Genomic DNA, 139,008 nt, shown 5'->3' on the forward strand with positions numbered 1-139,008 from the left:
GGCGCACTCGAACCGGAAGCAACCTGCGCGATGCGGTGAGGTGCGGCAGAGCGTCGAGAGGGGAACGGGAAGGGGCCCGTGGAATCGGTTTTCCATGACGATAAAGGGAGTTTGACAAGAAACTCGCCCGTTCGTTCGTTCGTTCGTTCGTTCGTTCGTTCGTTCGTTTTAACTCTGGCGAAGTTTCCCATCTGATTATGAAACTTCGCGAAACATTCACGCGGAAGAAAACTTCCGGGCGGCGCGACGGACGAAGGCGACCGAAAGAATCGCGCGCACGGATATTTGACGATGCTTATCCGACTCTCTTAATAATTAAAGCTGCGAACTTTCTTATTTGCTGCTTCCTCGGCCGTTTCCACAATCGTGCATCATGCCTCCGAACTTTCACGGGATTCATTTCTTTTACTGTGCGAAAGTCGACTGGGAATATTGGTCCACCGATACTCAACGGGCAACCTAGGCTTCGTTACTTCTGATTTCGAACGTTTTAACACATTACAGTAAATTCTCCACAATTGTCGCTCGGTTTGTGAACAAAAATGGACAATTTGGGAAAAATAGATATTTTTGTTGTCGCCGATTGACAATAACAATAGCGTAACGAATAATATAGGAAATATCGTTGCTTTTATTTCTATATTCCACGTGTACACGTAGCTCTGTCCTCCATTGTATTGTACAAGTAAAACTGTATAAGCAAAATCCGGTTTTTATTTGATCGACCCTCGTATTTCGCGATTATTCGCGGTACCCGTAATTTCTGGCTTTCGGATCCTATCGCTCGTTGGAGAACAATCTGCATAATCGAGCAGGCAAGCGGAGAAAGTTTCGGACAGAAAGCGGAACGGAAAGTTTGGAAAAGTGAGAGTACAAATCACGGGGAAACATTATTATTTGCCTTCGCGGAACGTAGCCGTTGTTCCGTTTATTAAAGGACGCCATTCGTTTCGGCGAGGTTCGCGCAAGTAGCGGCCGCAGCCCGCGGATTCCGGTGATTTATTACACCGAAGAGCGGATTCGGTTTTGCGCCGGACAGAAGGCACGTTCGCTTAACACACAACCCATTAAGTAAGTAACATGGTGGCCAGTGCCCGGTGCAAAACGTGCCGCAACTACTGCGCCGCGTCCGAACGTATTCCCTTCCGTAACATTAACGACTGATATTTTTCATATGGTCCTATAAATAAAAAGCCGGCCGACTCTGTTTTTATCATGCGCCACCGTTTACACTGCCATTTGAAAACACCACCCCCATACGTCACCATAAGTACGGATAAAGCGGATGAGCTTTTGGTTGCACCATAACACGACTCGATCCGCTATAATTTCATTTACGTTTATTCCAAGAGAAATTTCGTAGCGGCCGCAATTCCTTGTTTGCACGGTACAGCTGTTACAAAAGACTAATATAGGATACACCGGCAATTATCGTGCAACCATAGGCCAGGTCATTCTTTCCAGGAAACTAGCTCGGATCGCGCACAAAAAAGGAGATACGATTATTCGAGCCTCGCGTCTCGTTTTTACAGTTGTTGAAAATCGGCAACTATAAAAACGAGCCGCGTGTCTCGAATAATTGTATCTCTTCTTCCGAAATTATCCATTTTTTTTTTTTTTGTGCGCAATCTGAGCGCGAATTAGGGAGAAATTATTGTACTTTCTTTTATTACTTTACAGACGATCATTTTCAATTGTGACCATTCGCCGATCCACAACGCAAGCACAACATTATCAAGATCGAATTCAGGTCGCCATCCTTAAACCTTTGACTACGGCAAACTCTTTGAGACGCACCGATTTTTTGTTAAGAGTACAGTTTTTGGAAACAATATTATTGATTTATTTGTATTCTGCACCGAACTGTGAATATTCATATTAAAAAATTAACATTAACGTTAAACTTTTTTTCACAGTATGTCTACTAATCTAGCAAAGTGTGGTATAACCGGAGACATGGATAAATACATATTTCTACACCATATTTCTTACGTTACCGACGAAATGTAAGACTACGCGATTCGCATTCGCTTCCGCCTGGCTGAATAATCGGTATGATTATTGATACAATTTTTTTCCGGGCACCTATAGGGCGCCACCCGTGTCAGAGGACCAAACTCTGTCGAGTGTCTTTAGGCGCCCACAGTGTGAAGCGACCGAAATAGGATAAGCGCCTTTAGACGCTCACAGTGTGACAAGTGCGAAATTTCTGAGCGCCTTTAGGCGCCCACAGTAGTCAAAGTGTTAAGAAGATTTAACAGATTACATAAACAGTCTAATTCACTTTATCGTGGAAATCTCATCGTAAATTTTGCAGTCTCAAACACAAAGGACAAGTGACGTGAATATTAAACGGAGATATGGAACATCGGAACTAAAGACATCAAAATGACCGTATAATGACGGAAGATCGAACGCGAGAGTAATCAAAGATTCCAACGACGTCAGGTGTAGCCGGATTAGCGTTTAATCCTTATCGGACATATGTCGCGTGAGACGCGACAATATAAAGGGTGTTCCAAAATTTACGCAAGAGTTGAATTTTACACCATTTCTGCGGTGTAAAGTATCGTCAATGAAAAAAAAAACCAGCGTGCCAGCTGACAGTTCAGGGTTATTAATGAATATCTGACGTACGAGTTCATAGCATATCGCAGGAGTTCCTTTTTCTCCCAGCTGTTCTTCTGTCTTTCGTTTATGCTGTGTTTTTTTTATTCCAGTGGCGGCTGGAACCTCGAGCATTCCTTCGTTTTCCTACCGCGGTCTTCGTTGCTATTCCTTCTAGAAGCGACACGAACACGCGGTCTTTCGCTTTTAATAGTGCTCGATGCCCCGCCTCCGCCTCCTCCTGCACCATACACATGCACATCATTCTCGTGGTTGCCTATAAACGTGAACTGTATCCGTGTGCAGCGAGGGTTGTACAGCAACGGCGTGGAGGCTATTAATTCGATTGCCAATCGATTCAGCGGTGCTTCGTTTCACGAGGCATGCTCGTCGACGTCCGGCTCGAGTAGATTTTTCATTTACCGATACTATACTTGCCGCTGGCCGACGCTGCACGTACATAATTAATCGTCCCGTCCGGGAAGACACGCGATAGGTCTTCTGCTTGCGGAAGAAACCCGTCGAAACGTTTCGCTGTGGTTTTGACACGTCTTGACACGTCGACAGCGCTGTTAATGGAGAAAAAAAAAACATCTTGTTAACAGCCGCTCGACTATCGTCTATTTGTCATGATTTTACAAGTTAAAGCACCTAATTTGAAACATCGCTCAATCGTGAATCCTTATTGAAACAGTAGCACACAGGATAATACGATAAAAACAGATGGAGCATATGAAAGTGGGTGTAAAAATTCTACCCATATTCTTGAACATCGTTCTTTATAAATTAAGTCTCGCAAATACTGTTATGTAATAATCACCTGTAAGAAAATGTTAGAACATTCTGTTGCATATTGTGCACCTCAATATTTTCGTTGGCTTGATTTATGAAAAAGATGGTATACACGTTTCATAATCAATGTCCCTATTTTAAAATGTGCATTTCAAACGATCGTGCCAAAATACGAATATTGAATATGTAACACGGGGACGTGTTATATATAGGCGATCACGCGCTTTTCGCGCATTTTCCTGTCGCGCGGATAATCTCGACAATTTTGAATCAAATATGTGACATGTCTTGGATCTTAACTCGCATATTAGAGAATAATTCAGATTTTCTGTTTCAAACTGTGGTCGCAAGAAATTAAAAGGCAAAAAAGAAATCGCCTCTAAATATCCGTAAGTATTTATGTTATCGACGCAATACTACCATAATACGAGAGTGTCCTCGTAGACTAAACTAATACGTTCAAGATTTTCTACACGAGCACGAAATAAACATTATATGCATCGCAAAGAACATATGCCATGACATATTGCATATGTTTTTAAAAATAAAACCTACAAACATATGCATTACGCGAACAATGCGAAGTAAAAAATATCTTTTTATAAATTCTGTGTGTATACATAAAACACATTTCTGTCCAGATCCTATTGCTCTACTTGTTTTCTATAAAAATATGAATTTGCATAAACATCCGGGAGTTCAGTTATTATTCTATATTATGTAACGCGAGCCTTACCGGAACCGATAATCAGGCTTCCCTCGGCAGAAGGTCACGTCGATTAATTGCCATTCGTTTCGGCCCGACAGGCCACCCCATTGTTATGCCTCATTGTCCGTCCGGGGGACGACGCGACGGCTCGGCGGATAACGCAATATCAGCGTGTAACACGAGGCGAAGGAATTCCGCCGCCGCAAGAACTGAAATCAATTTCCCGGCTCGTGTATCAGGTGGCCATTAGGTGGAGGAGAATGCGGGTCAGTGGCCTGATCTAGGACGAGCCGATAAATACCGATTATCAATGGCCCGGCAGCGGCAGCGTTCCGCGACTCTTCGGTTCTCCCGGTTTCAAGCCCGCCGGAAATTCCACGACAGAAAAATATACTCGGCCGACGGTAATTGCTCAGCGAATTCACGGCGGAACGCCACAGTGGCCGGGCGAAAGTTCAGGAGTGGCTGATCCGTCGGAGTTAACGGAGTTTCGTTCCTCTTCCGATGAATGCCGCTCTGCTCGCCGTCGAAATTGTTCGCTTCGAGTGGGCTGAACGAAAGCCTGGCCCCGGCTAAACGCCGCGAAGGCTTCAGCGATTTTACGAGCCGGTCGAGTGCCATAGCCAACTTTCCGTCGTAAGAACGGTTTGCTTGAATCGCGTCGACGGGCTATGGAAGGAACCGCACGCGGCCCCACGGCCCTCGTTTCCCGTAGCCCGAGATTTTTCACAGCGAGCCATCGGCCACGAGCACCGAATCCAACGGAGAAAAATATCCGGCTGCCCGCGGAACAATCATACGGTAATTAAAAGGTCCGGTTAACGAATTATTCCGGAGAGTTTGAGTCATTAGGACTATCCCGCGGCGTGCACCTTTATTTTTCGTTTCTCCCAAAAGTTCCGGACGTATTAATTGCGCCGGAGAATGAACGAGCCCCTCGTACAATTATCCGAGAGTACTTCCACTTACCAAAGTATAGGTCGCCCGCGTCCGAGGACTATGACCGAGAGATCTTGAAACATAAGGATACAATACGAAGGATTTGTAAACCTTGGAATTACGGCAGTGGTACCGAACTTCGATTCAATGGCCTTTGTTCCTTCGAATTGGCAATATGTACCGTTGTACAGGGATCTCCGAAAGTCTTGGAACCGTGAATCTTCATTGTATAATTGGAATGTACGACATTTTAAAGTGAAATCACAGTTGTCGCGTTCTCTTTACTTGTTCGTTTTTTCTACGATGTGTAAATTATAATTTGAAAGATAACGCTGTGGAACTTTACTTTAGAATTTCTACAGAATATATTTAGGAATTTTTAGGGCACGAAATAATCAATAGTTTAAGCGGGTATTCCAGTCTAGAGTCGTCAAAAAAATTAATTTTTTATTTCATTTTCTGAAAGTATATGCTTTTAAAAATATTTCTAGCAATGGATATCGTCGGATTCGAATCTTATCTTAGACTCGACAACTTATGTGTTAATGTCTGTACGATCCGAAAGGACATAGTGTATATGGCATAAAAAGGAATCAACATGCATTCCGATCCATGTAGATGGAAGATAAAGGAGAAAATTCAGGGCTCCTTTTTTCAACAAAATGGAGGTCCCCTCTATGTTCCTGGGCTGGCAGATTAGCTGTATTATTTCATATATCGGACAAAAATATTTTAAACGCGTTTTTCTCGAAACTATGTGTTTTCCTTTCTTTTTAAGTGTACCTTCGGTATATGTGTCACAATTATCCGAACCACAAGCATTATTTTTTTCTACTAGTTTCAGAGATCATAACTGTTCTATTATAGCCAAAACGAAAAAAAAATTCAAGTACAACCATGAAATTTTCGCTTGAAACGACTTTGGTTACCAACTAATGATTGTGAATGACCAGAACTTCGTTGGTTATGAGTAACCATTATAGATAACGAAAACTGTTGTTTGTTACAAATAGCAATTATCGATGATGGAATATTCATCGCAGATAACTATTATAATTGGCTGAAATATCTTATTGTTATGAATATCCGTTATAAACGACAACAGCTTTTTGTTACAAATGAAAATTACTAATGAATATGTAGATTCGTTACAGATAACCATATTATCATCGACGAATACAGTTTTGCATAAGAAACAAGTTTCCTTATCTATTATATAATACTTATCTGTAGCCTAAAACAATTTCTGCCATTTATAATTGTTATCGGTAACGAAAACTATTTTTGCTACTTACAACGACTAATTAGGCAACCGCAACACATACAAATTAAATTAAATTAAATATTCAATTAAAGTAAAATTATAAAATATTTTTATTTTGTGGTTTGCCGCGACAACCACAATATATTCCTCTAACATTCTTTTCTATCATAAAAAAACAAGCGAGATACTCGAATTAGGTGAGACACCCTGTATAATAACGTTAGTTTTCGTACGAGCGGTGTGTTTTTTAAACTAATCACCGCGCAAATCTTTCAAAAATTACTCAAGTGCTATTACACTCGTACTGCGAGCCTTTAAAACTCTGAAGACATAAACAGTTAATTAACAACAAAAATACTTAATGGTCCATGGAATTTTATCTAGTGTAATATTTTTAACACAATCTGCCATTGGTGGGGCGTTGTTTACTTCGACTGTTGTTATTTTCGAAGAATTGTTAATGGTTTTAAGTAAAAGAAAACGTGTACGTTTGAGACTGTTTACGATGAATTTTGTTTTTTATTTCTGAATACATTGCAGTTTATACTATTGGAATTTGTCTTTTCATTTGTAGATTCTGCTTCCTATTATTTTGTAACGATTACGAAAAGACGATTATATTTCTATTGTAACTTACATGTATAATATAACGTGTTATATGTTAGCTTTTTTCACTCCATTTGATGCAGAAAGTACGGGTTGCAGCATTCTACAAATACTGGAAACATTTTCGGAATATTTCCCATTACTGCGAAACTTATGTGTTTATGATAACAAAGAGTGCATGAAATATCAAATAATAATATCTCGCGAACGACATTTCAATATGCCACTTAGGAATCAGTATCCGACCGCTGTTCCTTGCAATTGCATTAGAATATTTCGAACACGCACGAACGCCAACAGTCTATTTAGCATTATTCCTCGTGTTCGTTACCATTTAAATGTATAAATTGAAATAAACCCAGGATTCGTCGGGCGAACGTTGAAGTTTTCGTTTGGCGCTCTCGAGTATTTACGACAAACACGCCAAGAACTGTCACTTTGTAACATGCACCGACAATAAGACCCACTCGTATCGTCGCAGCTCTAATTGGTCGATCGGAAATCGATACAACTAGTTTACAATAATACCCCGCTAACAATGGAACACGCAGTCGACGGCGTGCAGGATTATTACGTTGCCAAGCTCTTTAAGAGCTTTGAAATTAATGAACGCGCGAAGGCATGAACGCTCGCGTTACTCCGTCTCCGGCTCGCAAAAACATCTGCACACGAAGCTTCCGGTCTGTCGAACAATCCCCGTCCGCCTCGACGACTACTGCGGGAACATCTTCGGATGCATAAACCGATACGCTTCTGCGAAGACTGAAACCACTGTCGCGCCGGCCGAACTGGGTCAGTACCGACACCTTGAAAGCATTTAAACTTGCTCCTAACAAGGTCCCTTAGGATCTCCAGAACAGTGTTTGCCCCGTAAGGAATATCTATACCTATTCTGGCGGAGTCGGTCGAAACTATGGTTAGGATGGATACCGGATACCTGACAACGGAACGATGTTTCGAACTGATTGTAAACTAATATCCCGTTCGATTCCGGAAGGGCGTGCTCTATATTGATACGAGCCACCGCAATCTAATTTTAACCCCGCCTAGACTGGACAGGAGAGATATCCTGCTGCTGGAACATCTTCATCTTCGTCGCGCACAAAGTTACACATAAGTTAATAGAGATATAATTATATTGAATTTATACACGATATTCGTCAAATATTTCTGTGAAATATTCGATCGGGCAACTGAAATTTCGAAAAATTATAAGTCTAATGCATTGTTACACTTATATAAATGACACATTCAAACATATTGTAGGTCCAGAAGATGACATAACAGAACACATTCGGTTGAAAGCGACCGTTGACGCATCTAATATAGATGATTGAAAGTATTTATTATTAAATATACCATTGAGGAGTCATAGCTACATCGCGAGACCGGAGGAAACGCGCGTAATTTCAATCTAACACGAATTAATTTCTCCATTACGGTGTTTGTTTGCATTTTAGTTTCATAGACGGAAATCGAGAGATTCAGAAATTCTCCCAATACCGCGGTCGAATAGTTCGTCCCGAATCGTTACACAAAGTTCGAAATCGACGTAGTCGTTTACCAACAGTTCCGCCGAACAAATGTTTAATTATCAGAAAGTCCGGAAACACTGGGATCGCGATTTACCATTGATATCCCCGGGATCGTGAACCCAGCCGTTCGCTAATTACACTAGGCCGCCATTTTGCTTCAGTTGATCGCGCACTTGTCTGCACACTGAACAGTTTTGGCACAAAACACTTGTACCTCTCGACCCGCGGAAGTTCGGCGGCAGGATCGAAATGGATTTTGTGTTTTCGACGTTAGGCGCGAGTGCCAGGCACGAAACACCTTTTCGACGTCCACTTCCAGGTCTGCGATGCCAAATAAGGCCGATACGTCTAGCGAGCCACGCTGTCTGCGGTTTTGCACCAAAGCGAATGTCGGCTGAACTCTGGCACCTTACTGAAATTTCGGGGCAAAACGAGCGAATCGTTCTGCCTGGCTGAGCGATCTATTTCCCGCGAAATTTAAATTTTAAATATAGTTGTTGCGCCGTTGAAGAATTTAGTTACATTTTGTCAAAAATATGTCCTCACGAAGGCGACATATATTCGATTTCTATCGGTCTTTGACACCCAATCGCGGTCGAAAGTGGGTCTGACCTGGATCTAGTGACAAATAGCGATATTTGACTACAGTTTTTGTCGATTAGTAGTTTCAGCAAGGCAAAAAATACATGTTGAAAAAAAGATTCATAAATAAAATTATTGTTGATCCTAAGCATACTCACAATTATCGGTTATATATTTTTGCTAAAAGGGTCCACCGTTCCAGTGTTAATTATTATATATAATATATTCTTTTACAGTAAGAAATTATATATTTCATCATAATTGTAAATACCGCTAAAATCGCAATTTTGTCCCGTTTTAAAAGATGTTCGAATACGTTCACGAGCTACTCTATGTTACAAAAGATCGATAAAAATAGCATTGGTAAAGTTTCATTAAAAGTTTCATAGTTTTTCAAAACTATGTCCATTCGATTTATGCTTTGTTTTTAAGGAATCTCTAGGCCTTGAAAATAAGGAAGCTAATTTAAAAAATGAATATATTATCTAATTATGTACTGTGGACATTTGCAGTTAGATATTTTGGAGGAAACATGTTTCACCTAATAAAATTGTTTACTCTTTACAAAATGGTAATAACATATTTGCTAACGAAAATTTCATTTCAATGTTCTTTATAAACTGTGAAAGTTATATATCAAAATATTACAAGGCTCTTCGATTCGGGAAACAAAATATTTTACATTTAATATCTAGAAACTTTAAATTATCAGACATCTGACAAGACTGTTATTATAAAAGATTTGCCCTTGGTATTTATAATTAACTATAACGTTGCAAAAGCATGCATACGAATTTTCTCTTGTTAATGCAACTTCAAGAAAAATGTCTGCTACTTTCCATGCCTTTCTTTCCATGCCAAGTTAAAATCCTAGGTAAGAATGTATTGTAAGCTCTGTAGTCGCGCGACCGCAGTCTGAGCAAACCAAGATTCCTGTCAGGTTCGTTTTCCTGATTTGATTTGAAATGCAAATGACAGTAAAACGTTGGCTCTCTCATTAGTCTAGGGATCCTTTTTTATTCCTTGTTACGCTTTGTGCGATGCTCGCTGGTCTCACTTTCGACCTTAGTGAAATAGGATAAGACGAGCTTCAAATTTCACAGAGCTGGCGGGTCTCATTAATTAAGATCGATCATCGAAAGCGCGATATACACGGTACCTACGCATACAACAGAGAATAATAACTAAATACTCCTTGAATATGAAATTAATAAAACAGTATATATAAAGTAGAATTTTAAATCCTAGGAATTCGTTTTATTATTGTTACGTTCGCGACGGATTCGACGCGCGCGTCTGTAGCAGTTGAATATAAGATATTCAGATTCGAATAGATAATGAGTACCATAGCGTGGTTACAGATCGAGTGTGTTAATATTCTACTGGGATGCGCGACGAACGAACAGCATAGAGAAACAGGGAGGAAGAATAATTTATATTTGTAGATTCGGAAGTACAGTAGAGACTCCCGTATCTATCCCTCGTACCAGCATTATCCGAATACCCTAATATACGGACGTTCTATCATCTGGACGTTCCGTATTCCTACAACGTTTCGTAGCGATGTTTACATCGCATTACTGTACTTCTTTGTGCGAATGCTACCGGATGCCATCAACTTCCAGTTCTGATTAATGGAAAAAGTAAACATCCACATTGTTTCAAGCATGTCAATACGAGTGCAATGCCAGTTGTTTATAAAAATCAGACAAATGCTTGGACGAAGAGTAACAATTTTGTTGAACGGTTTGAAAATACTTTTATACCGATGGTTAAAGAACGCCAATTAAAAAATGGTCATAGAGGGAAAACTCTTTTGCTGGTAGATAATGCTAGACCGCATTCTACATGTATACAGAAAAGATTTACTTAACAAAATTCTGTTTACATTTGAATCGAGTGAAGAGGGTGTGATAGAGCAATATAAAAGAATTAATTTAAAATTAAATCAATTTAATTGCACCAAATACTATTGACAATTTCCGAGATTAAACTTGAACAGCATATTATTTTTCAAAGTGTCTGGACAATTTTTGGATTTCTTCCCATTTGATTAGCAAGAGATAAAGTATGCTATTTTTGGATCATCATTAGATATGACTATAAAAACCAGCTACAAGGCTCGAACAATCGTACGTCCTTTTTGCAAATTGTCCATTTTTGCGTACAAGCTAAGCGTCAATTAGGGAGAATTTACTGTATTTATAACGTAAAATCGAACTAGAAACGCGAAATGCATAATCGAAACTCACAACTGAAAAACAATAGTTAAAGAAGCGATATAATGTCAGTTCCGATGAACCGAAACCGACACCGATATTCCGTAGAACGTTTCGGTTTTCCATAAATGTTTGAGGAACCGAAACCGATATCAGAATTGATTTCAATCCCTGCTAACAACACTAAGCTCCCGTGGCACAGTTCCGGATAGCCGGTTCTTAAACATTTCTGGACGACATTGCGGTGGTTTAATTTTAATGGCCGGCTTAATTAAGGTCCCCGGGGGTAGGGCCGGCCAATATTCATCTTCCTCCGTCAGCCGCTCGCGTAATTCGATTTTACAATGAGTTGCAGACGAGGATTTTTGAACACGTTCCCTCATTAGACGATCTCCAGAGCGTGCCCTTTGTGGAATTCTTCTTTCCCAGTCGCTTGAGAATTCACGACGGCGAGCCCGCCGCGGAATTAATTCCTTTTTCTATGCATCCACCGGTGCAAGGCGTCGCGACGCGACCTCTCATTTTCTCGCAAGCTCCTCGGGAATATGACAAATGGTTCCCCGATCGTGTTTCCGCGAGGAATCTCGATGATGATCCGACACGAAGGACACTCGAACCCGGGGGCGTCGCGGAAACGGGATTCGTTTTCGTTCCAGCCCCCAGCCCCCCGAAATCCTATTTGGATACGATCCCTTTAATCTGCGCCGGGAACGGATTACAGGAATAATTTTGCCGAATCGATCTTAATCAGCTTTTCATCCGGTACAAACCCGTCGGGGAGATTCGAAGATCCGTCTAGACCCGGCGCCACGTCAAGTGCTAGACACGCTCCTAATAAAACGTTCCATTTCGTCGGCGGTTTCACGCGCGAGGAGCTCTCCACCCCTTTAACGCCCATCCGCTACTCGTCCCGACGCCGATATAAATGAGCAGAGTTTCAGATCGGGGTTACACGATAAAAACCGGCCCGGTCGATTCCCGATCTTCAAACTTTCTCGATCCCCGGCGATCCGGAGCCACTGTTTGCAATGGAAAACCGTAGCGATAAGTCGGAACAGCGGGGGCTTGACTGCTAGCCAGTGGCGTAGTCTCGACGGAGAGCGCCGTTCGCTTTTTCAATTTTAGGAAAGTAGTGTTTGCCGAGATTCTCTTTAGTTGCTTCAAACTGCGACCGCTACGGAAAGTCTTCGTGCACTAAATTTCCGATTTTCGACGAATTTCGATTCCGAGCTCTAGACATTTATATTTAGCGGCTTTGGAAATAAAGACACTTCGATTTAATATTGTATATATTTTCTATTAACTCATCAACCATATTAGTCATACACAACTAAGCAATCAATTTTACCTAATTTTTCATTCGTTCGTTGAAAGAATGATCGATAGGTTTTGAGACTTATTTCAGACGTTTTAAAAACGTCCCGAACTGGACGTCGTTTCGATTGTAATAAAACGTCTAAATGATATTAATCGATATTTCTTGCAATCTGTATCAGGCGATTTAACATTAACTTATGAAATTCTTAAAGGTTTCTATTTTAAATACCTCCATATCTCGATTCGAAATTTTCATTTACTTCCACTTGAAATACTGCACGTTTAATATTAAATGTTTTAATCAAAATTGTCTTGCGTTGTATTATTCAATTTATATCTGCTTGATAAAAGTTTGCATTACGCTTTAGCTATAAATCATGGAAACTATTCCAGCTATTGTTGCTGAACTTCACGATTCTGAGAAATAATAACTACAACGTGGTGTATGAGAATATCTTTTCAAGTAAATAATATCATTTGGTACGCAAAAACTATGTGGCAAATATAAAATAAAATGTTTATATTTGAAATTTCGTTCTTGAATAATGTCGCGCTTTACTGACGCACGTATATCGCATAACACTGATCTTTTTCTTTTTTTTTTTCTTTTTCTTTTTCTTTTGTTTCGTTTATCAACCTTGAATGAGCGCTATCGCGCCACTTGGTTTTCTTCGCAAATCGATTAAGACAAGCGTTATCGCACTGTTCGGAGCATAATTTTCCGATTACGATTGCAAATACTAGGGTACGTGAATCTGACTTCAACTTCATGGTTTTTCCAACATACATTTGGTTCAATGTACAGTGTCGTATAGTGTCATCCCGGAGTAAAATTCTTCTTACAAATCCTCCTGTTTACGCCTCTATAATTAACACGTTGTAAGTATATCTTTTTAATTGACCCTTTGCAGTCGCACTGGGTCAAAATGGCATATATTTTCTTTCGAAAAAGTGAAATTAACAATTAGTTCGATATAATTGGTAGTGAGATATCAAGTTCTAATAAAGAAAACCAGGTATTAGAATATTCAAATTAAGAGTGACATTCATTCATGATTCATTCATTCGTGTTTAATAATGTGATCAATTTACATGACTGGTGCGTTCTCACTCGACAAAAAAAAAAACCAGTTAGGTTTTAAGCTCGTATTCGTTAGAAAAATCACATATTAACCGTAAAACTTGACTGTCCGTACCGTTTTGCTATTAGATTGGAAGCTAAATGTAAAAAATATACGAATAATCTTTTCAGCAAGATTTTCTAACAATTAGCACTGCACGAAGCAGTGTTAGCTATATAGCAATGTACTATACGAAGTTAAATTGAAACGAACGCAATTCGATGCTTCTATGTACGCTCACAAAAGAAAGTTAATAGTATTTCTATCGATGCATATGACATTCTTCTTCGTTGAAGAGAAACATGTTGACACCGTCTAGCAGTAAAACCCCAAGATCGTGTATCACTGGCTCGAGTCCACGTTCCAATATCCGTATTTATCTAAGAGATGACAGTATCTCGCGACGACAACATTTTACTTGAAGCCGACATGCTGCTTCTCCTGCACGTGACCGTATCATCCGCTCGCACAATCTGTTGGGAGACAGTGGTGACCGAAGGTGGTCTACCGAAGGTTATTGCGCTAACTGTTATTAACCTCCTAAATTGAAGTAACGTCCCCCAAGTGGTTCAGCACGCCCGAAACTTGCCGGGGACAAGCATCGCGCTCTTTATGCTATTACGATTATGAAACCGGGACAATTCCGTTTAACTTGCGTGCCATTGAAGTACAAACAATCTCATTGAACTGGCAACACGGGGAAACAATGTCCCGTCCTCGGTATCCAATTAGTAGAACACTAGTTCCCTTCGATAAGATGCAGCTCGTTTCAACTTTCTCGACGGGTGGGATCGTGTCTACGCCATTTCGAAGCAATCCACGGTGGAGACTGTTTCCCCGAAACCGACTAAATTTCTACTCCCACCCCCACCTCGGAATCGTCGCATCGCGTCTGTTCCGCTCGTTCACGGCGGACGAACTGATCGAGATTAATCGCATTCTATCGGCCGAGCCTGCCCCTCTGATCGACGACAACGATTAATGCAGGTCGTCAGATTGTGCTTAGGGCAAACCGGCGTGTCCTCGATGCGGACGCGTCCACCATAGAAGCGTGCGCCTTCGGTACGTGATGTTTGCGTGCGAGGCGGCCGTCCGCGCTCGCGTTCTCATTAAGAGCCAGATGCTTGTTGACGTATCGTTCGCGCGTCAACGGCTCTGCTTCAACCCCGAACGCTTCACCCCGACTCGAGCTCGCTTTGTCGTCAAACCACTAATAACCACCACTTTTCGCTTTCCTCAACGGTTTTGTTTCAACAATAGAGAAATATCTCTGGTCCGCACAGTGCCGCTTTTCAAAATAGACTCTGCTGTCCTGGCGTTTCGCTTTTCCTTATACAGTGGCCCACAAAAGTGTTCCTACACCTTTTAAAACGCAATAACTTTTTTACAACTGGATGAAGGGATTTGAATTTTGCTCAGATGATAGCGGGACTGGTCTACCAGACGATACCCAAAATGCTTTTTTTAAATTTTGCTATTACTTGGAATGACAAAAAAAAAAATAAGAAAACTCTCGTTCTTAGGTCACACTTTTGGTGGGTCACTGTGTAGTTTGTCTTTCACCCTGTCGAATCTTCTACATTTTTGTATTTCCGAGTCGGAGAATCTAATGAAATCATGAATTTTGTGGTCACTCGATTATCCTTCTTACTCAGGAGGCTAGCGGTTGATGTTGGGGGATAATGTGCACATCTTCCAGCCCGCCGATTTTCCTCGGAGAGACTGCATAGACCGGAGACGTTCTATCTCCCTCTCCCTCTCTCTCTCTCTCTCTCTCTCTCTCTCTCTCTCTCTCTCTCTCTCTCTCTCTTACCCTCACTCTTGTCGTTTCGAGACCGTTTCCCCACGGACGGTATGCTCGCTCCCCCAAGAGGATCGGTCGGACAAATAGCGGACGGTGAATAATTCATCGAGCTGCGCCCGCACCTTTCGCAGAAAAACTGAATTAACCGAGTCACCGTCGCTGTGTTCCCCTCCTTCTTTTACTTTTTTTTTTTGTTTTCGGCCCCGCGAATTCATAGTTCGTTAGCGGCTGGCCAAACGAAACGCAGAGACGCGGCCCGCATAACACGGGTTACGTCTGTTTGTAGCACCAGCAACCCTTCGAAACAGGTGTGTTCCGAGATTCCTTGCTGGGGTTCAATATTTCGTCGGTCTCTGTCTGTACAGCAATCACATGCAGTCTTCTGTTGTAAATTTACCATTAACCCAACGTTACACGCTACTGAAACGTATACTAGGTCCGTAGTTTTTAATGCTTCTGGGTTAAATGCCGAGAGGTCAATCGTGGTACCCTCCCCAGAAGGATTCCCAGTCTTCCCCTTTGGCCAGATGCTTCTGGGAAACTGTCCTTCTTCTTTATCTTTCAGCCTTTTCTGGTGTCAATTTAACGCTATCTTCCAATTTCAGAATATGTTATTCTGCGATTTTTCGAAAAATTAATCTCAGACATTACAACTTCGACTTGTTTAACACGAACTGTATGTATCTATTATTATCGTGTCGAAATCTAACCAAAATGACATGATCGTGACTATGCCCTTTTAACTCTTGCTCTTTATCGTCTACGAATCTAACCAAAATACCGTGTCCGTGATTATGCCCTCTTAACTCTTGCTCTAATAACGTGTTAGATGCATTACGAGTACAGTAATTACACCCGGAAATGTCAAATTTCGGGTTGCTGTGAATTTCTCTGTGCTAGTCATACGCCTATGTAATTTATTGCTATGTCGATGCTAAGGGTATTTATTTCTTTTGACTTTCGAATTTACTAAATCTACTATGTTGGAATTCGAATTTACCTCGAGAGTGTTCCACGAGATTGAAATAACATAAATATAATTTTCAGTATTTTCTGCAAAGGTTATTCCCGCAGAAAGTGAATGAAAATAACCTGGAGGAAGTGTGGTTGGTTTGGAAAATATGTATTCTCCAATGATATTGAGGAAGTTTTTTCAAAAATTAAATTCCATATGAGAAATATTTTCTTGTTCAATTACCACCGCGCGCGCGTCAGCGACAGAAGAAACATTAGAAATAAAGTCATGTTTACTATTTATTAAATATTTTACGTTCGCAATTATATACATGAAAAATAAAATTTTTGATTTCGGCAGAATAAATATATATCGGTCTTAATTTTGATTAGAATAATTTAAGAAAACTTTATAGAATAATTATACTTGCAAAAAGGTAAATTTGGGCTACAAAATTATCGTATCTGATCAGTAACGACCTATAGATAAATCGAAAGAAGCATCAGCATTACATGAAAATGTAATAATTACTCTGTTGCTTTATTGTTATTACGTAAAGGTAAGGATAAATGTTACAAAGCAATTTTAACACTCGTCCATCGTACACTTCTGTATTAAAATATACATCGATGTAATTCTTTTCTAAGAAGACAAGATTGGCTAACTGAAAATTTAGAAACGTTTTAATTTTCTACAAACGTAGTCCATCTGTCAACAATAATAACAAATTGATTTTCAAAATTCGTTATATAGTCACGTAAACAAATAAAACGTCGATATCGTATCGTTTCGAGTCATGCGTTCGTATAATCTGCAAAAACCTATTGTGCTATAGCAAACATGTCTCTGTCAGTATTTGCTAACGATATGACTGACAAAGGCAATCGATAACAGAAGATCGCAAAGAGAGAGAGAGAGAGAGGCTCACACATCCTATTTTGTTTGCTGCGGTATAAACAAATATTTCCTTTTCGGTTGTACCTTCGTGTTTTTCCCCTTTCAAATTATTGAAAAAATATTGCTACTGTTCCGAAGTGATTTTGACACCAGAAGGAATGAAAGATCAAACTACCTGGGAAAATAGACTACGTCAGAGACAATTTAGTTCATCAAATTCTGAACGGTTGCAAATATTGGGTCATTCAATTCGTTCACTCCGTTTACGCATTCATGGCTGTTGTAGCGTAACTCTTGCTTAGACTGCCAATTTTTATGCAAAATAAAAACTTTCTTCATAAACTACAACTACTAGAAACAACATACAAATTTCGTTTATTATTTACATATAGACACATAGTCTTAAATTCTTTTAATCTCTGTACAGATTAAAATTTCACGAACCTATTTCTATCATAAATGCATAAAATCTGCAGTCTACTAATGTTTGCGATGTCCTAGTTAGTAAATTCATAAGGTGGAGGTTTGAGATGTGATTTGACACTGGCATATGTGACTGTGATGTTGAACGTTTGAAAATGTATAAAAAATGTTTGTCTCCATTAGTTAATGGTGATGAGACTCTTTGACAAGTATAAATCCACACACTTTTACAATGCACGCTATTTTACAATACAAAATTTGCAGCTATTTGCTCGGTATCATCCCCGACTCAAAAAACATTGCCATTGGCAACATTTTCTGGGTCGATGATGATGATACCGATTGCCCGGGTCTCACCGCGAGGAGGTTGCTGCTTTAGAGACCCGAAAGGGAGCCAGAACGAAGCCGGAATTCGCTATGGCTCCCTTTCTAACAACGACGACTTATAAACTAATACGCTCGCTAGCTAGCTATCACACATTCCCACACACTCGCTCGTTCGCATATGTTAAGTACTATCGCGGACCAAGTGGATCAAAGAAGAAGTCTCTGATCCACGGGGACCAAAATGAATCAGTGCAGAAGGCTCTGATTCTTCGAAACTAAGAAACAAAGGCGTGTCAGTACAGAAGGCACTGACTCGAGGGTGACGCGACGCGTACAATGCTCGCACAAATCAGGAGCCTCGCAGATCTCGATGCTCGCCGTTTTCACATGAGGAATAATGATCCAAAGTTGGATCATCCCACAATGAGTCGGATCGCCCTGCGCCCCGCCCCCAAAAGAGAGCTAAGGACGTCTTACATTGCGAATACGCGAAGCGAGAGCCTCCCCAGCAGGAGGGTCCGCGTTCGAATCACCATGCCGCATGGTCACTCGTCGAACAACGAGACGTGTCCGGACTTACCCAAGAGTTTGCGCAAGCAAGGCCACCACAGCTTTCTGCTGTGGCGGAGTCAAAAACGAGACGCGAAAAAGTAATGCTAAGGCAATAATACTCGACATATGCGAAATTAGCGACTCGGGTACCTCGGGGACGCTACCCCCCGTGCCCCCCACGTGCGCTCCCGTGGGTCGGGGGCCCCTGAGGGAACTTAACCCCTTGCCATACCATTCTCTTTAAATTTATGATGACTAGAAATTTCTCGATTGTAATTATTTCTCAGAAGGAGAAAAAAATTTGAGTTTACTGTGAGACTACACTTCTTGAGCAATTAAATATTGTGGTGAAAAGAAGAGAAATTTAGATAAAGTTGTAAGAGCAAAATAATATTCATTCTAAAGAGAAATCTTTATTAAAAGCTGGACCCGTTACAGTACGGCAAGAGGTTAAGAATCTCAAACTAACTCACATACACTTATTAACTAACTCGCACGCACTTAATAACTAAGTCGCACGCACTTAATAACTAAGTCGCACGCACTTATTAGTTAAGACGTATCCCACGACGGATGATAATCCCACGGCGGATGAAAATCCCACGGCGGATGAAAATCCCACGGCGGATGATAATCCCACGGCGGATGATAATATCTGTAATAAACCTGAAAAGATTGAATTAAAGTTAGTCTGAATTCAAGTCAAAATAGAAAACCTAAGACCAGCACAGGGGTGCCAAGCTAACCCGCACACGAGTGCAATTTTTGCGAAAATTATGGAAACTAAGACGCATCCCACGACGAATGATAATATCTGTAATGAACCTGAAATAAATGAATTCTAGTTAGGGTGAACACAAAATAGGTGACCAGTCGAATTAGGAAACCTAAGACCAGCACACGAGTGCCAAGCTAACCAGCACGCGAGTGCCAAACTAACCAGCACACGGGTGCATTTTTTGAGAAAATGGACGCAACGAAATCTAAGAAACTTAAATTAAGAACCCTAACAACCTACAAGCGCCTCGGGTACCTCGGGGACGCTACGCCCCGTACTCACTTGCGGGCCCCACCCGCAAGCGAGCCCCTGAGGGACCTCCAATCGGAGGAATACCAATTTCAACAATTTTCGAACGAAACATTATTCAGAGCCCCGACTTATAGTATAATTTCACATACTTTTACAATAAATACTTTGTTACAATACAAAGTTTGCAGCTATTTGCTCGGTATCATCCTCGATCCAGAAATTCATTGTAATTCTCAATATTTCCTGAACCGAGGATGATACCGATTGCCCGGGTCTCACCGCGAGGAGGTTGCTGCTTTAGAGACCCGAAAGGGAGTCAGAACGAAGCCGGAATTCGCTATGGCTCCCTTTCTAACAACGACGACTTATAAACTAATACGCTCGCTAGCTAGCTATCACACATTCCCACACACTCGCTCGTTCGCATATGTCAAGTACTATTGCGGACCAAGTGGATCAAAGAAGAAGTCTCTGATCCACGGGGATCAAAATGAATCAGTGCAGAAGGCAGTGATTCTTTCAAAGTGAGAAACAAATGCGAGTCGGGGCAGAAGGCACCGACTCGAGGGTGACGCGACGCGTACAATGCTTGCACAAGACCGGAGCCTTACAAATCTCAAAGTCCGGCGCGATCACATGAGGAGTGACGATCCAAAGTCGGATTCTCCCACACAGTGGGATGCCATTTCTCGCCCTGCGACCTAAAACTAAGTTAGGCCGCCTTACCCGTCTGAATCGGCACTAGGCGAGAGCCTACACAGGTAAACCTGTGTGACCATTTCTCGCCCAACACCCCGCCCCTCATAGGAGCTAAGGGCGGATTACTGGCCGAACAGCGACCAGGGAAGAGCATTCACGCCGCATGATCACTCGTCGAACATCGAGAAGTGTTCGTACCTACCCAAGAGATTGCGCAAGCAAGGCCGCCACAGCTTTCTGCTGTGGCGGAGTCAAAGACGAGACGCGAAAAAATAAGGCTAAGGCAATAATACTCGACATATGCGAAATTAGCGAATCGGGTACCTCGGGGACGCTACCCCCCGTGCCCCCCACGGGCGCTCCCGTGGGTCGGGGGCCCCTGAGGGAACTTAACCCCTTGCCGCACCATTTTCTTTAAATTAATAATGACTAGAAATATACCGATTATAATTATTTCTCAGAAGGAGAAAAAAATTTCTAATTATTGTGAGACTACATTTCATTGAACAAGTAAATATTGTAGTGAAAAGAAGAGAAATTTAGACGAAATTGAAAGAATAAAATAATGTTCATTCTTAAGAAAAATCTTTAGTAAAAGCTAGACCCGTTAAAGTAAGGCAAGAGGTTAAGAATCTTAAACTAAGTCACACACACTTATTAACTAACTCGCACGCATTTATTAACTAAGACGCATCCCTCGGCGGATGATAATCCCACGGTGGATGATAATCTCTCTGTAATGAACCTGAAACCATTGAGTTCAAGTTAGTCTGAATATATAGCGAAATAGGAAACCTAAGACCAGCACAGGAGTGCCATGTTAACCCACAGACGAATGCAATTTGTGTGAAAATCATTGGAAACGAAATCTAACAAACTTACATTAAAAACACTGCTTGATTAAGACGCAGACAATTATGAACTAAGACGCGCGCAATTATTAATTAAGTCTCATCTTTCGGCCGATGATCCTCCCTCGCGGATGATAAATCGTTGGCGGATGATAATCTCGGCAGAAGGAGTTCGAAGACGTGGACATAAGTAACGTGTATCGCGATTTTACGCCAACTGCTTTGTAAATTCTCGGATCGAAAAAATGAATTCCTACTGCACGCAGTGGTTTCGCGGGCATTTGCACCACGTGCTCGGTCCTGGTCTAAAAAAGTCCGAAGGTACGAATAAAATATTCTCGCTCCCTGTGATGACGATCGTCCAGTGCTTCGCAAGGATATTGTCTGCGAATATAAGAATTACAATTTAATTTTGGATGTCAGAGAGGAAATCAAAATGAAAGTGGCAAAGAAACGCGGACTCCTTTCTCGCGACGCTAATCCACGAGAATTAGAAGTGGATATTAATTCGTGCTAATTCGTCTAAATATTAAATCCGATGTTAATTCGTCAGATCCGGAAGCGAAAACACCCGCGAGCTTTGATTTGTTTTCACGCAACTCTAAAGGAAATCGTCGACGATTGCGAGACGATGCTGCGATCCTTGGAACGGCAACTCGCAGTGCGGCATTTATTTCGCGACTCTAACACAACGCGTTGGCAGTTTTCGCAATTCTGATACAACGCATTGGCAATTTTTCGCGACGCTAATACAACGCGTTGTTAATTTCGTCTCGCGACTCTAAGGAAAATCGCGAATGCCTGCACTGCGGAGCGTTGCAACTGCGGCATGGGCTCTGAAAGACGAACGAAGCTACTGCAACGCGATTATTCTCGCAACGCTAACTTCGAAACTAATTCGAAGACAAAACGCGATAATTCATTTCGCAACGCTAGGATGGAAAAATCGCGATGTGCCCAACCCAGCTGATCGTTGGGACCTCGGTCCATTGTTGCAACTGCGGAATGGGCGCCTGAAAAGACGAACGAAGCTACTGGCAACGCGATTATTTCGACGCTACGCTAATGCATCGAACAGAAATCCGAAAGATTTAACTTTACTTTCTGGAAAGAACGAGTCTGTAGACTTCGAGAAATCTGATAGAATTGCAAAGTTGAAACGCGATTAGTTCGCAACGCTATATTCAAAGCTATTGTGCTTGATAATACAAAGAAAACTCGCGTCTATTTTATTCGCAACGCTATGATTTCTGTTCGAAATTAATTATAGCAACGCGTGAATAATTCGCAACGCTATGGCAAGTCGCGGATGTGCCCATCCGAGTTGTTGTTGGGGCGGCGAGGCCCTTCGTTGCAGCTGCAGCATGGGCGCCTGAAAAGTCGGAAGGTAAACTATTGCAACGCGATTGTATTGTCGCGACGCTAATTCAATGAACAGAGATGCAAAAGCGAGTGGACTTTGATGATCTTCGAAAATTTCAAACTTGAAACGCGAGCGTACTTAGTCGCAACGCTATCTTTGACGCTTCTTGCATGTCGAACCAAATGAAATCGCGAATCTTTCATTCGCGACGCTATACTTTGAATAAATAATTTCGATGCTAATGATAATCGCGATGGTTTTATTCGCGACGCTTATTTTCATCTCTGTTAAAAATGAAGCGAAACAACGCGAGATTATTTCCCAACACCATTGCAAGTCGCGGATGTGCCCATCTGCGCTGATCGTTGGGTTGGCAAAGCCTGCCCGAATACTACTATTGCTATGACAAGAACAACTATTGCTATGACAAGAACTACTATTGCTACGACAAGAACTACTATTGCTATTGCAGCGAGTACAGTGACCAATTAACAATACATATACATAATAATATACATGATAATATACACCATAAGTTTTGTCTTACGATAGTATTAACCTGAAAATAAAGAATCTGAAAATAAAGAACCTGAAAATCCTAGCTAAAATGGGGTTATTAGTTTCGAATTATTCGTCAAAATTAATCTGTTTCGATGACTACGCGTGAATTTAATTGCTCGAGAAGTAACGGCAATAGCAATGGCAAAAAAGTAATGGAAGTAACGATGATAGAGGTATTGGCGAGGGTAACGGCAATAGTAATGTCAAAAATTTAATGGAAGTAACAATGACAGAAGTATTGGCAAGGGTAACGGCAATTGAATTCGAACGGAAAACGCAAGTCATTGAAAAGAATACATCCTAACTAAATATACAATAGAATTCGCAACAAGTATGTGGTCACTGTACTCGAAAAAATTGAGAGAACTACTGGTCAAATAAGATCGACTTACATTTCGATGCGATGTTGGTCCTGGAATTTGTGTAGTAGGAAGAAGTAGAAGAGAGTAGCAGCGTAGAGAGAATAGCAGCGTAGAGAGAGTAGCAGCGTAGAGAGAGAGTAGCAGCGTAGAGAGAGAGAGTAGCAGCGTAGAGAGAGTAGCAGCGTAGAGAGAGTAGCATCATCAAGAACTGTCTTGAAACACGTCTGATTCCACCATTAGTCAAGTCCCGACTGATTGAGCTTTGACATTCAGCCGAGCGAGCACGAAGGGTACACCCCCCTCCCCCCAATGACTTTGACGACCGACATTATTGGAAGAGCTGTCTTGAAACACGTCTGATTCCACCATTAGTCAAGTCCCGACTGATTGAGCTTTGACATTCAGCCGAGCGAGCACGAAGGGTACACCCCCCCCCCCCCAATGACTTTGACGACCGACATTATTCGAAGAGCTGTCTTGAAACACGTCTGATTCCACCATTAGTCAAGTCCCGACTGATTGAGCTTTGACATTCAGCCGAGCGAGCACGAAGGGTACCCCCCCGCCACCAATGACTTTGACGATCGACATTATTGGAAGAGCTGTCTTGAAACACGTCTGATTCCACCATTAGTCAAGTCCCGACTGATTGAGCTTTGACATTCAGCCGAGCGAGCACGAAGGGTACCCCCCCCCCCCCAATGACTTTGACGACCGACATTATTCGAAGAGCTGTCTTGAAACACGTCTGATTCCACCATTAGTCAAGTCCCGACTGATTGAACTTTGACATTCAGCCGAGCGAGCACGAAGGGTACACCCCCCCCCCCCCCCAATGACTTTGACGACCGACATTATTCGAAGAGCTGTCTTGAAACACGTCTGATTCCACCATTAGTCAAGTCCCGACTGATTGAGCTTTGACATTCAGCCGAGCGAGCACGAAGGGTACACCCCCCCTCCCCTCCCCCCAATGACTTTGACGACCGACATTATTGGAAGAGCTGTCTTGAAACACGTCTGATTCCACCATTAGTCAAGTCCCGACTGATTGAGCTTTGACATTCAGCCGAGCGAGCACGAAGGGTACACCCCCCCCCTCAATGACTTTGACGATCGACATTATTGGAAGAGCTGTCTTAAAACACGTCTGATTCCACCATTAGTCAAGTCCCGACTAATTGAGCTTTGACATTGAGCCGAGCGAGCACGAAGGGTACACCCCCCCCCCCCCCCCAATGACATTGACGATCGACGATCGCGCGATCGACGGCGATCGATAACATCGATCATTTCAATTATTTCCAATTATTTAATATTCGCGATAAGTTATTTTGCAATAATGCTATCCGGTGCCCGAGAAATTATTTCATCACTTAAATTGTTCATGAAAACTACAAACGAGGATTAATTAACAAGAGACTTGCATAAATCGATACGAATTGTTTAAGTTATTATATCGAATTGCTTTTGTTAATTAATTTACTATTTCTCGCTTCTTAATATTGACAACAATTCCGTTTGTTAGAAGTATGGTTAAGCACCTCACTGGCTATTTTGACATTTAAGTTGTTAGTGAAAATAATTGATAGGATCAGACATATGGAGTTTCACATACTTCATTAATGAATTGATTGCTTTTCGATGTGTTTAATATTTAAATACTTCCGTGGCTATTTCGTCGTATCATTTCGTAACGGAAGTAATTAGTAACGTCAAACATACAAAGTGATTTTTCAAGCACGAATTTATCGAAGAATCGTTAGATCGAAAATATTCCATCTACTGTTTAAATGCATCGTTTACCAATGTTTTTTATTCGGTTAATTAACAAGAAAACAAAATTAGTGTCACTTGTATTTTTGAAAGAATATAAAGCTATTTTCGTCGGGAAAAATTCATGTCAAATCTTTATCCGCCTGTCGCCGTAGATCTAGTTCGGTTGAAACTCTTAATGAGAACAAATGAGAGTTTTTCTCATCGAATATATCAGCATTTGTCTAAAATGAATTGTTGCTACACTTATAAGTAACTAAACGATGCTACCGATTAAGAATAAATTAACACAGAGTGATACCATTCTTGAAAAGTTCAGAGCTTTCAACTAATAAAAGTCTAATGCGCATTGATATTAAAATAATTGAAAAATAACCAAAGGACCGGCGTTAACAAAGGAGAAGGTTGTTTAGAATTAAATACGCAGATATTAATAAAATTATACTTAATTGTTATTTTTCATTTACGTACATATATTTCAGTATCAATAACTCTTCCCATGAAATTCATGGCGATAGATAGACTTATGTAGTTGCACAATGGTGAAGTTTGTATGAAAACCATTAATGGTCTGTCGTTATCTTCTTAATTTGTTCATCGATAACGATCATCGAGACATAGGTCTACATATAGAGAATTATGTCTTTATTGCATCCCTGTATGCAATGGTTCTCTGTATGCGGATAGCTGAATTCACTTCATTCCAGATATATTTCCTTGCGGTGCTCGTAACGGTGACAGAAATTAAGTTGAAGCCGTTCAGCCATGCTGTTTACTGTCACGTAACGCGAGTGTCTGCGTCTTTAAAAATTTATTCTTCGAGCTGTGTTACGCGTTCGCCCGGCGCACGAGTGGAAACGGTAAAAGTGTGGGGTTGGAATTATATTGCTCGTTAAAAAGATATTTCGAACTTTCTCGGTTGTGCGCGTCTACGAGTTAAAAAACTAAACAAGTCGCGAGCGTCATTTCCCTGGAGAAACGGAAGAAAAATTTATGGAATAACGAATGGAAGAGCTGAAGGAAATTAAAGGGAAGGCGACTCGCGCGACGTTTTGCTCGGTCAGAATATAAACTTCCCTAGCCAATAATTGGACTTGCTCAGGATACGTATTTAAGATCCGGATGAGCAACTACGCGAAATACTGTTGCGGAAGGAGAAACGTCAAAGGGACTATTTAACTGACATTATTAGTTCTGCGTGGTGAAGCAGTTCCTTAATTAACATTGCGTTACTTTTAACATTTAGAGATTAGAATATTCTAGTACCATTAATATACAGTGACTCGCATTAATATTCGGACACGATATTGTTAGAAGAATTATTGCTCCTTTTTATTGCTCTCATATGATAAGGAACTTCTTAAAGTAAGTAGATACATAAATTTTTTGTTTATTTATCGCACATGTTCTTTTATATAATAAGCGATAAACAAGATTGTGACATAATTAAACGTCGCAAAAATATTCGGACAGTGAATGAATTACATTAATTTTATATAAAATGAAGATCTTTTTGATCATGTTATCATAATATTAATATTTTGTCGGTTGACCCTTTTGTTTTATTACTTCGTGTAATCGCTTGGGCATGTTACAGATGATTTTGATTAAATACTCCGGCGAAATCTGTTTCCATTCGTCTAACAAACGTTGGACGAATTTGTCTTTTTTGACGAGCTTCCTTGAGCGTACCTAGAGAATCGTTGATTGTCTTATCAACCGATCGAGTTCGAAATAAAGCGATTCGCATCACGGTCCGTTACATTACGCGAAATCAATAGACTGGATCTCGTGTGTACGCAGTAGGATGATTCGTTTGTAGGAGGAAAAATAGAGGACTCGAGTACACAGACACATATAGAGGGAGAGAGAGAGAGAGAGAGAGAGAGAGAAAGGGAGGGGGGGAGAGAGAAAAAGCTAGAAATAAAAAAAAGAGAGTGTAGGTTCCAGTCGGCCGTTATCGGGCTCTCGCGCGGCGACTGTGCTCTGGATGGCCGCTTTTAATCCGTTAAATGCCATTTCCTTGTACACGTCAGCTGCGGACCAATGAACTTTGGAGATTCCGAATGTCCGGCACTTCTCCTGCTATTCACTGCCAGGGACTGGGCATCCTCAAGTACTCTCTTAGCCTATTCCGGCGGAATGCCGTCGGGATTCCCCGTGTGCGTGTACACAGGCCGCGCGTGTACCATACGGTTCTCTAGAGCGGCCGCGTGGCTACGACACCGGAAGCGGAGTTCCTATCCGGGAAATTGCAGCCGAACCAGCGTAGCGCAGCGCAGCGGCGCGAAATTCGTGAGCGGCTCGGCGCCGCCGATCCTCCAAAACGTTTATCCGGCAAAATAAAACTAAAAGTGGGCGGGGTACGAGCGACGAACAGAGAACAAAAAAACAGACAACGACACGTCGATATGGCACATTCCCGGTCCAAGTCGTTGACCCCCGTGAAACAACCGAAGAGGAGGCGGAAGAGGGTCCTTGCGCGCGAGACAAATACACGGATTTCGGTGAAGTTGGGCGTGAAATTTCAACGGCGACAATCGCATCTCGCTGGACGGAGTCGGGATCGATAATACACACTTCCGTGCGTATCTCATTAAAGTGCGAGGCGTAAAACGTGCGGGAGAAACGCGCGGAATAAACGGGCGACCGGTGGAAGAAAGGAATCGACGCGGGCGACCGTGAAACACGCTGCTGCTACGCAGACGACGACGCCGCGTAATCGAATTTTTTTCAGTCCTTTCTCCACCCGAACACCGCCCCTTCCACCGCCCCCTCTACCCCCCACGGCCCTGTTTCCTTTTTGTTTCGGGAAGTAGACGAGGCACCGGCTTAAAGAGAATTCGCGATCAAACGGAGACACTCTTTCGAGAAGAAGCGAACACCGATTGCCGGGCGTGCACAGATGGCCTCCCGGGAACTCTTTGCGCACACAGATTTTTCCTTTGAACGAACGGCGGCACAGAACGTCGGGAAATGCTGTTCGATGGCTCGAGATTAAATTGTGAGTTTCTGAGCGAATTCTTCGGTACTGTTATGCGCGCACGTATTCGCTCGGCTAAGAAGCTGTCGAGCAGCCGTTTCTTGCCGGTAAAGCCTACCTGCTGCTCGTTAATGCCCTTGGCCTTGTCTGGCTGGGACTCGGTAGCCGTGAAATCGTGTGCTCGCCGTGGCCTTTACTATGCGTCTTCTTGTACGTTCGAACACATTTGTCGCGTGTCCGAGTACGTATCGTGTCATCGGTGTCATCACTCCGTTATCTATCGATCGACGAACCTGCGTTGCATCGGTGCGTATCGAAATGAGATAAGAAAGTACATGATACGCATTAAATAAGTATGCCTATATAGAGTTACGTATCTATTTGTTGCGTAACCGCGTGTCGTATCGACATTGCGTATAATTGCGAATAAACAAATGTTGCATGCTTGCATGTACGTGCGATAACAGCGATACGATGCGACGATGCTAAATCAAATTCTTCAAAACGGAAATAAAATACGCAAAAGTTAGCAGAATATGCGGTTTAGTTTGTAGTTTGGTAAACGTCGATATGACAGGTGTTCCTTCGGACTCGCACTGAATTTGTTGCGAAGGTAGGTGATAGTGGATCATCGCGAACAGGAATCGAACTCGAGATATCTTTCGATTTAGAAGGGACACGATTCAGTTCCCGCTGCCGCAGTCTTTTACCGTGTAGTGGAAGTTCAAATACGGTATTTATAGAATATTTTGCAACTCATCTAAAACCATTTACACATCCGCGTCTCGCGGTCTCACCTACATGCTCAGAAGTCCGCCGAGCAAAGTGTAGAACCGATCCCTTCCTATCAGCCCTAAGTGCACGCAATACGGCGTTCTCCCGTGGTCGCCCAAATACTACACGCAATAGTTGTTTGGGTAGTGTCACAGAAAAGCGGGGACTACAGGCGTGCATGCCAGGCACAGCGTGTGGAATACCTCCCTTGCCCCTTTGCTGCAACGGCGGACTCCTTCTGAACAAGGGGCACAGCACTTGTTCACTCGTTATATAGAAACAGTAGATGAGCGACAATCCCAGCCAAAGGCTACACGTAACATATCTTTCATCGGAAAAGCGATTTAAAAAAAGAAAAGAAAAAAAATTGAACGCATTTAGGACAAAGTCGCTAAACCATACATTTACCAATTAAAGTATTTCATTTAATTAAATTAAAATGGAAATGTTATACGTTGCACCTTGATTACACTTTCAACATTCTTACGTTTTACAGATCACCGTCGACTTAGGAAGCTATAATATAGATTAACATACGAATTAATTTTCAAATCTGAGCGAATAATTCCGTCACGACCATACGCTTGAAATAGTGATACCGTTAGATCGTTTATTCGTAATGCTACATAGCCAGATTTGTCAATTAGGAAATTTGTACTGTATTCTTTTTACCCCATGTTACATCCTGCTCCGGTTTCCTCTACACTCCAACGTATACGTACAGCCATCTATGTAGAAAGAAATCGGCAATTGGGCGCGTTGTCCTGGAAGTTTATGAGTTACGCGACAAAGGCTGTAAGGCATTTTTGATTCATTCTGTACGGTATAACACTGGATAATATTTTCTGGTTTATCCGTGACTTGTCTCGCGTCCTGGACAAGCCCCGATGCCCGTTTGTTACGTTCGCGTCGTCCGCTCATTGCTGACCGCGAGATATCGCGGCATCACGGCTGACCTGGCAGCTAGTGAAAAAAAGAAAGAAGTGGCGATGGCTTGGCAGTGCGAGGTGTGAAAGGAGACGGGTCGCATAAACGGAAGGCAAAGGGATGAACGCGGTGGAAAAATGTTTGAGCGATGTGACCGAAACCCACGGACGAGACTGCGAAGCTCGTAAATTCTGCGAACGTGCCGGCACCAGGACCCGCTTCGCTCTGACGTGAGAAACGGGCGCGCGAACAGACGATGAGGATTGTAATTAGCGCGAGATCGCGCGGCTTGTTCGTTGTTTTTATCGATCGCGGTGATATACATATGCGATATATATGTATATGTTCCTTGAATACATTACCAGATTTCCAGGATATCATACAATAGAAATATTAGGCATAAAAAGGATATGTACGTTGAAATTGTGCATCGAAGGAAATTGCGATCTATGACGTGGATACAGTATTGCATAAACTTGACAGGGGATTACGTCTGAATGAAACAGCGAAACTGTGCTGTTCATTGATTACGCGTTTCCATTACACAATCTTTTGGTTATCATTTTTATAACTCTAATCGAGATAGACATTTCTCGGGGCAATTGATAATTATAAACACATTTAGATGTCATTAGTAATTTACAATTTATGTAATGTGAAACATCAATATGGTGTACGATACAAAACTACACGCATCGCAACACGGTTGTGTGTAATTAGATTAACGTTGTCTACTAAAAATTAATGAATTGGTCCAAATGGCTTTGCCTTGCACCCGAAGGTTATAATACTAGGAATGATTTGTATTTGAGTGCAGAGATTCATGTTGATTCTAGGGCTTAAATTAATTTCGATATTCTCAGAGGCAAACACAATACCTAATTCGTAAACGATATATGGATATTATAACGGTAACAGAGAGAAAGAGAGAATGAAGCTTATTGTTAATAATACACTGTGGGAAATATCTCGAATATATATAATAGATCGATCTATAACGAAAAGGTATCAAAGTTATTGTTACATGAAATCCAACGTTTGAGACACTAAAAGGAGCGAACGATAACAATATACAGTGACTTTAATTAATATTCGGACACTTTTTAAAACGCAATAACCTTTTTAAAACTAGAATAAACGATTTGAATGGGACTAGTGTACTAGACAATGACTAAACCACTCCGTTACAATTTTGCTGTTACATACTTGGAATGAGAAAACGAAATAAAAGATTCTCGTTTTTTAACTTTTTTATCGAAGCCTATAACGAAAATTTAAAAAATGCGTTTTTTTCTGGCTAAGTTATATGCATGTTGAAAATTTCATTGAAATCGGTTAACGCAAAGTTAAGTTACAAGCGTTAAAAGATTCTAAAAACTGCAATTTTCTCACACTAATTGGTCAAAAGTGTCAAAAATCGGGACAAAACTACGATGTTTGCGATCTTTAATTGCTTCAACCGATTTCGGTGAAATTTTGGAAGTAACTTACCGAGACCTACAAAACACATTTTTTATATTTTCGTTATAAGCTCCGATAAAAGAAAGTTAAGAAAACGAGAGTTTTTTATTTTCTTTTGTCATTCTAAACAATAGCAAAATTAAAAAGAAAAAGCATTCTAGTTATGGTTATGGTAGACTGGTCGCTCTATCATCAAAAAGATTTCAAGTCGTTTAGTCCAGTTCTAAAAAAGTTATTGCGTTTTGAAAAGTGTCCGAATATTAACGGGAGTCACTGTGACTATCCTCACGGATTGTTATAATTACGCTAACATATATATATAAAATTACGATACCGCGAAAATCGTGATAGATAAGTATATTTTTTATTTTGACTACAATCAAGAACTAGATTGGCAAAACGATGAGTTTGATCTCGGGGAAACTGAATTTGATTTGCAGAAGGGTAAATGTGATCCTCGAAAAGATGAATTTGGAATGCAGAAGATTGAATTTGATTTGAAAAGAGATGAATATAATTTGGGTAAGAAGGGTGTATTTCGTTCGAATAGGATGAATAAAAATTATAAAAGATGAATATAATTTGCAAAAGTTGGGTACATAGTAGAACTCCATTTATATGAACTCGGCGGAAGAAAATCAGTTCATGTAACCATGTAGGATCACATTGAGGAGTTCCATAATTAATTACCCCGCAACTTGTAACTTTCTGTTGAACTATCCGACGTTTGCGTTCAAATAAACGAATTTAATCAAACACTTCGATCATTTATCGCTGAAAACAAAAATGAAACATAAAGAAAGGAAAACGTGGCGAGTTTGTTTACATTTATTTACGTTCACAAAAGCTAGTTCACATAATTGGAGTTACGCTCGACAGCAGTTCGGATAATAGAGGTTTAGCAGAAATTTACTAAATTAGGCAATGTCCAAAATTTTGCTCGAATAAACGGAGATCGGATAAATGTGTGGAGTTCTAACGCACTCGTAATTTGCAAAAAGAAATACAGAACCTGTGTTTCACGTAAAAATCACAAGAATTCGCAGAACTTCCAAACCCTACGAAGTATCGCCATCGAGAGACGACTGCCGAGTGCACAAAGTGTTGCGGTAGCTCGTTAATAGTTGCTTGTATTTTTCACGATCACGCGATGACCGTGCAGCTTTCCTACTTCTTTCGTGTAGCATTCCGTGATCCTCGTGTAATCGAACGCCGCCGCGTTTAGCAACGTCAGTCCCGAGCGATTAGCAGTAAGAGTACAAGGCTGGCCGATGACATTGTGCGAGCGACGAAACGTTCTCCTTGCGAGACACAACCCGAGTTCGCATGTCTGGCAACGGCAACGTGAGTGCCAGGTAGTGCCGAGGTCGCGACCAAGCGCGAGCCGACCAAGACGGGGGAGGGCTCTTCTTAATTATGCTACCGGGGCTCCCGCACGAGACACAAAATGCGAGCCCCTCAGCCCGACCCGGCGATCCACGGTTCCGCCAGGACGCACGATGAACTAGTGGAAGAATTCTGTTCGTGACGGGACCTTCCGCGGATCGTTCGTTCGCCTGGCTGGCTACGATTAATATTCCCCCCGACGACGGAAACTAGTTTTTCCATCTGCAAGCTGCTTGGAAATTAGGGTGTATACAAATATTTTCTATCGACTATCATGGGAGAATTCTACACCTTTGGATCGGTGAAGATCTGTAAATTGTCCTTGAGGCACTTAACGTGTAACATTAATGTGTCTTTACTATTCTTTTTTTCTGCGAGAGCTGGTGAATTTCGGCCGGTTATGTAATTAATTAAGTTAATTATTTATTATTATTAAGTTAACCTCAGTTTGTTTTATTCAATCTTATTAAGCTAACATCTAAGTGTCAAGATATCCATTACGACATGCAAGAAAACTTTTTTGAACAGTGTAAATCGTGTAACTAGCAGTTTCACAACATTGTAACAGAATACCAGATATAAGAAACTCATTGTTAGGATTAAAATTGATGAATCAACATATTTTCTCGTTCTCGATTACGTCTGAAACTGCTAATTACGTGATTCGAGAATCCGTAAAAGCAAAAAAACTGTTTATCTTATCAAGCTAACATATTAACGTCAAGATACCTTTTAGTACGTGCAAGAAAAATGTTTCGAGTAGCGTAAATCATTTTTATCTAACTAGCAGTTTCGTAACACACTGTAATAAAATTACAGATATTAGAAACTCAGTCCCAGCATTAGAATTGGTGAATAAACAAATTTTCCTCTTGTAAATTCTCTCTAAAACGGCTAATTACATGGCTCGAGATTTCGCAAAAGCTTTATAAATAGAATTTGTCGCCCGACAGTCATATTATGCAGATCAACTTCTACCGATTCCCATCAATTTCATCGTTCACAATTAGACTCCGAATTTCAATGGATATACATATTTTTCTGTTTCATTTTATAAACACAATAAATCAGGGCAAAATTTTGTCCATCGAATAACAGATTCTTTAGAGAAAAGGTAAAGTGAGAACATTCGTATTTTATACATTTTTTTCTTCTGGTCAGTAGCGAGGACTATTTTAATACTATAGATTTTATAAATTTCAGAACGTTTTCTCTGTTCGATTTTGATTTGTAGGTTTCGTTGAGTTTATAGACAATTTGAACGCATAGAGGTCGGTAGCATACTGGTGACAATTAATCACGAGAAATTAATAGTGAAAAAGAAAAGTGCGGATTTGATGCGTTTATGATGAAAATGAACAAGTGAAATATAAAACAGTTTTGTTGTGTTCTCTAAGAAGGAACATCCGAGCGCGCAAAGGGTGCATAATCAGTGAACATAACTTGTGAAAGATTTTTCGGTTCTCGAAGCGCGCATTCGTCGTGGTTTATGGGCATCGCTAATGCGATGGCTGGTAAAGAAATATTGGCGCTCAGTAATTTGATGGCCATGAAAGGAATACTGCCGGAAGGACTGAAACGACAGAGTCACGAAAATCAGTCACCGAACGCCGTAGGGCTGTGAAAATGCTGTTCATGCATAGTTAAGGGACAATTTAGCATCGTTCTGCGAACAATACCGGGGACAAGGTCTGCGAGTCCACCCGCTCACGTTAACCAAACGTTCCCGTCGATTCGTGAGAGTCACGCAGCTGGCGGTGCCGTCGTACTTCCGTCATTTTTATTGCAACAACTGATAACTTCCCCGGTATACTCGAAAGAAACACGGTACCATTTCGCGCTCGAAGTAATCCCCGAAAGCACTACGTTTGGCAAACAGACCGAGGAACGTGCATAATGACGGACAATTCTCTAGCAATTTCTGAATGCGATTCTGTCAGGAAACAAGACTAAAAATTTGCTTAACGTTCGTCATCCACGAAATGCGCCATCAAATCGTTATCACACCAAATGGCTTATCTTTAAATTCGTACGCTTCTGTTTCGCGATTACATGCTAACCTAATAATAAAAAATAAACGAATAATTTTCCGAAGCTTTTCATCGTAGTGCACATTATAAGTGTCAGAAATCGAACAATTTGCTTTATCGTATCGTATTCTACTCGTTATGAAAATTATCTTAACACAATCTATATTTACGTAAATTTCTGTAAATAAATAACTGAACTTATATAAATAAGAAAAATTCGACTTTTGTTCTGGAACATTGAAGGTTAAGTGCACAGAGATTCGCAGTTTTTACGTATTAGATAGAGTCATGAATAATTTCTATTTCTGGAAAACAATTGCAGTTCCCCGTTTCCCATTGCAATCCCACACTTCTATTGATTTATGTAAATATATTTCATCTCTAGAATTCGATGCTACCGAAGGAAATCAATATATTTATTGTTTTTTAATATTATTGTATAAATGCTAATGATTCTAATACAATTTATTTTTTCAGCAGAGATTAGGCAGTACTTTACATTTAAGAGTTCAGAATCTGAATATTTGACCGAATATACGTCGCACACTTACAACAATAGTGGCATAACATGAAAAAATGTATTTTCCAGTGTTGCGCAATTATTTATCAATTATGCGATCAAGTGTCTAATTCTCTCTTCCTAGAAACAGCTTTGCACACATCATGTGAAATCACGTTGACACGATGAATTAACATCGCGTCTCACGTTTTAACCTTTAATAGTGATTGATATATCGTTTCCTGTTAACAATGTTGCATAATTCCACAAATTATATTGAATCGTCCCAAAAATTGTTTCGCGTTCTTTCACGAGAAAATGAAAAAGAATTTTTTCATGTTTAGAGTAAAAGAAGAACTTTTGCACATTTTTCTGATAGCTTCGAAATCTTATGCTCGTAGAAGTCTTGTTTTGTATCGACACAATACGGAATCGTGTGGCTTTTTTTTAATATTTTTGAAAAACGAAACTACACACATTTCGACCGACCCAATGGTTCCATTGTTATACGTCATTTTTATCATCGTTTTTTATGTCAAGTGTTGACTCGAGACCCATGATTCCTTTCATTCATTTGTTCCTCTGGACGAGTACTATACGTTGTAATATATACAACAAATTCGACCCTTTGACCTTGATTTTTAAGATCAAGAACAATTTTGCGGTTCATTTTTTCAGCCGATCTCCACCGATCCAGAGGTGTAGAATCACGCTAATTCGTATACATCTTGGACAATGATAAATAAACGCAAAGGAAGATCACTTTGCCGCAACTCCTACATTCCCTATTCCTTTAGCTCTCAATTGTACAATTCCCTTCATGCGTACACACACACAGGAGAGAATTGTGACACGTGGACATTTTAATATGTACAGGTTAGGAAAGAATTATCTCGTGCTCGACACAGCGTGACTCTGCACATTTGCTCAATCATTAATTACGGTTTAAACAAATTTATATACATTTGTCCTCAATCTGGCATTTAGCAACAAAATTTGTTTAATTGTAACGTACCCTATTCACCGGAAAAAGAAAATGATAGTTTGAATGAAATCATAGTTTACACTACAATCGTTCTCTTGCAGAATGATGTAACAATCTCATCGCCAATTAAACGACGATAACAGATCGTGAATCTGAAATTATAGTGATTCGAAACGGAGACGCTTAAAGACATGAGCCATTATTTCCAAGAAAATCAAGTTTGACAATTCACATATGGCGTGTGTGCTATCGAATAATAATCGGGTATATTTAATTGCTTATCAAGGAGGCGTAAAAAAGTTCATTTTTACGATACTTTTTTTACAGCCAATATTATTACCAGAGTTGGGCAAAATTGAAAGTTGTAGAATGTTTCGTTTTTCCATGATTCATTGATTAATTTCTTCCATGTTAATTTTTACAATTAACTTTGTTTACAACTGCTGGATCACGTAGCGATGGTCAAACGTATAATATCCTGGCGCCCCATACAATTAAGTTGAGGAACATAGCTAGGTTAAGTGTACCGGCCGCACAATGCGTCAATCAACCGGTGGTAACGACCCGGTGGAAACAATCTGGCATCTAATCGAAGGTAATTTGTCGTAAACAATCTCCCGGTAATGGTTACCACGAAATGACAGATCGGTCGTGGGAGTCAAGCGTTCCTGGAAGACGACGTTCGCGGGAACAGTGTTGCCGGAAGCTATCAACGGCCATCAATTCGATCTAGTAGTTTCCTGGCGCAGGCCCGCGAACGCGAACGCGTTACGGCATCAATCTCCCGCGTCGCGTCGCGTTGCGTCGCGTCGCGTCGTACAACCCGGCCCGGTACAGCGTGGAGCGTGCAACGTGCAACATGCACGAAAGCTCTTCACTGTACACGTGCTCGCGCAATTTCTTCGATGAGATGGAAAAGATCGATGGCGCTTTGGCAAGGGACCAGTTCCGCGCGCGATCATCCAAGACGATCCCGGGCCATCCGTCGCATATCTGTCGCGCGCAGATGCGCGTACAAGTTTCTCGTGGAATCCGGCCGGCGAAAAGAGGCGATGATCGCGTCAGTTCGAGTTCACCGGTAAATGTTTGTCTCTCTCTCGTTGGAGGATTCGTTCCGCTCGTATGCTCCAGCCTGCTTTACACGCTTGCTTTCTTTGTCTTTCCTGGAACTGCCGGTCGCGCGGGACTTACGGTAGCGATCATCAAATGCTCACTTCTCTGTGAGCAAGAAATGTATGCTGATTATGAGACGTCGGATTTGATGCATTTATGGCTGAATCGTGTAGTTGTAATTTAATACTTTGCGGACGGGAGACTGGAATCACAGTCCAATTTCAGTTCTTTTCATTAAATGAACACCGAATGTTATTCCGTAAAATGAACTTCTTTTTATTTTTCCAATGACAAATCTATATATACGTATACTTAGCCAATCTTTCTCTGTTAATTTGTCCGCTATATGTCCAAATAATGTCGAAAATCAGGCGGGCTAGCCGAATATTAAAAGACGAAGATTCTAAAAGTTTAGAACTATCAATATATTATCATAAAACTATGAAAACGGTGAATAAAGAAAGGACGAATTTACTATTTAATTTCTATTTCTAGTAATCGATGCGGATAATTCTTATTTTGCATCGAAATCGACGGATTATAGTAGATCATTTTAATTTTATTTGTCATTTTATTTTTGTAAATATAGAAATTCTATACCTTCAAGCACCTAGATCACTTTTTCACTTTAAAACGTAAGACGAAGAAACGTTTCGAGTAGAAGTTGATGTAAAAACTGCATTCAATGAATTTATTGCCTTTCGTTCTTCCGATTTCGAGATTATTCTGATTAAAGAAATATTTATTAAGTTTGTTACACGAAAGTTTCACTGAAAAATTCAAAAACTGTCACTTCATTTGCAACAACCCCCATAGACCTTTGTTTCTACGATCTATTCCGACCTTAATATTTATACGTCGTTTTTTAAATTATTAAATCTGCTGTTATGTCTTAGCGGACGTTCACATTCATCGATAACTTTCGATTTATGTACTTATCAATTAAATTGCTCCATCAATATGCACCGTTTAGATTGAACCTTTTGCATAGCAAGCTGTTGCCAATTTGATAGATCATATATACTTGTGACAATTAGGGCAATTGAGACAAACTGCAGCACAGATTGGCACTGTCTATAACGATTCGAGTCAAATTCAATGTCAAGTGAGAGACGCTATAGGATTGGCTAATCAAAAGAGGGCACACTAGCTGCAATCAGTTTTGATGCACCAGTATGTACGGATTGTGTCCAACTGATCTCCAAGTACAAGAATCATTGTAATGACGCCTCTTTATCGAATAATATTCAACGAATATTCCTCAAGACACTACAAAACTGCACTTATAATACCACCGTTATCCTACATATTTTACCGCTTACCAATTAAGATTTCATTCGATATATCGGTACGGAAAACTCAAATAGCAAAATATAGTCCATAGTACAGAAATATAAAATCACTAATGAAAGTGGTGATCACCACCAGACATTGTGTTAAAAATGCATTATTAACCTTGTGTAAGATAACAAGATAATCTATTATTATACGTTTACAGACGCGTCGATGTTTAAGTTAACGCTTACACGTTTCGGGAAATTTAAGGTTACAAATTTGTAATAAATCTAAATGCTATTTGAATTAGGAAGAAAAACATTTATTTCGTCGTCACAACGATAGTACGATATCATTCTAGATATTCGTTTCAGAAATTAGTTACGTAAAAATTGAATATTCGGATATTTTATTGGACACTTATAAATCATATAAAGAAAGTATAGATATTTATAACATATCAACTACTGTATGTATATTTATATACTCGAATGTACCATCATCCGCGTACTTCGATGGAGCTGTAACTATGTACGAGGAAGTACACGGTGAAATGGAGCGTTTTCCTCTTGTTAGCCCTGTTACTCGAGTTCTAAACACTGATCTAACGACTCGTCGAATCCAGTTCTTATCAATCTCTTGTCCTTTCCCGTAATCTATTGGGCCATACCGAACCATCGGGATTCGTCGTCGAAGCGTTCTTGTTCCTAAGTCGGAAGGAGATAGCGCGACCGATCGATGGCAACCGTCGCGGCAGGATCGCTCGGAGGAATCCAATTTTGGTGTTCTCGCGTGAAAAGCTGTCCGGAACGGTCTTTTTACCGGCTTCGATGAAATTGAATTCCTCGCGCCACGGTATCGTGGCTGGGCAATTATCGGTGACTTAGCGGGGGACAGTGGGGGTTTCGGTACCCCGGCAGGACAGGTTAAGAAACTTGACAAAGTCGGACGCAGAAAATCGTTCTGCTTCGCGTTACATTGCGACAGACCGCTACACCGTGGGATTTCACTTTCCTGGTCAGCGCGTCGCTGGCCGATGATTCGCTTGCAAACCGGCGGAAAAGTGCAAGGAAAATATCATGCCTCGGAGAAAACGAGCTGACGGATGCCGCTACTGGCTATTTCTTTTTTCACGGGCTGCACGGTTCGACGCTCGTGGCATGACGAGCTCCTATACTTTCGTGCGGATTTCACTATTCAACCGAAAACCGTTTTACTTGAACGGTCTCTTGGTTTCCCATATTGCGTTGCAAATTCACCGCTACCGGTTCGGTGTCGATTCCTCTCCTCCAATCAGAATCTATTTGCATGGCTAGCCGCGTCCGATAGAGTCGTCGGCGCTGTTCAAGTGTTCTTTGATGCCGATTCATGGATATTTTGAGATTGTGAAACGAAAGTTACCATGTTCACGATCTGGGGAATTTGGATGTATACCTGGAGGCAGCATCTACTACTACTACTACTACTACTACTACTACTACTACTACTACTGCTACTACTACTACTACTACTGCTACTACTACTACTACTACTGCTGCTGAACATGAAACCATTTCGTAGAAAGAGAGTTTCAAATTCGGTATAACCTGTTCTACTCTAATCCAGGATCGAACAAAGAAGTTTCAGGATCCTCTATCTATACACACATTTTGTATTAATTTTATTCTCTAATATATAATTTCATTTATTTATCACTGTTTATTTTGATTTTAATTTAACGTGGAAAAGATTTTTAATAAGGTATACGAAAGTGAAAGAACATTAATGTAGTAAAATGAAAATAATAATCTAATATTCTAATAATTTAAGAACAACATTACTTAACCGTAACTGTATGTTACGCCATATCGAAAAGAATGTATATCGAAACTCTAACGAATTCTTTGATAATTGCCGCGCTCTCCAAACACAATAGATAGAGACGCTCGTGCATGTACATCAGTACGAAAGAATATGATATCAAGCATTTTAATTTTCTGTTTCGGTCTTACTATACAGAATGGCCCACTTGAAACTACTATCTCGATTTTTGTAAATGGTTTTGATAAGTACAATTTCTGATGTTAGCTATTTGTGGCTGATTGCGTTAAGGATACTGCGAAGTATGCCTCTGTAAACTCTATCTGTTGATTTATTTCCTTTTTACAGTTTTGTATCTCTGTGGCTAGAAATAATGTCCGATAAGATCAGTCTGATTGGCCTTTTTAATTGTATCAGTCTGACAAATTGGAGAGTTAAAAATATGGACGATGAATCGATGCTATCAACGATTTGTAGATATGAAGAAAGAATTCGAGATTTACCGATTTATTTTCAGGTTTATTAACATCTTATCTTCTAGTGATATATCAGTGGCATCATGGATTTCGGGTGTCAAACATAAAACTCCTTTTGCAAATCTTCTCTTAATTCTTCTTCAGTGTTCATAAAATCATATTAATGGCGTTCGATTTATATAAACCCGACTATAAAAATACGCGCATATCCTTCAAAAAGTTTGAATAGATTCGAGATGGTTTTTCAATTCGATGTTATCTCAAGATCATAATAGAGCTGGTTAAATACAGATTAATTTTTTTTTTTGTCAGACCAATCGGAAATGGCAGAAAAATCATGGGAACTAATTTGTGACGCGCTTTGCATAAAAAAATTATACAAGTTAAAACACCGTAGCACGGTTAAATTTTTATAACCATCCGTTATTATTATTATTATTATTATTATTATTATTATTATTATTATTATTTATATGCAATACAAAATATTTCACTTTCCGCCATTGCGTGAAAGTATTTGGGAGCATCAAACGGAATTGAATAGTATGTTTTATTTCGAAACTTTTAGTTTGAATGTAAGGCAAGAAGTGTGTTTTAAAATGCGTTGCTCGAGAGTCTAATCTATCTCAAAGAAGATTGCTTTCAAAAAGATCGTACAGTCGAGCTATACGCAAATTCAGCACTGTTGACAGAAGTGTAATCCCGAAAGAGGCTGATCTGGCAGAAGTTTCAAATCATTCCGTGTTAATATGTACACAGTTGATAGAATTTAGTAAACAAAACGATTTATGGCATCGTTCACACCGCGAACATGCACGATAAACACCGTGCGCGAGACACACGACCAAATAGTATGTACAGTCTGTGATAATGTTTAGAGACATCAATTTTTTATGCAGGAACCATATAATTTCTCCCCAAAGAATGCTGTTGTTTGCTTCGAATGACGTATCTTTACGCGCTGTCTAGAAATCCATGACGGTGTGATTTGTAATCCTTATTGCTAGCTATTGCATTACTACCTTTAGGCTTTACCAACCTCAATATTTTGCTTGACAGAATGTTATACAAATTCTTAACAGTCTCTCTATTTAATTGTTTTTTTGTAGCATTTTCATAGTTTTTCTGGTAAACACTTTTTGTTTGTAGGAAATGAAACGCGTACTTGTCATGAAATTAACAATCTTTTGTACTGTATTTATTCTTATTATTATCCTAAAAAGAGGATTTCCCAGATTTTTCCGGCCAAAAGCGGTATCAGCATATTCTATGACCGAACATAAGAAAAATATGTCACATAAACAAAGGCTCAAAAATGCTTCATTACAAAATTCGAAGAAAATACGAAATAACAACGGATTGATTTTCGTTCGATATACAGGGTGTCTCAAATTATGCTACTTCCGGGAAATGGGGGGTTCCTGAGGTCATTTGAAGTAATTTTTTCCTTAGTGCAAATGCAATCCGCAGCTTTGTCCGGTTTTGTTCATTGGCTTGGCCGCCTCGCGCCGATCCCGCCTCTCATTGGTCGCTGTTTTTCGTCAATAACTCGTAAATAAAGCCGCGGATTGCGTTTTCGCTAAGGAAAAAGCTACTTCGAATGAACTCAGGAAACTCTCGTTTCCTGGAATCTGTGTTTGCTTATGTTTACTAATTCAAGTTGTCGTAATGTGAATGATAATAATAATACCAATAATGTTTCATCTCATTTGACAATAGTTTGCTATGTTACTTATTCACAGTCGATCTTATATATACAAAACGTAAAACGAAGGAAGGAAGAATTCAAAAAAGTATTGGTTTTTAGGACGGAGATTTTACTATTTCTACCCGTATTTGCTGAGGACGGAAGGCTTAGAAGCATAGTTGCGTATTTCATATTTTTCGTGCATAAATGTCACGTGTAGAGAACAGATAGCATGTATTCGTAACAACAGTATAATCGAAACCCATCGCCTTTACACGATCGGGACCGGAAACGCATACCACTTTCACAGAAACCGTACACACTCACCCCTAAACGCGACTGGCTATCGGAAAATACATGCCATCCCCTCTCAAGTAGGTATCACACACCTCGTATGCACACCATTCCAACCATGATACATGATGTGTTATCGGTCAGCAGTCAAAAAGGAGCGTAGGCCAGAAGCTAACTTGATCCCTCACAAACCAGCCGGGTGTAAGTAGATATGTAATATGGAAAACAATAAATACATGCACACAATTAAAAAGCTCTTACCTCATTTACAACATATTAAAACTATTCAGCCGCAAGTGAAGCAGAAAATGCGTAAAATTTATGAAGATCTGTTATCTAGTTAATTATTATTTTCGATTTGTACATGTTATATAATAGAATCAAGTACAGTAAATCCCCCCTAATTCATGCTCAGATTGTACAGAGAAATAGACAATTTGGGAAGAGGAGATACGATTATTCGAGCCTTGCGGCACGTTTTTCTGGTTGTTGACAATCGGCCATTGCAAAAACGAGTCGCAAGGTTCGAATAATTGTATCACCTCTTCCCAAATTGTCCATATATCTGTACAATCTGTGCGTCAATTAGGGAGAATTTACTGTATCCCAAAGTATAATAAATACTAAAAATTCTCATACTTTGAATTCTCTCAAATTGTCCCTCAGCTTGTAAACGATATGAAATATGTGGCATGTTTTTATAATTGTTTACAATTGGCAACTATAAAAACGAACCGTGTGGTTCCAATAATCTTGTCTGCTCTTTCTAAATTATCCACTTTTCTTTACAAGCTGAGAGAGACAATAGGAGAGAATTTACTATATTTCCGAATGTAATTACGAAACTGTTGATATTGAAGAAACAAATAAAGCTTACTTGACCCGTGGCCAGCTCCACCGATGATACGCGGCAATCCGGACGTATTATTCACATTTTCCCAAGATCCTCAGAACATGCTACCATGAATAACGATTATGTGAATTTCCCACACCGGCTCTATGACTCAGCAGTACCATCTACAAATTGAAATACTGAACCTGCAGCTTTATAAAGATCAACGTACGTAAATCCACGCGAACGTGCAATCCAACGAATAGTAGATCCGCGACCAGCAGCGGCACTCGATCGTTGAATCTCAGCTCTATGAAGTTCAATCTGTCGCCGGTTGTGCTATCGGTCTTCGGCTTGCTCTGCGTTGGCCAACAAATACAGGCCGCCAGGATCTTAGCGCTTGTCCCGACGCCATCTTACAGCCATCAGATCCCATATCGAAGACTATGGCTCGAGTTGCACAAACACGGCCACGAAGTAGTGCTCGTCACATCGAACCCGATCCCAAACATGGACCCGAAGACGTTCCAACAGATTGACATCAGTGAAGCGTACAAGGATATCAGGGAAGTCGACTTTATGCACCTTCGATTCGACAAGGTCGAATGGCTTGCGTTCGTGGAAGAGTATCTGTTCAGCATGGCCCATGTCTTCGTGGAACACGTGCTAAATCACACGGATATGAGGCCGATCTATGCGCTCAACAGCAACCGGAAGTTCGACGTTGTGATGGCCGAAATGCTTGCGATGCCAGCCATCTACGCGTTCGCTCATAGATTCGACGCACCCTTAATAGGTACGTATTTCTCCAGATTTGTTTTGTATGTGTAAGAGAGGAATCTGGTGATACACGTCGATCTTAATGAATTTTGGAATAAGAGTTTAACATACCTACTCAAAAATTTAGCCGTATTTTGTTCTCACGCGTTTTTTACTTTAAGGGAGAAATCAACCGTTTTGTCTGAACCGACTCTCTTCTGCACAAACTACAAAAGCTATCAAAAAGAAGTTAGCTATCGTTTGAAAATTACGTAAAAAAGACCAAAATAATTATTAAATTATTCTATTGAGAATACTATGTTGCACGCAAAATTCTATTAATCTTCATACATAATATTATTATCTCTCCGTATGCTATTAGGAATGAGCTCGCTGGGAATGTTATCTATCAATGAACACGCTCTTGGTGGTCTGGTATTGCCATCGCACGAATATACCTGGGAAATGGAGGCGAACGTGGGGACGAATCAACCATTTTGGAGGAGACTGCAAAATTATATTAAACTCTCTCGACTCTTGTACGTTATGTATCGTGATCTGTTCCCACGTCAGCAGAATTTAGCAGAACACTATTTCGGACCTTTGCCTCCATTGCTCGACATACTGAAGAACACTAGTGTTGTATTTGTCAACCAAGCCGATGCCATAACGCCAGCCAGACCGAAGCTTGCGAATATGATTACCTTCACGTCTTTCCACGTCGAGAAAACTCCGACTCCTTTGCCGGCAGTACGTATGCATAAAATGTGTGCCGATGCATTTATTCGTTGTACGTGCAACTCATGATGCATACCGATAATTTGCACCTATTTGATGCACATGCTACTAACACTGACCATTTTAAATTAAATATTACAAAACATTAAAAATAATAATCTTTCAGTTCCTGTTACATTAACTTTGAGGACGAATGTCGATATATTGACGATATTAGAACTGCACATGTACACATTATCAAGAAAATATTAAAAGGTTGTATCAAGAAAACTATTGAAACTTGTACGTGTTCAATATGTTCAGTTTGTAACGTCTAAAATAGCTGATCAAAGGCAAATTTCGCTCAGCCATTTTCCAAGTTTTATTCAACACAAAGTTTTCAATGTTCCTCTCCTTTATTTATTTAATTATTGCAATACATAAAATCAGTTCTTAACATTTACTGTACACTGTGGAGCAAAGTCCTGTGCGCAAGCGCTTCGGATAAACTTGCTTAGTAATGAGTCGCACCGTCTTTGCGTTAACTTCGTCGATCGTTGATAGAGGAGGATGATTATCCCTGTTTTCTTTGTTGGTAGGATCTACAACGCTTTCTGGATAACGCGACCGAAGGATTCATCTACTTGAGTCTGGGTAGCAACGCTATGAGCTCGAGTATGCCAAAAAAGATCTTAGGGGTTTTCCTTGAGGTGTTTGCCAGACTGCCCTATAAAGTTGTGTGGAAATTCGAAAAAGACATGCCCAACAAGCCCGACAACATCTATACTGGAAAGTGGCTTCCGCAGCAGAGCATTCTTGGTAAAGTCTTATTTTTTATCTGATGAGTTCTCGATATAAAAGGCGATTCATGTGGAATTGATTATAGAGCAACAAAATAAAACGATACTATGTTTCGGTATTTAGAAAAAATGTAATGAAGCCGTCAGAATTTAATTTGTAATTGCTTCTATAAAATGCATACCGAATATTGGACTTTTGGTATAGCACGATCGTTTATGGTTAAAATGAAGCACTAGCATTTCCAGAAGATGCAATTATTCTTTTCCAGTCAAGTTAAATGTACGAAATGGCGATGTTTTGCTATGATTCTGTCGCTTAATTGTATGAGATTATTTCTTGATTCTCTGTTGTGGGTGATTTTGTATGGCGCCATTTTTCGAGACGTTGACGACAAGAAGAATTGACAGGAGTCTATTTGCGTAGTCACATTCCCTCTTGAACCGTTCAACTTCAATTCCTATAAAGATGATCAGTTACTCGATACCTCGTGAAACTTGTACAGAAATCGACTGTTGGTTATTAACCTTGGAACATTGTTATACAGCGCACCCCAATATTAAATTGTTCATCTACCAAGGAGGTCTGCAAAGTAGTGAGGAAGCGATACACTTTTCGGTACCACTGTTAGGATTTCCGGTATTAGCGGATCAAGACTATCAAGTGCTTCGAATGGAGGCCCTCGGTGTCGCAAAATACATGGACATCGTGACTATCACCAGAGAAGAATTGGAGACTACCATTAAGGAGATGATAACTAATAAAGAGTGAGTATTCAAATTCACCACCTCGTACACGAAAATATATTATTATTAATACAACTTATTTATTGAAATACATATAGAATACCAATCTTTATCTTTGAAAATTGCTTGGTTTAAAAATAGAAATTTTTAAAACAACACATGAATTACAGAATGCTAAAGCAAATTCTTGGTGAACAAAGTACTTTCTAATTAATAATAAATTCGCAATCAAGATACGTACACAAATTCACGAAAGTATTCGAACGCCTTTAAAGTGGAGTAACTTCTGTATAATCGCGCCAAACAGTCTAAATCTTCCTGATACGTTAGAGGAGTTTACTAGACAATTGCTACAAAATTGTTTTCAAGAATTGCATTTGGTTGTGATGACACAAAAATTAAGCAATGGTGTTCTTTAAACTTTTTTATCCACAACGGTAATTTAAAGAATGCATTTTGTAGATTTAGGTAATATATATAGATGCTGAATATTTCATCGAAATCAGCTACAGGCAAGACATACTAGAGACATTGAAATTGATGTGAAAATCTCAAAATTTATTGCAATTATCGGTTGAAAGTTGTAAAAAATTGCGATTATCGCTACTTTTAACAATTTCTATATCACAAAAACGTTAATCGAATATTTCTCAAAGGCATAATATTAATGTTTAATAATATTGTAATCATTGAATACACTATATTATCAATTGATTTTAAAACAAACTTCGCTAAGTGTACGAATTACTATTAAAGAAATAATTGAAAGCAATAGAACATAGGTTGACAATATTCTTTAATTTGTCTGATGTAATCTGACAAGGAGGTACAATTTTACTTCATTTTTACCAGGTACAAAGACAAGATAATCGCACTGAAAGAACTGGTGAATGATACCCCGTACGATATGGTGGAGTACCTAGCATGGTGGGTCGAGTACGTAATTCGCAATAAAGGCGCCTCCCACCTTCGTTCAAAATTGGCTCATCAGCCATGGTACCAACGTTGCGACATGGACATCGTAGTATTCCTGACAATAGTGTCCGTTTTAATCATTTCAAGCATAACGAGCATCATAGCGAAAATAACTGTGCAATGGTACAAATATTACCAAATGATATCTCCACCCGGAAAACAAAAAATTAGATAGCTAGAAATTGATAAAACAAAAAGTTGGAACTTTCAATGATTTACGGAATGCATCGTACTAGTAAAATAGACTGATCGATTCTTGATGTGTAGTAAATAATTTGTGGCCACAGCAAACCGGTATTCTTGAAATTGTGCTTAAACTTAAAGTTGCGAATTTAGATAATTATAGATCAAATAATTCTGAATAGTATATGTAACGGTGCTAAGTATGTAAATGTATGATTAATTAGAATTGGAGAATGCAACGTACCACTTGACGCGGTTTATGTTTCTGTACTAGTAAAAGGAGCATAGTTGGGAGCATAATCGATTTGTTTTCTTGTATCTACGGCATTAATCAATGGTAATGCCCGAATGATGTAACGGTGTTCAAAATAATGATATGTACAGGATGTAAATAGAGAAGGTTAAAAATGTCTCTTTTCTAAGAAATGTTTATCATTATATGTATAGAGATAACTTGATAATATTATTAGCGTTATTATTGTTGATACATTTGAACATCGCATGTACGTCTTAAGTCGAACATCCAAATTACCATTACCATTTGCTTTGCCTATATAAATTTTGTGTCAATACCTCCTTTACAATGAATCGTTATTATAAATCGTTTGAATTTTTGCGTTTTTGTTGTTTACGAATCCCTAGATATCTTACTTTAATGTATGTACAATTTATGAATTCGAATTATATTGTCTCGATTGCAAAGATGAAATGTGCAAATTCATGCTCGGGGTAAATTGTAATAAACTATTTTCTCGAAACGTGAGTGATTCTGCTTGGTTTTCATTGAACCATATAGCAGCACCAACCTCATTTTCATGTTTTTAAACCTATTAAACTGCAATTGAAGCAGAAAATGCTTAATATGTATAAAATTGATAAAAATCTGTTATACAGTTAACAATCCACACACAATTCGTGCACGCTCGAAAATTAAATATACCAGAGATTCTAAAAAGTAATTTCTAAAAACCGTCATATTTTGAAATGCAATTCTGAAACCGTTGTTTAAAAAGAAAGTAAAGCCCTCTTGAATCCCCGTCGCTTCTATCGATGATACTTTACTTCGATTGTATCGATCACATGTTTATCAAGATCCTAAGAATTGCAGCAGAACGTGCTATAATTGTTGACAAATTGCGTCAATTTCCCACACTGGCTCCATGACTCGACAGGATTGCCGACAGATTGCACTACTGATACAGCTCTATCGTATAGATCAGCGAACGTAAATCAACGGACAAGTGTGATCCAACGATTAGTAGTTCCGCAACTAACGCCTCGAACGGATTGTTGAAACTCGGCACAATGAAATTCCCTTTGCCACCGGTTGTGCTTTCGACCGCCGTTCTTCTCTGCATCAGCCACGAAGTGCAGCCCGCCAGGATCTTAGCGCTTGTCCCGACGCCATCTTACAGCCATCAGATCCCATATCGAAGACTATGGCTCGAGTTGCACAAACGCGGCCACGAATTAGTGCTCGTCACGTCGAACCCGATCCCAAACATGGACCCGAAGACGTTTCAACAGATTGACATCAGTGAAGCGTACAAGGATATCAGGGAAGTCGACTTTATGCACCTTCGATTCGACAAGGTCGAATGGCTTGCGTTCGTGGAAGAGAATCTGTTCAGCATGGCCCATGTCTTCGTGGAACACGTGCTAAATCACACGGATATGAAGCCGATCTATGCGCCCAACAGCAACCGGAAGTTCGACGTTGTGATGGCCGAAATGCTTGCGATGCCAGCCATCTACGCGTTCGCTCATAGATTCGACGCACCCTTAATAGGTACGTATTTCTTCAGATTTGTTTTGTATGTGTAAGAGAGGAATCTGGTGATACACGTCGATCTTAATGAATTTTTGAATAAGAGTTTAACATACCTACTCAAAAATTTAGCCGTATTTTGTTCTCACGCGTTTTTTACTTTAAGGGAGAAATCAACCGTTTTGTCTGAACCGACTCTCTTCTGCACAAACTATAAAAGCTATCAAAAAGAAGTTAGCTATCGTTTGAAAATTACGTAAAAAAGACCAAAATAATTATTAAATTATTCTATTGAGAATACTATGTTGCACGCAAAATTCTATTAATCTGCATACATAATATTATCATCTCTCCGTATGCTATTAGGAATGAGCTCGCTGGGAATGTTATCTATCAATGAACACGCTCTTGGTGGTCTGGTATTGCCATCGCACGAATATACCTGGGAAATGGAGGCGAACGTGGGGACGAATCAACCATTTTGGAGGAGACTGCAAAATTATATTAAACTCTCTCGACTCTTGTACGTTATGTATCGTGATCTGTTCCCACGTCAGCAGAATTTAGCAGAACACTATTTCGGACCTTTGCCTCCATTGCTCGACATACTGAAGAACACTAGTGTTGTATTTGTCAACCAAGCCGATGCCATAACGCCAGCCAGACCGAAGCTTGCGAACATGGTTACCTTCACGTCTTTCCACGTCGAGAAAACTCCGACTCCTTTGCCGGCAGTACGTATGCATAAAATGTGTGCCGATGCATTTATTCGTTGTACGTGCAACTCATGATGTATACCGATAATTTGCGCCTATTTGATGCACATGCTACTTACACTGACCATTTTAAATTAAATATTATAAAACATTAAAAATAATAATCTTTCAGTTCCTGTTACATTAACTTTGAGGACGAATGTCGATATATTGACGATATTAGAACTGCACATGTACACATTATCAAGAAAATATTAAAAGGTTGTATCAAGAAAACTATTGAAACTTGAACGTGTTCAATATATTCAGTTTGTAACGTCTAAAATAGCTGATCAAAGGCAAATTTCGCTCAGCCATTTTCCAAGTTTTATTCAACACAAAGTTTTCAATGTTCCTCTCGTTTATTTATTTAATTATTGCAATACATAAAATCAGTTCTTAACATTTCCTGTACACTGTAGAGCATAGCCCTGTGCGTCAAGCGCGTCGGATAAACTTGCTTTGTAATGAGTCGCACTTTCTTTGCGTTACCTTCGTCGGTCGCTGATAGAGGAGGATGATTATCCCTGTTTTCTTTGTTGGTAGGATCTACAACTCTTTCTGGATAACGCGACCGAAGGATTCATCTACTTCAGTCTGGGTAGCAACGTTATGAGCTCGAGCATGCCTAAAGAGACACTACAGATTTTCCTTGACGTATTTTCTAAACTGCCCTATAAAGTTGTATGGAAGTTCGAGAAGGACATGCCCAACAAGCCCGACAACATCTTTACTGGAAAATGGCTTCCTCAGCAAAGCATTCTTGGTACGGTCACATTTTCAATCTGTTGTATTCTCGTTATACATGGTGATTCGCGTGGAATTCATTAGCGAGGAAACGAATTCGAAGAAAAAAGCAGTCGTGAGTCTTTCCTCTTCACGATCTTGTAATGATAAAAGATGATTTTGTAAACAGCAGATTTGTAGTCAAGTAAATAAAATAAAATGCCTCACTAATATAGTATAGAAGTAGACTTTTGATTATTAATCGTGGAATATTGTTACACAGCGCATCCCAATATTAAGCTGTTCATCTACCAAGGAGGACTACAAAGCTCTGAGGAAGCGGTACACTTTTCGGTACCGCTAATAGGATTACCGATATTAGCGGATCAAGACTACCAAGTGCTCAGGATGGATGCTCTCGGTGTCGCAAAATACATGGACGTCGTGACTATCACGAGAGAGGAATTGGAGGCTACCATACGAGAAATCATAACCAATAAAGAGTGAGTATTCAAACTTATGCAAACGATCTCTGTATACAAAGATGTATCTCTTGGTAAAACTTTTTTTATTGAAATACATATAGAAATTCGTTCTATATTTGTTTAATTTTTAAAGGAACAGTTTAGCTTCATAAAGGAGAGAGCCTACTCGATAACTTTACATCAAGTTACATAATTATAAAAAAAATATGTATTTCTCGAAGAAATAGTACTAATGTTTTATAATATTTTTATCGTTAAACCCATTACATTGTCAACTCATATTAAAGCAAACATCGTGAACTGTACGAATTATTATTAAAGAAATAATTAGTAGTAATAGAATCTAGGTTAACAATATTGTTAAGCTAGTCTGATGAAATCATACAATATGGTATAATTTTATTTTGTCTTTTTCAGATACAAAGGAAAGATAATCGCACTAAAAGAGCTCGTGAATGTTACTCCGTACAATATGGTGGAGTACCTAGCATGGTGGGTTGAATATGTGATTCGCAATAAAGGCGCCCCCCATCTTCGTTCAAGCTTGGCTCATCAACCATGGTACCAACGTTGCGACATGGACATCGTGGTATTCCTGACGATAGTGTCCGTTTTAATAATTTTAAGTATAACTAGTATCATCGTGAAAATGGCTGTGCGGTGGTACAATTATTACCACAGGATATCTCCACACAGCAAACAAAAAATTAAATAGCTGTATATCGATAAAACAGAAAGGTATGATACTAGCATAATGGCAAATTCATCAGTTTTTATTTGTTATGCATTTTATAGCAAATTATGCTGATTGTTTTTGTGGTTACTGCTTCAATCGGAACCATGAAGATACTTGATGTGGAGTAATCAATTTACGAACAGATCGTGCCATAATTGCTTAAACTATGCGCAAGCGTTAACTTATTAATTTATTCGATTATAGTTCAAATGATTCAGAATATCTTATGTAAATGATATACTATGTATATACGTAAATATATGATGTATGAGAATCGAGGAATGCAATGTACAACTTTACGATTCATGTTCTTTGTACTAGCGGCATGGACGTGGTTCAATCGATTGGATTTGTTGTATCTGCGGCAGTAATGAATGTTAATCCCTGAGTGATGTAACGATGTTCAATATAATTGTATCTACTGAAGGTAAATAAAAAAAGAGTAAAAATGTTTCTTTTGTAAGAAATGTTTTTTAATTGTAACGAAAAGAAAACATTTTCAGGAAATCTACTTATTATCTTCTTTTCACACTCTCCTTCAGCATTCTAGCGTTCTTCGCATCTCTAATATGAAATACTTTTCGCATGGGAAATCATTTGATGTTATCAGTTGATAATTTTATTTGCTATAATTTAAAATTTCTAAATTCGATTTCTTTCCGGTTTCTTTCAATTTTTTGTTTTAGCAAGTGTACCAATATAATATTCGATTCGTTGACCGATAAATATTACTAGTGATCACCGTTTTATCTCTCGACCATTGTGTCTATTACACCTCTTATCTACGGCGTGCATTGAGTTTAATGCTTCCAACCATTGTGTAAATGGTTGCAAACATCCCTTTCTATTCAACTAAACAAGCATTGATTTCAATGTTTCCGTTTACTATTGAACCGGAATGTTCAGCACCGTTTAAGAAAATACAAATCGAATTAATGATAGCTTAATGATGAGAGACGTTTCAAATCTTCAGACGATATATTAGGCTATTTTGAAAATATTGAGTATAAGGAGAAATGTTCATAAACAGGTGATAATGAATTAGAGATTAACGAACATAGATCTCGTCGTACTATATTATTTATAAGTGCTCAATATATATGTGTCGGTCGATCCCTCATATTTTTACATAGCTACGTACATCGTTAACAAAAATAGCTTGTCCGCAGGGAGTCACTAATTATGTTCGCTTATCTCATGTGTATATTTTCATATTTTTACTGCCTAAATGTCACATGTAGGCAGCACGTTGCATGTATTCATGAAAAAGGTAAACACATTTATTTTAATTTACCATATAATTAAAAAACTTACTCTTCAATTGGAACAGAAAATGCTTAACCCTCGTCGTATCACGTTCGAGTTCGTTCGAACTCAGAGCTCGAAGCCTGCCTTTACCGTTTGATACCTCTGCCGTTTGTTTATGTCCGGGCGACGACAATAGGTACAGAAATAAAAAAATGTATCACAAATGTAATTATTATGTAAAAGAGAAGTTTAGTAAGATAACACTAATAATAATTCTAATAGCTTAAAATTGATGAAAATCCGTTATTTAGTTAATTATATAATAATATTGAACTCGAGCGGTGTTTCAGAATCAAATATCCCAGAGTAAATACTAAAAATCATCATATTTCGGAATGCAGTTACCAAACTGTTGATATCAAGAAAAATTAAATCTCACTTGAAGCATTGTTGCCCCCATTGATGATACGAGGCACTCCGAATGTAACATTTCGCCAAAATGCAATGTATTGCAACAGGACGTGCTAATTTGGATAACGAATTGCGTTAATTTCCCTCATTGACACCATGAGTCAGCAGTATCTTCTACAAGATAAAGACTAAAGACTAACTTACGTAAATCAAGGGAAACGCGTGCGACCCAATGATTAGTAGTTCCTCAGTCAGCGCCAGGGATTGATCGTTGATTCTCGGCACTATGAAGTTCTCTGTTTTGCCGTTTGTGCTTTTGGTGTTGACCATGCTCTGCATCAGCCAGCAAGTACAGACCGCCAGGATCTTAGCGCTTGTCCCGACGCCATCTTACAGCCATCAGATTCCATACCGAAGACTATGGCTCGAGTTGCACGAGCGTGGCCACGAAATTGTGCTTCTTACATCGAATCCGATCCCGAACATGGACCCGAAAACGTTCCAACAGATCGACGTCGGCAAAGGGTACAATACCATCAGGGAAATCGATTTCATGCAGCTTCGATTCGACGGAATCGATTTTTGGAATTTTTTTGAGCGGTATATGTTTAAAATGAGCGACGCTTGGACGGAACACGTGCTGAATCACAGAGATATGAAACCGATCTACGCACCCGACAGCAACCAGAAGTTCGACGTAGTGATGGTCGAAATGCTCATGATTCCAGCCACCTACGCCTTCGCTCATAGATTCGACGCACCCTTAATAGGTATTTCTTCGCGTTTGTTTCGATTGCCTAAGTAAGGAACCCTAGTGACACAAGCCTATCTTGACGAGACCCTGAATAAATGTTTAATATCCTTAATATCCTTACTCAAGAGTCATCCGTTTTATCTCAACTGGTGGCCCATAAATTTATGCTGTATTTTTCTTAATAAAGCCATGATTTTCACATTTTGGAAAATGATGGCTTTTTTCCATTATCCAAGTATCGCGATATTTCTCTCTCTTGCATATACATGATCATACAAGGTCTGAAGGTCTGAAACTATATGTCAAATAACAATATTTATACTCGTGATCCAATTGGACCACGCCGTACAAGCGTTAATCAATATATCGATTATTGTAGTCCGTCAAGGATGAATTCCAACGATAGAGACATCACGAATATTGCAAAATTGTTAAGTTTCGTGGCTCCAAATTGGACCGTACATGTTCGGCAGGTTGTAAGAAATACAACAGGAATAGAAAACAAGAGTTAGACTAAAACTTTGTTCTATAATGTCGCATAACTATAAAATAGTTCTAGTCAGTTTAAAGTATCGATCACGTAGTCGGTCAATTAGCTATCGCCGTGTTAATCGATTCGATATACGAACCAGTTTTGGATGCTTACATGCCCAAAATGTTAGAATTCATTGCCAATTCGATGAATATTTGAACATCTGTTTCTATCAGAAGATATTTTTATATTTTAATAAAATATGTATTATATATTATTTTGTGGTATACCATTTGGAAACTATAATATGTCAAAAAACAAACGATTTTTAAAATTTTCTATATTGCACAGGAAATTAAATTCTTTTGGCACGTAAAATACTGTTATCTCACCGTATACTTTTAGGGTTGAGCACACTGGGATTGTGTTCATTGAACGAACACGCTCTCGGTGGTCTGATATTGCCATCGCACGAGTCCACCTGGGAAATGGAGGCGAACGTGGGGACGAATCAGCCATTTTGGAAGAGACTACGAAATTATCTTAAACTCTGGCGATTCTTGTACAGTCTCTATCGTGATCTTTTCCCACGTCAGCAGAAATTAGCAGAACACTATTTCGGACCGTTGCCTCCATTGCTGGACATACTGAAGAACACTAGTGTTGTATTTGTCAACCAAGCCGATGCCATAACGCCAGCCAGACCGAAGCTTGCCAATATGATTACCTTCACGTCTTTCCAAGTTGAGGAGAACCCGTCTCCGTTGCCCGCGGTATGTTTACATATAGTATGTACCGATAATTTGTATCTATTCGATTTACGTGCAACTCGCACAGGCTATTTTAAATGAAATATTTACGCGCGGTTGCATATGCAGATTCTACTGCAGAAACTACGAAAAATAATGATTATTCAGTTCCTGTTACATTAACGTCGACATATTGAATGTAATATGATGAAGTGCATAACAAAAAAGAAAGATATATAGTTCACATTTGCCACTACTTAATTCATCGATACACACTCTGGCTTTCTGAGAGAAGCAGGCTTTGTACTTTGAAACATCCTAGCCAACAATTTTGTGTGACATTCAAAGATTCTTGTCCAACTGTTAACTTTTTAAGAAAAGTGTGTCACTATCTTCATCTTCAACATTCTGATAATGTGCTTTATAGGTTATAACAATTGAAATTCTTTCGGAATAATTGAAAGCAATAGAAAAACCAGAGTTATGCCAAATCAAGCAGCGATGTTGAAGGGTATGTCATAACGATAAAAATCAGAACGATAAATGTCAGGAAAAATATTCAAAGTTGAACACGTTCAGTGTGTACAATTAGTATCGTGTAAAATGGCTGATCATATGTAAATTTCGCTCAGCAAATTTTCGGAGTTTCTTTAAACTAGTACATAAAATCATTTCTTGCTCTAGGATAAAGCTCCGTTCGACAAGACGTTCGAATCAAGAATGAGTCGAGCCCATTTTGCGTTAACTTTGTTGTTCGTCGACAGAGAAAGATAATTATCCCTGTCTTCCGTGTTGGTAGGATCTAAAACGCTTTGTGGATAACGCGACCGAAGGATTTATCTACTTCAGTTTGGGTAGCAACGTTATGAGCTCGAGCATGCCTAAAGAGACGCGACAGATTTTCATTGACGTATTTTCCAAACTGCCCTATAAAGTTGTGTGGAAGTTCGAAAAGGACATGCCCGATAAGCCCGAAAACGTCTTTACAGGAAAATGGCTTCCTCAGCAAAGCATTCTTGGTAAAGTAACATTTTTTTATCTACTGTACTTCATTGTACAAGAGATTCGCGTGGATTTGATTAGAGAGAGGAGACTAATTCGAAGAAAAAAGCGGTCGTGAGTCTTGCCTTCAGGATCTTTCGAAGGCAACAGATGATTTCGTAAATGGCACCATGTAATTCTAACTCGTAGTCAAGTAACTGATCAAAACGAGGCCAAGGAAATAAAATGTTAAAATTTTGAATTTAGAAAAAGTATAACGAAACAGTGACTATTTAATTTGTAATCACTTCTTCAAATGTAAAATGCATATGAAATATTGAGTTCGTATTATAGCACAGTCATTTACGATTATAAATGACTGTGAAATGATGTATGAATATTCTTTCTTACAGTTTGCTATGATTCAAGCGATTAATGAGAGATTATTTTTTGTTGCATGTGTTTTGTTCTGTGTGGTTGGTGGCTAATAACGATAAGTATAATCTTTCACTGTTCCCTAGAAGAAGTCGTTTATGATAAACTATCTAGTATGTGACCGAACATACACAGAAAATAGGTGATATGTGCGAAAGGAACAGTATAATCTCAACATTTTTTGTGGCAAGGTTACGTTAAAGTCACAGTATCTTCTATTGGTGAACTGATTTTGACATCAGCCACTAGTATGCGAGGCAGGAAAACATGGGGTCATTTAATAGATTTGAAATCAGACTCTAGACAAGACTACTTTTAACATATGAATGTGGTCGATTTTTCTAATAGAAATATAACTAACCATGAATACGCGGAGAATCATTTATAATTTTATTTATCAATTATTTTCTTTGTATTTTATAAGGTATTATTTCTAGCATTAGTTTTCCTGTAGACCTTAAGGAAACAATTGCTTGCCAGAAATTAGATAGTTGTACCGAAGTCTAAATGGACCAGGGTCCTTCCATCCGTTATATATTAATTATTCTATACATGAAACCACTGTTTGAATATTTAGTACTACAATTTCGGAATTAACAATAAGTAACAAATTTTGTCTCAATGGATGGTACATACGATTCGATATCGTTTGAAATCTGTTAGAAAACTACCATTTTAAAAACATGTTGAATAGAAGAAGAGTGAAAAGGAGTCTTTTTGCATGATCACATTTGTTCCTCTTGTACTCAGTTCCCATAAAGATATTCAGTTTTCAGGCAATATGGTATAGTATATACTTTTATACTATATGTGTATTATATATATTATAGTATAATATATACTTTTGGTTATTAATCGTGGAACATTGTTATACAGCGCACCCCAATATTAAGCTGTTCATGTACCAAGGTGGTATGCAAAGCAGTGAGGAGGCGGTACACTTTTCGATACCACTATTAGGATTTCCGATATTAGCGGATCAAGACTCCCAGGTGCTCAAGATGCAGAATCTTGGTGTCGCAAAGTACATGGATATCGTATCTATCACGAGAGAAGAATTAGAGGCTGCCATTAGAGAAATCATAACTAATAAGGAGTGAGTATTCAAACTCATAACCTTGTATACGATAATATGTTTCTTCGTGTAAATTGTTTATGGAAATATGTATAGAAATTTAATCTTTCTCTTTTAAAATTACTTGTTTTGAAAAATAATCATATCATATAATTATTTTTTATTATATCATTACATCAGAGTTATATAAAACAGTAATTTAATGTAGAAGCTTATCATAGCGATCCCGGGGACACCCCGGTTATAGAACAACGTCGGCAATTTTAATTATTGACATAAGGTATGGATAAACCTACAATTTTTGTACAACCATTTTTTATTTGTTTTAATTCGTAAAACTTCATAACAAATATCTTTACTATCCTTGAATTATTGTATAATTCTCTCTGTTGCATATCTTTCAACGTTGTTGGAAGTTCTTTATAAAGTCTCTCTCTCTCTCTCTCTCTCTCTCTCTCTCTCTCTCTCTCTCTCTCTCTCTCTAATGCACCCCACGAAAAGTAATCTAACGGAATAAGATCGTGTTGTCCAATTGACTACGCCACGACGATCAATACAACGTCTAGGAAATTTCCTATCGAGCACTTGTGCTGTCATTGGATAATTTTGTTCGGAACAAATAGAAATTGTAATTAATTTTCAAGGATTGCAGCGTATTTTTCAGTTATTTTATACTCAGAAAGAAATATTTATTATGAAGTTTGGTGTATTAGTCTCAGCACCCCCTAAAAGATGGATGTACAAAAATTATAGATTTACCTAGAAAAAACTGAAGGTGACCCTGGGCATTCTGGGAAAAAAAGGTCGATAAAAAGTTTGGTAAAATTGTCTTATAGATATCCTCGCATTAGGATATTTTTGTTCAAAAAAACTGTCGATTGATCCGCACACTCTATGTGTGTTTAATATCTTATATTTTATCTACACATTTTATTGCCAATTTCATTTATAGTAAAAGTCAACAATAAATTAAATGAATAGATAGAAGCGTCACGATCTAGATTGACAATATTGTTAAGTATGACCGATGTAGTTCTACAAGAAGGTATAATTTCATTTTGATTTTTCCAGGTACAAAGAAAAGATAATTGCACTGAAAGAGCTCGTGAACGATAACCCGTACGATTTAGTGAAAAACCTAGTATGGTGGGTCGAGTACGTGGTTCGCTATAAAGGCACCCCTCATCTACGTTCAAAATTGGCCCATCAACCATGGTACCAGCGTTGCGACATGGACATCGTGGTATTCCTGACAATAGTGTCCGTTTTATTCGTTTTAACCATGACTAGCATCATTGCGAAATTGGCCGTGCGGTTGTACAATTATCACCATAGGATATCTACACCCAGCAAACAAAAAGTTAGATAACTAGAAATCGGTAAAGCAGAAAGCTGGAAGTTTTAATGATCTACTGACAGCATCACATTACTAAATTTTTTCATTATCTTTGAGTGATTAGACTGAGTTAGAGTGTAATTAGACTGATCGATTCGGTAGTTACCGATTCAGTCAGAGCTAGGGAAATACGTTGTTGACGTTTAGCAACATTTCATAAACAGAACGAGGAAATATCGTCCAAAGTATGTTGAAGCTACAATATTCTCTTAGCTTCGTATTTAGAAAGCTGTCTTCATAACGGTAATACTAAAGCATTGATATCGCAATGACATCATTTTTAATAACTTAAAAATGTATCATATTTTGTAATTAAAATTGAAAACGCAATAATTAATCAACTGTTGGTCAATATTCCTCACACATCATAACATTTCCGCCAGTTATTCCTAAATTCTTTTTATATTCCTACTTTTTTATGAAATGATTTTTAAATTTACATACATCTTTTTCTTTCATTCCAACTAATTTCAATTTTCTAGGATAATTGTATAGACATTCGTTAATAAATCAGTGTCTCTAACATCTCAACAACAAAAATACAAGTCATTTCATCTAGTGGCTGTATGAGTTAAGTTACATTATTTACAATTCGTCCTTCTGGTTAAGGTTATGCCACATGTAGAATGCGGTCTAGCATTGTTTACCAGCAAAAGAGTTTTCTCTCTATGACCATTTTTTAATTGGCGTTCTTTAACCATTGGTATAGAAATATATTCAAACTATTCAACAGAAATGTCACATGGAAATATAAATATGCAAGAACGTTGTTGATTCACGTTTAAATACAGTCCAATTACGTCGTTCTCATATAAATAAATTTGAATAGACAGAGGTTATCAGTTAATAACATCTCCTAGAAATATTCTTATAATTTATTGCAGCACTAATTACAATATGCAAGAATGATTCTGACGAATATTGATAAGTATATGTGCAAGTAATCAAAATCTTCTACGTCATAATTTATATAGACCGAACATACTTCGGCAATGTGTTTTACAAGTGAAAATAAGACTAAAATGTTATATAACAAACAGTCCATAAATGCTGGATTAATAATTTACGACGAAAGTACAAAACATTACGTAAACGCTGCCAAATATACATACATCTCCTTTTCAAAACGACGTTCATCTTTGTTGACACAAGAACAGCGACGTAAATTGAATCGAATTTATTGCTAACTTCATTTTGATCATAACTTCTAAACAAAGCATTTACGGATTTTTTTATTATAAAACATTTTAGTCTTATTTTTACTTGTAGAAAACACACTCGAAGCATGTACGGAAAATATGGGACACCCTATACATATGTTCTCTATCTAATAAGCATATTTGCTAATTTCATGCGCATATGCATTTTCCGTGCATGAATATCGCATATAGACGGTAGATTGCATGTGTTCATAACAAATAGATAGATAAAATGGAAAACGGTAAATACATGTACACGACGAAATAACGGTTCATTCATTTTAATTATTAATAAATTATTATTAATTTAATTATTAAGGCGCAATTGTGAAGTAGAAAATGCTTAGTTGGCATAAAATTCATGAAAATCCGTTATCTAGTCAATAATAATGTCCAATTCGTGCACGATCTAGAATCAAATATTCCAGAAGAAGAATACTAAAAATCATATTTCGGAATGCAATTACGAAGCTCTTGATATTTAAAAAAAAATGTAAAGAAAATACGAACTATTATTATAGCAGAGCCATGTACGATGATTTTCGTTAATTTCCCAAATTGATTCCATGACTTTGCATGATCTATAGATCGGACTACCGATACTGCTCCTTCAAAAAGCTCAACATAATTAGAACGACGAGAACGCGCGATCCAGTGATGAGTAGTTCTGCGGCCGGTGTCAGCAATTGATCGTTGATTCTCGGCACTATGAAGTTTGCTCCGTCGCTGGTTCTATTTTCGGTCGTCGCCTTGTTCTGCATCAGCCAGCGAGTACAGGCCGCCAGGATTTTAGCCATTGTCCCGACGCCATCTTACAGCCATCAGATTCCATATCGAAGACTATGGCTCGAGTTGCACAAACGCGGCCACGAAATAGTGCTCGTGACATCGAATCCGATCCCAAACATGAACTCGAAGACGTTCCAGCAGATCGACATCAGCGAAGGGTACAACCTCGTCAATGACATCAATTTTATACAGCTTCGATTCGACAATGTCGATTGGATTGAGTTTCTCGACGAGAATATGTTTTACTTATCTGATTATATGACGACAACCGTGCTGAATCACACGGATATGAAACCGATCTACGCACCCAACAGCGACCGGAAGTTCGACGTTGTGATGGTCGAAATGCAAATATCTCCAACCTTCTACGCCTTTGCTCATAAGTTCGACGCACCCTTGATAGGTATTTCTTAACGTGTGTTTCGATAGTGTAACAAGGGCAGCATCCGATATGACCAGCACCGATTTCAACAAAATTTGGCAGGCAAACGCTAAATCTGCGAATCTATATCTACAATAAGTGCAGTTAAAATATTAGCCGTATATATAATAGCAGTCACTTGTGGGAAAATTAGGTGTAAAGCTTGTGCAAAGGGCTGCGAGCGCATAATTCCGATAGTACGATCGGGCGACCAACAGCAACCGGTACGGTGTAGCGACCTGCATAGCAACCTACAGAATTTGTACACATTTAACATCTAATTTCCTCACAATTGACTATCTATAAACGGTTAAGATAGAAATTGGTGGGAGCCATTGTTGATACTTCCCTCGAAAGATGGCAAACCAAGAGATACGCACAATTTTGATGGAACCCTCAACAAATGTTTAATAGATTCTTCGCGATGCCTGTGTTTTACTTCAAGGGAGAAATCAACCCTATTATGTGAAATCGCTCGTCTACGCGAGAATCCATACAAGAGCACCAACAAACCCCCCCCCCCCCAAAAGAGAACCATTAGCTTCAATATTTGAAGCTTTATTATTGTGCAAAGAGTGAAGTCAGAGTTATATCTTCTGAATATATTTTTATAACTCAAAAAGTGACTGTGCCATCATTTATGTTATAATATGGTGCTGTGGTAAGAAAGTAATTTCGGTTTGCATCAATAGATAGCGTTATGTTTGCATTATCATTCTTTTGTTAAGATTATAATTTCTTTTGTCTTCAGCTTTGGTTGTTGACACGTTTATATTACTATGGAAGCAAATTCCATGTAGTTTTGTTCACAACTGATAATTTGCTGTCAATTTTAACATGGAGTGTAAAAATGAACATTTTCGACACATTTTACTTTGTCATTTTCATAAAGGCAAGAAAGCGGCCGAGGCTCGCAAAAAGATCTGTGATGTTTATGGCGTCGATTGCTTAATAGAACGCGTGTCAGAATTGGTTCAAAAAATTTCGTTCCGAAGATTTTTCACTTAAAGATGACCAACGTTCTGGTCGACCTTTTCTGAAGTTTTCGATGACAAAATCGAAGCCATAATTGAATCGAGTCGTCGTATAACTGTACGAGAAATTGCAAAAAGGTTAAATGAATCACACACAATAATTCAATATCGCATAAGATGTCTTGGACTTGTTAAGAAGCTCGATGCTTCTCATATGTCAGTGTTTTGTCATTAATAACTCGTTAACGATGCCTCGGAGAACACTTTTGTAAAGGAAAATGTTACTTCAAATGATCTCAGAAACCCCACATTTCCCGAAAATGCCATAATTTTGAATGAACTTTGCCTACACAAAATTATTATTCGAATTAAATTCGATTATTAGCACATAAAATACTATTATATCTTCGTTTACCTTTAGGGCTGGTATCGACGACAATAACATGCCTGAGTGAACATGCTCTCGGTGGTCTGATATTGTCATCGCACGAGAGCACCTGGGAAATTGCGAAGAATGTGGGACTGAATCAACCATTTTGGAGAAGAGTACAAAATTATCTTAAACTCTCTCGACTCTTGTACGTTATGTATCGTGATCTGTTCCCACGTCAGCAGAATTTAGCAGAACACTATTTCGGACCTTTGCCTCCATTGCTCGACATACTGAAGAACACTAGTGTTGTATTTGTCAACCAAGCCGATGCCATAACGCCAGCCAGACCGAAGCTTGCGAACATGGTTACCTTCACGTCTTTCCACGTTGAGGAGACCCCGACTCCTTTGCCAGCGGTACGTGTGCATAAAATGTGTACCGATAATTTACATATTGCAAAAACTACGACCACTAATGATATTTCAGTTCCTCTTATGTTAACTTTGAGGACGAATGTCCTGCACGTTAGGGTGGCCCTTAGCTATAAGTAAGTAATTTAGCTAAGTAATTTTCCGAGAGTTGAAATCTTGCTGCTCCAACACCTCAATCCTGATCCAATCAAGAAAAAAACGAGCTGTACAAAAATTCTGAGACAATCAGACAACTGCTGGGTGACCCTCAAACGCCTTGAACTTGGGACATAGTAGTATACGCAGCTATTAATTCTTTGTTTGTAGGATCTACAATGCTTTGTGGATAACGCGACCGAAGGATTCATCTACTTCAGTTTGGGTAACATCGCTAAGAGCTCGAGGATGCCTAAAGAGACGCTACAGATTTTCATTGATGTATTTTCCACACTGCCCTATAAAGTTGTGTGGAAGTTCGAGAAGGACATGCCCAATAAGCCCGAAAACGTCTTTACAGGAAAATGGCTTCCTCAGCAAAGCATTCTTGGTACAGCAACATTTTCTATCAATTGTACTCTCGTTGAACAGAGTGTACAAATTTATATGTCATGGCCCCCATACCGTGATTTTACACTTCTAAATCAGTGAAAATCTGCTAAAAGAATGGATCACAAAATTATTTTTCACCATAAAAATTAAGATGAAACGGTCAAATTTTCTTTTTTCTTTTTATCATTACATTGAAAACGATACTGATGATCAATTCCTCTGCATAGCAATAGGAGGCGTTGTATGGACTCTGAAAAAAACAAGACTGCTCAAGTCAAACAGAAGTCAATCAAACCCCTTTCCGCGAATACATCGTAAATTGACAGTTTGAAAACTAAAAATAAGTAATACTTTCTGACTGAGTGAATGACGTATAGGCTGCAACTTAGTTTGAAATGTGTGTTGGAACCCGCCGACTTCAAAAAGCCATGAAGACAACAAAAATCGAAATTTGCGTAATATTTGCGTGACATACGTTTGTCCCTCTTGTATCGTTCAACTTTAATTCCCATAGCGATTCCGTTGTTTAGTACCTAATGAATCGCGTGTTGTATAGAAATCGACTTTTGGTTATTAACCGTCGAACATTGTTATACAGCGCACCCCAATGTTAAGCTTTTCATCTACCAAGGAGGTGTGCAAAGTAGCGAAGAGGCGATACACTTTTCGGTACCACTATTAGGATTTCCGATATTAGGAGATCAAGACACACAAATCCTCAAGATGGAGGCCCTCGGTGTTGCAAAATGCATGGAGATCGTATCTATCACGAGAGAAGAATTGGAGGCTGCCATTCGAGAGGTCATAAGTAATAAACAGTGAGTACTCGAACTCACAATCTTGTACACAAAATTATATTTCCTCGTACAACTTATTTATTGAAATACATACGTATGGAATATTCATTTTATATTTTTTTCGATTTCTTTTTTTAAAAAACATCGATCTTTAAATCAACATTTCGCAATCAAGTTACGTACTTACGAGAAAAAATAAACATTTGTCGAAGAGATATCATTAGAGTTTAGAGAGACTTTTGTCGTTTATTGAACAGGTATTGTCAACTAATTCTAAAGTAAACGTCGTTAACTATACGAATCGTTACTGAAAACAATATTTAGGAGCAACAACAGAACCTAAGTTGACAATATAGTTAAGCTTCTCCGATGTAATTTTCCTTCGTATAATTTTCCATCGACTTTTCCAGGTACAAAGAAAAGATGATCGCACTGAAGGAGCTCGTGAACGATACCCCATACAATACATCGGAGTACTTAACATGGTGGGTCGAATACGTGATTCGCAATAAAGGCACCCCCTATCTCCGTTCAAACTTGGCACATCAGCCATGGTATCAGCGTTGCGACATGGACATCGTGGTATTCCTAACGATCGTGTCCGTTTTAATAATTTCAAGTATAACTAGCATCATCGTGAAAGTGGCTCTGCGGTGGTACAATTATTATCAGAGGATATCTGCATCCGGCAAACAAAAAATTAAATAGCTAGAAATCGATCAAGCAGAATGTTGAAACTATCAATTATCTACAAGCGATATCATACTAGCAAAACCACAAATTCATCAATTTCAATTGTTATGCATTTCATGACAAATTCCATCGTACTCCTCGTTACTGATTTAATCATAGCTACGAACATACGTTGTTCGCGCGTAGTAATCGATTTACGAACAGAGAGTGCCAGAATTCTTTTAACTGTGCTCAAACTTTGAGTTGTTGTTAGTTATATTTCATTAGTTATAGTTAACTGTAGTTAATTATAGTCGATTGTAGTTAATTGTAGTTAATTGCAGTTAATTGCAGTTAATTGTTGTTATTTATAATTAACTGTGTAGTTAATTGTGGTTATTTATAATTAATTGTAGTTAATTGTAGTTATTTATAATTAATTGCAGTTAATTATAGTTAATGATAGCTATTATTTAATTCTAGTTAATTATAGTTATTAGTTAATTATAGTACAAATTATAATACAAATAATCATGAAGAACCCCCGTGAAACCGATGATAGTGCGTTATTTTTTCAGTGTTTGCATGCTATTATAAAAAATTTCTGTATCGACCAAGAAATAAAATTAAGGATAGAATTGTTACGCAGAATATATAAATATAGAATACTTCTACTTAAATTCACCTTTACGATGATCAGCTACATATCGTTTTCAAGCCATTCAACATGCTTTAATACAACACAATGTTGTACTTTTATTATCTGCTTTGTTCTTTTTTTTCATATTTGCACGTTTCGTAATTTGTAATTTCTGTAGTCATTTGTTCTCAATTGTAAATTACATTTATAAAATTTGAATATATATCTTACATTCCTCTTATTGTTACAGTAATCATTTCTACAACAGTCATTATCGTTACAGTATCTCATTAGAGTTGTCTCTAGTTTTGAGAAATGTTTGTATATGTAATTCATCAAAAAAGATTTCCATAAATCTGGAAGTGAAACGATGGAACCAATATTTTCTACTCACAAGTCCATTGTATACTATTACATAACACAAATGAAGAGAACATTATTTTTTTCCTTTTTTGTCGACGTCATCTCGCACCCACAGCTGAGCTCGAAATGAATTTCAACGCACAAAACCACGGGGACGTACGATTCAACAAACAGTAGTCTCATGACCAGTGCAACTATGAAGTTCACTCTGCTGGTCGTGCATTCGGTATTCAGCTTGCTCTGCATCAGTCAGCAAGTAGAGTCCGCCCGGATCTTAGTGGTTATCCCGACACCATCATACAGCCATCAGATTCCGTATCGAAGATTATGGCTCGAGTTGCACGAACGCGGCCACGCAATAGTGCTCGTCACAACGGATCCGATCCCGAACATAGACTCGAAGACGTTCCAACAAATCGACGTTAGTAAATCGTACGAGACCTTGCGCGACCTTGATTTCATGAAGAATCGTTTTAAAAGGATGTCTTGGCTGACGTTCACAGAGGAGTATCTGTATGACAGGGGATCTGATTTCGTAAACGTTGTGCTGAACCACACGGATATGAAAACGATCTACGCACCCAACAGCACGCGAAAAATCGACCTTGTGATGGTTGAATTTCTGTCGATGCCAGCCCTCTACGCCTTGGCTCATAGATTCGACGCACCTTTGATAGGTATTTCTTTACATTTGTTTGGAAAGTCTAAAAAGGGGAACCCAGTAATACACGCCGATATTTATGAAACTTCGAACAATTGTTTAATAGACCAATCCAAGAATTTAGCCGTTTTAGTTCACACAAAATTGCTATCGTATTTCTGGGACACATAAATTAGTGCGAAATTATTTTCAATAATATTATGTTTTTCTCATTTTGTAAAAACATGATTCTTATAGTGACGCATATATCACGATATTTCTATTACATACATGTATTACTATGAGAAAGGAGGTGAAAGGATTCGTTTATAGAGAAAAAATCGGCTGCATACCTACAGTGGCTTTAAAAAGTTCAATAATTTCTCGATTTTTCGCAAAACTTTCGATATTTAAACTATTTTAATTGCGTATAAAAGGATCGTATTGCAATCCTCTAAGATGTTTCTACACGGAAATTCCACAAACTAGAACGTCCCTAAATACATGGGCAAATTTTTTTCGTTAATGAATCAAAGATAGATTCGAAGGACGAAGCTTTTTGTTTACAACAATCCTTTCATGCCTGATAGAAATTTTACAAAGATTTCCGTTAAAAACCCTTCGTAACATATGTAGTGCTCTATAGGATGTCTTCAGTGAGATAATACAGAACGCGACCTGGCAATAAATACTGTCAAACAAGAAGTATCAAACTACAGAAAACGCCACATAGAACAGTTATCACAACATATCTAGCTAATTCGCGCCGATACCAGGCTTTAGACTAAAAAGATATAACCCCTCAAACCTAACAAACAGATTCACCACGTAAATCTAATATCATTCAAAACGTAATCACGCACAAATTATTATACTAGAATGTACAACGATCCAATGTAACCATATAAATTACTCCTATTGTCGCAGTAATCCGTCAACAAATTTACTCATAATTCCATGAGGGAATTGGTTGTAAACGCTTCTCTAAATATAAAAAGTAATCAGACACTTGCAATAGCTACGTAACGTTCGATTTTTCCGAAGACGTAGTCAAGATTGATAAAAAATGTCCCACTTCACGAATTTCAATTAATTATTATCAAAGCCGGAGAATAAAACTCGACTGTCGTTTTTGTATTGTTATTCGATGTTATGTGTTTAGTTCAGAAAAATATCTGTTATTGTGGAATTATCAGGGTAAAAAGTATTATTCTCAGAAAATCCTTATTATGCAACGAATATGAATATAATTCTTAACTGAAAGAAGTTTCATAAGAGGAAGACAAACTGTAAGTAAATAAGTGATATATAAAAAATTAATTTAATTGTAAAAATTTATATTTAGCACTATAGTATATTTATTGTTTACTACAATAATTGGGATCTTCTTTAATATCGTTGTACAAGATACTTATTCAGAATGTTTTGAATGTATGAGAAGGTCTTTTACGATAACCTGTCACCAAAAACGCGAAAAATCAACCACTTCCTTGACAATAAATCGTTCACGATCGAATGTCAAGAGCATGATTGTAAGACGTTTGTTTAAAGTTATAATTCAAAGTATGATATACCGGTGTATCGATTTAAAATCTCTTGAAAGTACGAGGATATCAATGCTTAAATAAATAATATATTCTTTCTTTAAATTAGCAACATAAAACAAGAATATGCCGAAACTGTTGTTCATTCGTAATAGTATTGTGAAGAACGAAACTTGCAGTGTCATATATATATATCGATATTACTTACCAAGTTTATAGAGTAGGCGATAATATTAGACACGCTATTTTATGTATATACAGAAAATTAAATGAGCCACATACTAATTGACTCATTGAGTCATTTCAGGCACCACTTTTAATCGATGACAAGGCAGTTCTATAATTACACTGAAACAAGGTGTGCTTACTACAATGGCATTCAACATGAAAACATCTGATGCATAATGTTGAAACTTTTTATAATTCAAAAAAACTGTATAATCCATTTCTGATTCAACGCATCTAAATATGAGGTTTTCATCTAAAAATGAGAAACAAACAATCATTAAAATTATCGATATTACGTAGCAAATTCGATTCGTCATTTCCTTTTAGGGTTGAGCTCACTGGGAATTATTTCACTGAATCAACACGCACTCGGTGGTCTGGTATTGCCATCGCACGAGTACAGCTGGGAACTGGAGGCGAACACAGGAACGAATAAGCCATTTTATAAGAGGCTACAAAATTTTCTTAAACTCTGGCGGTTCTTGTATATTACCTACCGTGATCTCTTCCCACGTCAGCAGAAATTAGCGGAAGGATACTTCGGCCCCTTGCCTCCGTTGCTCGACATACTAAAGAACACTAGTGTTGTATTTGTCAACCAAGCCGATGCCATAACGCCAGCCAGACCGAAGCTTGCGAACATGATCACCTTCACGACTACCCACGTTGAGAAGACCCCGACTCCTTTGTCCGCGGTACGTATGCGTAAAATGTACTTCTTTGCGTTAACTTCGTTGTTCGTTGAAAGATGCAAATGATCATCCATGTTTTCTTTGTTGCTAGGATCTGAAACGCTTCGTGGATAACGCAACCGAAGGATTTATCTACTTCAATCTGGGTAGCAACGCTAGGAGCTCGAGCATGCCTACAGATACCCTACAAATTTTCCTTGATGTATTTTCCAAACTGCCCTATAAAGTTGTGTGGAAGTTCGAGAGGGATATGGCCAACAAGCCCGATAACGTCTTTACTGAAAAATGGCTACCACAACAGAGCATTCTTGGTACAGTCTCATTTTTTATGAGGAAGGTATTTGTGGGTCTTGTCTTCAGAATATTTTGAAATCCACCAATAAGTAACGCCAAAGAAAGCCAAATGACTAATGACATGACGAGTTGATCTTGAATTTGAAAAAAAAAAATATGACAGAGCTAGTGACAATTTTATAGCATTGATTTTATAGCTAGTGACATTGTATTTCATTCAGTTCCCACAGAGATATTCTATTAACTGTGCTACATTGTTATACAGCGCACCCCAATATTAAGCTGTTCATCTATCAAGGAGGACTACAAAGTACTGAGGAGGCGATACACTTTTCGGTACCTCTAATAGGAATGCCGATATTAGCGGATCAAGACTACCAAATATTCAGATTGGAGGCCCTCGGTGTTGCTAAATACATCGACATTTTGACTATCACAAGTGAAGAATTGGAGAGTGCCATTCAAGAGATCATAATTAATAAAGAGTAAGTATTTTTAAACTCGCAACCTTGGACACGGTAATATATTTCTCCGTACAAATTGTTTATTGAAATACGTACAGAAATTTAATCCTTCCTATTTCGAAATTATTTGTTTGAAAAATATCAATTAGTCATGCTACGCTGATAATGTTTGTTCAGTAACCGGGGTATCCGCGTACGCTTATAGAAGAAGATTGTAGCGAGGGTCGGAAGGAATAGATACTTTACAGGCAATTGATAAAAATAATTCATTGCTGTAATAAGTATCATATAAATAAAAATAAATGTTTATATAACTACATGAGAGTTATATAAAACAGTAAAATAATAAAGGTGCACATCATAGGGATACCAGGGTACCTCTGTCTAGAGCAACACGTCGACAGTTTTAATTATTAACATAAGGGTTAAGATGATAATACGAAAGTTTTTGTCGACTATTCATTCTCTAGAGTCGTCAAGATCACCTTCAGTTTTCTACAGCGACAAAATTTAGATTGACGATATAGTTAAGCATGTTTGATGTAGTTCTACAAGAGTATGTAATTTCACTTCGACTTTTCCAGGTACAAAGAAAAGATAATCGCATTGAAAAAGCTCGTGAACGATACCCCGTACGATATGATCGGGAACCTAGTATGGTGGGTTGAGTACGTGATTCGCAATAAAGGCATTCCTCACCTTCGTTCAAACTTGGCACATCAACCGTGGTACCAGTACTGCGACATGGACATCGTGGTATTCCTAACGATCGTGACCGTTTTAATCATTTTAAGCATAACTGGCATCATCGCGAAATTGGTCGTGCGCTCATACAATTATTATCATAGGATATCTGCTCCCAGCAAACAAAAAATCAGATAACTAGAAATCGGTAAAGCAGAAAGTTGGAAGTATGAATGAACCACGAACAGCATCACACTAAGTATAACTATAAATTTATCAATTATATTTAGTTATGCGTTTTATGGCAAATTAGACTGATCGATACGGTAGTTATTGATTCAGTCGGAGCTAGGGAGATACGTTGTTGGTGTGTAGTAATTAGTTTACGAACAGAGTGAGCCAGAATTGTTCGAACTGTGCTCAAACTTTATATTGTTGATTTAGTTCACTATAACTCAAATAATTCTTTAATAGTATATGTAACGATGTGCTGTTTACGTAAATATATAATGAATGGGAATTGGACAACGCAATGTGTATGACTTGACCATGTTTGTTCCTAGTAACAGGGACACGATTTAATCGATTGGTTTTGTTGTATGTGTGACCATTCATTGATGGTACTGCCTGAATGATGTAACAAAAAATAAAAATATTTTTGTTTTGCAAACATCGCCTCCGGAAATACGTTTGCCTTCTTTGAGATCTCCCCATCTCAATCCAATTGTTTTAATTAGTGGAAACTCTGAAAATGCAATTAGGATAGGTCCTCCTATTTGTCCTAGATCCTGAAGTCGTGACAACATCGACCGATTTCAATAAAATTGTCAGCATGCATATAAGTTACTGAGATCAACGAATAAAGGAGATAAGAAGATTAAAAAGTTAAAAATTAAAAATTAAAAAGTTAAAAACTGAGAGCTTTTTATTCTTTTCTGTCATTCCAAATAATAGCAAAATAATAAAAAAAAACATTTTTGTTATTGTCTAGGTCATTTTAAATAAAATATTAATGGGCTTTGCATATTCTGCAAAAAATACGAGAAATAATAATCTATCAGTTCCTGTTATATTAACCTTGCAGTAAACAGTCTTTGCACTTTGAAACATCTTCGCCATTCTGTGTGACTCTCAGATATTCTTGCCTAACTGTTAATTGTTTAAGAATGCTTTTGTTCAATGCGTATATTTAGCGACGTGTAAAATAGCTGATCAAATGCAAATTTCGCATAGCCATTTTCGAAGTTTATTCTAACAATAACTATTTTTGAATATTACGGTACATAGAATCAGTTATTAAAACTTAGTACCTGGCCATAGAGCAAAGCCCTTCGGATCAACTCCCTTAATAATGAGCCGCACTGACTTTGCGTTAACTTTGTTGTTCGTCGAGAGAGGCAGATGATTATCCTTGTTTCCTTTGTTAGTAGGATATAAAACAATTTGTGGATAATGCGACCGAAGGATTCATCTACTTTAGTCCGGGTGGCAACGCCATGAGCTGAAGCACACCTAAAGAGACCCTAAAGGTTTTCCTTGACGTATTTTCCAAACTGCCCCATAAAGTTGTGTGGAAGTTCGAGAAGGACATGCCTAACAAGCCCGATAACGTCTTTACTGGAAAATGGTTTCCTCAGCAGAGCATTCTTGGTATAGTCACATCTTGTATCTGCTGTATTCTCGTTGTACAAAGTGATCCACGTGGATTTGATTAGAGAGGTTTAATAATGAATAGTAAAATCCCAAAATGAGGTATTGCATGAAATGTAAAAACGTTAGAAAATTCTAATTCGCTATTACAATAAAATGTAAGCCACTATGTTCGGGAAACCCTCCTTTATCTTTTAAGACCGATTAGAGAGAGAGAGAGAGCAATTATTAATAAAACAAAAACAAAAGGTTTTATTTTATCGGAAAGTGTAATTTGCATAAAATTCATGAAAATCCGTTATCTAATTAACAATCGTTTTAATTATCGCAGTTAATAATCGAGAAAGCACTAAATATAGCCATACTTCGGAATGCAATTACGAAACTGTTGGTATTAAAAAGAAAAATAACGTTGACACGTTGTGACTTTCATCGATGATAAGCGGCACTCCGGATGTATCGTTCACATTTTTAGAAGATCTCAAGTATTGCAGCAGAACACCCTACTATGCATGATGATTTGCGTTAATCTCCCACATTGAAACCATGACTCAGCAGCAGCGTCTACAGATTGCACTACTGGACCTGCTGCTTTATATAGATAAACGTACTTAAATCCACAGGAACGTGCGAATCTAACGATTAGTAATTTCGTAGTCAGCACCAGCGATTGATCATCGATTCTTGGCACCATGAAGTATACTGTGTCGTCGGTTGTACTTTCGGTCTTCGGCTTCGTCTGCATCAGCCAGCAAATACAGGCCGCCAGGATCTTAGCCATTGTCCCGACGCCGTCTTACAGCCATCAGATTCCCTACCGAAAATTATGGCTCGAGTTGCACGAACGCGGCCACGAGATAGTGCTCGTCACAACGAATCCGATCCCGAATATGGACTCGAAGAGGTTCCAACAAATCGACGTTAGCAACACGTACAAGGAAATGGACAACATCGATTTTATGAAGTTACGTTTCGGAAAGTTCGATTGGCTTGCGTTCGTCGAGAAGTATCTGTATAACAAAGCATACAATTTCGCGGAAAACGTGCTGAACCACACGGATATGAAGCCGATCTACGCACCCAACAGCAACCAAAAATTCGATGTTGTATTGGCCGAAATGCTCACGATGCCTGCCATCTACGCCTTCGCCTATAGGTTCGACGCACCCTTGATAGGTATTTCTTTACATTTGTTTCGAAAGTCTTTTATGATAACCTGTCATCAAAATCGTGAAAAATCAATTACTTCTTTGCTAATAAATCGTTCACGTTTGAGTGTCAAGAGCATGATTGTAAGACCTTTGTTTTCGCAAAATTACATTGTGATTCATGAGAAAAGAGTTCGTTTAGGATGAAACACCACCTATAATTTCAGTTTCCTGCTTAATAACGCCGTAAAATAACGCCGAAATCAGAATTCAAAGTTATGTGACAAAGTTATGTTACATATTGGCAACATAAAACAAGAGTGTGTCGAAACTATCGTTCACTGGTAATAATATTATGAAGAACAAAACTTGCAATGCCACTCATCGGTATTATTTAACAAGCGTGTAGAGTAGATAATATTAGGCACGTAATAACTGAGAGATTCATTGAGTAATTTCAGACATAACTTTTAATCGATGACAAGGCAGTTCTATAATTAAGCTGAAACAAGGAGTGATAATTAAAATGACTTCTACAAAGCTGCGTTTCATCAAAATGACATTTAATATAAAACGATGCAAACTGATGCAAAAGGTTGGAACATTTTATAATTCAAAAAAATGTATAATCTATTTCTGACACAACGCAAACTAAATATGTCTCTACTTAAGTTATTATTCTGTGGTGCATCAGTGTGGAAATTACGTCAAGAAAAAAACAATCATTAAAATTTTCTATATTACAAATATGTTTGTTTCGTCATCTACTTTTAGGGTTGAGCTCAATGAGAATTCTTACATTGAATGAACACGCACTCGGTGGTGTGATATTGCCATCGCACGAGAACTGGGAAGTGGAGCCGAACGTGGGGACGAATCAGCCATTTTATAGAAGACTGCAAAATTTTCTAAAGCTCTCACGGTTGTTGTATATTACCTACCGTGATCTCTTCCCACGTCAGCAGAAATTAGCGGAAGAATACTTCGGTCCCTTGCCTCCGTTGCTCGACATACTAAAGAACACTAGTGTTGTATTTGTCAACCAAGCCGATGCCATATCACCAGCCAGACCAAAGCTTGCGAACATGATTACCTTCACGTCTTTCCACGTCGAGAAGACCTCGACTCCTTTGCCCGCGGTACGTATGCGTAAAATGAACTCCTTTGCGTTAACTTTGTTGTTGATTGAAAGAGACAGATGATTATCCATGAATGATTATCCATGATTATCCATAGAATCTGAAACGCTTTCTGGATAACGCAACCGAAGGATTTATCTACATCAGTCTGGGAAGCAATGCTAGGAGCTCGAGCATGCCTACAGATACCCTACAGATTTTCCTTGATGTATTTTCCAGACTGCCCTATAAAGTTGTGTGGAAGTTCGAGGGGGACATGGCCAACAAGCCCGATAACGTCTTTACTGGAAAATGGCTACCGCAACAGAGCATTCTTGGTACAGTCTCATTTTTTATGAGGAAAGTAATCGTGGGTATTGTCTCCAGGATCTTTTGAAAAACTTCGATATCGTGACGTCAAAGAAAGCCAAGTATCTGATAGCTTGACGAGTTCAACGAAATAAAATAGAATAGAACAGAAGAAAATATATATATATATATATATATATATATATATATATATATATATATATATATATATATATATAGTATATATATATATAGTATATATATATAGTATATATATATATATATATATATATATATATATATATATAGTCATACACTGAATCAAGCGTTATAACTTTATTTTCAAAATATACTATATATATATATATATATATATATATATATATATATATAGTATATTTTGAAAATAAAGTTATAACGCTTGATTCAGTGTATGACTCATAGTCTTCGATTTTGTTTCAAATGTGTTTAAAAGCTACCATCTACAAAAGAACTTGGAGACAAGAATTGCCAACTGGTGTCAATTTGCACGATCAAATTTGTCGTTCTTGTATCGTAATACGTTCAGTTCCTATAGAGTTATTTAGATGTACAGTTCATCTTGAAGCGTCCATAAAAATTAACTTTTGGTTATTAACCGTGGAACCTTGTTACACAGCGCACCCAAATATTAAGCTGTTCATCTATCAAGGAGGTGTGCAAAGTACTGAGGAAGCGGTACACTTTTCGGTACCCCTATTAGGATTACCGATATTAGCGGATCAAGACTACCAAGTGCTCAGGATGGAAGCCCTCGGTGTCGCAAAATGCATGGACATTGTAACTGTTACGAGAGAAGAATTGGTAGCTGCTATTCGGGAGATTATAACTAATAAAGAGTGAGTATTTTCAAACTCACAACCTTGCAAGCGAAGTTATATTTCCTGGTATAACGTATTTGCTGAAAAAAATACGTATTTCAAAATTTGCTCATTTAAAAATATCAATTTTTAAATCAACACTTTATGTTTCGTAAAGTACCACTTGCTTGATAAAAATGTAGCGTTCAAGTTACATATTTATAAAAACATAACATATGGAAGGGATATTATTAGAAATTAAAGATAATCTTATCATTAAACACATTATATGGTCAATCAGTTACAAAGTAAACATACTTACCTCTATCAATCATACTGAAAGAATATTTCGAAGTAACAGAACCTAAGTTGACAATATTGTTAAGCTTTTCTGATGTAGTTTTACAAGAACGTATAATTTTACTTCGACTTTTGCAGGTACAAGGAAAAGATAATCGCACTAAAAGAGCTCGTGAACGATACACCATACAATCTGGCGGAGTATCTAGCATGGTGGGTTGAGTACGTGATTCGCAATAAAGGCACCCCCCATCTTCGTTCAAACGCGGCCCATCAACCTTGGTACCAGCGTTGCGACGTAGACATCGTGGTATTCTTAACGATCATGTCCGTTTTAATCATTTCAAACATAACTAGCATCGTCGTAAAATTGGTAGTGCGGTCGTACAATTATTATCATAGGATATCTGCACCCAGCAAACAAAAAATTAGATAGCTAGTAATCGGTAAAACAGAAATTGGGATGTTTGAATGATCTACGAACAGCATCGTACAATTATAACTATAAATTCACTAATTATATTTGTTATGCGCTTTATGGCAAATTAGATTGATCGATTCGGTAGTTACTGATTCAGTCAGAGCTAGGGCGTTGTGTAACATTTTATAGACAGAATGAAGCAATATTGTTCAAATTGCGTTGAAGCTACAATGATCTCTTAACGTCGTATTTAGAAGACTATCTTCATGACCAAGGGTCCTATAAATGTATTATATTTTGTAATTAAAATTGAGAACGCAGTAATTAATTAATTGTTGGGTAATATTCCCCACACATTATTTCTATTATATCCTTTACAGCCTGCAATAGACCTAGTAACATTTCCGCCAGTTTGCCTTCATCATTTGTTAAATTTTTCGGCATATTATCATCACATAGCAATATAATACGTGGACTCCGTAACATCTTCTTTCATTGTAACATTGTGTACATAGAGATACATCGGGTGCCCACTTCTTGCGTTAATTACAAAGGCGTTTTCGCAGGATTTATCGACATTTGTGTTTCTATAGATTCTTCTCTCGCAGTTGTTGGTCGTATAAAAAATCCTACTATACCACCTACATTTCTGATGGATCCACAAGGATAAATATTATCACCACTTGTATGATGTGTACAAAACACGGTATGCGAGTCAATATTTCGCAAATCTTTAACTGATTTTCTAAATTTTATCTTTGTGTGGGACATTTTTAAACATTCTAAATTAACCGCAGTGAGAGATAGCTCTCAACTACACATCATATCCACTTACCTGTCGTGCATGATAAAATAGTATCTACTTCTAAAGAAAGCATTTATGGATTTTTTATTATACAAACATTTCAGTTTTATTTTTACTTGTAGAACTCACTTCCGAAGTATGTACGGAAAATATAGGACACCTAATGTATTCCTTATCTAATAAGCATATTTGCTTATTTCATATGTATATTTTTACATTTTCCGTGCATAAATATCACATGTAGACAGCAGACTGCACGTACACATAACGATAGTAGGTAGATAAAATGGAAAACTGTAAGTACATGTACACAATTAACAAACGGTTCAGTCATTTTCATCTTATTAAAATTATTAAAACGCGATTGAAGCAAACATACGTTATCCGTTAATCCGTTATCTAGTTAATAATAATTTTCAATTCGATCCAGACGATCCAGAATCAAATATTCCAGAAAAGGTACTAAATATCGTCATATTTCGGAATGCAATTACGAAACACTCCTCATATTTAAAAAGAAAAGTACAACTCACTTGAAACCTTGTCGCTTTGTATCCATTATATTTTTGATAAGATACGAAGCATCGTAGCAGAACGTGCTACTATGCATGATAATTTTCGTTAATTTCCCAAATTGATTCCATGACTCTGCCGGATCTATAGATCGTAATGATATTGTTCCGTGACAAGTGTCACTATGAAGTTCGCCCTATCCATCATGCATTCGGTCTTCGACTTGCTCTGTATCAGTCAGCAAGTAGAGACCGCCAGGATCTTAGCGGTTATCCCAAAGCCATCTTACAGCCATCAGATTCCGTAACGAAGATTATGGCTCGAGTTGCACGAACGCGGCCCACGCAATAGTGCTCGTCACAACGGATCCGATCCCAAACATGGACCCAAAGACGTTCCAACAAATCGGCAACAGCAAAGGGTTCAACACCTTATCTATCATGATATTATTATAATATTACTATTCTTGCTTATTGTAACTTCGGATTTGTCGAAATGGGAAGGAAGGTTTCGCGTAGGGAATCGTTTGTATATTGTTCTGGTAATAGTTTGCTAGGGAGTATCTTGAGGATTTTATTGTTACGTATTTTATAAATTGAAGAGTTTTCGAGAACTGTAATATATATTATTGTTTACCTGAAGAATCAACGTCAATAGCAAAAAGAATTACCAAAAATATATCCTTATAATTAAAATATATACAGCCATCCATATTTAATTTTTTAGTTAGTATACGTTGATGATGTTTGGAAAATTACGGTGTTCAAATTGTTTCATAATTTCGAGTTATTCTCCTTCGGTTAGTATCGGAAACCATTCACTTTCCATAGCTATCTAAATTATAGAGCAAACCTACCTTGAAATAATAGATAACGTTGACCTATAATTCTATGTGAATAATGCAAATCTACTAAACTGCAATCTGTCGCTAAGTATATGACAAAATAGTTATATTTGATTATAAGTTCAATGTTTATGAAAAGAACGAACAAATTTAATTAGATAATTATGCAAAATTGCGTCAAGATCGAAAATATATATTTACGTATACAAAACAGTACACAAGAAATTCGCATGGAAAACATATATTAAGACGTATCAGAAAATACGAACATTCAGGATAAATCCTGAAATAATTCAGAATATATAAGTGCCAAAAAGAAAGTAGAACAAGAACGCGGAAATACCAAGTATTCGAAGATCTATAGCTAGAAGAAAACGAATGATCGAAGAAACAATAATAAATTATATGGATCAACCATCAGAGCTCCCTGAAACCGATGATAATACGTTCTTTTCAGTGTTTGCACGTTATTATAAAACTCATTTCGTTAGTGACCAAGAAACAGAATTCAGAGTAGAAATATTACGTTTAATAAATCGTGCAAAAAGCAAACGTAGATATGCATAATAACCGTAGTCATTAAATCAATTTAATAATTGTCAACAGCCGTCTACATGCCAAAATGTGAATACAATGACTCGCATTAATATTCGGACACGATATTATTAGAAGAATTATTGCTCCTTTTTATAGTTTATGATAGTATTATTGAATCAATTGTTTTCTCATATAATAAAGCACTTCATAAAGTAAGTAGAAACATAAATTTTGTTTATATATTATAGACATACTTCTACTGTCCTTTGCTCAGCAGAAATCAGCTCAGAAAAACGTAGGACTGTTTCTAATCGACTCACTCATGTTGGCACCCTTGCAGAAGTAGGGTAAACGCGTTTCCCTTGTTGACAAAAATGATTCCTTCCTACTAGTCCAAAATTAGCCACCATTTTGAATTTCCATGAAACGATTTCGGCGGAATAAAAACAACCAACACCTCATGACTCCCATCACGTCTCGCTACTCCGTGTGGTCGCCATTTTCGGCTAGGAGGACATTAGGCACGTGTGCTTTGGTGCGTGCGTGCGGCTCATTAGAGCGTCTTTATCTTTCAAATTTCAGAAATTTATGGACGTAATTCATCGGAAGATACTACGGTCATGCGAATATAATTAAAAATGCTCCTTCCATAAATCTAGAAGTAAAACAATGAACTCAATATTTTATATTTATAATTCCATTGTGTAACAACTATTGAATAACACGAATGAAGAGAACATATTTTTCTCTTTTTTTTGTCGACGTCTTTTCGTACCGGTTGCAAAAGATTTGCAAACTCGAAAACGCGGCGGCAAAACTGCCGTAAACCGGTCTAAAGCTCGACGTACAAAACCACGGAAACGTGCGATCCAACAAGTAGTAGTCCCGTGACAACTGCCACTATGAAGTCCACTCTATCGATCATGTATTCGGTCTTCGGCTTGCTCTGTATCGGTCAGCAAGTAGAGCCCGCCAGGATTTTAGTGGTTATCCCAATGCCATCTTACAGTCATCAGATTCCATATCGAAGACTATGGCTCGAGTTGCATGAACGCGGCCACGAAATAGTGCTCGTCACATCGGATCCGATCCCAAACATGGACTCGAAGACATTCCAACAGATCGATATCAGCAAATCGTATAAGAAAATGAGGGAAATCGACTTTATGCAGCTTCGATTCGACAAGGTCGATTTCTTTGAGTTAGTCGAGAGGCATCTACTGGATTCAGCCGATTTCTTCTTAGAAAACGTACTGAAACATACGGATATGAAATCGATCTACGCACCCAATAGTAATCAAAAGTTCGACGTTGTGATGATAGAAATGCAAGTGGTAGCTCCCTACGTCTTCGCTCACAGGTTCAACGCGCCCGTAATAGGTATTTCATCACATTTGTTTCGATAGTTTGAGAAAGAAATTCCAGTGACACACGCCGAACTTGATAAAACATTGTACAAGAATTTCATCTCTTAGCTGTGGACGACGTGTATACGTGTCATAAGCAAATGGATTTAGATTAAAATGCTTGTGAAACACATTCATAAATTTCACACATTTTAAAATAATTCTAGAGCAACTTACCAAAAGAAACTGCATCGACAAAACGCATACAAAATTGATCTTAAAAATAGATCGCCGCAGCTAAGTGGTTAATAAATCTACCCGAGAATTTAACTTCATTTCGTCTGTGACTGTTTTTTATTTCAACGGAGAAATCAACCTTTTTATCTGAACTGGCTCTTCCACGTAAAGGTTTATATAACGCAAATGACACAGAAGCTATAAAAGTATAGTCGAAATAAAAGTTTTATCGCATTTATTGATCCATAAATTCGTGCGAAATTTCGAAATTTTTCTTTTAATAAAAAAATATATTTTTCTCATTTTTTTAAAAACATGGGATTCTTTTGAATCCCATTTATAGAAAAAAATAATAATAAATAATAAATAGAATGTGTGTGCGTTTATGTTTGTATGAAAACGAGCATAAACGATCATGCGATGAGTATGAACAACTATACAATGAGTGAGATGAAAGTAAATTGATTGGAAACCACCGCGACGTTGACAATATTGCACTGAAATTATTCCTTCATTTATTAAAATCGCACACACACACACACACACACACACACACACACACACACACATATGTCGAAGGTTAAATCAGCCATATAAAGATTAGATGATTCCAGATCCTCTTTATCGTAATTTTAAAAAGATGACTAGCCAGAAATCGCAGACAAAACAAATTCATTACTACGAGTTTTATTCAATTTTATCAAAATCAGACACAACATCGAAATATTTGATATCTGTCAAAAAACAAGCGATTATTAAAATTTTCTATCGAATACTATATTCCGCAGGAAATTCCATTATTGGCACGAAAAGTACTATTACCATTTTACTGTTACTTTTAGGATTAATCTCCACCAGAATATTCTCATTATATGAACTCGCACTCGGTGGTCTAATGTTGCCGTCGCACGAGTCCACTTGGGAAATGGGGGCGAATGTAGGGACGAATCAGCCATTTTGGAGGAGACTACGAAATTTTCTTAAATTATCGTGGAACTTGTATATTGTCTACCATAATCTATTCCCGCGTCAGCAGAAATTAGCGGAAAAATACTTTGGACCACTGCCTCCGTTGATCGACATACTGAAGAACACTAGTGTTGTATTTGTCAATCAAGCCGATACCTTAACGCCAGCCAAACCAAAGCCTGCGAACATGATTACCTTCACGTCTTTCCACGTTGAGAAGAACCCGTCTCCTTTGCCCGCGGTACGTTTACATAAAGTGTGTATCGATCATTTGTGTCTATTCGATCTACATTCAACTCACACAGGCTATTTTAAATTAAATATTTATGGCGGTAGCACATATTGCAAAACAGTACAAAAAATAATGATCTTTCAGTACCTGTTACATAATCATTGAGGAAAATCTCGATGTATTGACGCATTAAAACTAATTCCAGAAATTGCAAGAATCTAATTTGATCATGCAAATAACAAAAACATCAGTATATATTGTTCACATTTACCATTATTTAAGTTTCTGATTCGCAATTTAGCTTTTTAACGAAAAAGATCAAAATGTTGTATCAGGAGAGGTATTAAAACTTGAACGCTCTCAATTTGAGTTGATAATGTGAAACAGCTGATCAAAGGCAAACTTCGCTCAGCCATTTTTCAAGTTTCCCTTAACACAAAGTTTCGAATGTTTGCGTCTTGCATATTTTGAATTATTACGGGTACGTAAAACCAGTTCCTAAAGTTTAGTAGAGCAAAATCCCGTGCGACAAGCCCTTCGGGTCACCTGCCTTTGTAACGAGCCGCACCTTTTTGGCGTTAACTTCGTTGTTCGTCGACAGAAGCAGATGATTATCCTCGTTTTCTTTGTTGGTAGGATCTACAACGCTTTGTGGATAACGCGGCCGAAGGATTCATCTACTTCAGTCTGGGTAGCAACGTTATGAGCTCGAGCATGCCTAAAGAGACCCTACAGATTTTCCTTGACGTATTTTCCAAACTGCCTTATAAAGTTGTGTGGAAGTTCGAAAAGGATATGCCCAACAAGCCCGATAACATCTATACTGGAAAATGGCTTCCTCAGCAGAGCATTCTTGGTACAGTTTCATTTTTTATCAGATGTACTCTCGCTGTGCAAATGTAATTCACGTGGAATTGATTAGAGAGGAGACGAATTCGAAGAAAGTGAACGTGAGTCTTGTCTGTAGGATCTTTTGCAAGCTACGGATGATTTTGTAGATAGTTCTGATCTCGTAGGCAAGTAACTGATATCAAAAGGAGGACAATAATGTATGATGTAGCTAGTGACAACGTGATTTTTGTGAGTAGAAGCATTTTTGTGAGTATAGGATACATATGAAATGTTGACCTTTTGCTACAACACCTACGGAACGATTTCAAAATGTTGAATTATTCTTTTCCATCACATGAGATAATTATAAGATTATTGTTGATATGTACTCTCTGTTGTGAGTGGTTAATGACGCGACAAGTATTATCATCTTTCACGGTTTTCCCTAGAAAAAGTCGTTTATGGTACGCTATTTAGTACATTAAGTGTACTGTCCACAGCTCACCCGAAGTCCCACTATTCCCTTTGCTCTTTCAATATCCCCCCGGACATAAAAGTAAGCGGTTGACAATGCATATGTACAAAGTAGACGTTATCTAAAAAAGGAACAGAATTATCACAATGTATTTCGAAGTTACAAACTCACTGCATCTTATATTGTTGAACTGATCTTGGACAGACTATTCTTAACACTCGAATGCTGAGAATCATTTATAATTTGATTTATGAATTTCTTTCAACATATTTTAAAAAATGCTATTTTTCATGGGTCAGTTTCTTTATGGAATTTAAAGAAACAAGCGAAAATCAGGGGGAAACCAGTAATACAACATTTATTAGTGCAATCTGAGAACTAACAATAAGTAATAATTCTAGTCTCAGAGGATGGCACATAATCTTCGTCTTTGTTTGAAATAACCTTGACATAACCGTCTTCAAAAGTTAGAAGAGTCAAATCTATTCCCATAGAGATATTCAGTTGTTCAGTACCTCGTGATGAAAACCTCTTGTATAAAAATCGACTGTTGATTATTAACGGTGAAACATTGTAATACAGCGCATCCCAATCTTAAGCTGTTCATTTACCAAGGAGGTATGCAAAGTACTGAAGAGGCAGTACAATTTTCGGTACCGCTACTGGGATTTCCGATATTTGGGGATCAAGACTCGCAAGTGCTCAAGATGCAGGACCTTGGTGTCGCAAAATACATGGATATCGTAACTATCACGAGAGAAGAATTGGATGCTGCCATTCAAGAGATAATAATTAATAAAGAGTGAGTATTTTTTTTTCAAACTTATAACCATGTATACACAAAAATATATTTCCCGTTTTATAAATTATTTATTTAAATACATATAGAAATCCAATCTTTATCATTTAAAATTACTTGGTTTTAAAATATCAATTTTTATATTAACACTTTATGCTTCATCATGAATTATCTAATTGATGACAATTTTGCAATCATGTTATGTATTGATAAAAAAATAAACATTTTTCAGAAAGATGTTACCGTTTAGAAATATTTTTGTCGTTTAACGTATTTCATTGTCAACTAAGTTTAAAGTAAATAGAACCTAGTTTTAGAATATTCTTAAGCATGCCCGATGTACTCTTACAAGAGAACATAATTTTGCTTCGGCTTTTCCAGGTACAAGGAAAAGATAATCGCACTAAAACAGCTCGTGAACGATACCCCGTATGATATGGTGGAGTACCTAGCATGGTGGGTTGAGTACGTGATTCGCAATAAAGGCATCCCCCATCTTCGTTCAACCTTGGCTCATCAACCATGGTACCAGTATTGCGACATGGACATCGTGGTATTCCTAACGATTGTGTCCGTTTTAATCATTTTAACCATAACTGGCATCATCGTGAAATTGTTCGTGCGTTCGTACCATTATTACCATAGGATATCTCCACCCAGCAAACAAAAAATTAAATAACTAAAAATCGGTGAAATAGAGTAAGTTATAAATATGGATGAACTACGAACAGCATTCTACTATAAATATAGATTGATTGTATTTTCTATGTGATTTATGACAAATTAGACTGATCGATTCACTGGTTCTTGAGAAAGAACTACGATGATACGTAATTGATAAGCAGTAGTCAATTCATGAACAAGAGAGGTGAAAGGTTCTAAGAACTGAAATATAAATCATTTGGAATTCGCTAATAAAAAGTCGCATAAAATTATTTATTATTTAATTCTTGTAATACTATCTCGATATTTCACCTTGGATCGCAATCGGATGGTCAGAATCCTTTTTCATAGCTGTGTGCTACAGGAGATTATCAGAAAACGATAGAACTGGAGATTTTCTTTTCTCAAAGTACTTTTCTGCTCGTGAAGCTGACGCCACGGGAAGCTTCTTTGTTTCTTCGCTTGATAACGCGCTGCGCCGTCTACTTCACTCTCTGATCCTCATCCCCGGCAGTTCCCAAGCTCCATTCGATCTTGCAAAGGCAAACGCTTCTAAGAATCACGATGCTAAGGAACGATAGCGGCGCGAAACTGTTTGTCAAGAACGCGCCCTAATCGACTCGAGTAACGGGACAACAGAAAACCGGGGGAAAAAGGACAATGCTTGCGGGAAAGGAAAGATAAAATCTCGACCGCCATTGTTTCATATGATTCGCCGGCAGTTATTGTTTCGTACTCGCCGCCGTGAACTTTTACAATTGCAGCGAGACCGACATCTCGAGGATTTTCTACACTTCCCTCCCTTCTATCGCGCACCTTGCTTCTTCGCGTACTTTACCGTCCGTTTTGTCACGACACAAAAGGCTGATTTTCCATACGAATGGTACTTCGTAGCGTCTATCGTATCCCAGATAATTGCGGCCACGCGAAATCATAGCAAAACAGACTCTTTCAGTTTCCGTTTCTGATGAAACTGATATTTTCGTACAAAATATTAGTCAGGTGTGAATACGAGTTCTGTTTAGTTAATCTCGTACCTTATCGTCTATTCTACATCTACAGCGGTTAGAACTTCTTTGTCGTTTTCAATTTCGTATGTGTGAAATGATATATTTTTTACGTCTCTTTATATTTTACAGTCGAGTATTATAGTGAGTTGAGTTTCTCTCATTATTAGATAATTTATGATATATTTCTGACATGTTTTGGAGCAGTATATATTTTTGTCTCCGTGTTTGGTATCCTCTGCACTCGTACAGTAGGTAGTTTGTCGATAATCGATCATTCTTATATGGGTGTCCCTACCTAATGAATGATTCATCCATAGGACGGAAGAAAAGAATGAAATTGGATCTAGAATATGTCAAACAGAACAAAGATCCATGATATCGTACAGAATTATTACCAATAAATGCCCTACCAAGATATCAGCAAGAAGAAGAGGATAAAAAATATTTATACGTGTTTTATGTCTGTACTTCTTGCAACGGTTAAACATTGAGCATACAAGATTCGAATTCCATTCCAGATTAATAATCTAAAAACACGTTTCTGAATTCAGTAACTTTCAATGTATCTATGATTGATTTCTGTTCCATTGTTTAAAAATTGCTTCTTACAATTAAATATAAAAATTACTTTTCCTTAATTATTCCTTAAGCTAATGGCATCAAATTCTGCATAATCATGATAGTTATAAGAGACAGGAAGAGCATTAAATGATGCGCAGATGGTGGAAACGCAATATGTATGAAACAGTCGATAATGACAAGTGTTGTAAACATTACGTCATAAAATACAGTAGTCTACATTAGAATACAATAGTAACATGACCTTTCGTAAATATCGTTGTTATCTTCAGATAAGGGGAACTCAATAGTAAGAAAACAACAAGGTCATTAATGCAACTATAATTGCAAGCGTCTATATATAACAGCACGTCATATTGCATTCCAACGATGCTATTAGATTATTTTATTCGCTAATTTGGCTTCATTGATTTTCAACAATCATTGAACAAGGCTAACTTAAATTTTTCACCTAGTATGTTGAACTCGATACTATTTAAAATTAAATAACACATTACAGTGCAACAAATGGAAACTAAATAGCAAGTTAAATTTTGTTTTAATTATTTTAATAGATTAGAGGTAATACATTAACACATTTCAAAATCCTTTTAATGTGTCTACCATTTTTAGTTGCAACTATCCAATTTTGCCATGAACGTATAAGATCCGCAATCTACACATAACGTTGCATGCGATGTTCGTTGTCCTGACCTTTTGTACTGAATACTATTGTAAACAGTCCACTTATCATCGTCCGTCACCATTCGTTTGAAAAATGGATCTCCTTTCTTATATTTCTATCTGCCTTAGACAGACGAACTGAAATTAGTTGCATACTGGAACGCCTAACTTCAATAAGCGTCGAAAACCGCAAAAGCGTCGAAAACTTTCTGATCAATTTTAATACCTGTTCTCGTCTGGATAATGACAAGTTTGTTATACACACTTTAAAAAATGATTCCAAAATATCTCTGAAATGGAGAACAGCAATTTGATCACATTTATCTATGAACCAATTAAACGCACATACGCTTTTTAGAAACAAAGTCTCGAAGCGATGAAAATATATTTTTCCATGATTCCACTTTCCGTGAAATTATTAAGGAAAAAAATATAAAGGTATACAATCAGCCGCAGTTTAAATATCAAACGCAAACAAACTATCCCGTCCGCGAACGTTGCTGCTAGGATTAACCAGTGTACGCGGAATATTCAACGCGACAATCTCTTTTTCATCTCGGCGCCTACCAGCCGCGCGTACTTTCTTTCCCGTAATTTCTCTCTATTTTCGTTCCTCCCCCGCCCCGGGCCGCCTACACGCTGTCGCCCAGAGCGTTTAGTTGCCACCCTCCTCCGCCCCGCCGGTAATAAAATTAACTGGATATAGCGCCACTTCTCCTAGACCGGTGTCCCTCGAATTTACTCAGCTCTCCGAATAGCGGATAGCAAATCCCTCGCATGGGATTTCAAAGCACGGATTTCCGGGATACATGCGCATATTATATGTATATACGCGTAATATTTACAGTTGAGGACAAGGATCCTTGAGAATCCTCGAGCCGTCCTTAGATTCCGGCTATTTTTACTCCAACGAGCTCTGTACACTGCGACCAATTAGGTTTCGTCTTGGGATTCTTTTAGTCAAATATGCTAGCAGAGGTATTCTAACGTTGATTTCTTGAAGGGCATGCAATTATAGACCCTATGCTTTTACAGATCTTTCGACTCATTTGCTTTCGAGAGTAGAATATTCCGTACACGATGATTGTCGAGCATCAACAAATACATTCTTACAATTCTTACTGTGTCGAGACATCGGGTATAAGTCGTACTCTGGTGGAATTATTTTCCCAACATTTTTCGCAAGCATTGCAGCTAGCTTTATCAAGATGTCATACACACATTGATACTGGTATTTCACTGGTGATGTTCCACTTAATATAGTGGAGAATATATATAACATAATATATAATTCACACGTTCCGGTTTAATGATTACCAATCAAAAAGATTTCTTAATTGGTCTGCTGAAAAATAAAAAAAGAACTATAAGGAGTGAGCTCATATTGGGTTCATGTGATGGTTTTTATCCGTATTGATGTTATTAGGATATTTTATTATCTTCAATGTTTCTTTGTACTTTCTTGGAAAGTATCCCTGTGCGTTCCTTTAGTTAAGTGCGTTTCTTCCAGTTTCGTCAAGAGAAATTACGTCGCATAAGCAGAGAACTTTATATCTGAAAGCCTTAACAGTAACAACTGCATGATGCCGGACCATATTAGTACAAAATAATTGGAGAATGTTAAAACGATTTAAACTTTTCCGTACACTTATCACTTTCGAGAAACTGTAAGTGTGTTGTTAGATGATTTTCTAAACTGGAAAATACGGAAAAGTTTATAAAAGCAATGCATCGCGGCAAGTTTTGAGAAGTCGAGCCAATAAAACATTTGAAAATCAATTTTGCTGCTTTTCGTAGCCGTCTCGAAAGGTTGAAAATGTTACAAAGCCATGCGTGATTCGCATGAATCGTGACATTTCTCGGCTGCAACGTCGACGCACGGCCGCCGCTGATACATGATAATGCATCAAACGTATCTTCCCTATAAATCATCGTGTCGTTCGGGAAGAGGCCATCGATCGCAGGCACATGCACCACCGTCGCGCGTCTGTATTCGATTGTTTCGTACGTTTTCGAGCACGTCCCCTAAAGGTGAACGCGCAACACTACCAGATAATTACAGGAGATTCTGCTTGGCGAAGCCCGATTTGTTATTTTCTTACCCTCTCTCGCTCCTTCTTTTTTCACGTCGATCGGCTGCATAGAAAGTTGTACAAACGAGATAGGCACTAGAACATTTACAACACCAGCCCTGATCCTTATCTCGAGCGTGTCGCGCCTAACGCCTTATCTCACCCATGGCCGTCGCGATTTTCTAATAGGGACGGGGTTCAAACCTTGGAATAAACGACTACCCAATCAAGCCCAGCAAAGCATAATTGGCCAATAGTAGTGCACCGATCGTTATCTAATAAACTAATATTTCTGTCTAATATTTCGAATATGTTCGAGTCATTTGGTCCAATTTTTAAAAAATGATTGCGCTTCGAAAGATGTCCAAATATTAACGTTACTCACTGTTTGTTTAGCACTATAGACTTATTATAAAACGGTATGTGTTCACTCTCATAACTAGAATCTAGATCCAATCAGTATGCCCAATCAGTATACCCAATCAGTATGCCATTAAGTTACATACCATTAAACCACTTTGTGGGTACATATTCGATTGGCAAGAACGTAATTTTGGTTTTCAGACACAATTACAACGCTCTCTATGCGTGACAATCGAAAATATTTCCTTGCTAACCTAATACGTACATATTTGTAGACAGAGTGGGTGAAAAATCGTGATACAACCGGCCAATAAGTCGAAAAAAAGCCTAACATTTTTTTTCATTCAAGACTACATTTTCGAGAAAAATAAGTTTGAAGATCCGTCAGGTTTGTATGACTTGTAGTATGACGAGAAGTAGGATTGGTATGCGATGGACAGACACGCCATTTGATTCCTATTCTCCAACTATTTTTTTTTTCTCAAAAACCGAGCCTTAAATAAAACAATATTCGACTTATTTTTGCATGTGGAATCATCCCCTGGCCGGTTGTACCACGATTTTTCGCTCACCCTGTATATAAAAATAACTACTAGAAGAGGGTGTCAGCTACTTTAAACGATTGAAAAATTTAGATAAACAAGAGGAATTCAGATTAATCAAATTCATTTATTGAAAGTAAAAGGTATCACGAAAGTCAAATTATAAAATTTACTTATTTAAGTTTGAACATTTATTTGTTTTCGCTATCGTCGCAAAAAATCCTGTTTCAATGTTTGAAAATCATGTGAATGGAAGCGAAAACAGACAGAGTGCACATCGCTCCTGTCATTAATTCATAGAATGATTTGAATGTTACGTCTATAATTCGTCTACATTATTTGTTGGATTGATTTCTGGGACCCGTTTGGTGTCCAGTTTCCTTGTAGCTATAATGTTCTTCCACCACCTGGCAGACTGTTTTTCTGTTCGTGGTCTTTTCGGATCATTGAAATCAACGGCCACGATACCAAATCGTTCTCTATAATAATAAACATTAATTGTGATAATGCATATAAATGCATATGAATGCTGACAATATGAATTCTAAATAAAACGCATACCTGTATCCCATTTCCCACTCGAAGTTATCTAAAAACGACCATATGTAGTACCCTCGAATATTAATGCCGTCTACATGTATGGCTAGAAGCATTTCTTTCAAATAAGCACGATAGTAATCGATTCTGGCTGTATCGTTGACAGTTCCGAAGTCGGAGAAACCATTTTCAGTGATGTATAGCGGCGGATTGCCATATTTCGACAATTCACGAAGCATCTGACGAAAGCCTTCGGGTACCACCTGAAAGAAACATTGGTGAATTCAGTAAGGTTCGTTTCCAACATCATCGCCACCTGTCATTCATAATTAATAATAATACAGTTCCTTGAAATCAGCCATACGCAAAAGTCATAAGCAATCGGAAAATGAGGGTTTCCTAAGTTCATTTGAAGTAATTTTTTCCTTAGCGAGAAAATGCAACCCACAGCTTTGTATACGTGTTGTTAACAAAAAACAGTGGCCAATGAGAAGCGAGTTCGGCTGGCGCGAACCACTGAGTGGAACTGGACTTTGTCCGCTTGTTGGCTCGGCCGCCTCGCATCAACCGGGCTCGTCTCTCATTGGTCACTGCTTTTCGTTAATAACTTGTAAACAAAGCCGCGGATTGCATTTCCGTTAAGGAAAAGATTGCTTCAAATGACCTCATTGATCCACTCATTTCCCAATTGCAAATGGCTTTTGTAACAGCCTGTTTGTAACCTGCCCTGCAAATTATTTCAATCCCATAATAACGAGAAATATAGCAGTAAATATGTTTTATCTTTTTTTTTTCAAGGCATAAACTATGAAACAGCATCGATTGAAAATTCTGAATATATATAAATGATGTTTATGAAAAACTACTTTTATCTGATTTTGAGAGACGTAATTTTCAAATGCGAAATTGAACATCTTCAACACGTTAACCGTACATCGAAAGTCACGAACCTCTTCGTACACTGGATACAATTTGTTGATTGTGAAATAGAAACTAAAAAGCTAAGATTTACCATGGTGATAATTATCACCTACAACTGCATTGCGCGTGAACTACGGATGACCATAGTAGACCGATGATGAACTTTTTATTATGAACTTTACCGTTTTTTGTACCAGCTGGAGAATCATTATCATGAAATAAGATGCTAATTATGGCTACGAATGCTGACAATTTGACTAAATGTGGAAAATATAATTGCAAGTATTACTTTCAACCATTGGGATGCTGCAGTCTTCCAAGAGGGATCTGAAACATATACCAGGCCTTGATCATTGTCATGAGATGGTATCAGATTACTGTCTCCGGGCTCTACCAGTCTCGAAGTATAATGGTTTACCGCCAAAAAGTCTGCAGTTCCCCTGAAAAAGGTGAAAGATTTAAATGCACAGTTATATTCCATAACCTTTCCCACTTCGATTTATTTCATAGCTACGTTGACTAACGGGTGATTGACACAAGCATCATCTTGATGCTTTCATATTCAATAATTGCATATATGTAAAAACGTTCACCACTACCATTGCTATTGTTTAACTGTTACGCTCGTCGTTTGTCTAACGCCAATCCAATGTACAACAGATGATTTCATGAGCTTAATGAAAAAATTGAGATCACTAGTAATCATACTTGATGTTATCGATCCACCAAGAACTGAACTCCGGCAAACGAGATCTCTCGTAGCCTTGCTGTTTGCTTTTCTCCGCCACCTTGCTTTTCATTAGGTCCGGATAGTCGCCATTTTCACCATAAATCGGATTCAAGGTCCACCCAGCGTTGAATGCATAAGCAGTATTCACCGAATCAGTGTCCCCTGGTGACTTTGGGAGAAACCCGAACAAGTTGACTAAAAAGCCCACTTCACCGTTTTGTGCTGCTTTGAACTCATTTTGGTAAATCCTATAGGCTGTCGCGTGCGCTTTCAGCATATTGTGGGTGCACAGGTACTCGCCGAAACCAGGGAGCTTCTTTCCAGGCGCATAGGCCCCGTACGTGTAGCTGCTTTTACACATGCCGCTCGGCTCGTTTATTGGTATGAACCGTTTCACTTTTGACCCGAACTCCCTAAACACCACTCTCGCGTAATCGCCAAACCAGTTGACCATTTCCGAATTCAGCCAGCCACCGAATTCTTCCAGAATTTGCGGCTGATCCCAGTGGTATAGCGTAATCAACGGCTCAATCCCATTTGCTAAAAGCTGATCGATCAGATCATTGTAATACTTGACACCAGCGGAGCTGATCTTGTTCGAGAACCCGGTCGGCAGTAGTCGCGGCCAGCTCAAAGATATCCGGTACGAGTCGACCTGTTGTCGAGACAAACCAAAAACGAAATTTAGATATTGTTCGGATTGCAGACGAGTAGAATAGATATTGCGTTCTTATTGTCTTTATCATCGCGGCATCTCAATTGAAAGTGGACTTTTTAACATCGTATAACAGGCTTTCTGTGCCAAATGAAACTAAATAAGTAAACAAATTTTTTCAAATTTACAAATATTAAATGAATTATTTCTAGAAAATATTTACTAAACCAACTCTTTTTAAAAATTTGTCAATTTTGTACTTTCCTCGAGTTTCTTAGATTTATCGACGATGTGAAGGTATGGACAAAAGGTATTATACACATAATAACAAATAAGCATACTAGAAATGAAAGCGTGATACGTGATAAATACTTCTACACCTGACACAAATTACACTGTCCGACAAAATCAATGCTTTTCTCTGATTTCCTGTAGCCACTATAAAATTCTTGTAGAGCTTCACCCCCTGAACAAGAATCCGAAAGCCGAATTGTTCCATCACTCTCAGATTTCGAAAAAACAAACTTTTCTAAAAACTCAAAATTTTCGACAAAAATGAAGTATTACATGTGAAAAGTAGAAACGTTAGAAAGTTCTAATTAGACTTAAAATGTAGAGGAGAGTTCTCCGAATATAATGGCATACAATTTATTAATAGTTTTTACTCCTAAATAACTATGAATTAATGTTAAAGTTAAAAAGAATGCCGACATGCGCAGTTTCTCCGCAATATTTTTATATAGATAGATACATAAATTAGCACTTATAATTAGAGCAGAAATGGTGAATGTGCAAATGAATGAGACAAAACGAAAAAATGAAGATATTTGCATGAGATTGAACAAAATAGAAAAATAAGAAAGAGTATAGTTACCCCCAGTTTCTTCAACAAAGCTACGTCTTCTTTGTATTGGTAATAAGAGTTTGCGGCAACGTCGCCCGTGTCATTGTTAAAGATACGCCCATCTTTGAGGTGACAGTATCGATCCCAGACACTTTCTCCTTTATCTACGCTTTCAAGATTCGGAAAAAAACGTTAGAAAAGTTTTCAGTACAGAATCGCTACATTTGAATTTGAGGGGCCCACCGCTCACGTTCCAAGCTCCCTCTATTTGGTATGCGGCTGTTGCAGCTCCCAGGAGAAAGTTCGCTGGGAACCTTAGATATTCCTCATTCTCCTCCGCAAATTCGCCATTTGCAGAACTAGAAAGAGCAAGTTTAAGGAAACTTAGCGATTGAATGGACTGCTGCACAGTGGTCGGTTTCCATAAAAAAAAAAAAACGGAAAAAAATATATCACAACTAACACATAACGTAAAAGTAATCGTGCGTAATCTTTTCAATCTTCTATATTTACTTTGTTACTTTAAATATCCTGTTAAGTTAAGTAGTTTGCCTTTTACAGAGATCAGAGAATTTAATTTTAAGTTTTGAATAGCACTCTTTATTGCTGTTATCTGACAATCTCAGAACAATTACAAAAAGGGACGAGAATCTTGTGAAGGCATTTTATTCATCTGTACGGATTATAAATAGCTATCTGCATGACTTGAAACTGTGTTCTATTTTATTACAAATAAAAATAGTACTCACGCCACGACAAATAGTAGAATGCTTGATCCCAACGACGCTGTCAACAGCATGATTATTTGTACACTGTAAACGAATCAGTAGACACACTTGATAATATAGACAGAATGCTCATGTTATCGAATTCCTTGATACTATAATCAACATAATATTTTCGCTCCGGTATTTTTGTAAGCACTATCGTATCTAATCGCAAAGTGATATATATGCTTAAACAGTTTATGCTTAAGTGCTTCCGCAATTTGAATATTTCCATTAAACAGATGTGAATACACGATGTTCGTAAAATTTATTTATGTTCAGATCAAAAAGAACCATGTTATTATTTTCTACATTGTAACAGTTCGTAATATATATATATATATATATATATATTACACACGTAGCAGTTTTGAGCACACTGCACGGACTAAAACTTTTGCAACTGTATCAATTTTCCCGTATTTCTTAATTATATATATATATATTTTTTACGTCATACATACCTACTTCTAAATCTTATCTCCTCCTTCGATTGTTAAATTATTCATGAAAGACGTCGTGACTGCACTCGCTCGTACACCTTGCGTTCATAATCTTATTGGCCCGAAGCTATTCTACTTATAGATATATCTTTACAATTATGATATCATTAAATAGTTTCCTTTGATTTGCATAAATTTTTTATATTGACAGCTTCCAATTCAAGCTTCCGTTTAGTATCGTCACACTTTCAGAAAAATTGAAAATACAGAAACATATAAGAAACAAATTGTACCAATATTTTTACCGAATCGACTTAAGCACGACTCGATTTTAATAGATATACGAGATAAAAAAAATATGGTCGCGAGCTATCGCGAAACGCTGCTAATTCAATCTCCGCATCTTTCGGCAAGAATTTTTTCTATTACGACACCTCGATTGCGATTGGGACAACAATAGGGGGTGTTCAAATAGAAATAAGAGGGGGGACGCGTTTAAGGGTTATTCTCCGTAGCCATCGAAGTATTCTCGCCCTTCCGTGGATCGGGCAGAAATCTCGCCACCGGGAAATACGTATCCTGACAGGTAATCTCCACGGAGCATTCGGCTTTAAGGTTATATAAGCGGGATAGAAAAATATACGGACGCACGAAAACTTTGTTGCCTCGAAAGACGCCCGCATCCCACACTCGCCGCTCCATTTTGTTTCTCGATATCCTGATACGGAACATGTTGTACTGTCTGCCGTAGTGCGCCAGGAGGCGCGGGTTTACGACAGTTTGCGAGAAAAGTGGATCAGACGGTATCCTCTCCCAATAGATAGGGAACATTACACACCGTCGCTCGTATCGCGCGGCCTCCCAAGGAAACGTAATTCTGACATGCGAGCGACAGTGATTTGAACGCATCGTGAACACCTAACACGTGATACCAGTGCACGTAACGTATGGTTATATGCATTACACATTAATTTTCGAAATATTCGTTTTAATTAAATGTTTTTAATCAAGGAAAAATTTAACCTAGAAAAATTTGAGATTTCAAAACACATATTATTACGTTCGAAATTTTTAAACGAGTCAGAGTTCTGCGGAATTACAATTGAATTACTCAAGGGATTATAATTACAAAGTAATTCAGTTACATTGTGGCGGTTACCTCCAGACCCGCCAACAGATGGCTCCTCTTTCCGCAAATAACCGATCCGCCTCAATTTGTATATATGTTTATTTGTATATACAGACTTCATCGTTCCTACCGACGTCCCCCAACGTCTAAGGCAAAGGCCCGTTAGGATAGACTTACCGATGAGTCCTCTAGCGGGTCCCGGAAGAGAAAACGTCCCATCTCCTTTCCTCCCAAAACACCGCCACGTTCAATCGATGCCAAAACATAATAATCCAATCAGTTTGTGATTCGTAAGTCAGATCTCCATTCAATTCAGTTACAATGCAATTAGAGTATAATTACGAATTACAGTATTTTCTGCCGGAAATTCGAAATTTCAGGTCGCTGCGAATTTCCCTGTGCTAGTCCTACGCCTATGTAATTTATTGCTATGTCGATTATCCTTCTTGAAACAGGTTATTTCATTTTTTATTCTGGCTAAGCTCCGTGGAATTTTGACACGAAAGTTTTGCACGTGCCGCGAAACGATAACGAAGGATCGAAGTCACGAGAATTGAACGCATTAAAGCGCTACTTGGACAAACGATCGGACTCGAAGATAGCGTTAAGCCGGGCTTTATTTCCCAATTATCGTGCACGTTGGCTGCAGTCAAAATTGCCCTTATCGTGGCGACTGCGCTATTGTCCGGTAAATATATGGAATGCTATGTCGTTGAATTTGCACACTCGCTATAGTATAACTGACACAGTCAGCATTATTTAATCATATCTTCTATCCACACGTAGCCCTAGTTGCACTGTCTAATTCAATAATTTGCTCGCCGATCGGATGAAACGGCCGAGTTGGGAGTAGTATAATCTAATTATGAAGTTAATTGCTCGTGAAATAATTACGTAAGATACCAGAAAAATTTGTAGACGCCCTGTTGTAATGTTACGGCTGCAGCAACAGTATGTAAATATCCTAGCTTCCGAATATATAAGGCTCCTTAGCATAGCAGTTTTCAGGGAATTAGTACTTGCAGAATTCGTAAGCCGTAACATTTTCAAGGGAAGAAAATTATTAATGTGCTGCTATCTTATTCCGAAGTTGGAAAACGCCAACTTCCTGGCGCAGCTTATACTTTAAAATTCAATTTCCTGTTAAACTATATTTCGGCATTATTTTCGCGCGACGTTCTATTACTTTGGAACATTCTTGAAATCTTGTACAAATTAATGTCGAATTCAATTACAAATCGCGTGTTTGTCTCGAGTTTCTACTATAAACAAACTTATCTGTCATCTCGAACGCGCGTACGGTACGCCTGCTCTCATCACAGAATTTTATTCTCTTGCAAGAGAAATTCGCGATAATAAAAAATTCATTAAAGACTCGTCTTCGCTCACACGTTCCTTTCGTTTTTTGTATCGTTCCGCCTTCTCCATTTTCTGTTTCTCATTATCTTTACTTCTGGCTCTTCTGCTGCGATTTGTATTATACAGTCTATGTTAAAGTTTTAATATTGAGCAAAAAATAACATAGCAATTCAAAGATCTAAATAATCGATCTTTTTCTTTGATGTTGTGCTCAAGTGAAAATCTTAAAAGATGTCTTGTGAAGAAATAGTGTTGAAGAGGAGAAAACTGCTAGTTACGTTATCATGTCGTTGCTTTTCTCTTCTGTAAAGCTATAGTATTGAAAAGGATCATTATACATACATCTTCCCATACAGTGGATTATTTTTCTTAGTGATCTCCAGTCGCGGAATTTAACTTAATGGTTACGGCGACCATAAAAATTTCGCTGTAACCTATATCGGAAGTATGAAATTTGTACATAAATTCTCTATCTCAAGTGCAGAGAAAAAGTCACGCCCGCATCGTAAATATCTGCACCTCAATCATATAACTTTATTCTCCACTATAAAAACTAACTATCATAGATTTTCAGATTAAGGAAGCTGAGTTTATTAACGAATTCAATCTCTCGGGTCGATTTAACGTTCCCTACCGATTGTGGATAACTGAAACTGGATTAAATAAGAACACGTTCGATCTTTATACGCTTTTCGGAACTCCTTCATTGTTTTCTTTTTCTTGTGCTTTATACTTTCATTCAACGAATTATACTTTCGACGAAATTTCATATTTGCAGAGGAATAATGAAACGTTGACAATATTTAGCATCGTTAACGTAGCGCTAATACTAAACCTACAGCGCTGTTCAAATTGAACACATTCACATTTTCTCTTTTAAAATTGATAGATTTATAGGGACTCTGTCATGGGAAATGGTTGAATAAACATCTTAATGCAAGCATAGATTATGACAAAAGTGGCGAAAAGTTCAAATGAATTCAGTTTTGTTATTTTTATAAAGCGGTCTCTTTCAGTGCTCAGTATTTTTAGTATTAATAATATTCTTTCGTTATTATATCAGAGAATATGAAACTATTTGCATCACGGTAATGAAAAATATTATACGACAAACGTATTAAACTGTTTTTTAAAGAAATGAACTGAACACACCATGGTTCTGTGGTTCAGATACCAGATTCGAGATGCTTAACTTCTTAACGCGCAAATATTTTCTTCCATATGCACCATTACAGAACTATAAAACAATTTTTAAACAATCGTTTGCTCGAAGCACTTGCGATTCCATCGAAAATTAAACACATTTTCGAATTTAATAAAGTTTATACGGTTTAAAACTATTCTTTGTTAATTTTATGTAATAAAATAGCGAATTTTTATTAGAATAGAAAATTATTTGTTAGCGAGTGGTGGTGACCGAACACTCCTTCCGACTTTCGATCAACCAGAATCACGATCGATACTACCGGGTTGACGAAACGAAAAATCGACGTCCACCGAGGATGTCTGGATACCGCAGCGGATAGCAAAGATGAGCTGCAGCGTGCGTAGGAGACGCGTTTCCGACGGACAGCTTTCAATTCTTTGTCCGAAATCGGAGTTGAATATGAGTCAAGGATGTGCGTCAGAGGGTGGACATCGGCCTCGTGTTACTACGAAAGGGCGGAAATGCGGAGGCGGTGGAATGGAGCGAGAATCTGGTAGGACGTAGCCACCCCCTTTATCAAAGGCCTTGGCACTTTGCCACGTCGCACCGCATAATGAAGCAGCACGTTGGGGCTTCGGTTATAGCGGCGCCGGGGCTTGTGTTTTGCTTTCCGTAGAATGGTTTATTGTGTCGCGAACCCGCTGCCACTAACGCGCTACTTTCGCGCCACCCCGCAACCCCCACGACCGTCCTGACAGAACTCCTCCGCGTCCGCGATATTCGCATCGGCATTCGTTGGCACGGTGCTCACTAGGCACGCTGAACAAAGGAAGCACGTGTAGACGGTAATAGGTGTTATTACGTAGTGCTGACAACGAGTGCCTGCCGCGCAGCGCCACGTTCTGATTGAACGTATCGCAGGAATGTTAATGGCCGGGCGGTAATTTCCGTCCCTGCAACCAGAGCTTCTTCTCTCGCCCAGTCATACATTGTATCTTGTACTCACACGGCACTGTTCATTTCAATTTTTAAGGACCTTCATTTCACGTCTTTCTCACTGACATTCGCCGTGTTCGTTTTTTCATTAAAACTGCAGGGTTGTGCCGTGTTTTCCAGAGATACGTTAGACATGATTTAAAATCTGCACTGCGATATGAATTAAGATGCAAATGAACCAATCTGAAATCATGAGTGGCAATATCATTTTCATTGCACCTCAAGAGACCTGGAGTCTCTCTATATCAGATTTTACTAGTTCGGTTAGTATCGTTACTTAAGCAATCAGATTCGTAACCGTTCAATGGGCTATCGAGGCTTTCATCTATATCTTGAGATGTTCGGTGCGACTCAACAGATTGCCAAGAGCGATACTCGAATCAACTAGATTCTCACTCAAAGCTGTTATTCTTGAGAAAAAAATTCGGCCCATTACTGTATTAGCGTCCATCAACACAATATTTCTCTCCTCATGACATCTTTTCTATCATACAAAATAAGCGATACATTTAAGGTGGTCAAGTTAGATGGAATATCCTGTATAATAGGTCGTCGACTGTCACCGCTGCTTATGACTCTTCGTCCAAATAATCGCAGTTTACGTTCAAATAATCACGGTTTATATATAAATAACACTGTCAGACACGACAGTTTTCCAAATATAATGGCATACAATTTATTAATTGTTATTGATCCTAAATAACTATAGATTAATGTCAAAGTTTAACAAAATGCCGAAGTACGTAGTTTCTTCGCAATATTTTTGTATTATTACGAAAAATTCATTCTTCAGCACGAAAACTCGACTCAGAATCGGATTCTGTAGACATTTCTAAAGAAGAAACGGCCTGATAGAAGTGTCGGAACGATTTACATTTCGAGCAAGCCGAGAAAATATTCATCGGCGAGTGCACGACGTTTTGTCACCATGTGCTCCGCTGCTCGCTTCTTTCGGTTCGGCAGGGCCGAAACTATGCTTAATCAACACCAATGATGGGACCCAATGGGGCACCCACTTCATGTAAATAATATTTGAATATTTTATTACCAGTTTCATACTTCTATTGTTTAAAAACATGTTTCAAGAAATTTAACATTTTAAAAATTATATCAAAATAAATATTTTTATCATTCATTATAGATTCAGATTATTATACGTTCAATATAACAGAAAGTTCGGGGAAACGAATTATATTCATCAGTAGTAGTTAAAATAAATTATTACAAATACGCTTGATTAGTTTTATAAAATAATTGTGTAAGTGCGTAAATTGCTTAACCGTATTTATTGCATGGACTGCATGTGTATGTTTCGTAATCAATTCCTTATCAACCTCTTCGTCATCGTTCAGATAACTCGAGCGACATAATAATTTATGTAATAAGAGTCCACCAGCAATGTATCCGTAATCAGGCACTCTCGTTAAAATTTCGTTGGCATAAACGGAGTTCTACTGCATATAGAAAAAGTCAGAACTGAAAATACAAACAACTAATGCTAGTGTCACAAGAGTTGTCATGTTCTATTGGTAGGCTACTGCCTGCCAATATAATTACATATTATGCAAGGTGTGCATCTAATACTACGTTTGGCAACCCTGATTAATGAAGGATTAGCTGATATGAATATTTTAATGTTGGGTCTCAACAGAGTTTGCATTCTTCATCGACATAACAGGGTGGGTTTGTGCAACAAAAACCGTTTTATTACAGCTCCAGGATGCTGAAAAATAATTTCGTTGGAATTAATTTCAAAATAAATAATTAAAATTATAGCATCAGCAAGGTCTTTAACTCTGAAAATTCCAACTGAATGTTATTAAAACTGTTAATAACGTCAACACAACTTTCAATCGTTAACACAGCAATTTTTCTCATCAATCGTTCCAGTAAATTACTCTTTGCGTAAAAGGATAATGCAATGTCACTGGCAACGCGACTTTTATGCAAGTTCTATCATATTATTAGTTACATTATTAGATAACAATTTATATTTCTAATTCTAAATCGGTGACGAAAAGTAATGTCTGAATAGATTCGGGATTAGCAGAGTAACGGTGAATTAACTGTTCTACCAAGGAAAGAATCAATCATTGCGTAATCGATTAAGCGGATCTAGATTACCCCGAAGCTTTCACGGGTGAAAGGAAAATTCAATCGAACGACGATAAAATTCCTTCAAAGTTCGTAGCCGCCGTTATCAGCAGGGAAGTTTAGAGTCACGAAGTCCCGTTGCTCACCCCATCGCGTCGACTGGAATAATCTTGGATCGCGCGGTTTGCCGTACCCGTATACGAACGTCGCAAATAGAGGCATTCGTGCCTGTTCCAGATTACCATTTTCTGAAGCGGTTCCGGAGACGCCCGGAGATGAGGAGCTTACTGCGAAAGACGAGTCGCGCGTATCGAAGGAATCAGTCGCTGCACCGTCGCGACGGATCAGTTGGTTGAACATTTCTTTTTACCAGATTAACTCTCCTTGCATATTGCACGCTTTTTTGTTTAGCAGAACGTTATCTCCAATTTGCTTTCGAAACATTTCCTCACGATACCGCAACATAATTTCCGCCTATTGGGTTCTCGACCCAAACACAGATTACAGTAAATTGTCCCTAATTGACTCTCAGCTTATATACAAGAAAGGACAATTTCGGAAGAAGAGATACAATTATTCGAGCCTCCTCTTCCTAAATTGTCCATTTTTGTTTTCAAGCTGAGGGTCACAAGGGAGAATTTACTGTACTCGCATCAATTGTTCGACACTTAACGATGGCCGTCGTATGTTAACAGTAAGTAATGAGTAGACTGCGGACTTTTATGCAAAATAAAAATTATCCAAGTTAATTGCAAACAACGTAAGTCAGATAAAAACTTATTTCTTCGTTTAGTCGTTTTACTAAGTTCTACATAATAGAAAGATAATCACGAATTTTTCTAATGATTTGACAGTTTTTTTATTTGCCGTAATTGGTTTTGTCAAAAATGCATCAAATTCGCAGTCTAGTAATGAATAACGATAATATTGGAACACCTTTTAAAATGATAGAACTTATTCGAAATTGGACCAAACGATTTGATCTCTTTTTCACGTTAGGCCAACTGTTAGATCAGTTTACTAGACGATGAGTATAAAAATTTTTGTAAAAATTGCAATCGATTGAAATGACAAAAGAAATAAATTTTCGTCCGAGTCTATAACGGTACATGTTAATGGGTGTATCCATTTACGGAAGCTTTTTAAAGTAAAAAGTATGTAGCTTGTTTAACAGTAAAGGAAATTTTTTGCCTTAAACCAGATTATCTTACCTTTTGGCAAATGGTCCGAGCCGAATGTGCACATAATTTTGGATCAAGGAAAATAAAACTTGAATTCCATACTTCTCGAAATGGTAACCTGACTCATTATTAGTACAGTAATTTGTTTAATGCGAGTATGCAATATGAGAATTCCAAATAGGCGAGATGTGCTATAGATCAGCACACACACACTGCGCTAATAAATTTAACGATGCAACGTTCGGAGTACCACGCTTGGCGTAATGGACGTCCGCCGTTATTGCCTTTACTGTTGATATTGCCTTCCTGGCTGATTGTCTGTTGAAATTTCGTGGATGTTCTGAAACATTGTTTTTGTTACAGAATTTCACAGACGGACAAAACCATGAAACAACGTTACCGACCTACAAACAAGATGAATCTTAACTCGAACCCTCATCAATTTTCCTAGCTAACCTAATTATAGGTTCGAGGACTTTCTCACAATCAACATAATATCGAATATTAGGATTTTCGTGTATTAAATACTAATAGTCAGATTGCGAATTCTATGCATTTTTGTCAAAAATTACTGGGTTCAAAATAAAATTTTAAAGACTTGAGAAAAACGTTCGCGTTCTCCACGAAGTGATGTAATTGAGCAAAGTTAAATCATTTAATTAAAAGAGAGACCACGAGCGCTTAAATAGACAAATTTTCAAAGAGTCTTCGAGGTTCTCTAAAAATACTTTTGGACGGATTATTTCTATAACATAATTTATAATATTGTTAAGTAAAGTTACATCCCCTAAATTTCATTGATTTTCGTCGACGTTGAAAATTAGATTTTAGTCCGAGTTTCGCGGATATCAGCCCACCGTAGGTCGCCAAGAGAAAAACAGATTCGACCACTTAATATTATTTCTGCCGTTGGCTACTTTTCAGCGCATGTCAAAGAGGTCATCGAAAGGGCAAAGAATGTTCTCTCTTGCTATCGCTGAAAATGGTCGGCCCCGGAAAGCCGATGATGAAGTAGAAAGCCCCGAGGAGCCGTGCAAAAAGGAGAGTATCTTTGGCATTTCACCTTCGGTCCAGCGTGCTGGTTCGTCGATGGTCGTTCGCACAAAGGCGGACCGGAAGTCGAGATATCCGGTCACGGGATTACACTACCACCGAGAAATATATTCCCGCGACGAAATTTCTTGATGTCGCTTATCTACCACCCATCGGACCGCTTCCTGTCGACTTCTTTTCGCCTCTCCAATTCTGCACGATTTTCACGAACGCGGTCGCGCCCGGACCCGACGAAAAAGCCCACAGCCCCCGATGGGAATTTGATTGCGACCGATGAATTATTGATGATAGATAGAGCCGCGGAAAATAAGAGCACCGGCTTGTTATTGAATTTCCGGTTTGTTTTGCGCTGTTCCGCGCTGCGCGACGAACAGCTGCGCGATTTTTGCGATGCCCGTTCCTTCGGCACACGTACACTGGGTTACAAAAATATTTCGCACTCGTGTTTCAATAAATCGTCTTGCATCTTAATCAGACCTGACCGTACTGGTACAGTAGAACGTCGTTTATGTGAATTAGTGAAACGTTTTGCCTAGTAAACGAATTTATTTGTAATTCATTGCATCATGGAAATACATAATTTCTGTGATTGAAAATGACAAAGCAAGAATGAAAATAAGGAGACAAATAAATGATAAATAATTGATGAATTTTAATTGGGAATCGTGAATGGTTCACGTTCGTGCACGATAGTTCACGATAAATTCTGAATAAGCAATTTATTCGTGCACAGAAACAATATTTTTGTTCAATTCCAAAGCGAAATGGTCTCTATTTAAACATTTCCCGATTAATGTTTCATGCGGAATTCTTTTCACATGGAATTCGGTTCGATGCGAATGTGATAAATTGTTCTGGACTTTTCGGAAATTACCGTTATCCATCCTAAAAATCGATTTAACTATCCATACGTTGTAAATTGTATGAAACGTGTATAAATTTACGAAAATGATACACAGAAAGGAAGTTCAATATGATCAATTGCAAAATCTTTTAATATACAGAATGAGTCATTTAATTTTTTCACCTTAGTTTTTCCTGTAAACTAAACGTTGCATAAGAAATGCTTCGAACAAAAGTTGTTTGGTACATAGAGGAGCATACACGGCAACAATTAATTTTTACCTATTTCATCGGAATAATGCCAATCGAAAGCTAATTAAATGCAGAATAAAAAATGATTAAGATTATTTCAGAAATTAATGTGTTTCGAGATATTTTTTATACAACATATAGTTCGCTACAAAAATTATAAGGCGAAAGTGTTAAATATCTCACCTTGCATTTAATTGGCTTACTATTCGATTTCATAATAAATGAAGAAATTACGCTAACATTGTTTTCTCTTTTATTTGACAATACACTTTCTAAAAATCTCAAAAATATGATATGTAAATGTAGGCACCAGTCAATGCTACCACGTACATTGATAATCAGATAGTAGACACATTTCCCCAATGGCATCAAGTAGAGATGCATTGGTCACTTAGTTCTTTTTTATATCGTAGTCGAAACAAAAGTGTCCCTTTCATGACATCTTGCCTTTATTTCCGAGATTATTAGAAATCCATTGCCAATTCCTACATTTTTTTTTCTTTTTTGTTACGGAATTTTAGAGATCATTGATACGACACTGATTCCACACCGTACTGTCGCACTTTAAAATGCGGGAAATCGCTGTCGGTGGAATCGAATCAGAATCACTTTATCAGTTTCCATAGTACACTAAAGCTGGGCTAAAGTGACTTCCGGTCGGTGGCTTTTGATACAAGCCCGAAACCGGTAAAATTTAATTTCACCCGCATTCTAGTGTCCCTAGACGATACCTATACCGTTCCTAATGCCGACTACTCCGATACCGGTATTCAAATTTCAGCCATTTTCACGATACCGCGCACGGAACTCCCGCAGAAATCATGATCGTACTAGTTTTATTCGTAATTATATTGTTCGACACTGCTTTGTACAACTTGTTACGGAATCCGATTGAACGTACAACCGTCCCGATATCCGTCCGAATCAAATTAAAATCAACGAAATTGCGACGGATATGTTTTCATTTTAAAAAACATATAAAAATCAATCACGTTTCAGCTTAAAATTGCTTGAACCAATTTCACGTTGATCACGTAGAATTTCGTGTCTGTCCCATATGCTTTATTAGACACAACTGTCATATTATTGCAGTTGTTTTCTACAATTTGCAATTCTACGGATTCGCTTCAATAACTTCGTACAAAAATATTAACCGTATTCATCGTTTTAATAATTATGATAAAGCGTTGAAATACGTTAAATCGATCGTTCGAAAAATGTTTGTATCTAAAAATAGTAAAACAACTAATTTTATAAATACTCTACTGCTAATCTTTACACGTTTGAAACGCTAGAAACAAAGTGAAAATGGTACACACTTTTATTAATACACACGTTTCCTCGCATTTTAACAATTCGCATATTTAATTAGTAATTATTAAATATGCATACGCACATAATTTATCCAGATCTGAAACGAAATTAAATTTATTTCTCTGGTTCATAGCTTCATTTATGTATAATGAAATTATAACATTATCTCTTGTAATCAGATTGCAGATTTTATGTATTTTCTACATAATTTCAAGTATTTTCATATTTTACTTGCAATTTATTAAATCTATTAGAAGGATAAACAAATTTTTATTCAACTTTTGCCTCGCAATCGCTACGTTTACTAACAATATTAGAAAAAAGTTGATATTAGGAAAATTTCATTCATCATAACGTATAATTTCAATGATATATTTATATGTATATTCAAGCTACATGCATTATTTTTATACACTTATTTTTAATCGTGATTATATACCGTTGTTTTTAATAATCAATCCCTTAAATTAAAAGTATGTTCGAAATTACTTAAAAAGTTACAATGTAGGAGAAAATCTCAAACTACGTTTTGCAAACATTATTATTTTCTTCAATAGAAACTTTCTCAGCTTACTTACGTCCAATATTAATGATTAGTATAATTCAGAATAGAATACTCTGCAAAAAATTCTGAACATTATACACGTACCGACAAAAGTGAAGAAACATGATATACAGATGCCTATTCTTGGGTGCAGTAAACCTTCTTAACATAAGATACAACTTTGTATTGTGTCAGGGAAAATATCTATAATATAACGTCGCGGACTAGAGACCGAGCGAAAATGACTGAGTTTAACCGACACTGACTGACCGACGAGATTAAATAGATGACACGAAGACGAATAGACAAGACTAGACAAGACTAAACAAGACAAGACAAGACAAGACACCACACAATGACCAAAGAGAAGAATCAGTTTCGAGTTTTTACACCGTTTCGTGAACGGAAGACTAGAAACTGATTAGCCAGTAACGCAATGGAAGGGGATGTAAACGTGACGTGGCACGCAGTGCCGCAGGTAGCAAGGAACCCCGAACGTACGACCGAAGCGGTGCGTGCTGGCGACCTTGTTATAAAAAATGCTGCCGATGAGGCGTGCATCATTCGAAAGTGCAGAAATGACTTTATTGCTGGAAAGAAGACGGCTCGAAAAAATCATAAACTTAGAAATTACAATGAAGAAGGCTATGGCACTACGAAATTAAAAGCCTAACGAACGTGACCATTTGTCGATTGCACGTCGTTCGTTGAAGGACTGTAATTTGCCTCGCTGAGCCGAAGATTCCCCGTAAATAAAATTGTTTTTCAGGGATTAAAGAAGAAGGTAATTCGTCCCGGAGAAAGTTAGGTTGAAGGACGGAACACACACACAGCTAGGTTGCCTCGCGAGATGCGAAAAGCACGCTTGCCCGCAGAAGTTCAAAGCAAAACAGAAAGATCTACAGACTAGTTATAAATGCAGTGCTGTGAAGTACCGTTTTTATTGGACCAACGAATGCAATGCGTATTGATTCATCTAATAACAACAATAAATGCGCGGAAAACATACGGCAGAGAATATTCCCGGGGAATCAATACTCGACAAAGAATACAGCATCACGTGCCGGTGCAAATGTGTTCGCGGACGGTTTCAAATGTGTGTAAACAAATAATCGAATTGGAATACACTCTGGTACGCGCGAGCCTCGCACGAGTTTCAATTTTAAATCTGGTCCAGCGGATTACGACATCTGAAAACATAAAAACTCGTGCTGGCTGTAGTTGTCTGGCGAAACTCGCGAGACGGAAACATGATTGGAACGCGCCGCGTTAGCCGTACAATGGTCGAAATAAATCAGATTCGAAGATGGGATTCCATAGGGGTATCAGGCCTCTTCGCAAAGCTTCGGCCGGCTAGATAATTACTCCAGAGACGTTCGTGAAGGGACAGACGCAGGCGTTTACGATAATGCACAATGTAATTCTCATTGCAGTACTGGCGGACCATTTGCCGGCTATCCGTGGTACGTGCTCGCACAGGAGATGGTATTATTGCATCCCGCAGGACCTCCTTGGAAATGGGTCAGGAACGCCTGGCGGCTTGTGCTCGAACGCGATAACAGCCACTTAAGCATTGTTCCCGGTTAGAATCGAGAACACCTTTCGAATCATTCTGATAATTTCGAAGGCAATACTGATACCGTGTTTAACAAAGAAAGTTACCCAGATATCCAATTAGTTTTGAAAAGCTAACGATTAGAAGTTATGCTACGCTACCTCCTCCATTAGTAGATACGATAGGATCATTTATAGTGACATCCAAGGAACAAACAATGTTCGTGTCACTTTGCCGAGAAACTATGGAAAATTTGTGGAAAATAGATGCAAACATGTGAGTGTGCCAGTGATCGAAATGATTTCACTTTAATCTACTTCAATTACTTGTTTCGAAATGATTTTTGAAGAAATTAGTAGGCAAAGTAAGCGAGGATTGATATCAAGTGTGTGTAATGGAAAAAATGGTATCAAAATGTCTTTCATACAAAAAACCAACGGGATCGTCATGAGATATCTAGAACATATCGCGGAAGGAGAAACAGAGGAGGAGAATTCGTTTCTTTTACTGTAATCTAAACAATGAGAATTCTCCACCGCAGCTGCTTCTGTGAAACCGCTCTGATATTTATTATTATAAGATCCGTCTGTGACGAGTGGCAAAATGTTTATTTCTCGCGATGGAAGCCTCCTTCTTGTCGAACGTTGTCTAGTGAAGAAATATAGACGCTGTTTTAGTTCCAAGCGTAGTCTCAGATAGCGCGGATGTTAATCTAAAGTATTCGACGGATACAGGTCGGCCGTCTCTCGAATCCTTAGATAGAGTTTAATGATTAGACTCTAATATATCTTCGACATCTTCATGACACAAGTTTGACACGATGTTACATAATGTAAGTAATGTATGTAATGTAGTATGTATGTAATGTAGTTTTCAGACAAAACTTTTTCCTTATGTAAACACTAAGTTCCCATTATCAATTTCTCATGGTCCACAATAAAGGTGAATTGTTATATCGTGATGAGACTAAGGTGCTTCCGAAATCCAGCACGTGTGACCAAAGGGATTCACAGCAAATAGAAAGATATAGAAAAGTGAAACAGGATCGGACAGAACCATTTTAATCTGTGGATAGGAACAGCAGTAATAGTCATCTTATTGGTCTTGCTGCATTGGCCTTTTCCACGGCCGTGTCTAAACCGAAGCTCACGGCGAAGCTCACGATCGATCGTCCTTTGTTCCTTCCGGAGAGATCCCCGAGGATTCTAGGTTTACCGGGACTCAGTTTCTTTGTTGTTCGTGGTACCTCTCGCAATATCGTAGAAAAATAAAGTATCGACATCTTCCTTGATATTATCTCCTGTGCTTTTCAAAAGGAGAAGAGTTTTCCACTTTTATTCCCATCAGCGCACACTTACCGACTTGTGCGGAACTTAAAACGAATCCGATCATGCCAGAAACCGAATCGATCCGATGGCGTTTAAAATCATTCGATTCGCTGACAGTTCATGATTTGCATAAGTGCAGTACTTTTCGAGGTTAATAAATTTTGTAATTTATAAGCAAGTATCCTCTTCGAACTAGAGTCCAAACCAAACTCAACAACTTGATGTTTTTACATTTGAAATGTTATCTTTGTGGGGATGAAATCGATAAAGAAAATATCAGTAAAAATCAGTAATTTTGAAAACACAATCATTATAATTTATACATTTTCAATTAAAACTTTATAATTAAAACAATTAATTTTTCGTGACCTCTATACTGCTTGAAAATTGCCACAGAAATTCTCATCGATCAAAGCCGTGTGTGATCCGGTATCGCGAAAACATACAATCTCTGTATCACTGTAGAATTTTTGGTGCCAATGCGCAACGTGTTTTAGATAATAAGATAAGCCAGTGAATGGCGCGATAAAATTTTGCAGTTCGATGCATTTCACGAATTTTACAAGTTTTCCATCGTGGATCGGGCTCGTTCGGTCTTTTGTTCGCACATCCGCTGATAGATTTTTCGAATTTGGCGCCCGCGCACGCAACGGAACACCCGTGCTTCCGGCGCGGTGGAAATAAATTCGAACGCACCATTCATCGATCCATCGCTTCAAAAAAAAAAAAGAAAAAAGGCTATTCGATTCCTTTCAGAGGTGTTCCAAGTTGACAAGTTTTACGCGTGCTCGTTATTCACGCGTTGAAATTCGCCGGCGAGTATAAGCTCGTAAAACGCGAAAATCTGCAAACAATACTCTCCGAATGGACAAAGAGTTACTTCAATCGCTGTATGCGTTTGTTGCCCTTGATCTTTACTAAAGGAATGTGTTGAGTTTCTTAAAAAATGTGTATATTATATTCATAATTATTTTTGATAGAAATTAACGCGGCACACACACCATCTAACCATACTTTAGTTTGACTAAAAAGATATACCAAATTACATATCAATTGAATATACATGTTAACACAGAACACGGAAGGGTAATAAATAGGTCACAGATGAACTTCCGTTAATATCATGTAGAAAGCAAATATAAAATTAATTTCAACAAATTAATAAAAATTTATTTCTTCCTTTTATCCATAATAGAAAGAATTATAAAATATATTCGTCTATAATATCAAATCATTGATCCTAATTCGAGAGATATCTCGTCAAAAGCGTTAATTGGCAAGTACTAGGTCGCGAGATACCTATCTCGTCAAATGTGTTAATCGGCTAGTATCGGGTCGCGAGATATCTCGCACAGGGTTACGAAGGGGTTAAAACTTTACCATTGTGCAAAGACTGATTGAAAAGTCTGAGATACACTTGAGGACCTTTCCTTGTTACAAAAAAGCGTACAAACGAAATCTCGTTAATTCCACGGAAAGGAAGCAGCTCGTCCAGTGGTGCTCCGATGCGGATACACACGAATAAATAATTTCCGTGCGAAAAATATAGGAACGGCGCCGTTATCCGTTAAGTGCACTTCCTTGTTCTCCTCTTTCTTATCCACGTATAAACTCGAAGTATCCCTTCCATTCGCGTAACCGCGAGGAACTAAAAAGATACACGGGGATAATTTATACCTGTATAAATTTCGCCGCGTAAAAAGTACGAGGGGTCGACGCCGCGTATCCTGTTTACGAAAATGTTGCTTTTATAAACCGCATCGCGCGTTTGTCGTTAACCTCGTTAAATTACGGTAACAACGATAAAACACGGGGCCGCGGAGTTAACGACAGAATAGAGTTTCGCCGGTCGTAAGATCGATAGCTGCGTCGCCGCGGAAATCCGTCGTAATCGAACGAAATCGAATTTCCCGCGCGAGAAAACGGATGCCCGATGTTTATTTCATGGAATGCTCGCATACGAGCGGTGGATTCGTGGGTGGGAACGCGCGAGAAAAATTCCTGCGCTTTGCATAAAAAGCGTCGCCGGTGATATTTGACGGGGAATATTAGTGAGCTGAATTCCCAACGATATACGTGCAAGAAATCTTGACGGGTGTGCCGCTCGAGGCGGCAATTCGAATACTAAATCGCGGCGCGCTCACGTTCGAACGTGTAAAGGAGCTCGTACATGTTACGATTTATCGTGCGACGAGTTGCCCAACTACGTCTGATTCGACTGTTTGAATGATAATCGCGACGTGTATGCCACTTGTCCTACGACGCCGTCGTATTTGACCGCGGTGCAAGTGCTGTCATAAAATCCGTCGGCACTGCCATCGAGGTGGAACAAATGGGTACGGTTGCGTCCGACGACGATCAATTCGAACGATTCCTGCTTCGCTTGCGATTACTCATTCATTATTTATTTTGACAAAATATTTGATGATATATTTAGGAAATATATAAATAAAAAAATAGAAGGAAATATATTATATTTTTATCATTGTCACATATAGATTACATCGAAAAGCATTTATATCGACCAAAATTGAGACCAATTTTATGATTATTATAATATCTGTATATACAGCAGCATGCCACATTCGGTTGTTGGATACTTTCAAAAAATGCACAACCATCAAACTAGAAGGAACACTAAATTTTATATAAAAAGATTATCAAAATTAAAGTACTACTGAAAAATAAATAGAAACTATAATGTAGATTAACACTGAAATACGGAGGATATTTTAAATTGTACTCTTAATTGTACTCTCAGTCTTTCCCGCGATTGTGTAATTCGAGTTTAAAAAGTGTATAAAATGTATCTCTATGAAATGTAAAAATGTTTAGTCCATTCTGCAGTTTCATCAACAATAAACCGAACTTATAGACTAGGTCGACTTTAATAAACCGAGCGAAGTGATTCGAAGGGTGGAATACCTTGAAATTATCCGCCGAGCACGGTAATTGTTACTATATCGAGGAAAAGTAAATTCTTCGAAGGGTAAAAGCGGCGGGGCCGTTTTCGCTCGGCGAAGCGCGAAAAGCCGGGCTCGTGACGTCTTCCCGCGATTACTGTCACTCACTTTTACCACGCAATCAGGGACGGTTTTACTGCGCGCGTATCACAGCCGTACAACCGCAGAAAACCATCGAGGCTGAGAGGTTCTGTCAAGTGTTCGACAAATACGTGACGTGTTTGCCGTCGTCTCGCGGTAAAATTTGAGTACTCGTTCCCTGTTGTCTCTGTCGCCGGGCTGACGTAAATCTTCCCCGGCTCGCCCCTTTGCCCGTAATACGACAACTTATGAAAAGTCTTCGCGCTCACCGCTGCTTTACCCGTAATCTCTTTCGCTGGTATCCGACCGAGTGAAACGCACCGCGACAGAACCGAGCCGAACGATCGACGACGAAACTTTCCGCTATTCTTAAACTTCCCGCGATCGATTTGAAATTAATGTTACGGCGATGCGACGAGATTCCTCCCCTACTCTCCGTTGGAAATATTGGAAGCACGAAGTGAATTCTTCGATGCTGATGAATAAATCATTGTACACTTTAGATATTGAGGAAATACTAGGGAGGATATCTCGATGTGGTTTATTGATTATTATCGATGACGGGGTGAAAATCACTTTGTTCGATTACACCGTTCGATAGTGTTGGGATCGACTGTATTACGAGTAGGAATCTAGCTGGGGGTAAAATGTTGTAGTCAATACGAATCAAGGCCGTCTTGCGTCATCTAAGCTCGCCTCTCATTGGTCAATGTTTTTCGTTAAATAACTCGTAATCGAAGCTGTGGGTTGCATTTTCGCTAAGGAAAAAATTGGTAAAAAAATGGTATTTCCAAGTATATTCGCACTCCAGCCTAATAGATTTGAATCTTTTATAAGAACATATCGCACTCTTGCTTCCAAACTAACGAAACTCGAAAATCTAAATTTTTCACAAGATTCAAAAATGCAGATGTTCCCACAGATCTACTCCGAGCACTAAGATACAGAAAATTATTCTAGACTCGATAAAGTTATTGCGTTATTAAATTCACATAGATCGCTTATAACATACTAAATTAATTTTGATAACGATGCACCAATTCGAATTTTGCCAACACAATCTAGAGACAATTTCAATTGCAATAACATGGACAGAAAATTGCTAACGAAAATTATTTAACACGAAATTAAATACAGAGAATTATATATTTTAAAGTATTATTCTTTCGTTCACCTTCGCGATTGCGAAGGCGGGAGATACGAAGCTTGGAAGGAGTGGAATATAGCAATTTTTGGAGTGAACGAAGGACGTAGCCTCGTGCATTGTCGGTAATATACAGTTGACAACGTGTACGGGCTCACCCTTCAACGGCACAGAGGAAATTCTGTCTCATGCATTATTTAAACACGCGGAGTCTCGTTTCGTGCGTGTGGTACGGCCGGAGTGGGTTGATTCTTCATGTCACCGTTTTCTTTTGTTTCCAGTAGCAAGCATGGGCGCCGACAGTGATATACGCACGCGTGCACTACTAATGCACCTGTAGATTCTTCATCCCCGAGACTCGCGAAGAACTTGAATTCCCGAAAGAAGAATACATACTCCGCCGGAATTGTTCGATTTGATTGAACTGCAGAAACCATTATAGTACCGGATCAAACTTTTTACTCTTTCCCCCCACCCCCTCGCCCCTATTTCAACGAAATAGATGAACAGTACATACATACGGTAGAGAATGAATATGTTACATATCAATTAAGACCTCGGATGAAGCACCAAAACTATTTCGTATTTCTTGCACAGCAAAACATTGCCAGAGGATTGAATCGAAATTTCTCGCTCCTAGTTAGCCAGTTTTGTACTCGAAATGGCTGTCTGATTACTCATTTTCATCATTCTCATTTGCATTTATATTTCCCTATTATTCGTGGCTCAAAACTCTGACCCCTCGTAATGAAATTGTACTGTTTGCTAGCTTGACAACACACGTTGCGCTACCGTAAACCAATGCGAACGCCGGCTGAAATCCCACGAAAACTTTTATGGTTAATATTTACTGATGAGAGGGTCGAGTCTGGTGACAATAAGACAGACGTTAAAAATACTAACAACTGTAGGAATCGTATCTTTCGCCGTAGCATGCTTTCATTTCGTTCATTCTTTTCGCGGTACTTCAACTTCTTCATTCGCTGCGTTCCACCCCTGCTTTTAAGCACTTTTTCCATTTTATTCCAACCCTATTGTTCTACAATTGTAATTATTTCTTTATAATATTTTGGTTAAACGCTCTTACCTTCCAACCCTTGCATTCTCCCCCATCCGACTATCCCTTTGTTTGTCGCCGATCTTTATTTCCCTTCTCGTGACGTCTATTCACTCTAGCCAGAATAAGCAATCAACTACAAATCTTGTGTCCACGACGATTCGAAAGTTACCAATACGAAATAAAAATTCCAGTTTAATGAAAATCAAATTAACTGAAAGAATTGAACGCTGCGTTAACATTCTAATTATAAACTTGATCATTTTGTAAGTTTAAGTAATAAAAGAAATATGAAAATAAATTAGAAAGTTTACTGAATATTTCCAACAATAATTCGAATTTTTACCAATTACATGTAGGCGAAATACGTATTAAAGAAAGTAAATATTTTTTTCCTAGTATAAGTACCATATTTATTTTGTTGAGCGTGACGTATGAATTGAGAAAGGCAAGATTTTCAACAGTCATGTTTCTTCTATTCAGTAATCATCCGATCGATCAACTTTGTGTGCTTTTACTGTGCTGACGTTAATATGTATTTTCAGCCCAAGACTTTTCGGAAATTCGATTTACAATTGCATTATAATAGCATTGTCATGTTTACACTAAAAGTAAGAATGCAAAAGGATCTACACATTCATAAAGTTGTATAATTTTCAAGTTATTTCAAAATACTCTTGGGGTAGAAAGTACATAGATAAGATAAAGTACTAGGATAAAGGTAAGAACGAAGGGACTAAGAAAAAGGAACATGAAATTGTGTCTCTTTGAAGTGTTTCTCCTCTTCTTTTTCAAAATTTGCTATGACATTATATACATTCGATTCAATTATATTCCAATATGTGACTTCGCAATTTATTTAGAATCGTTTATATGAACTCATCAGGAGACAAGCAGTTCATATAATAGGAGTCGACTGATTGTCTCATTGCATACTTGCAACTTTGCGTTCAAATAACTGGAGTGTACGTTTAGATAAGTGGATGTGCTGTAATAACTGCTTTCACTTTATGCGGTATACTTTCAATAGATATTTTACAGTTTTTTTAATTCACATTTCACATTCTCATTTCATACTTCATTAATCAATCGTTGCTTGTTTCCTTTGAAAGAACTCTCCGACCTCCGAATTTGAATATTTCATAGAAAATGTTAATCATAGAAAAAATTAACATTATTGTTATCTTTTTTGTGAATATAAATAATTTTTCGATATTTGACTATAACTGTATAATTACGATGTAACATTTAATAAGACGATTTCTACTTCAACATCTCTAATATTGTCCGTGGATAACGTCGTTCATAGAGATAATGATGATCGACAGGTGAAATTCTGTAAAGCATGTAATAATGAACGTGAGGTGGTGGGATCGGCGACGGAAGGAGAATATCGAATCCGGTTACAATCAGACTAATTTTATTCACACCGACGTTGGCACAAACTCGCGATGACCGCGTACTGCTTCCAACCGAGGTTCTTACCGAACTGCCTCATTCGCTCACTGATGCATCCCATCCATATCGTTTTTTCTCATTCTCACGGTTCGCTTTCACTCTAAACTGACTAAACGCATTCATTCTACGCGACACTCAAACCAATCGTCTAAACATTCATCGGCTTAGCAAAATGGGTAACTATTAGCGCAAATGTTAATGTCAAGTTTGATTTGACATGGGCCCGCAAGGTTTATGTCTTTTATACCTAAGAATACAAGTGCATTTTTCTTTTCTAACTCAAACACACATTCAACTGTCCAATCGCTTGTCACGATTGTACCGAGAAAACTCGAAACTTTCAGCTCGAGGAGCCACCGCGCTGGCGGCCACTGTACGCTTTGACCCACAGCTGTCGAAGAGCTCGGCTCGGCTCGGCTCGGCACGGCAGAGCTGCGCGTCGCGCGATGCAGCCCTCAAAGCGGCCCCCAAAGCGGCCCCGTTCCCGATTCAGCGGAACGGAACCTGGACCGATACAAAAGTAGAAAAGTGTCTGAAGTGGCGGACTAGGAGCCCTCCATCGTTCTGTCATCGGCCGGCACTCCTCGACGAGGCACGCGACAAAGTGCAAAAGGGGAAGACGCGCTTTTCCCAGTTCTCTTCTCGCGCGTTTCTTCCCGGGCCGGCACCGCGTTTCGTTCAACCTTTCATCGCGAGCACCGGCCCCACGTTCCTGTATACGTTTTTTCGCGACCGCGCATTCATCGAGAGCCACGTGCTCATTTACTTTGGAAATGAAGACGTTACTGGGAACAGAGCGGCTAAAGGCAGCGTGGGAGAGCTTTTTTATTTGAGCGCCCTATAAAACGATTTTCTCTCCTCGTCAGCGTACACAGAGAGACCCCCAAGCCAGCCACCGTCTCACCCCCTGCAATCTTTCTTCCACCCTTCCAGCCGCTTCCTCCTTTTTCTTCATCTATGAACGTATCCCGACGGCTTCTACATGGGTCTCCCCTGTTCGGCCGAGCATTGAGCAAATTACTTTCTGAGTGGCTTCCCCGACTCGTTGCTCGCCACTATTCTTCTTCCCTCGTTCCCTCGTTCCCTCTTTCCCCTGTTCCCCTATCCCAAACCCGAAGCTACCCCTTACCGGTGACGCTACCTCCGGGAATCTTCAGATACATATCGACCGTTATTAATCTTGACAATCCGAGGAGGAATCTTCTCAAGTTTTCATCAAGCAGTTATTAAATGGCCGCCCTTAATAACGTCGGATACCGGCCGGTCCGGAATATCGGAAATGTATTTATTTCCATCTCGACACGGCGATGCTATTGACGTCGACGCGGCCACGCACAGTGGGGTCAGAGCTGGCGTAAATTATATATTAGGCTCATTTTTTTTTTTTGGCAAATTAACCTACGACTGAAGTATAGTAATACAAAACGATAATAAAATGTACAAAAAAATAATCAAATTTGTCTTTATTAATATAATTAATTAAATTATAATCACATAATATTAGGTAAACCGAAAAGTAATCAAAATCTTTTTTGTCGGAGTCAATTTTGACTCACACCGATATTAATACTAATGTAATATCTAAGTCATTGTGTATTTTGTTTACATAATTACCATGCCAATTTACCATTTTGCAATATTATATGACAAAAGTCGCTCTTTGTTGAATTTTCGGTTTACATAATTGACTAACTATTGCACTCCATATGCACTTCATACATTTTATCTAAACGATTACATACGGTAGTAACAGAAACGTTTTACGCAACATTTTCTTGGATATGTCTCGTTGAGAATTATTAATGTACGTAGCGAACGCAGTATACGCGTGTGCGTGTAAGATTAGCGACAATCAGTCGCCAAGGTGCGTACGTATAAACTTAGCCATAAAAAAATGTATAAATTGAAACGTAAGTTATCCAGGTGTATTCGAAGAAAAGTAACTCTAACATTTATTTAGTACAAGTTTCCACATTGTATTTATAATTTTAACATGCCCCACGTTTTGAAAGATCTACTGCGTATCGCGCGACACGTTAATTACAAACGTTTGGGGAGATCGTTCTAAGTAAGTGACGAGTAGTTGAGTGACTCATACCATTCGGTAGAAGCATATATTATACGCGATATTACGTACAAGTAAGTTCACGGGAAACTTCACCTTTGCGAGAGACCTAATGCAAGTTTTCGTCTGGTTCCAGTGAAGTTCCTAAATAACATCGGAACTCCTGGTCGGAATACAGTCATTGCATGCTCCGTGCTCGTAGGAAAGTGGAATTAATGTAAAACGACGAGTTCGGCATGCTAGGTGACTCTTCCGTTCCGGATATGATAACGAAAGAGGACGTAAACCGTTCAAGTAATAGCAAGCTAAAAAAAGAATTTAAAAATATGTTTCGATCTTTAGCAAAGTCTTACTTACAAAGTTAATTACAAAGTTATGACAGTGTGATACTGAAATATTGACATCTAAGGAATAATGAATATTTTATGAATAGAAAGTGATACCATTATGGACTCGTCCCTGAAGAAAACATATACAGTGACTCCCATTAATATTCGGACACGTTTGAAAACGCAATAACATTTTTTTTTTTTTTTTTAAACTGGAACAAACGATTTGTATTTTTTCTTTTTTTAGATGATAGAGGGACTAGTGTACAAGACAATGATTAAACTACTTTGGCACAATTTTTCTATTACTTGGAATAACAAAACAAAATAAAAGACTCTCGTTTCTCAACATTTTTATCTGAGCCTATAACGAAAATTTAAAAAATGCATTTTATAGATCTCGTAAGTTGTATGCATGCTGAAAGTTTCATCAAAATCGATTAATGAAAAGTCAAGTTGCAAGCGTTAGAAGATTGTAAAAACTGCAAATCTTTTGGGAATCTAAATTTTCCACTCTTGAACTACACATTTCGATATTGAAGCATCTATTCTCGTCGGCGTAAACCTCTGCAAACTAATATACGCATATGGGTGTCTTCTATGTGTGGGTAGTAACAGTGTATTGGAAGACCCATCCTTATGCCAGGTCCGTGTTTTTTTAACCCTGCACGAATCACGTGTACGACAAGCGTCCGGTGAAAACGTGTGTCACCACACGACACGAGAAAACCGTTCGCATGCATTGAATCTGTCGGACGAACGATGGCACATTAATATTTCAGTTGATAAAGGACTGTGTGTCAAGGCATTTGTGGCCTTTCTCGGAACCGCCATATTGATTCGGGGGTACGTCTTCGTTTCGCTCGGAGATAACGTATTCTTTGCGTAAATATAGCCCCAACGCTTGAATCGTTTCCAACTGAATTAACAATGATCGTTTCCTTTGTACAATGCTGAACAATTTTACCCATAGACGACCATTCCTTTAACGACACGTATCGTCGCGCTTGCTTTGGCAAAGTTCAACGCCGTCCTCTTCGCAGAATGCCAATCATTTGCTTTTATAGAACGCCTGAAAAATTTATCGCATTTGAAGCCAGTTTGCACCAATGAAACACTATTAAGTCCACGATACAAGCGAAGAATTATTCTCTCTTGGAAAATGTAACAAGGCTTTTCGGACTTGTTAATTGATTATTAGTTTCCAAGTTAAAAATACTCCCGTCAAATCGAGACACATAGGCGTGTATTAAATATATTTATAAAGTAGTTCAAATTTTAAGAAAAGTGCAAATAAATGCTGGAAATGTTTCTTCTTTAATTAATTATTCAATTAATTTACAATTTAAAAAGATTACAATAATTGTTGACCTTGAAGATTCTTATCGGAGAGGTTTTGATAATATTTGTAGGTTTACTTGGCAGTTATGTTAAAAGTAGTACTGTTTCAGACGAAAACGATATTCTCGAGAAGAACTTTTGAGACTAACGCGTAGAGCAGTGAACATCATTACGAACATTTTTTAATGTTTGTTAAACCCACATGAAATATTCCACTATATTTTGTAATACGAAACACACTTTATCTTATATTATAGGATAAGATAAAGTGTGTTTCGTATTACAAAATATAGTGGAATATTTCATGTGGGTTTAACAAACATTAAAAAATGTTCGTAATGATGTTCACTGCTCTACGCGTTAGTCTCAAAAGTTCTTCTCGAGAATATCGTTTTCGTCTGAAACAGTACTACTTTTAACATAACTGCCAAGTAAACCTACAAATATTATCAAAACCTCTTGGCATTTTTTGGACTCGCCAAACTCTTTCGAAGAGTCATTATTTTTATAAAAAATAACCCTGCTTTTTTTCAAACGTTTTAACAAGATACGATAACGTTTTCAAAAGTAGACACGTACGATCGCAAAATTTTTTCAAAAGCCAAACGCAATTAATTGCTCGAGTGATTATACTTGACGCTACCGTAGTTTGGGTTTTTTTTCACACGATATCGATGCAGCAGATTCTCCCGAACAGTTCCATGCCCTTGATTTAATTTCTAATGCCTTAATTTTGCCATAATTAACGGTTTTTGGTTATCCTGCAGTACACGCTGCATGTGGTGCCTCTGTCGAAGAAAAGATGAAGCTCCGTTCCGATATCGGTACAGCGCCAATCGATGCAGTGACAAAAGGCTCAAACTGTTAGCCAAATTATCGGCGATAGATTTTGGCTAGCGGTTTCAGCGTTTTCCCGCTGGATTAATTGGCGCTGTACCGATAACGGAACGGAGCTTCATCTTTTCTTCGACAGAGGCGCCACATGCAGCGTGTACTGCAGGATAACCAAAAAACATTAATTATGGCGATTAATTAATAATAACGATATAATATAGCAAAGACGTTAAAAAAAGCAGGTAAAGAGGACGTAATTCTAAAGAGTTATCCTATTTACAGGTATACTTGTTATATTAGGTCGAACAGACAGTACAGAAGGACTTTCGACTATCGATACATAAATATTATTGTTGAATTTTTGTACCGAAATCTATGATGAGAGACGTAATATTGGGATGTAATAAAACTATGAATTTAAAGTAAAGCATTAAGATATAAGAATATAAATTTATTAAGAGGGGTCGTTGGAGTGCTGGACGGTGAGTAAAGTATCGTTAAGCAGAAAACAGTAAATTGGTTGATTTCTAGAATGCTAATTTCAGGTTCCACCAGCCTTTATAATTATAAGACTTGCCATAGCGGAGAGTTTTTTGTAAAGATTACGGAATTTTCGCGTTGGACGAACCAAGAAGAAGTTTAGATGAATAAAAATGCAGACAGTTTAGGAAATGCATTAGCCAGGTATGTTGCAATGATTAATATTAAGATGAGTTTAATCGAATAGATGAATGGTGAAGGTTGTTTTCTATTACAGATTGGTGAAATGAAGATAGTTTTGATGAACTATTCCTAAAGAAGAATAAGTATGCGTATGATAAATGTTTGTGAATATAAATGTGATTTGAAAGGTATGGTATGATTACAGTTTTCTGAATTCCGCAGTGGACTCTCGGCAATTAGATGCTGTGAAGTGGATGATGCGAAGGAAGATTTATGGTTGAAAGTTGAAAGATGGGAAGAAAGTAGGGAAGACTTTGCATAAATAAGAAAAAGAAAAAGAAAAAGAAAAAGTAAAAGAAAAAGATGTATCGGGGAGACTGGTAGGGAAGAAGATAGTGGAGCTAGTTTCTGTAAGAATAAATATGGAGCGTTTGTTTTGAAAGCGGTGCAAGTCCAGTTTGTTTGGTTTGGATAAAATTGAATGTTGGCAGATGTTGTTCCATCGGGAAGGAAGAAACACGTGGAGTTTTTGCGAGCAGTTATGACACGGACGTGACCAGGGCTGGCGTCCAGATTGTCTGGACGTTGTCCCCAATAGCCGGACATATGATATGTCGAAGAATCCAAGAATCCAAGAACTGCTTGTATGGTGGTAAAAGGTGTTTGAAAAATGGTGTACAGTATTTAGTTGATTAAAATGTATGATTTGTTTAATAAATAAATGTTTTTTTTTGGAAGAAAGACAAGGAAAGATTTTGATTACTTTTCGGTTGACTTAATAAATTTGTATTGCTAGGTTATAATGGGTTACTTTGAATTGAAAATTCCTAGTTTGACTACATCTCCGATTCTAGATACGTGTTTGTATAAATTGTAAGAGGATATAATTGATGTATTTGATATGATGCACACACATTTGATTATTATATAGTTTAATAGCTAATTAGTATTATCATTAATACCTCCTCCCAAACGTCATCTCAAGCCGCGCAATGACAAGATTTAAGGGGGGGGGGGGTGTCACAAGGCGCGGGGAGGGGGGGGGGGGGTTGCCGAGCGAGGGGTAGGGGGGGGGGGTCGCCGCGCATGCGGCGTTGTGGGGGGGGTTTCACGCGAAAAACGCGCGTTGGGGGGGCGCCGCAAGGGGCATGGGGGGGCGCGCCGCGCAAAGGCGAGGGGAATGGGGGGCGCGCCGCGCGAAAGGCAAGGGGAATGGGGGGCGCGCCGCGCGAAATGGCGAGGGCGGAGGGGGGGCGCGCCGCGCGAAATGGCGAGGGCGGAGGGGGGGCGCGCCGCGCGAGGCTCGTGGGGTGGAGAGAAACGCGCGAGGGTCGTGGGGTGGGGAGAAACGCGCGCAAAATGCACTCCTTGATTCTTCTATATCACAGTTCGTTATTCTTTTGTTTATATTCATGGGTCTTATTTCTATGTAAATTTATTGAAAATAAAATAAATATTCTCAATTGTCATAACATTGATTTACTATTTCTTCTTACCTATATCACTATCCGATGTGAATATGAAATTATCCATTGTTGGAGGAAAATAAAATAAGTAACCTAAAATTGTGAAGCCACCGGTGGCCACTAACCCGCCACCTGTCTATGGAAATTGGAATTGTACCACTTTCATAATCAATGGTTACGCAATTTCTTTTATCGGCCTTATGTTCCTTGTGTCAAGTTCATAATTCTCTACATTCGTTTGAAATAACCGTTATCGATGCTGTGTTGGGGCGTCACAGCGTCGTCAGTAATAGCGACGAATTATGACGCTATATATGTGGACGGTATAAAATAAAGACTGCCATCCCTCCAACGCACCTCCAATATTCGCCGATTGGCCCTGCCCGATTTTTTTGTGGCAATAGTCAATCAGCGAGTCCGTTCCAAAGCACACGTCCGCATCGCCCCGGCAAAGGCAGGAAAGTTCCTCCAGGCATCACCGTCATAATACAATGTCAGGCTGATTCTTCGGAACTTTTCCTTCTTTATGACTCGTCCCGGTCATCGAGGCCGAGAGAAGCGAAGTCCCAAAAACCTAAGCTCAAAAAACAGCCGGCTAGGCACGTCCGTGTCATAAAGACATTAGTGCTGTGCATTAACAGATGCGAAACGTTGAACGTAAAACGTATCGGATGTTTCGAGTATGCGAGTTTGCAAAATGAATTCGAGGTGTTGATCTGTACAAGGAGAACTTTATTTACTCGACAGACGGTGTTTGCCCCCCATCTGGCGGAAAAACGCAGAAACCGGTAGCCAAAATCTATCGCCGATAATTTGGCTAACAGTTTGAGCCTTTTGTCACTGCATCGATTGGCGCTGTACGGATATCGGAACGGAGCTTCATCTTCTCTTCGACAGAGGCGCTACATGCAGCGTGCACTGCAGGATAATTCAAAAACATTAATTACAGCGATTAATTAATAATAATAACGATATAATACAGCAAAGACGTTAAGAAAAAAAAAAAAGTAAAGTTGGTAAAGAGGACGTAATTCTAAACAGTTATCCTATTTACAGGTATACTTGTTATATTAGGTCGAACAGACAATATTAATATTAGGGAGTGTTGAAAAAAAAGGAAATTTTAGCCTCGAACAAAAATTAATCTATAGTTTACTTAGTACTAAGATACTAAGATATCGGTTTACATTTTTTCGTCGGTTCCGTCAGCGGGCAACGACGGTGATGTAAACTGTATATAATAGATACCGCGATACATCATCACCGGTACCATTAGATACACATCGTGCCCTGACTGTTTGGGGATCCCAGCGTCACGTATACAATGTGAAACGCGACAAATAAACGTCTCTGATTGGTGGATAAGACGAACCCAACAAGGGTATAAAAGAAGCGTCTTTTTCTTACCGGACTCTCAGTAGAGTTTGGTCGCTCGATCGTTTTCGCCCATATACCTTCTCTCAATAAAGGAATAAAAAAAAAAATAAAGTCTTTTTAAGAAAAGGATTAGAATCATATTCATTTTCATTCCATAATCCCAACAGGGAGGATAGACAGTACAGAAGGACTTCCGACTATCGATACATAAATATTGTTCCGTTGTATGACGGAACCCCTATAAATCAAGCGAGAAAAAATGTTGTCCTCGAGTCAAACATTATTTACCATCCACGTTCGTCCCTGGGAAGAAGAAAATTGTCAGATGTGGATAACCCAGGAACCGAAGGCCCTAGGAAATAGCGTATTTTGGACGAAGCAATCGAAATGCCAGAACACCCGTAATAAGCAATTTCGTTGAAAGCCGTTTCCGTCTTTTATTCAAGTATTTCTTTTATGATCTACAGTTGGTCACCAAATGTCATTCCTAGTCGGTTTTTTTTTTTTTTTACGATATGCATTTTCCACCGAGAAGAGGCATTTTCCGGATCATTGTTTGCTACGGCTTATCCTTGGGACACTCGGATTCCTTCGCGGGCGTCACCCGAGGGCACGAGCACTACTTGCGGGTGACCCTTAGTTTGGGGCGGTCACTTTCCTAATTTTGCAATCCAATCAGTCAGGGCGACCGTTTCCCTCACTCCTCGCAAGAATTGAACAATCCACGAATCCGACTGTCTCAAATTTAGAACACACCCACACCGAATTTACCTCCGAGAACACACAACAGTCATTCTACCATCAACCCGAACACGGAATAGTTTACTCTCTAAAAATTATACTCTGTATCGATGTGAAGTTGAATGTTCAAATATATTCCAAGTTAAAGAAAAGAAACTCAGCTTATTATTATCCCTAGGATCTTGAAAAGTCGTAGGGAACCGCGAATATCAAATACGCGGAAAAACAAATATTTTTAGTTATGAGTTGTGTTCTTGTAAATAACTGGTGCGTGCGGTGTAATTACTAACTTTATTTGATAAGTTGCGTAGAATCACTTTCGGGTAGCGTGACGTCGTAGCATGAGAGGTATGAGGAGTTTCAGAGGTACGAGAGCTATGAGGAGTATCAGAGGTATGAGAACGAGCGTCTCACTGCTGCTCTTTTTATATTATCCTGTTTGCCCCCGGCAAGGGCTCTGGACACTCCTGATTGGTTGACCCGCGAATGGGTTTTCCCAATCAGCGTTGTCCATCTCCTTCTCACCGCGTTGTCCCTTACGCCCTGAGCGCGTCCTGTTTTTTTTTTTTTTTTTTTTTTTCTTTTTTTTTGGGACCGCGTGGTGATCGGAGTGGGGTGCGTTTTTTTTTTTTTTTTTTTTTTTTTTTTTTTTTACCGAGAAGTAATGAAAATAATAATCCCCTTAAAATTTTTTAGCACTGAAGGGAAGGTTAGCGAATCGGAGAGCGTGTTTGAGGTTACTATTAATGCAGTTTATTGAATTGTTATCGATGAGCGCGGGCGCGACTAGCGTGGTGTCGTAGGACTAGCAACTTAGGACAGACTGAGCTTTTGGAGTTGCGCGTTTGTCTCTTTTATACTGGAAGAGAAGAAAGGAATAGATGGGCTTTCGTAGGAAAGGAGAAAGTTGGGAAAGTCCCGCGTGGGTCGAGGTGTCCACATGTGAGGAGAATTGCTTTATTAGGGGTGCGTGATTTTTAGGGAATTTTGAGGATTAGGAACGGTACTTGTTTTATTGCTAGCGGCCGCGCTCAGGTAGAGGGATGCGACGCCACAATTTGTTCAAATAAACCTACCTTAGAACGTCTGAAGAATATTTCGAAATTTGTCGGACCCGAAATAATAAAGAATTTAACCGTGACGTCCGTTTTAATTTTCTAGTGTGCATGACACCTCGTGTGTAACATGTGAATTTGTTTTTAAGCAAGGTGGACAGTGAAGATTAACAAAGTACGCAAATATTTTTACGTACAAAGTACGTAAATATAATTTACGTACTTTGCTAATCTTCACTGTCCACCTTGCTTAAAAACAAATTCACATGTTACACACGAGGTGTCATGCACACTAGAAAATTAAAACGGACGTCACGGTTAAATTCTTTATTATTTCGGGTCCGACAAATTTCCAAATATTCTTCAGACGTTCTAAAGGAAAGGTGAACAGCGTCTTTCAAAAAAAAATATCACTGTTACGTAGTAAAAATAATCCCGAAAGTTTTTCGCTTCGTGATTTGTTCAATACTTCGAACGCGGCTCGAGTCCGTCCCGACCATCTGTCAAAGCCTCGTGCTGCGTACTCTTTCGCGGACTCTCTCTCTCGCACCGTCACCTCTCATTGGTTAGTGTTTTTCGTTAATAACTCGTAAACAAAGCCACGGATTGCATTTTCGCAAAGGAAAAAGTTACTTCAAATGACCTCAGCTACCTCTCATTTTCAGTTGTTAAAGTAATTGTGGAACACCCTGTATAGTACAATTTATTTCTTCAAGTAATGTGAAGTTAATACATTGTCCGAAATTAAGAACGCGAGAGGGAGTGAGACAGCGAATGAGAGTGAGAAAGAGGGAGAAACGAGAGGCATTTGTCACCAAGGCAAGGCAAGGCAAGGAACCCGGTTACGTCAAGGAACCCCTGGTTATGTCAAGGAACCCCTCGGTTATGTCAATGAAAACCCCCCCACGGTTATGTCAATGAAACCCCCCCCCCCCATGGGTATGTCAATAAAAACCCGGTTATGTCAGGCCGGATAGGATTATGTCAAGGTTATGTCAAGGTTATGTCAAGGTTATGTCAAGGTTATGTCAAGGTCCCCCCCGTGTCCGCTACCTTGTCGTGGTGGGGGGGCTTCGTGCCCTAATGATCCTCAAGGCTGTGCCGGCGGGGAATTTATTCCCTGGCAGGTTCTACCATGCCGGAGTGGCTTGAGGTGAGGGGCCAACTAAAGTCGGACACATACCGTAAACCTGTGGTCATGTTTTACAGGAACGGGGGTCTTGCCTTAACCGGCCGGGCCGCGAGGATGACAACCTCTCTAAAAAATCCCTAGCCCCAAGCAGTGTTGCGCGGTGAAGAGGGCGTAGCTGGAGTAAGCGCCAGCTATGGTTGGTGGGTGCACCAATCGTTAGCGGACAACCCCGGGGTACCTGGCGACCCCCCGGGCGTATTAGCCTTCCCCGGGTATGGCGGCTCTACCCGGGGTGACCTCCTTTCCGACCACACTCGTGGGATTAAGTATGGAGTCTACTTTTTCACAAACAACCGGGGAGGGGGGAAACGAGCGTGAGGTGGAGGTGCGCGGGCCTATCGTGCGCCTCAAAAGATGCACAGAGCCGGTGTCGCGGAGGCATTCGGCGACACGCGGCAAAAAGAGGACCGCAGCGGGCCTTGGTGAGTGCGATGAGGGGGAGGAGTCAGATTTCTCTGTCTCCTCCCACCACTCATCGCAGAGTGTCCCGGGCTCGTCGTCAGCGAGGAAAAGAGGACGGCCGCCGACGACCGGCGAATATGTTGGCCTCGCAGAGGCCAAACTTAGGCTGGCCGAGGCTTCGCAGCTGGAGGCCGAGGCAAGGGAGGTGGCGGCGATATTCGACCCGGGAGCCCCCGTGCCGAGACCATCGCGGTCGAGCGTCCCGCTCCCGGACGAGACGGATATAGCGGAAAATTTCCGCAACCGTCCAACGCGGGATGTCGCGGCCGCTATATTGGAGAGCCTGGATGAAGTGGCCAGGATCTCCGGCGTGTCAAAGGGGCTGAAGGGCAATTTGGCCCGCGCCCTAAGGGTGGCCGCCTTAAACGGCAGGGTGGGGGTGTCCGAGCTTGCGGTTAGGTCAGCTACCGACGCCACGCGTGCCCTGGAGGCAGAGAATGCCGTCCTCAGGGGGCAAATGACGGAGCTGCGGGCGGAGGTGGCTCGGCTCCGGCAGGTGGTGGAGGCGAGTACGGCTGCTGCCGCAATGCCTCCGCCGCCGCGCCCGGGAGAGGGCTCAGTATCGCCGCCGATCGTCGCCGCCCGGGACTGCCAACGCTCCGGGCAAGAAAAGTCCTCGCCCCCACATGCGACTGCGCCCGCAGATTTTCTGGCGCAGATAAGCGCCCTGATAGACGCCAAATTGGCGTCATTCAGGAGGGAGCTCGCGCCGCGAACGGACTCGGCCCTGCGATCGGTGGCACCTGGGCCGTCCGTCCCCTCACAGTCTTCGGACAGGGTGGGGCGGAAGACGAAGAAGAAGAAGAAAGGTGGGAAAGCTGGGGCGGCTATAGCGGCCCAGACGGAGCCCGCTCGACCGCGAGCAGAATCGGCGCTACCCTCTGCCGCGCCTCCGCCCCAGGAGGCGTGGTCCCAGGTGGTTGGCCGCAAGGCTAAAAAGGCGGCTGCCAAGGCCACTGCGGCCGCGAATAAAAAAGGACGGGTGGTCCCGGCGGCCCCCAGGAAGACACCCCTGCCTCCTCGACCGCCACGCACAGCAGCGGTTACCATAACGGTTCCGTCTGGCGTGGACATTACTTACGCGCAGGCGATGGCCACTGCCAGGTCCAAGGTGGACCTGGCAGAAATTGGCATCGCCTCGCTGAGGCCGCGGAGGGCGGTGACTGGGGGGTTAATTTTGGAGGTCCCTGGCACCGATGGGGCCGCCAAGGCCACCGTCCTCGCCACAAAAGTGGCGGAAGCACTGGCAGGCACCGGCGTAAAGGTCGCGCGTCCGGTCAAAAAAGCTGACCTTAGGGTGCGCGGCCTGGTCGATTCGACCACGCCGGCGGAGGTCGCTGCGGCTGTTGCCCGCGTGGGCGGGTGCAGCGAGGGGGACATCAATACCGGCGAAATCCGGTCTTCCCCCTCGGGATTGGGCACCCTCTGGGTCCGATGTCCTGCCGCGGCCGCTCGCAAGGTTGCTGTCGCGGGCCGGATAACCGTCGGCTGGACCCAGGCAGCCGTGGAGGCCCTGAGTGCCCGGCCTCTGCAGTGTTACCGTTGCCTTGGTGTTGGCCACACCAGTCAGCGGTGCACTGCTGCCGAGGATAGGTCCGACTGCTGTTATAGATGCGGCAGTCGTGACCACAAGGTGGCAGTCTGTACGGCCTCGCCCAATTGTCCGCTTTGTGCGGGCGCGGGCAGGCCGTCTGGTCACCGCCTCGGCAGCCGGGCATGTCCTGCCAGTGTGAGGCGAGGCAAGGTGGGCGGCCAAAGGCCGTCTGCCAGACTTAATAAAAAAGGGAAGGAAACCACGATGGCCAAGGCAGCGACCACCGTGGCCAGCAACGAAAAGGCGGCACCGCCTGATGCTACCGCCGCACCTGCGGGGGCGGATGGGGCCACTAAAGTCCCAGACGCCACCGCATGCGCGGCCGTGACGGCGATGGACACGGCTGTATAATGGGGCCCCCGGGCCCGATAATACAAGTTAACCTCAACTGCTCGGCCAGAGCGCAGGATCTCCTGTTTCAATGCCTGGCCGAGCGGGGTGCCGGGTTGGCAGTCGTGGCGGAGCCGCACAGGGTCCCCAAACATCCACACTGGATGGGGGACTCGATTGGCTCCGCCGCGATTATTTGGGCTGGGAGGCCGGGGTCCCCGCCGTGCTCGCTTATCGAGCGCGGCCTGGGATACGTGGCCGTCGATTGGGGCGGCACCGCGGTTGTGGCGATATACGCACCTCCAAGGTGGTCCCTCGAAGAGTTTGAGCAGTATCTGGACGGGGTAGGGAGATGCGTCTCCCGCTGCCATCCCCGTCCGGTGCTGGTCCTGGGGGACTTCAATGCCAAGGCCACGGCTTGGGGTTCCCCCGGGACTGACTCGAGGGGCCAGGAGGTGCTTGATTGGGCGGCGGGACTGGAGCTCCGTCTCCTGAACACGGGCTCGGTCCATACGTGCGTGCGGCATAACGGGGGGTCCATCGTTGACCTTTCGTGGGCAACGCCCCCGGCCGCGCTCCGTATTACGGGGTGGAGGGTGGCGGAAGGGGTCGAGACATTGTCTGACCACAGATACATAGTTCTCGACCTCTCCGCCGCCCCACCGTCGACACTCCGTCGTCGCCCCGCCGATGAAGGTTCGCCTCGACCGCGGTGGGCGCTGAAGCGCCTCGACCAGGACGCTCTGATGGCGGCGGCCCACGTCGTGGCCTGGCCAGCAACACCGACCGGGCCAGTCGACGGGAATGGGGAGGCCCATTGGTTCCGGGGCGCAATGACGTCGATTTGCGACGTCGCCATGCCCCGGGCCAGGGTCTTCCCGAGGAAGGCGGTGTACTGGTGGTCGCGCGAAATAGCGGAATTACGCACCGAGTGCGTCCGCGCGCGACGCCGGTACGCTCGCGCCCGTCGACGACGACGTACGGACAACGTGCTGGCTGCCCAGCTGTATGGGCGATATCGGGAGAAGGAGGTCGCCCTGCAGCTGGCCATCAGGCGGGCAAAGGACCAGGCCTGGCGCGATCTCCTCGGCTCTCTAAACCGAGATCCGTGGGGGCGCCCATACAAGATGGCATTGGGACGATTACGTCCCTGGGCGCCCCCCGTGACGGAGAGCCTGGATCCGGGACTGCTCGGGCGGGTCGTGGACGCTTTATTCCCCGTTAGCGGGGAGGCGTCCCGGACCGTCCCTGAGCCAGAGGAACATGAGTGGTCCCCGGATCTTGAGGTCGCGCCGGAGGAGATGGCCGGGGTCGTCAAATGGCTCCGGGGCAAGAATACCGCCCCGGGGCCGGACGGTATCCCCGGCCGGGTCTGGTTGCTCGCCGCGAGCGTCCTGGGGGAGAGGCTGAGGAGCCTCTACTCTGGGCTCCTGAGGTCGGGGACGTTCCCCGACCTATGGAGAGAAGGTCGGATGGTCCTCTTGAGGAAGGTTGGGAGGCCGGGGGATTCTCCCTCCGCCTACCGGCCCATTTGTCTCCTGGATGAGGCGGGCAAGATCTTCGAGAAGATCATTGTTGCCCGCCTCTCCAGACACCTGTCCCGCGACGGCCCCGATCTGGCGGACTGCCAGTTTGGCTTCCGGGAGGGGCGATCGACGGTCGACGCTATCGACCGTCTCAAGTCCCTCTCGGACAATGCCGTGGCAAGGGGCGGGGTGTGCTTGGCGGTGTCCATTGACATCGTCAATGCGTTCAACACCCTGCCCTGGTCCGCCATCAGGGAGGCCCTCGTCGATCATCAGGTGCCTCCCTATCTGAGGCGGGTGATTGGGGCCTACCTGCGGGACAGGTGGGTTGAATACCCGGGCCGGTACGGGATGATACGGAGGGAAGTGGACCGCGGGGTCCCGCAGGGGTCCGTCTTAGGACCGCTCCTGTGGGACCTGGGTTACAACGCGGTCCTGGAAAAGGCCTCCCTGCCCGACGGTGCCACCCTCGTCTGCTACGCGGACGACACGTTGGTGGCCGCCGTCGGAAGTACCTTCGAGAGGACCATCCGACGAGCAGAGGTTGCGGTGGCAGCCGTCGTCGCGAGGATCCGCGATCTGGGGCTGAAAATAGCCCCGGAGAAGGCCGAGGCTGTCTGGTTCCACGGACGGCCTCGGTCTCGGCCACCGGCCAGATCGTGGATCCGGGTTGGAGAAGCCTGCGTCGAGGTGAAGTCCGAGTTGAAATATCTCGGACTGATCCTCGACAGCCGCTGGAGCTTCGATGCGCATCTCGACCGTCTCGTCCCCCGAGTCGAAAAGGCGGCGGCCTCTTTGGGCCGCCTGCTGCCCAACCTCGGGGGACCGGGAGATTTGGTGCGCCGCCTATACCTGGGCGTGGTGCGGTCTATGGCCTTATACGGTGCCCCAATATGGGCGCCGTACGTGATGACCAGCCGGCGCAACACGCTGTTGTTGCGCCGGGTGCAGAGGCGGATGGCCATCCGCCTCATAAGAGGTTACCGCACCACGTCTACCGTGGCGGCGCTTGCTCTGGCGGGAGAACTTCCCTTCGAGCTTCAGGCGGCGGTGCGCGCCTATGTTTATAGGCGCACAAGCATCGCCAGCCGTGCTCGAGGGGCCCCGCCGGAGCGAGAGACGGTCGACGGCTTCGAGCTCCAGGCCCGGCGACTAGCGCTCGCCAGATGGCGTGCCGAGCTTTGCTCGCACGCCGGCGAGCGCGTCCCCGAGGCTCTCCTGCCGCACTTCACCTCGTGGCGGGAGAGACGGCATGGCAGGCTCTCCTACCGAGCGACGCAGGTGTTCACCGGGCATGGCTGCTTCGGTGTCTACCTGTGTCGCATCGGGCGGGAAGCGACGACGGTGTGCCACCATTGTGGCGCGGAGGAAGACTCGGCGCAGCACACGCTGGAGGAATGTCCCGCCTTTTCAGCGCTGCGCCGAGTCCTAAAACGAGAAGTCGGCCGCGACCTCCCACTCTCCAGCCTAGTTGGGGCCATGCTGGAGGGCCCGAGGAAGTGGGCGGCAGCAATCTCTTTCTGCGAGGAGGTTATGTCGCGGAAGGAGGCTGCCGAGCGGGATCGGGAGCTTACAGATCCCGCCCGACGTGCCCGGGGACGGCGTGCGCGCCCACGCCGAGAAACCCCGGGCAGCTGAGATTAGGCGGGCGGCGGGTGTACCAGAATATGCTGGTTTCATTGCCCGCCGCCCGCCAACAGAGGAGGAGTCCACTGTTGGGAGTGGGGGATGACGAGTCGCCTGAAGGAGGCGAGGGTTAACTGTGATCCTCCTCCAATATACTCGTCGTCCCCCCGGCGGCCGCTGTGAACAGGGCGGGGGCCCTGGTCACCTATCGCGCGGTCGCCGTGTCGGGGCGGTGCGGGGTGCGACCCCACGCGCCGCCGAATTTAATTGGATTTTAGGGGGGAGGATTTATTTTATTTCCCCCCGGGACGCGGCCGGCCATCGTTACCATCCTGATGGCCGGCCAGGCGAGGGGGAGCCGCGGTAGTGTTCTTCAAGAGTTCCCGTGGCTCCCCCGTTGAATCGCCAGCGATCGGTCCTGCGTCCTCAGGTCGCCGTGGAGGTTTTAGTGGGTCAATCCCCACACTACCCTCGTCCCGCTCCCCCGGGCGGGGCGGGGGTGTCTGGCGAGCAGATTTCCCCCACGTAAAATAAAAAAAAAAAAGGTTATGTCAAGGTTATGTCAAGGTTATGTCAAGGTTATGTCAAGGTTATGTCAAGGTTATGTCAAGGTTATGTCAAGGTTATGTCAAGGTTATGTCAAGGTTATGTCAAGGTTATGTCAAGGTTATGTCAAGGTTATGTCAAGGTTATGTCAAGGTTATGTCAAGGTTATGTCAAGGTTATGTCAAGGTTATGTCAAGGTTATGTCAAGGTTATGTCAAGGTTATGTCAAGGTTATGTCAAGGTTATGTCAAGGTTATGTCAAGGTTATGTCAAGGTTATGTCAAGGTTATGTCAAGGTTATGTCAAGGTTATGTCAAGGTTATGTCAAGGTTATGTCAAGGTTATGTCAAGGTTATGTCAAGGTTATGTCAAGGTTATGTCAAGGTTATGTCAAGGTTATGTCAAGGTTATGTCAAGGTTATGTCAAGGTTATGTCAAGGTTATGTCAAGGTTATGTCAAGGTTATGTCAAGGTTATGTCAAGGTTATGTCAAGGTTATGTCAAGGTTATGTCAAGGTTATGTCAAGGTTATGTCAAGGTTATGTCAAGGTTATGTCAAGGTTATGTCAAGGTTATGTCAAGGTTATGTCAAGGTTATGTTATGTCAAGGTTATGTCAAGGTTATGTCAAGGTTATGTCAAGGTTATGTCAAGGTTATGTCAAGGTTATGTCAAGGTTATGTCAAGGTTATGTCAAGGTTATGTCAAGGTTATGTCAAGGTTATGTCAAGGTTATGTCAAGGTTATGTCAAGGTTATGTCAAGGTTATGTCAAGGTTATGTCAAGGTTATGTCAAGGTTATGTCAAGGTTATGTCAAGGTTATGTCAAGGTTATGTCAAGGTTATGTCAAGGTTATGTCAAGGTTATGTCAAGGTTATGTCAAGGTTATGTCAAGGTTATGTCAAGGTTATGTCAAGGTTATGTCAAGGTTATGTCAAGGTTATGTCAAGGTTATGTCAAGGTTATGTCAAGGTTATGTCAAGGTTATGTCAAGGTTATGTCAAGGTTATGTCAAGGTTATGTCAAGGTTATGTCAAGGTTATGTCAAGGTTATGTCAAGGTTATGTCAAGGTTATGTCAAGGTTATGTCAAGGTTATGTCAAGGTTATGTCAAGGTTATGTCAAGGTTATGTCAAGGTTATGTCAAGGTTATGTCAAGGTTATGTCAAGGTTATGTCAAGGTTATGTCAAGGTTATGTCAAGGTTATGTCAAGGTTATGTCAAGGTTATGTCAAGGTTATGTCAAGGTTATGTCAAGGTTATGTCAAGGTTATGTCAAGGTTATGTCAAGGTTATGTCAAGGTTATGTCAAGGTTATGTCAAGGTTATGTCAAGGTTATGTCAAGGTTATGTCAAGGTTATGTCAAGGTTATGTCAAGGTTATGTCAAGGTTATGTCAAGGTTATGTCAAGGTTATGTCAAGGTTATGTCAAGGTTATGTCAAGGTTATGTCAAGGTTATGTCAAGGTTATGTCAAGGTTATGTCAAGGTTATGTCAAGGTTATGTCAAGGTTATGTCAAGGTTATGTCAAGGTTATGTCAAGGTTATGTCAAGGTTATGTCAAGGTTATGTCAAGGTTATGTCAAGGTTATGTCAAGGTTATGTCAAGGTTATGTCAAGGTTATGTCAAGGTTATGTCAAGGTTATGTCAAGGTTATGTCAAGGTTATGTCAAGGTTATGTCAAGGTTATGTCAAGGTTATGTCAAGGTTATGTCAAGGTTATGTCAAGGTTATGTCAAGGTTATGTCAAGGTTATGTCAAGGTTATGTCAAGGTTATGTCAAGGTTATGTCAAGGTTATGTCAAGGTTATGTCAAGGTTATGTCAAGGTTATGTCAAGGTTATGTCAAGGTTATGTCAAGGTTATGTCAAGGTTATGTCAAGGTTATGTCAAGGTTATGTCAAGGTTATGTCAAGGTTATGTCAAGGTTATGTCAAGGTTATGTCAAGGTTATGTCAAGGTTATGTCAAGGTTATGTCAAGGTTATGTCAAGGTTATGTCAAGGTTATGTCAAGGTTATGTCAAGGTTATGTCAAGGTTATGTCAAGGTTATGTCAAGGTTATGTCAAGGTTATGTCAAGGTTATGTCAAGGTTATGTCAAGGTTATGTCAAGGTTATGTCAAGGTTATGTCAAGGTTATGTCAAGGTTATGTCAAGGTTATGTCAAGGTTATGTCAAGGTTATGTCAAGGTTATGTCAAGGTTATGTCAAGGTTATGTCAAGGTTATGTCAAGGTTATGTCAAGGTTATGTCAAGGTTATGTCAAGGTTATGTCAAGGTTATGTCAAGGTTATGTCAAGGTTATGTCAAGGTTATGTCAAGGTTATGTCAAGGTTATGTCAAGGTTATGTCAAGGTTATGTCAAGGTTATGTCAAGGTTATGTCAAGGTTATGTCAAGGTTATGTCAAGGTTATGTCAAGGTTATGTCAAGGTTATGTCAAGGTTATGTCAAGGTTATGTCAAGGTTATGTCAAGGTTATGTCAAGGTTATGTCAAGGTTATGTCAAGGTTATGTCAAGGTTATGTCAAGGTTATGTCAAGGTTATGTCAAGGTTATGTCAAGGTTATGTCAAGGTTATGTCAAGGTTATGTCAAGGTTATGTCAAGGTTATGTCAAGGTTATGTCAAGGTTATGTCAAGGTTATGTCAAGGTTATGTCAAGGTTATGTCAAGGTTATGTCAAGGTTATGTCAAGGTTATGTCAAGGTTATGTCAAGGTTATGTCAAGGTTATGTCAAGGTTATGTCAAGGTTATGTCAAGGTTATGTCAAGGTTATGTCAAGGTTATGTCAAGGTTATGTCAAGGTTATGTCAAGGTTATGTCAAGGTTATGTCAAGGTTATGTCAAGGTTATGTCAAGGTTATGTCAAGGTTATGTCAAGGTTATGTCAAGGTTATGTCAAGGTTATGTCAAGGTTATGTCAAGGTTATGTCAAGGTTATGTCAAGGTTATGTCAAGGTTATGTCAAGGTTATGTCAAGGTTATGTCAAGGTTATGTCAAGGTTATGTCAAGGTTATGTCAAGGTTATGTCAAGGTTATGTCAAGGTTATGTCAAGGTTATGTCAAGGTTATGTCAAGGTTATGTCAAGGTTATGTCAAGGTTATGTCAAGGTTATGTCAAGGTTATGTCAAGGTTATGTCAAGGTTATGTCAAGGTTATGTCAAGGTTATGTCAAGGTTATGTCAAGGTTATGTCAAGGTTATGTCAAGGTTATGTCAAGGTTATGTCAAGGTTATGTCAAGGTTATGTCAAGGTTATGTCAAGGTTATGTCAAGGTTATGTCAAGGTTATGTCAAGGTTATGTCAAGGTTATGTCAAGGTTATGTCAAGGTTATGTCAAGGTTATGTCAAGGTTATGTCAAGGTTATGTCAAGGTTATGTCAAGGTTATGTCAAGGTTATGTCAAGGTTATGTCAAGGTTATGTCAAGGTTATGTCAAGGTTATGTCAAGGTTATGTCAAGGTTATGTCAAGGTTATGTCAAGGTTATGTCAAGGTTATGTCAAGGTTATGTCAAGGTTATGTCAAGGTTATGTCAAGGTTATGTCAAGGTTATGTCAAGGTTATGTCAAGGTTATGTCAAGGTTATGTCAAGGTTATGTCAAGGTTATGTCAAGGTTATGTCAAGGTTATGTCAAGGTTATGTCAAGGTTATGTCAAGGTTATGTCAAGGTTATGTCAAGGTTATGTCAAGGTTATGTCAAGGTTATGTCAAGGTTATGTCAAGGTTATGTCAAGGTTATGTCAAGGTTATGTCAAGGTTATGTCAAGGTTATGTCAAGGTTATGTCAAGGTTATGTCAAGGTTATGTCAAGGTTATGTCAAGGTTATGTCAAGGTTATGTCAAGGTTATGTCAAGGTTATGTCAAGGTTATGTCAAGGTTATGTCAAGGTTATGTCAAGGTTATGTCAAGGTTATGTCAAGGTTATGTCAAGGTTATGTCAAGGTTATGTCAAGGTTATGTCAAGGTTATGTCAAGGTTATGTCAAGGTTATGTCAAGGTTATGTCAAGGTTATGTCAAGGTTATGTCAAGGTTATGTCAAGGTTATGTCAAGGTTATGTCAAGGTTATGTCAAGGTTATGTCAAGGTTATGTCAAGGTTATGTCAAGGTTATGTCAAGGTTATGTCAAGGTTATGTCAAGGTTATGTCAAGGTTATGTCAAGGTTATGTCAAGGTTATGTCAAGGTTATGTCAAGGTTATGTCAAGGTTATGTCAAGGTTATGTCAAGGTTATGTCAAGGTTATGTCAAGGTTATGTCAAGGTTATGTCAAGGTTATGTCAAGGTTATGTCAAGGTTATGTCAAGGTTATGTCAAGGTTATGTCAAGGTTATGTCAAGGTTATGTCAAGGTTATGTCAAGGTTATGTCAAGGTTATGTCAAGGTTATGTCAAGGTTATGTCAAGGTTATGTCAAGGTTATGTCAAGGTTATGTCAAGGTTATGTCAAGGTTATGTCAAGGTTATGTCAAGGTTAT

At 39.5% G+C, this 139,008-nt stretch overlaps 6 protein-coding genes and 5 long non-coding RNA genes across 16 annotated transcripts; 6 read left to right on the top strand and 5 right to left on the bottom strand.

The window, feature by feature from the left end:
* Positions 1-608: 608 nt before the first annotated feature.
* LOC143260013 (uncharacterized) lies at positions 609-18,143 on the bottom strand. The gene is made up of 3 exons (XR_013034117.1): positions 4,410-18,143; positions 4,136-4,317; positions 609-3,176 (listed from the first exon to the last, which is right to left on the bottom strand). It is a non-coding gene; the product is annotated as an uncharacterized LOC143260013 (long non-coding RNA).
* A 13,855-nt stretch (positions 18,144-31,998) lies between these two features.
* On the bottom strand, positions 31,999-32,569 carry LOC143260016 (uncharacterized). The gene is made up of 2 exons (XR_013034120.1): positions 32,449-32,569; positions 31,999-32,210 (listed from the first exon to the last, which is right to left on the bottom strand). It is a non-coding gene; the product is annotated as an uncharacterized LOC143260016 (long non-coding RNA).
* A 4,804-nt stretch (positions 32,570-37,373) lies between these two features.
* Positions 37,374-48,754, top strand: LOC117224687 (UDP-glucosyltransferase 2). The gene is made up of 6 exons (XM_076524490.1): positions 37,374-37,414; positions 44,026-44,609; positions 44,955-45,322; positions 45,889-46,108; positions 46,635-46,854; positions 47,686-48,754. The coding sequence occupies exons 1-6, from the start codon at positions 37,389-37,391 to the stop codon at positions 47,981-47,983; spliced, it is 1,716 nt and encodes a 571-aa protein (XP_076380605.1). The 5' UTR covers positions 37,374-37,388; the 3' UTR covers positions 47,984-48,754.
* LOC143260014 (uncharacterized) lies at positions 42,166-43,973 on the bottom strand. Its single transcript, XR_013034118.1, has 2 exons — positions 43,015-43,973; positions 42,166-42,267 (listed from the first exon to the last, which is right to left on the bottom strand). It is a non-coding gene; the product is annotated as an uncharacterized LOC143260014 (long non-coding RNA).
* A 136-nt stretch (positions 48,755-48,890) lies between the features above and the next one.
* Positions 48,891-60,319, top strand: LOC117224499 (uncharacterized). The gene is made up of 11 exons (XM_076524579.1): positions 48,891-49,780; positions 50,126-50,493; positions 51,061-51,280; positions 51,524-51,743; positions 52,143-52,439; positions 52,783-52,828; positions 54,389-54,890; positions 55,752-56,134; positions 56,895-57,114; positions 58,388-58,607; positions 59,658-60,319. Exons 1-11 carry the CDS (start codon positions 49,297-49,299, stop codon positions 59,953-59,955), a joined length of 3,258 nt encoding a protein of 1,085 aa, XP_076380694.1. The 5' UTR covers positions 48,891-49,296; the 3' UTR covers positions 59,956-60,319.
* A 1,043-nt stretch (positions 60,320-61,362) lies between these two features.
* Positions 61,363-77,828, top strand: LOC117224685 (uncharacterized). Its single transcript, XM_076524580.1, has 11 exons — positions 61,363-62,373; positions 63,787-64,154; positions 64,476-64,695; positions 65,296-65,515; positions 65,905-66,201; positions 73,223-73,365; positions 74,044-74,541; positions 75,288-75,652; positions 75,750-75,969; positions 76,599-76,818; positions 77,218-77,828. Exons 1-11 carry the CDS (start codon positions 61,890-61,892, stop codon positions 77,513-77,515), a joined length of 3,333 nt encoding a protein of 1,110 aa, XP_076380695.1. The 5' UTR covers positions 61,363-61,889; the 3' UTR covers positions 77,516-77,828.
* LOC117224500 (UDP-glycosyltransferase UGT5) lies at positions 67,322-72,385 on the top strand. 2 transcript variants are annotated; one of them, XM_033477475.2, is made up of 6 exons: positions 67,362-67,590; positions 67,673-67,846; positions 69,909-70,276; positions 70,365-70,584; positions 70,833-71,052; positions 71,616-72,385. In XM_033477475.2, exons 1-6 carry the CDS (start codon positions 67,497-67,499, stop codon positions 71,911-71,913), a joined length of 1,374 nt encoding a protein of 457 aa, XP_033333366.2. In that variant the 5' UTR covers positions 67,362-67,496; the 3' UTR covers positions 71,914-72,385. The 2 variants fall into 2 exon arrangements, with proteins under 2 accessions (XP_033333365.2, XP_033333366.2); XM_033477474.2 differs by having other exon boundaries at positions 67,322-67,846.
* A 3,135-nt stretch (positions 77,829-80,963) lies between the features above and the next one.
* Positions 80,964-86,023, top strand: LOC117224684 (UDP-glycosyltransferase UGT5). Its single transcript, XM_033477788.2, has 5 exons — positions 80,964-81,579; positions 82,625-82,992; positions 83,620-83,839; positions 84,872-85,091; positions 85,470-86,023. The coding sequence occupies exons 1-5, from the start codon at positions 81,102-81,104 to the stop codon at positions 85,765-85,767; spliced, it is 1,584 nt and encodes a 527-aa protein (XP_033333679.2). The 5' UTR covers positions 80,964-81,101; the 3' UTR covers positions 85,768-86,023.
* A 5,064-nt stretch (positions 86,024-91,087) lies between these two features.
* LOC117224570 (myrosinase 1) lies at positions 91,088-95,563 on the bottom strand. Its single transcript, XM_033477587.2, has 7 exons — positions 95,417-95,563; positions 94,911-95,026; positions 94,698-94,831; positions 93,147-93,823; positions 92,728-92,878; positions 91,542-91,780; positions 91,088-91,459 (listed from the first exon to the last, which is right to left on the bottom strand). Exons 1-7 carry the CDS (start codon positions 95,464-95,466, stop codon positions 91,300-91,302), a joined length of 1,527 nt encoding a protein of 508 aa, XP_033333478.1. The 5' UTR covers positions 95,467-95,563; the 3' UTR covers positions 91,088-91,299.
* A 23,260-nt stretch (positions 95,564-118,823) lies between these two features.
* LOC143259997 (uncharacterized) lies at positions 118,824-124,781 on the bottom strand. 2 transcript variants are annotated; one of them, XR_013034071.1, is made up of 2 exons: positions 124,104-124,781; positions 118,824-120,841 (listed from the first exon to the last, which is right to left on the bottom strand). It is a non-coding gene; the product is annotated as an uncharacterized LOC143259997 (long non-coding RNA). The 2 variants fall into 2 exon arrangements; XR_013034072.1 differs by lacking the exon at positions 124,104-124,781 and adding an exon at positions 123,570-123,600.
* On the top strand, positions 122,064-123,550 carry LOC143259996 (uncharacterized). Of its 4 annotated transcripts, none has more exons than XR_013034068.1 (5): positions 122,064-122,186; positions 122,245-122,426; positions 122,490-122,628; positions 122,702-122,750; positions 122,830-123,550. It is a non-coding gene; the product is annotated as an uncharacterized LOC143259996 (long non-coding RNA). The 4 variants fall into 4 exon arrangements; XR_013034070.1 differs by having other exon boundaries at positions 122,079-122,426; positions 122,830-123,017; positions 123,099-123,550; XR_013034069.1 differs by having other exon boundaries at positions 122,078-122,426; positions 122,476-122,628.
* Positions 124,782-139,008: the final 14,227 nt, after the last annotated feature.

This window comes from Megalopta genalis, chromosome 9 (assembly GCF_051020955.1).
Source record: "Megalopta genalis isolate 19385.01 chromosome 9, iyMegGena1_principal, whole genome shotgun sequence".
Classification (NCBI taxonomy): domain Eukaryota; kingdom Metazoa; phylum Arthropoda; class Insecta; order Hymenoptera; family Halictidae; genus Megalopta; species Megalopta genalis.

Coding starts and splice junctions, on each gene's coding strand:
- LOC117224687 (XM_076524490.1), top strand. CDS start 37,389: ATGATCGCGTCAGTTCGAGTTCACCG. Junction 37,415..44,025: donor GCGTCAGTTCGAGTTCACCG/GTAAATGTTTGT, acceptor CTGAACCTGCAG/CTTTATAAAGATCAACGTAC. Junction 46,109..46,634: donor TCCGCAGCAGAGCATTCTTG/GTAAAGTCTTAT, acceptor ATTGTTATACAG/CGCACCCCAATATTAAATTG.
- LOC117224499 (XM_076524579.1), top strand. CDS start 49,297: ATGAAATTCCCTTTGCCACCGGTTGTGCTTTCGACCGCCGTTCTTCTC. Junction 51,281..51,523: donor TCCTCAGCAAAGCATTCTTG/GTACGGTCACAT, acceptor ATTGTTACACAG/CGCATCCCAATATTAAGCTG. Junction 52,440..52,782: donor AGCAAACAAAAAATTAAATA/GCTGTATATCGA, acceptor TCTTTGTACTAG/CGGCATGGACGTGGTTCAAT.
- LOC117224685 (XM_076524580.1), top strand. CDS start 61,890: ATGAAGTTTGCTCCGTCGCTGGTTCTATTTTCGGTCGTCGCCTTGTTC. Junction 62,374..63,786: donor GTTCGACGCACCCTTGATAG/GTATTTCTTAAC, acceptor GTTTACCTTTAG/GGCTGGTATCGACGACAATA. Junction 65,516..65,904: donor GAGGTCATAAGTAATAAACA/GTGAGTACTCGA, acceptor CGACTTTTCCAG/GTACAAAGAAAAGATGATCG.
- LOC117224500 (XM_033477474.2), top strand. CDS start 67,351: ATGACCAGTGCAACTATGAAGTTCACTCTGCTGGTCGTGCATTCGGTA. Junction 70,277..70,364: donor CCCCGACTCCTTTGTCCGCG/GTACGTATGCGT, acceptor CTTTGTTGCTAG/GATCTGAAACGCTTCGTGGA. Junction 70,585..70,832: donor ACCACAACAGAGCATTCTTG/GTACAGTCTCAT, acceptor ATTGTTATACAG/CGCACCCCAATATTAAGCTG.
- LOC117224684 (XM_033477788.2), top strand. CDS start 81,102: ATGAAGTCCACTCTATCGATCATGTATTCGGTCTTCGGCTTGCTCTGT. Junction 81,580..82,624: donor GTTCAACGCGCCCGTAATAG/GTATTTCATCAC, acceptor TGTTACTTTTAG/GATTAATCTCCACCAGAATA. Junction 82,993..83,619: donor ACCCGTCTCCTTTGCCCGCG/GTACGTTTACAT, acceptor CTTTGTTGGTAG/GATCTACAACGCTTTGTGGA.
- LOC117224570 (XM_033477587.2), bottom strand. CDS start 95,466: ATGCTGTTGACAGCGTCGTTGGGATCAAGCATTCTACTATTTGTCGTG. Junction 95,027..95,416: donor ATTCTACTATTTGTCGTGGC/GTGAGTACTATT, acceptor TGCTCTTTCTAG/TTCTGCAAATGGCGAATTTG. Junction 92,879..93,146: donor TGGTGGATCGATAACATCAA/GTATGATTACTA, acceptor CACCTTTTTCAG/GGGAACTGCAGACTTTTTGG.